At 38.8% G+C, this 144179-nt stretch overlaps 1 protein-coding gene and 1 pseudogene across 3 annotated transcripts; one reads left to right on the top strand and one right to left on the bottom strand.

Annotated features, from left to right (window-relative positions):
- Positions 1-88496: 88496 nt before the first annotated feature.
- On the bottom strand, positions 88497-89540 carry LOC148162533 (uncharacterized; annotated as a pseudogene).
- Positions 88830-142940, top strand: FAM3C (FAM3 metabolism regulating signaling molecule C). Of its 3 annotated transcripts, none has more exons than XM_088018324.1 (10): positions 88830-88847; positions 102682-102736; positions 107385-107489; positions 115759-115788; positions 116917-117040; positions 126473-126531; positions 127657-127707; positions 129755-129839; positions 139794-139920; positions 140518-142940. In XM_088018324.1, the coding sequence occupies exons 2-10, from the start codon at positions 102724-102726 to the stop codon at positions 140605-140607; spliced, it is 684 nt and encodes a 227-aa protein (XP_087874450.1). In that variant the 5' UTR covers positions 88830-88847; positions 102682-102723; the 3' UTR covers positions 140608-142940. The 3 variants fall into 3 exon arrangements, with proteins under 3 accessions (XP_087874450.1, XP_027960736.1, XP_027960737.1); XM_028104935.2 differs by lacking the exon at positions 88830-88847 and adding an exon at positions 88927-89019; XM_028104936.2 differs by lacking the exon at positions 88830-88847 and adding an exon at positions 94380-94457.
- Positions 142941-144179: the final 1239 nt, after the last annotated feature.

The following is a 144179-nucleotide window of genomic DNA, read 5'->3' as shown; positions in this document are numbered from 1 at the left end:
GTGATAAGAGTAGATGTTCAGCAATTAGATGTTTGCCCTACCAAACAGATGGGTTATTTAGATACAATTTATCTCTGCTAGTAACCCTGATTCTAGGAAAGACCCTCAATTTAGATTCATAGGTGTAGTTAAGTAAGGGGAAAAAGTTTCTCTTGAACCAATAGGATCTTGATTGCCTTCAACTCGAATAACCTTCATGCCAAATAACCCATCTTGTGGAGGCCTGCCCTTGGCCCCTACGATGGGTATTTTAGCTTTTCTGTGTTATCTACAACATTAGTCTGTCAGAAGAGTGAGAGTAAATGTTTATTAAATAAAGTCGTGTCATATTTTTTGATCATCAACTTGTTAAGCTTGCAATGCGAATCATATGTAGTTTGTCATTGCTGTAATGTTACAAACTTAAATATGAATAGGACTCTGGCCAACCATGCATTATGAAAGGACCCAATCAAAGGGCACAAGTCCAATTCACTCACTTTAGTAATGATGTGACTAAAATCTCTGCTCATGGAGAAGATTGTGAGTCAGGTGAAGTGCATCTTGGAATCCTCCACTTCCCTTGCTGCCACTTATCTCCAGGGGCTTCCCAACAGGAACTCAGTCCCTCCCATTTCAAATCTGTTCTCACAATACCATCTTCCATGTCACCTTGCAATACATTTTCATCAATTAGTAGCTCATTCTGAAATATTTTTATTTTGTTAATTCACTTCTAATTTTGGAATGCAACATCCTCCCCAATAAAGAAATTATAAACACCAGATCTGAAAATGACAAATAGACTGTCATGAAGCCGCTAACATTTTGCATGTTGGTAAGGTGCAGCTTCCTATTAAATGACCCATTTACTGGATGGCAGGCCTTTTCCAAAGGGATATTTGCCCTGATTATTTTATATTCAAAATTTTGTAAGCTACAAAGGGTAGCTGAATTCATGTTAGTAGTATAGTTTGACTTTATTTAATAGAAAAATTATTCTCTGATTTCCAAAGTTCTAGATATTTTTTCTTCAGAAGTTTCATTTGTTTGTTTTTATAAACCATGAGTATTGCAAGGGTTGGATTACAAATATCTGTCTCTAATGGATTGCTTTATCCAATTCACATCGGTTTACTTTACTCCACTCACGGGTACCTCTAACACAAGGGGAGATGTATCTAAATTTATAGTATAGCTGTTGGCATAATGTCCCTATCTGATCAAACTTTACCAGAAAAAATACTATATTTGTGTTAAAATAGTAAACCATCAATAAATGCCTAAATGTATCAGGTAGCACGTTGCTGGCAGCCTGTTCTGGAAGATGGAACAAATGGAAGGTGTTTGATGCTCAGGTGATTCGCTACTGTTCCAACAGCTCAGGGCCACCCATACATTGACCCTGCTTTGTGACAGACAGAGCTGATCTAAGAAAGAACTGAAGGCATTTTATACCTCTCTTTATTTTTGTCTTACATATTGTGTATCATCCGTATGTCCTTGAGAAAATGTGTTTGTGATATTAGAAATCAAAACACAAGATGTTTTTACATCCAGCACCTCTTCTCGGACCCTCATGTTTTCAAAACCAACTTCTTCCTTTTTACTTTGCTTGTCCTCTAACAGAAATGTCATTTACACATACCAACAGGCTGCTTTCTGAAAGAAAACATCCTGGCTTTTTCTCCTACCAGAAAGTATTGCAGCATGAGAGCCCTAAAGAGTTAAATAAAACAATTTCTTCCTATTTTCCATGTTACAACGTGTACTCTGGTTCAATTTTTAATCTCAAATATGTATTCTAACCTTCCATAGCTTCAGTGGGAAATGTATACAAAATGTATTTAAAGAAAAAATTGTACCAGAGGCTGATAAACATTTCAAGGATAAAGGTACAATTGAAATGTTCAGTGAGTTCTCTATCTTCCCTATTCAAAGGACGCTAAATGTTCATCAAAATTACACAATGATTTTTCTTAGTGTCTCAGATACTTGATCATGTAAATAGGGGTTATGTCGTCCTCTTCAGAGTAAGGTCTCCTGGATGGACCAAGCATGTGGGCAAGACGTTGGTGATATTGCTTATAGCTGTCACCAGATGGCGCCAGAAGCATCTAAAATATCAGTACCACAAACTAGCGTCCTAAAATATTCCTTTATTTCAGCATTTCCTAAAATTGTAGAATATTCCATTTCTGAAAGAAAAACTACTTTTAAAATTACTTTGCACATTTTGTATACCTAAACAAATGCTTTTCTTTCAATGTTAAAAAAAATCACAGAACATTAGAAATTGTGTTGTTATTTGTTTTTTTTTTTTTTACCTATTTAAGAATTGACTTTTATTTTTTTCAGAACTGGTTTTCCTTCTTTGCTTATGGACCCCTTATGAAGATTACTTTACTCTGTAGCATTCTGCCAAGATGCTAAGGCTGCACTTGTAGTACCTTAAAAGCTTATTTTTTCAGAATGTATAAATGTCTACAAGAAAATTAGAAATAGTGGTTGATGGAAGGTAGAATGCCTATCTAAAGTCAGATAAACAAGCTAATGGTCACACTGAACTCAACTTTTCAGCCTACATAATCAGGAATCATTAAATTATAGTTTTTCTAACTCTAAGACTTACTGTGTGAAGCAAGCAGTGGAAGTGGGTTGGAAAATTATGGCCTCAAACAAGTAGAGTGGAATCCTTCTTTTTGCTGATGTTGGAAAAGTTTCTAATTTCCAAACTGCTGACCTGCCATGAAACAGTTGAAGTTTGTGAGTATATAACTACCACTAGAATATAGGACAGATCTTTTTTTCCTGCTCATTTATTATTCAATTAAAGTGTCAAAGTTATGGATAAAGGGAATGTGAAGGACTATTGCTCACAGGGCTGGCGTGGGCTCTCCTTTGGTACAGGCAGCAGGATGGGGCTGAGATGGCGACAGGAGAGGGGAACACAGAGACACACCCACACAGTCAAGCCCAGAAGGATGTTCAAGAAGACGGTAAAAAATGTCTCTTGAAGACAGTTATACCAAATGATCTCACAGTTGACCACAGGATTTTTGCAGCGCTTTAAAGCCAAATTCTTTGTACACAAATGTGTTTTTATTTGTTTTGCACAGAGCTGTTCTGGAAGAAGATATTTTCTGATAAAAAAGTCAAATAATTAAAACCTTAGTTTTGTTATCAATCGAAGATTTTTGTTTTGATCCAACTGCTCATTTATATTTACTTACTAATCTGAATGCTTGTTTGTGCAGGGAATATTCAAAATAGTGAAAAGTATTTTTTTAATAGGTTGTATGCAGTAAGTTTGACTTCTGAAAAGAAATTTGCCATTTTGGACCAAAAAGGCAAATGAATGGACATCTTTTGGGATACTTAATACGTTTTACCAATATATACCATGTAGATAGAAGACACAGGTAAGTCTTAAGGAGTGAGTTGTGGATTCAGAGATTGTTTACTGATTTCTGAAGAATTAGCTCTGAAGGTATATCAGATACTGAGAAAACCTGAAACTCTATTGGTTACTAGATGTGTGATCCAGAATGGGAGATTAGCACCTAGGAGCCTTCTGTGTCTCTAAGATAAGAATAATTCTTAACTTACACAGGTTATTAAAGGGATTAAGTGAATTTAGATGTCTAGCCCAGATTGGCTCTTAGTGGATGCTCAACCAATATGATTTTCTCCCTTCCCCCAATCCCCTACTCCGTGATGAGATGTTTTTTAAAATGAGCAGGCATGTACTTGAATCAGCTGTATTCATTTTTTTAAACTTTTTATTGTTATGTTAATCACCATACATTACATCTTTAGTTTTTGATGTAGTGTTCCATGATTCACTGTTTGTGTATAACACCCAGTGCTCCATGCAGAGCGTGCCCTCTTTAATACCCATCACCGGGCTAACCCATCCTCCCGCCCCCCTCCCCTCTAGAACCCTCAGTTTGTTTTTCAGAGTCCATCGTCTCTCATGGTTCATCTCCCCCTCCGATTTCCCCCTCTTCATTCTTCCCCTCCTGCTAGAATCAGCTGTATTTAAAAATAACACACCAGTCTTTATTTTGTCAATGGGTAGATTCATTAAAACTTTGTAAATGTTATTTTACAGATTTAACAATGTAAATTTCTTTAAAAACATACAACTGCCTGCTATCCATATCTCAAAAGTAGAAATTATGCAAACAGAATATATCAATATCTCTCATAGTCTTATAGGAAGGCGCTGTAAGCTGATAGCTTTTTGCCTTTATTTCTCTTACTTGTCTGTAAAGTGAAAAGGAGAATGCAAATGGCACTGGCACCCGTCCCCCCAAGCCACACAGGGAATCCCCTCCAAACTGTGTAAGACAAAACAAATGAGACAGTTAATGAGATTATTTCATTCAAGCTATTGCAATAGGGAAAGCCCCCCAGATGAGAAGATCCGAGTGACTTAGAAGGGAGGTTTTGCCTTGGGCTTTTATAGGGAGGTGCAGGTATGGTACAGGTGAGGAGATTTACAGTTGGGATTGGTTTGCAATAAGGCGAACAGTCAATCATTAGCTGAACAGGAAATGTTTGTCTCTGTGTCTGGCTAGTTTCAGGAGGACAAACCATTCTAATCTTAGCTAATCACTTATGAGTCAAAGAACAGGAAGTTGGGTACAGGCTAAAGGGGAGGCACATGTCTGGCTTTATCAGCAGTCTCAGGCAAGAGGGAAAGGTCTGTTTGGCCTTGTCACAGGCAAACAAGGGAATCATCTTTGAGTGTTTATTGGAGTCATGAGAAAGAGTGGACAGCAAACCTTATCTAAGTCACATATGGAGGGAGGTTCTTCTCGGTAAGTTGTTTTCCTAGAACAAAATGATGAGGGATTTTAGAAAACAAAAAGTTGCAGAGATTTCTCAACCATCACTATTTTCTAGAAGCACAAGGCTCAGTCAGGTAAAATTAAACATGGTCAGTTCCCTCTCTCCTCTTCGTTCAAGACAAATGAATATCATTAATTGCTGAACAAATCAGAGGTGACTATAAATCTCCTGAGTAAGGTGAACCAGGGACTAAGAAATACTCTTGTGAGGACTCTCGCTGGAGTTGTACTTGCAAAATTAATTGGATCATTTTTTGAGAGGTAGTAGCACATGTCAGTTCTTTTAGAATAGTGGAGGTCAGTTGTCTTTAAAGATGGATGCCTTAAATGAAAAACAGAAATATTGACATAAAAAGTTAAAGTGAAGAACGAGGAGTTAAAGCTTGAGAAGACTCCATCTAGTGGATTCCAAGAGTTGGTGGTTAGAAATCTTTTGATTATGCATCACTGCTCATTGAGGTTAAGACATCAGTGCCCTTGGTGATATTGTCCAGTCTTGGCTACTTCTCGCATAAGGACTAGCATGACCCAAGCATTTCACTGGACCTCCTCAGTGACTCAACAGAGACTTGTTCAGGGAGAAATCATGATCTGCTGTGGTAATGAGCCTTTCAAGGTTGATATCTTGTCATTAGGTTTTAGCTCACAGTGCTTCTTCAGATCCTGAGGGAAAGAGCCAGCAACAAGGCAACCTCGAGTCTCTATAAGGATCTGCACAGTCAGGTTTTTGTTCTCAGTGACGCCAAGTCAAGAGGGAGGGAGAAAAATTGGAAACATTAATTAGAGGGCTACAGTCAAATAGTGAAGGGAACTGGAAGAATTGCATATTTGGTAAGGGTTGACCATTTGTGCAAGCTAACAGCATCCAGTCCACTTTAAAGTAGGTAACAGTTTTTCCAAGTGGGGAAGGAAGTCATTTAAATCTCAAATAAACACAAGACAGAGTTTGCATTTGCATCAGTTACCTGCAATTTACAAAAAGGTACAAAAGAGCTCACAGACAATGAGCATATTGTTGTATCATGATCCTTAACCATCCTAATCAGACTTCCACATTGAAAGACTCACTTTAAACCAAACTTCAGTTTTCAGTTAATGGTAGATTTTGATTTTGCCTTTTGAAACACAGCCGAAACTCTATCAAAGTGGTATTCTTTCTCTCATCACAATAAATAATAAGCTTTGTTTTGTCAAAGGTTGAGTTAGTGAATAGAATTGGAAAGATGGCATTTGGCGATTAAATACCAGACTCAAGTTAGGAAGTTGGGTGGCTTTGGGTACTAAAATGAAAGGAGTCTTAAATATGGGACCGGGTCGGTGTTCAACGAAACTTCTTCCAGATATTGGTCTTACTAATTTTTTTTTTAAAGATTTTATTTATTTATTCATGAGAGACACAGAGAGAGAGAGAGCGAGAGAGAGGCAGAGGGAGAAGCAGGCTCCCAAGGAGCAGGGATCCCGATGCGGGACTCGATCCCAGGACTCTGGGATCATGACCTGAGCCGAAGGCAGACGCTTAACCATCTGAGCCACCCAGGTGCCCCAGATATTGGTCTTAATAAGTCTCAGAATTAACAAATTGGAGGTTAGTCCCAACTTGAGAAACAGATAAGGTATTTGGTATTCGTATATCAACTAAAATTTATTGAAGTCTTCAAAGAAGTTATTCAGTTTAGTTAAATCTGTTTTATGTTATGTTGTCCTCTATAAAACATGCTTTGTGAACCTTTTATATGATGGTTATGAGAAGGAAATCTTCAGGGACTAGTCACAATGTCTAAACAAATAAAATGCTAATTTTTAATACAGTAGCCATTTGGGTTACATTTAATTATGCTTAAAATCAATATAATTTCTCACTAAAGTTAATTTATTACCATACAATTTCAGAGGAGTGTCCTCTAAAAAATAAATTTTAAAAAATATTTTCTGGCACTTTGAGGTTAAAGGGGATTCTTTAAAAAAATTAGCGTATGTAAATATAAATCCTTCCTAATAGCTTGCTGGAAATTTCTTTAATTAAGGTTTTTATTCCAAATTTTGTTTGAAAAGGGTTACGTAATTCCTATTAAAGGGGAATATTTATTATTTATGTAAACAGATGTATAAGAATATATGTTGAAGAGACGAGAGCATAAATGAAACTCTAGCATATGGTCATTGGATTTCTAGGTATAGTATTTCTTCATATTCTGGATTTCTTTGGCTCCCTGTGTCCACAACGATATTCTCTGTACGCTATAACTAGTCATTTCCACCTAGTTCCAAGCTGATCTCTTCGTAACTTGTATGCTCTTTTATTACCTTAATTTAGTAGCTTTAGTCAAAACTCAATTTGCACAGAAAATATTTATGACACAGAGGGAGGAAAAAGTGATTTTAAAAAGATGAAGAAAAGGCTAATAAATTAGAGATACCAGCATGTAGCTCTGAAATGAAGATATTTTCCAAAATATCATAAATGAGAGCTAAAATGAGTTCTTCTTTGGTATAAGCACAAGCTAAGAAAATCTTTAGCCATTAAATTGTTTTTTTATTCCCAGTGTTTTGTCAATATAGAAAAAAACCCCAATAAAATAAAAAGAATTTTAAAAAGAGAAAGTACAGCCAGGGGAAAACAATTCAATGAACATATCCGGAAGCGAAAACTTGGGTTTTCTGTGACGGTTGGACATTTAAAAACAAGGGTATGTTACAAGAAGATAATTCCTCTCCACCTCAGAATCCTCTCAGAATCAAAGAGAAATCATGGCCAAGGAGAAGGAAGGCATGAAAGCAGGGAGGAGTACCAACAATAGGTTATAGAAGAGGGAGGAAAGCAAAATAAAAGTCTTTGAGTAAGAAGCTTAAGGAAAACAGAATAAAAGGATAAACAAGTGAGAGAAGGAACAAGATACAAAGCAACAGGAAGCAAGGTTTGAAAATCCATTCCAAGTTAAACTCAGGAGAATGACGACAAAGAGAAATACCAATTGAACTTTTCTGGCTTTCTTATCAAGTACCTAAAGCCCTTTGACTAGAAAAAATACACCTTTTATTATGACAGGAACCAAGAGTTTCTACAATATTATTGAGTCAAATATTAATTTTTGTAGGTTGTGACTGTATCTGGAGGGACAGATTAACAATTCACGCAACTTTAAAGTCATGGGTGAGGTACAACTCTGACTGAGCCGAAGGGAATTACTGAGTGACATCTGAGACTTATCTAACCATTGTACTTGTCTTTAAATGTCAGAATGAGTTATTCATTAGTATTTCATGGGTACAATCAACAGCACTAAAGGAAATTAAACAAGTTTGATTGATAGTTGTTGAAAAAACATATTTCAAAAGTACTCGTGATTAGAACTGGCAAAATTTCCGCAAAATAATCATCGGAATACTTCAAAGAGATTATTCTACTCTGACATCTTTATTTTCACTGGGAGGTATACTTTCTTTCATTTAAATTCTTCTAATGACATGCAGAAATATACACCTCTATGTGTATAAATAGCCATTCATTCAGAGAATACTCTTTGAGTGTCTTCTATGCTACCCACCACTGTGTTGGGTGCTGGAGACTTAAAGTTAATGCTGGAAATCTGTTCCTACCTTCACGGAGCTTCTAGTCTAGGGAAGGACACAACTGCAATATGCTGTGGTGAAGTGTGATAAAACAGGGGACGTTCAGTGTGATCTGGGAGCCTCCAGCAGGTGCACCAAACAACTCTGGGAATGGAGAAAGGAGAAGTCAGAAAGGATTCCCGGACAATGGAGCAAATAAGGTGAAAAAGTAAGTAGGACTAAGTCATGCAAGCGTCAGAAGAGAGGACAGTGACCAGCAGAGCTATTCATGAGCTGTATGTATTTGTAAGCTATAGCTGAAAGCAATCACTACCTGACTATGAGCACCTTCAGAGCAAGAACTCTGCCTTATTGATATATGTAACCTTGTTGCCTAGTTCAGGGGTTGGCATTGAATAGGCGCACCATACATGTTTGATCAAAGGAATATAGGAAAAGATGCAGAGGGTTCTAATGTGTCCAGAAAGCAGACACAAATCTACTAGGGGATGAGATTTCTTGACACTGTTGTACAAGGGATCCTAGTAGGTCAGGCAAATGAAGTTAATCAGGTCAAGAATGCTAACAAAACTGGCAAGGAGACCTTTCCTTCAGCATCATGGCTTCTACTTAGCCAGGCGTAAATCATGAGTCAGGTGAGAGGTATTTCTTGTGCTAAGATGTACCCAGGACCATAACGGATCGAAATGAGACAGGTGTGTGAATCAAAGAGAAATCACGGCCAAGGAGAAGGAAGGCATGAACGCAGGGGAGAGTACCAACAATAGGTTATAGAAGAGGGAGGAAAGCAAAATAAAAGTCTTTGAGTAAGAAGCTTAAGGAAAACAGAATAAAAGGATAAACAAGTGAGAGAAGGAACAAGATACAAAGCAACAGGAAGCAAGGTTTGAAAATCCATTCCAAGTTAAACTCAGGAGAATGACGACAAAGAGAAATACCAATTGAACTTTTCTGGCTTTTTATCAAGGACCTAAAGCCCTTTGACTAGAAAAAATACACCTTTTATTATGACAGGAACCAAGAGTTTCTACAATATTATCGAATCAAATATTTTTCAGACAAATAGATGTTGATAATTGTTGGAAACTATTGCCCTACTTTTTCTCCTTCAAAAAGGATTTTTTTTCCTAACATATATTTATGCCATTTGTTTAACCACAAATAAACAGTCAAATTATTTTGTTTATAACCTCAAACCCAAAAGCTTGTTCAGAACAGAAATATGAGCCAGAAATAAATTACATGGTAAATCAAACCCTCATTTTGGGGCTGGGACACTATGCAAAGTGGTTTACAATTTGTTCTTTGCAGTGTAAATGAAAACACCAAGATTTTGGCAAGAGAGGAAACTTTTCTTTCTTTTTAAATCATGTTTTTGTATACGTGAGCAGTAGACTTCACAAATAGAAATTTTCCCGTTTTCTAAAAATGTGAAAGAGAAATGACCTTTGAGAAAATGGTTATTTTTAATATAAAAATGTATTACTTAAGAGAAATGCAAATTAAAACTACATTGAGATACTACTTCTCACCATCAGATGGCAAAAATCCAAAGGATTGAAAATCTACTTTGTTGGTGAAGCTACAGGGAAACAGGTCCCCCCTAACTTAGAGCTGGTGGAACTGCAAAATATCACAGCCCCTAACAAGGGAAATTTGATAGTATCAAGAAGAGCACACGTGCATTTACCTTATGTCCCAACAACTCACTTCCAGGTCTACTCCAAATGTGAGTATGAAAATATGAAAATAAATATGCATAAATGACTCATTGCCATTTTACTCTAATAGCTAAAGAATGGAAATAACCTAGGTGTTTGGTTATAGGACTGATTGAATAAACTACATCCACATCCACACGACATCCACTGCCGTGGATGTCGTGTGGTGCATCCACACGACAGAGTATTGTGTATCAGTAAAAACAATAATAATAATAATAATATGTTAAAAATAGGATTTTCTATATAGTGTGGAGCTATCTCTAGGATATATTGAATTAAAATGGTGAAATGAAAAGGATGCATAGTATGCTATTTAGCTTAAAGGGGGAATATAAGAATACTTCTACATTTTTTAGATTTTAGACCATGGAAAGATTATATATATATTATGTATTATATTTTAAATTATCTATAAAGAAAGAAAGGAGATAGGGTGAAAGATAAGGAAACTAGATTTCTTAGTATATACAATATTTTATAGATTTGACTTTGAAACCATGTAAATATTTTATTTAATTTTAAAACATACTTCTTTTTTTAATCCCTAAATATTTAAAATAAAGTGAAACAAATAAAATTGTGAATCTCTTGGTGGCATCACTACACCAATGACTTTAAAGCACAGCAATTTAACTGTACATCCTTAGTGGTATGCACCCTAAGAACAAAAAAGGTCTACCAGATAATACTAAACCGTGTTCAAGGTACACCTTATTGTCATGGTAGCATTTGTATTGTAATTTGGAGACTAGTATGTGTATTGTGGGACAATGTAAATACTTTTATTGACAGGGGTTTTCACCACAAGAAAAAGGAGGTCCATATATAAAATCACAAAAATTAAGTAAAAAGTCTCTACTCCTGAGTTCTGTTGGAAGTACCATGAGTCAGTGTAAACCATAGTGTACTTTACATATAAAGGTTAATGAGCTTAAAGTTGAGTCTAGAGAAACCAGGCAAACTAAAACACAAAGAGAAAAAAAAAGACTAAAACTATAAACAGAGCCTAAATGTCAACTGGAAAAGTATAAAGCAGTCTAACATCAAACACATGTCTAACTGGAATCTGAGGTGGAAAGGAGAGAATAGAGCAGGAAAAAATATTGAATTAAATAAAGGCAAACATCTTTCCAAATTCAATTAAAAAAAAAAAATCCAACCAGAAATCCAAAAGCTTGTTTATCCCCAAGCCAAGGAAACCACACGTAGGCACATCACAGTCAAATCGCTGAGCCCTGAAGATAAACAGAAAAGTTTAAAAGCAGACAGAGGAAAAAAACACACATTGTATTTGTGAGACAATAATAAGAATAAGCACAGGCTTCTTCTCAGACACTAGGCAGGCTAGAAGATAATAGAATCACATCTTTAAAGGGTTCTAAGACCAAAAAGGAGGTATAGTCGAAGAAAATATTCTTCCAGAATGAAGGCAAAATGAAGATATGTACAGATAAAAGCTGAGAGAATTTGTCACTAACAGACCAACATTCTAAGGTAAGTTAAATGAAATCCTTTAGGCTGAAGGAACATAATCTTGATGTTAAACTATAAGAGAACATTACCATTAAAAAAGGAAATTAGAAACCAATATTACTCATAAACATAGACGTAAAGATATTTTTAAAAATATATTCACAAATCAAATTCATTAATTTCTAATACTACATTGTGGTAACTAGGGTTTATTCTAGTAATACAAGATTGGTTTGATATTGGATATCAAACATATTCACAAATGTAAAAGGAAAAAAATGTATGATCATATCAGTAGAGGGGGGGAAAGCATTTGACAAAATTCAATACCAATTATTGACTTTTTAAAAACTCGCAGCAAACTATAGAAAATAATTTTCTCAATCCGTTCAAAGGAATCTTAAACAAACCAACCCCCAGGACTCTGACAGTTTTTCATACCTAACCACGGGAGGATAAAGACTTCCTTTCTAATGTCAGAAACAAGGAGAGGACGGCCACTCTCCCCACTTACATTCAGCGTTACACTTGAGATGCTCTTCCGGCCGTGGATACAGAGTTCTCTCTCTGAAGCACTTACGCAGTGCATCTAGCCTGCTGCCCCAGGTAGATCCCGATCTGCTGAAACGTTAGCCAACGCCCATTGAGAACCTCAATACCCAGCGCATGTTATGGAAAAAGGAGACTTTGGGGCACAGCATGAACTGTACTGCTTCTCTGTTTCTAAGTTATTGCCAACAAAGCCTATATGATATCTACACTGTATAATGCTACTGGTGGATGTCTCTGATCCCTTTGAATGGGTCCTGGATATATTTTGGAATTTACCCATGCATGTTTCTTCCAGATATGCTCTAAATAATGTTTATGAAGTTACTACATAATTTTTGTTAGTAATAGCAAAATACTGAAAACAATCTAATTACCCAATAATAGAGTAGTGGTGAAAAAAAATCACGTACATCCAGAAAACAGACTACCTGACAGTTATAAAGAAAAGAATTAAGAAACTCATTATGTAGTAACATGTAATGATCTCCAATATATAATGCTAAGTGAAAAGGCAATGCAAAGAAAATGCATATAATAAAAGAAAGGTAGTTAGATGATAGATAAATAGATACGCATTTACTTGTATATGTATAACATATCTCTGTAAAGATACACAAAAAATGTTCAACATCTGTTAATTTTGGAGAAGGAAACTTGTTGGCAGGGCAACAAGAATGAAAGGGAAATGTTTACTATAAAAGCCCTCTTTTCCTTTTGAAAGTCAGACCATCTTATTGTATTGATCCAATACTAAATCAAGCTGATACAAAACTAAATCAAATTGAAATTTTAAAAATAAAGAAAAAACTCCCTTCTCTAAATCAAAGTATTATGTGTTGCTATTCCTAGCACATGGGGTGTCTCCTGCTGTTATGCATAGGACAGGTTGAGATGTGATAACGGGATTCGAATCTAGACAAGGAGATGAAATAGTGAGAGAAATATCAGGAGAATGAATATTATCTGCCAAGGTCCATGACACTGTTAGGTAATCTTCAGTGCACACGAGCCAAACTCGAGGACCCTTACAGGAAAGGCTGTGCCAGACAGGCATGTAGGACTCCCTTATACCCACTACCTTTGCTGCATTACCACTACAATCCCATCCTCCAGTGCGATACTCCTGCCACGTAAACACAGCTGTCTCTCACTCTTCCCCTCTTGACCTCATTTTATTTGATGCTTCAGAATCTCACTAACGCAGTCAAAGCTAGCAAAGAAGATAAAGTCGGATCTGGAGGGGGATAATAGAATGGAGAGAAGGAAGAGAGTTTTTATGATAAATCTGGGAATCTAACCACCAAATTATAATATAACATACACGGGAAAATTCATTTCCATTTTCTACACAACCAGCATATATATAAAACACCTTGCTAGGTGATAAATTTTTGGATTTGATATTACAAGCAATGGCAACAAAAGCAAAATAAACAAGTGGGAAAACATCAAACTAAAAAGCTTCTGCACAGCAAAAAAAATCCATCAACAAAATGTAAAGGCAACCTATGGAATGGGAGAAAGTATTTGTAAACCGTATAGCTCATGAAGGTTTAATATGCAAAATATATAAGGAACTCATATAACTCAATACCACTGTGGAAAACAGTATGGAAGTTCCTCAAGAAATTAAAAATAGAAGCACCATATGATCTAGCAATTCTGTTTCTGGGCATAGATCCAAATATATCTCAAAGGTGTACCTGTACTCCCGTGTTCATTGTAGCATTATATATATAATGTAATATAACATACAATAGGTAATGCTGCAATGAACATGGGAGTATTAAATATATATTAAATTAAATATATAATATAAATAAAATAAAAACATAATAAAATATATATATTCAGCTTTAATAAAGAAGGAAATCCTGCTATTTGTGACAACATGGATGACCCTGGAGGACATTATGTTGAATGAAATAAGCCAGACAGAAGAAGACAAATACTGCATGGACTCTCTTATATATGGGATCTAAAGAGAAAGGAAGGAAGAAGGAAGGAAGGAAGGAAGGTAGGAAGGAAGGAAGGAAGGAAGGAAGGGTTAGGTAGAGTGGCAGTTGCCTGGGGCTAGGGAGTTGAAGGTCAGGGGGAATGGGGAGAAGTCAGTAAAAGGGTACAACTTTCAGTTGTAAGATGAATGGTTCTGAGGATCTAATATATAGCACCATGACTATAGTTGGTAAGACTGTATTGTATAACTGAAATTTGCTAGGAGAGTAGATCTTAAGCATTCTCACCCCCCAAAACAAAAAATAACAAAAAAAAGTAACTATATGAGATAATGGATATGTTAATTAACTTGGTTATGGGAATTCTTTTACAATGTATGTGTATATTGAATTATTTTATCCACTTTGAATATGTTGCAATTTTTATTTGTCAATTATACCTCAATAAAGCTGATGGGGGTTGGGCAACATTTTGAAAGATGACCTGTTTGTAAAGGAGATTTTTACTTCTGTTTATACTCCCATATGGAGACAAAGACTGAAGGTTGTAACAGCAGATAAAAGTCAGTGCTGATATTTAGACCCAATTAGTAAAGTTGTGTTCATTTTCTTCTTAAAAATAAAGCTTATGTTGAATCTCATTTATGCATAGATAATGCTGATTGGTTTATGGAGATCGTGGCAGAAGCAAAAGATATTCTATAGCACAGGTTTCAAGGGCCAGTAGACAGTTCTGAAGAGCTTCAGGTTGGCAACTTTAAGGGACTTTTTCCTTCATATATCACCACCACCAAAATATGTGAAACAGATGGTATTGCGTGGCTATTTATAGTTTTTGTTGAAACTTGTTAAAGACAGTTTGGATCATGATTAAGAAATCTTATCACCTCTTAACTGCAACATAGCACAGAGTTTTTCTTAGAAGGTGTTAGAAAGGCAGCTGATGATTATAGTCAATGTTTCTTCTTTCTACAAATAAGAATCTAAAATCACCAGTGGCCTTCTGGATGCTAGCAAACAGACACAGAAAATCAAATACAGACGTACTTGTATCTACTGAATAAGCAGGTGTACTTGGGTCCCTGACACATGATAGGTTAGGTAGCTAGATAGATGGTAGACAGATACATAGCTAGATAGGTTGGTGGGTAGATAGATGGATATAGACACATATTCTATTTCAATGTATCTTTTTCCATGATTTAAAGTAGTAGCCATTGGAGCTGTTGAACAACTGCTTCTTGTTTCTTCCCCTTCTGGGCACCTTGTAGATTTATGTTTCTTTGCTCCTTTGCGTTTGGATGAGGCTGTGTGACTAAATCTGGCGGATGGGTTGTGGACAGATTTGTGATGTGAGGACTCTGGGCTCTGACAGTTCCAGACCTTAGAAAGAAAAAAATTTTTTTTCCTTTTAGTCCTTGAGTGACCACAATAAGCAAAGCCATTACCAACCTGTGATGAACATGTGGGAAAAAGCAGTAAAACTGTGTAACTTTGAGGTTCTGGTATTTTTCAGGTTGTTATAAAGTATCATCTGGCCTATCCTGACTGAAACAGGTCATGTTGAAGTCCATATGCAATATAAAGCAGCAGCTGAGGATTTACTCATGGAAACAAAGAAAATGCTTATTCCTAGAGAACGCATTTCCTTCTTTCCATGAAGTAGGACAAGAAAACAAAAACAAAAAAACAAACAGGCACTCTGACGCAAATACCTGCGCATCACTGCCGCTGCCCAAGAAGAATAACTCTTAGCTATGTTTTCTTGGCTGTCAAAACACAAAAACTACTAGAACTAATTTGAGTAAAAGGGACCAAGGAATCATTAGTATCTCCTAAGCAAAAGAAAAGGTAGAAAAAAAAATAAACATCAGGAGAAAAAATATAAGAAAATTAGAGAATCAGTTCAGGAGGTTGGTTATGATTTCCAAAGGAAAGAAAAAAAGGATATTAAACTAGAAATGAGAAGTCAAGTTAGTTTTCTAGAAATGAAAGAAATTTTCAGTTTGAAAAAAATCCAGAGTTCTCTGCATAAAGATTGAAACCTTACCAAGCATACCATACTGAAGTTTCAGAGTAGTGGGAACACTGGGAAGATCCTAAAAGGCCTGAGAGAAAAAGGGATAGAGAAAAAGGGAGAGAGAGGCACAGAAGAAAGGAAAGAGAAAAAGGAAAGAAGAGAAAAGAAGAGAAGGAGGAAGAGAGAAACAAAAAGAAAAGAGGAAGGGAGGGGGAAAGGAAAGAAAAAAGGAAGCGTTGCTGGGTTCTTGTCTCATGGAGTAAAAAAATGAATCTCAAGAACTCTTAAGAGTGAAGTGAAGTGAAAGTTTCTTAAATGAAGGTGAGAACAGAAAAGGAAAACTCTCTTGAGTAAGAGAAATCCCAAATGGGTTGCCTTTGAAGGTTTTATGGTCAGTCTTATATAGAAAACTGACCGGGGAACTTGGTAACTTTCATGTCAATATCATGGTGGATTTTTTTTTTTTTTTTTTAAATATCATGAGAATATCCTGTTATATTTAGAACAAACATGGTAGACTTATAACTGTCATGAGAACAAACAAGTTGTTCTTGTAAATATCATGAGCACAAACAAGATGTTGCTGTAAATATGAGCACAAACAAGGTGTTCCCTTTTCTCTGGTTAATATCTTATGTGTAACATTTCTCCACATCTGGGATTTCTGTGAGCCTGGTTGCATAGCCCACATCTATCTCTCCCTACCTAGCCTCACCTGCTCCCTTACTCAGAAGGAAGAGAGGAAAGAAGGAAGGAAGCAGGGAAGGAAGGAAGGAAGAAAGAAAAACAGATTTCTGACAAAGCATCAAGAATCAGAATGCAAATGCCTTGTGTTAAGATGACATTAAGCACTGTATAAAATAAACCCAAAATATAAGATGCCTCAAATATATGAATTTATTTCTCAGCAACTCCTCCATACTTAATAATTCAGGGACTAAGACTTTTCCTCATATTGGGAGTTTCTGTTCTCTAGAACACCATTCTCCTCTGCGTCCAGCTGGCAAAACAGGAAAGAAAGTGTGTAGGAAGCATATCCTATTCTTAAAAGACTTAACTAGAAAAGAAAACACATCATGTGTACTGACATTGCGTTACTACCAGGATAATCATAAATAACTATAAGAAAGACTGGTGTGTAGTGTAGCTGTGTCACAAGCCATAAGAGGGACAGAATTTTTGGTGACCAGCTAGCAGCACAGAGGGAACAGTAGGACCCATAAAGCCACTAGCAGTGAAAAGCCTGGTTCCATTCAGGATCTAAGGAAATGAAATGACTCATCTGTGCATCATTTGTACAGTAACATACTATGATCCTTAACCTGGGTAAAGGCACGCTACAAATATTAATTTATTCCAACCTATAAAGAGCGACATATTAAATAGAATACTTATGATCCAGGTATTAGGAAAAAGTAGAAAACATGCATAAAAAAAATAATTGGTGAATCCAAGAGACTCAGAGGAAAAATTGGGTTGGGAGGGAAGGGTGGGGGAGAAAGACACTACGCAGAATGTCTAGAATAACCAGAGTTCTGCTTGGCCTGAAGTCTGAAGGCTGTGCTTCTCAAAGCAGAGGGAACCTTGTGCCCACAGAGAACAAGAGAGAGTAGCATGATCGCTTGACTGAAGTTAGAAGCAAGGTTAAATTGAAGGGGGAAAAAAGACTCAAGAAAAGTCCGACAAGAAAACCCCATGTTCAGGAGGACTGAAATTAGAAACCCAGTTTGAACCACTGGAACCTAAGAATGGCCACTCTGAGTCAGACCAGGGGATTCAGCAGCCCACTTTTCTTTTGCCATCATTGACCTCAAACATGTGCGTTCTTTGCCTTTTCTGGTTTTATTACACTTCTTAAAATGTGCAGCAACAAAATGTACCAAAAAAATAGAAACCAAATTTCATAAGAACATAAACAGTGGTTTTATAGAGAAATGGAATAATGGTTCCAGTTTGTTCCAAAGCATTTGCTTTATCTCAGATGGCCTGAGAAGTAGAGAATGAGGTTGCTAACCAGGGCAGACAGTGAGTGTGAACAGGATGGCAGCAACTATCAGAGAGAAAGTTAAAAGTCGGAGGATCTTCCAAGGAATCAAAGGACCACGGTCTAGAACCAATCATTCGAGATGCAACAATAAGCAGATAACTTTTTTGAGTCTACTATATGCTAGACACTGTGTTATGGACTTTTCATGTACTATTTCATATCCTCCCCCAATAACCTCATCCCCATTTTATAGATTTGAAAACTGAACTACAGAAAAGCGAGAGCAGTAAGTGGCCTGCAGGTTCCAACTCAGTCTGTCTTATTCCAGTATGTACTTGGATTCACTGTATTAGATTGTTAAGCAGAATAGGTGCTGAGGAGTAAAAATCAAATGTCTTTATGAGAATCACAAAGAGGATGACATGATCTATTATGTGCATTTCAAAGATTTATTTATTTATTTGAGAAAGAGAGAGAACTCGAGCACACTGAGGGAGAGGGAGAAGCAGACTCCCCGCTGAGCAGGGAATCTGTTGTGGAGCTCGATCCCAGGACCCTGGGATCATGACCTGAGCCCAAGGCAGACGCTTAACCGACTGAGCCACCCAGGTGCCCCTATTATGTGCATTTCAAAAATCACTCTGGCTGTCCTGTTTGAGATGAAAGTGGGGGAAAGGGTACAGGCAGAGAGAACCTTAGGAAACTATTGAGTTGTCTTGGAGACAGAATGGGAGATGGTAAGCAGAGGTCAGATGTGGACCTCATTGAAGTGACTTGCTCATGTGCTGAAGGTAGGCATGAGGGAAAGAAAGGAATCAAGAATGAGTCCTCCATTTCTGTGTTGAGAAATTGAGTGGAAGAAAGTGCTATTTAATAAGTTGAGGAAGCCTGAGGGGAAGACAAATTGTTTTGATGGAAAAGAGGGTCAAGAGTTGTGTATCTGACCTATTAAGTTTTGAACATATTAGACATTTTTAATCCTCACAGAAGTTTTACAAAATGATATTATTATCATCCCATTTTACAAGCAACAAAGCTGGATATTTGGGGATATGTTAAGTTTAATCATTCTAAATAGTGAAGCTAGAATTCCTCCTCAGATCTTTTCTCAGGGAATGGAACCTAAGGAGTTTCAAAAGTGCCCCATTGCCCCTCCAATAGATGTTAGGATCCTTGAGGGCAGAGACTACTCAATTTGAGTCTTCCACATCATTTAGCATCCGCTCTAGGAAAGCAATAATTTCAGAATTTTCAGGGTTTTAAGCATATAAAGGCATTATTTGAAAGATCACTTTCCTCTGCCCTGGGAAATATATTGTTCCTGAGAAGCATCCTTCAGTATCCTTGACTAGGGAGATGAACTTGGGGAGTGGGAGGAGTACCTTTCACTTGTATATGTAAGTATTTGAGAACTGCTTTATTGTTGTACCTTCTGCTTCCACAGAAAAGCTAAGCTGCTATATAGTGAGCAGAATAAAAGAATCAACACAGAAAGGCAGACTTTGCAAACACATAAGTTACAGAATATAAAACCTGCTTAATAATCTCGTTATCTTTTGAAAATTCCTTTTAACTGTGGCCATCTTAAAGGCTGCCGTCTTCTTAATAATTTAACTGACTGACAAAAAGTGTGGCTTAAGTAAATGTCAAGTTTTTTTAAACATACATTTGTGTATTACTAAAAGCATTCATGAATCAGATAATAACCTTTCTGATCCTAATAGCTAGAATCTCCCTGTTCATTAGTTCTGTGAAGCATCCATAATGATTTATACCTAGGGCCCGAGTTTCTGCTGTACTTGGAGAGCTTCCATTATATTAATTGGTGTATGTATGTGTGTGCATCATAAGAATAACTAGTTCTCTTAAACTTTCTCATAGTTGGTATTTTGTTCTACAGTCATAACCATGTTTCTATGAGTACATTTACTATTTCAACTGATCCAATCGGTCCTCTCTGTAAGACTATTAAGCTGAATAAAGAACTTTGATCTTTATCATTATTCTATTTGAATGAACTTTGCTTGGAGCAAAATGATTCTTGAGCAACAACTACTGTAGGCAAGGTGAAGTGCTATGGAGAAATACCCCGCCCCCCCGCCACCCCCGCAAATGTTTCTTCAGCTCTGTAAGACATGTTTTCTCACACATCAGGGCCCTTTGATTCAGTCCAGTATATTGATTAAGACAGTGATTAAGAATAAAGGCCCTGAAGTCCCACTGCCTAGGTTCCAATGCCAGATCTACCAGTTGTCAGCTCACTGAATCTGGTCTTCATCTATAAAAATAATGGCACCCTCTACAAGTGTGTAGTATCCTCAACAATTCATAGAGTGTTTGAAAATTTAACTAGTAAATGCACCTAAAGCAATTCCTAGCATATATATAAGACTAAGTTAGTATTGTTTTTCTCCTTACTTGTTTCTGTAATTTGATCACAAATATGTGGCATCTATTTAATTTCTGTCTTACTCAGTATGAGCCTTTTTCTCCTTAAAGCAATTGTCATCTATCAGTGAAAAAAAAAATCAGAGTTCATGGCCTAGTTGTAGAAATGAATAAATATAAGTTAGGGCTAATTAAGACCTATGAGTCGATAATATACCTCAAAAAACTAGAAACATCTATGAACTTCAACTGAAGATTTTTTTTTTTAAGATTTTATTTATTTGTCAGAGAGAGAGAGCACAAGCCGGGGGAGTGGGAGAGGGAGAAGCAGGCTTTCCGCTGAGCAAGGAGCCCGATGCGGTACTCGATCCCAGGACCCTAGGATCATAACCTGAGTCGAAGGCAGCCGATTAACCAACTGAGCCACCCAGGCGTCCCTCAACTGAAGATTTTTTAAAGATAATAAATGTGAGAGTTGTTACCTATAACATGTTTGGCATATAAGAGATAATGCTTGGGTAGTATAAACTTCACATTCTCCACTGAATGACCTCTGCTTGATTATGTCCTGGGAAACCAAGAAGAATTTGAATCAATACGCTTTTTCAGGAAATTGTAAGGCAGAAAATGACTCGATGCACTATTACACTCACCTGGAGGCACAGCTAGTTAGGGCTCATCATATTGTGACCATTCTATGTGCTCCTGGAAGTAGCAACAACTTTACAACTGTAGTCCAAGCCTTCATCAAGACCTGGCTCCTGAGTGAACCAGAAAACATTTTGTAGAATCACCAATATAAGAGAGAATGATAGTGTGTTTACTGTTTCCTTCACCTGAGTTCTCTTCCTTCAGGTATCTGCATGTCTGTGTTCAGTGTCACCTTACAGGGACAACACTGTAGAAAAACAGAATACCACTGCCCACCCTGAACTCTGTATCTTTCAGCTTTACTTTTCTTCACAGTTTTTATCATCTCTAGACATATTTTAAATTTATTTATGAGCACTGAGACATTTTTTGTTCACTGCCTGATACTTGACAAATAATTGATGCTAAATAAATATCTGTTAAGTAAATGAGTAAATCTTCCTACACATTTAAATATGTATATATGTGACATATGGCACACATGGCAATTTCCACTTCGCACAGTGTGAGAGGCCATCGTAATGACTGTGCGAGCTGAAGCCATAAGAAGCAATCTGAATAATGGATGAGAATATTTTTTATTTTTCTGGAATCTTCCAAATTTTTTGCTAAGACATTAAAAATTCTCTTACTGTCAGTTCTAGATGTATAGGTGCATCATAAAAACAGTAAAACTATTTAGCACGCTGTAATTTAAGAGCATTCGAAACATTGAAAACCAAAGTGCTTTCTCTCTTTGTAAAAATGCGTATCAAGAGTAGTTTGAACAGTGCTTACCTTCTTCTCATCCTATGTCATGGAGTGAGCATCTGTGTTACACCGTGGCAAACTGTCCTCTAAGTTTGGATCAGCTGAACCAACACTCCAGCCATTGTGTTTTGTTTTGTTTTAAGATTTTATTTATTTATTTGACAGAGAGAGACACAACAAGAGAGGGAACACAAGCAAGGGGAGTGGGAGAGGGAGAAGCAGGCTCCCCGCGGAGCAGGGAGCCCGATGCCGGGCTCGATCCCAGGACCCTGCGATCATGACCTGAGCTGAAGGCAGATGCTTAACAACTGAGCCACCCAGGCGCCCCACCATTGTTTTGATATCATGAAATACCTCTGAGAATTCTTTTAATGTGATATGTTTTTTGCCAGTGTCACTTCCGGGACCTTTTCATTTTTTTTCTTTGCCAGCCTCCGTCATTTACGTTCATTTACGAGGTCACCTTCGCTAAGTTCTTTTGGCCGCATATGCAGAGCCTCTGGGACTGTAGCAATTTCACCATTTCCTCAGGCAGCTTTTCTAACTCCATTTCCATTTGATTTGAATCCTGCCGAGTTATTTGCACAAAGTGGTCGATGTTTCTGTCATACTGCACAGATATTGCTTGCTTTTACTTCCTGCCACGATACTTAAATGTTTTCAGTTGCATGCATTATGACACATTTCTCCCAAACTCAGTTAAAGTTACTTGGTCTCCAGTTGTCATATCAACAGCCTGTCCTAAAGTCCACAGACAAAAATAGGCTTTCAAAGTGAAAACATCCTCATGGCCCATTAGCTGGATTAATGAAGTTGTGTTTGGCGGTTAAAAGTAAATTTTCACATTTTCAAGTCTCCAAGAGAAACAGAATGACAGTCATCGCGCTTTAAAAGTTAAACTGCTTGGCCTACATTATCTCTTTACTGCTGGGAAAACCAGGAAGCAAAGCAACTATGTACTTCCCTTTCTGTGCATGGGTCCAATAACCTGTGTGTGGTCACCAAGTACTGACAGCCTTTGAAAAAGGTGTTATGAAGGTCGTTGATCATGATTAGCATCTTCCGTTTACATTATGATTTGTGAGCCAAGGAGCGAGCAGCACAGTTTGTACTTTACACAATTACTCAGTAAATATACTGTGAACACTGAAATTTAAACTGTGTTGTTGAAGGAACTCAACTGTGTTATTTAACCAAGGTAACGGAAATGTATGCATGTTAGAACGCTGTGAGAAGTGAGCACTTCATATATTTCATATACATGTATATGGAAGTACTTGTTTCCAGGGGCGCCTGGGTGGCTCAGTGGGTTAAGCGTCTGCCTTGGGCTCAGGTCATGATCCCGGGGTCCTGGGATCGAACCCCACATCGGGCTCCCTGCTCGACGGGAAGCCTGCTTCTCCCTCTCCCTCTGCCTCCTGCCCTGTGCTCATGCTCTGTCTCTGTTCTCTCTTTCAAATAAATAAAATCTTTAAAAAAAGAAAGTATTTGTTTCCAGAACCCAAATGTGTATTGTTTTGAAACTGACAAAAAGAAAGCAACTTAATAAAGTGTAGGGCAGAGAATATAAATCTAGCCAAATGATCAATGGGGAGAAAGAGCTAGGAAGAAAAGAGCGTAAAGGAAAAATTCACATCTTGTCTCAGTAAAGAACTGGAGTTTGCTTAGGCTGCATTCTTCAGCTAATTCAAGAAATTTATGGACACAGGAATCAGGAAGGATAGACTGAGTCATCTCGTCCCAGCATCAGGAGACTGCCTGGAAGAACAGTTTTAGCCTCAAACTGAAGATTCAGCTTGATTTCATATGGACTTTGTCTCTAGAGACTGCTTTCAAACACCCAGCAGGTCTGGGGGAGTGAAGCCAGGGGGCCTCCAGCCCCAGAGGTCCTCCTGCCCAGGAGAGTAATCAGTATACCCGTCATGCCTTGGTGTTATGAAATAGGAAATCCACACTTGAGCTGCGAGCAAAAGCAAGGGCCTGAGCAGGCCGATGACGTTTTATCAGGGAAACATAGAGAAACATCTTATTTGGCCTTCAAAGGTGTAAACGAGGCTAGAGGCTACCGAACTCCGCACCGCCCAGCCAGACAACCCAGCTCTCACTCCACCAGCATCTCTTATCAGCACGGCTTGTCAGCACAGCTTCCCAGCCTCCTAGCAGGCATCACGTCTCTCAGACTCCTCCTACCTTCTCCCCATTCACATCCACCCACAAGAAGCCTTGGGGCGCCACACTTGGCTATGTTATCAGCTTTGCTTTCCCAGTTGAATAAAGGAAAATGTTACCTCTTAGTCACTTCCTAGATCCAGCACTCGAAAGATCTGATCAAACATTTCTTTCCCTTTCCCTCAAGAGAACAGTGTTCATCACCTACATCTCCAGCACAAGATCCCCCTTTGTGGTTACTTTCCACTGCCAAGCACTCGGTTAGATGGCCCCGCGTATCTCCACTGATTTCTTATTTGGAGTCTTTCATCACAAACCGTAAAATATATTTAGTTTTTGTTCCAGAGCATGGAGTCAGTTATTCTCATTTACCTTTCTTCACCTTCATGCATTTCAGAATCCTGGGGGTAATATCTATAGACCCCTGGGTGGGGTGCAGCCTATTGACTCCTACAATGAGAAATGCAGTGCTCAAGTAAGCAAAACTTACTTGACCTTTACTTGACCATGTGACCTTACTTGACCAGGTGACCTTGAGCAAGTTATTTAGCCTCGAAATGTTTTGGTTTTATCATCTGCAGAATGGGAATACTAACAAAGCCTACTTCACAGAGAGGTAATAAACGAGTTACTACATGCAAAGCACTGAAATAATGTCTAGCCCATCATACAGGCTCCATATGTTAGGTTTATGATTTTTTGACAAAATAAGTCATTTAATCCTAACAACACTATAGTGTGGGCGCTTTCACTGTTTTAAAGATGAAAGAACTGAAGCACAGAGGGGTTAAGTAGGTTTTCCAAAGTCACGAGGTAAGTAAGCGTTCACTTCTATGAACTCATGCAGTCTGACTTCAGGACCCATTTCCTTAATTTCAGTGTTATGCTGCCTCTTGAGAGAATTGATGTGAGAAGGCAGGGCCCATAAGAGAGTATATATTATATGGAAATATACTTGGAGCATATGACTCCGCTACAGGTCAGGTACTTTAAAAACATTTCTGGCAGATCCCCATTCTCTTCAGACTAATGAGGAGATTAGGCCATTATTATAATTATTCTTTTCAGAATTGAGGCCTCTGTAAAGGGAGCAGTGCAGTTTTATAGAAAGTGTATTTACTTTGAAGTCTGACAGACCTACCCAGCTTTATATCTACAGGCAAGTTATATAAATTCTCTGACTCTGTCTGATCATCTGTAAAATGTTAGTGGCAGTACCAACCTCCTGGCATTGTTCTGTGCATGAAATGAAACAGTATATGTAAAGTAGCTAGTACAATCCCAGGTACATGGTGGATACCAAAAATATTAATTCCTTCCTCTTCTAGAAATTGTAGACTAGAGTATTTCCAGTTATAAAAATACAGTAATACCCTCCACAGTGATATTTTTCTCAGAGGGAAGAGAGCCCACGCCACACTGTCAGACACACAGTGAGTCACCAAGTGTGAGGCTCGACCTGGGAACAGATTGTCCTCTCCACTGCTTTGCCGGGGCTCCTGCCTCCATCCTTAGGTGACAGTTGTGGGAAGGAGAGAAGAGGCAGCAGAGTATCTTCCTTCTCCTTTTATGCAAGGAGCTGAAGCGAGAGTCTTGTTGAAATTCTGCCTTTCCCTCTCTCCTTAAACACTTGACATTTTCAGCATCTTCCTCCTTTTAATGTCATTTTAATTATCATCATTCCAATGATCAGGTTTCACTTTCAAGAGTGCTTAGATTTTGTTCCTAGAGAAGACAGTACAATAGCTATTTCCTTTGTAAGCATCACCAGGAAAAGGCTAGAAAACTGGAGTTGGGAGGATCAGAAGTGAGAAAAAATGAGCAGTTATATGACCTATAATTTAAACCTGTCAGCAAATAATAAGTTTTACCTTCCTGATGATGGATCCGAGTGCTCCCATATAGCCAGAACCAGGTGTGTGTATATACATGTGTTTATGTGTGTGTGTGTGTGTGTGTGTGTGTGTGTGTGTGTGTACACATAGGAATTTTTCATAAAGATTTGATATTACTCAACTGGCTAAGCTGGCTAAGAAGCATCGGGAAGACCGTTGTCTTCACATCTGAAGCTGGGGCTTGAAGTGCACAGGCAGGCAGTTAGGAAGGACAGATGGATGTAGATTGGGGGAAGCAAGGACAGCCTGGAACCCACATGCAAGAGCTAGAATCCATGGGGACAGACTGAAGCCTAAATCAGTTCATGCTGCCTTTGATCTGGGGAACGTGGATATCCCATGGAAGCCAACTTCTTCTTCACAGAACTAAACACACACACACACACACACACCTAGTTCAGGCAACAGAGAAGCTGAAGAACGATCCAGGAGAACATGGGGCAGTTACAGGCCCAGCCACTGCCTCACTCCAACTCCTACCTGAGCCAGCGGATAGGAAACAAGGTCTCTGTGCTCCAAAATGGCTGCCACTTCACTTCCATCCTCCAAATCTCCCAAAAGAATTTCCTTTGGGCCCAGTGTAACCAGAAACATGCAGAAAAGGGAATTCTGGTAAATGTAGTTTAGTTCAGCCATATTGATACATTACTAAGCTATATATATGCTTGAAATATGTGTATATGTATATCCCCAAATTTGGCAGCTGAAACAAGAAGCCTCTCTTCGCTTACACAGCGTCTGAGTTCAGGAATCCAGGAACGGCTTTAGCTGGGTAGTTCTGTGTCAGGGTCTCTCAGGAGGGCTACTCTTAGCTGTGGAAGAAGTCATCCGAAGCCTTGACGGGGTTAAAGATCTACTTTTAAGCTCAGTCATGCAGCTATTAGCCAGAGATCGTCATTCATTACCATGTGGACTTTTCCATAGGGCAGCTCACAACATAGCAGTAGCTTCTGTGGAGTGAAAGATCAGAGACAGAGACAGAGAGGCCATAGTGTCCTCTCAGCTTAAGCTCAGAACTGACCTACTGCTACCTCTGCTATATTTTATTGGTCACACAGTCCATCCCCAGTACAATATAGGAGGGGACTATACGGAATGTGAATACTGGAAAGTAGAAATCATTAGGGGACATCTTAAAGGCTGTCTACCACAATGTCACATCTGAACAATTCTGTAACACCACTAAAAAGAAATGCCTTCAATTTCAGGGCAGGAAATTGGTTCTCTTCTGATTAAGGATGGTATGCTCTATTCATTTTATCTATGACCTCCATCCACTTCTTTGGAGACAACACCTTTAATACCAATGCTCTTCTTTTGTATTGGCTTGCCTTTTATGGCACGTTTTCGCAAACGTTGTCACATTTTAGCCTTAGACAGCTAGTAGGAGGACAAAGCTGGGGTTCAAATGCAAGTCATTGTGTTTCCAAGGTGAAAGTTAATTTTACAATTCGACAGCTAACTTTACGGTATTTGCCTTGTCAAAATAGCCATTCTATATTATTAATATTACTGAAAGGTTCAGAACCAACTGATGGAGTTTGGAAAAGCTTTTTTCTTCTTCTCTCCCATTATAAGCAATTTTTATTTAGCCTGACTAGATATATTCAGTACTACCTTCCTATGTGCCATTTTAAAATCTAATTACATGCTTTATGCTATTTTGTATTTTTTGTATCTGTGAAGTATATGGGGCATAGTTTTCTCAACTACAAAACATCTTGCCAAATATAGTTACATACATTTTAAGGTTTTCATAGATTTTTTTTTAAAGCTAGTGACTCTCATTACATAAATTATTTCTTGGATGTAAATTAGATAACTTAAAGTGACAAACTGCTTTTCCAATTATAGCTGGTACTATTTAGCTACTCAGTATCTTTTTATCACTGAATCAACCTAAATAGCTACAAAGTAGCTTCTCCAATCCCCCCCTCCCCCCGCAACCATGGTTGCATTTACAGATTCCAACCTCTTTCCCTATTTCGCGAAGTGACCCAGTAGTTCAACAGGAACTAAAGGAATCCGAACACGCAGCTTTCTTCTCACCTCTGAGCAGTGAGCCTGCCTCTCCCCATTTGTCTCCTCTCCCTTCCCTGCAATTCACTATAGCCAAATTCACCCCTAAATACAGATATTTCCATGCCTCAAAGTCATGGAGGAGACCCCAAAGTGCTTTTTCCATTACCAAAAAAACACCCTCCTTTCCTTAGTCCCGAGCAAAAATACATTAATACTCTAGCACTTTTAGTAATAATGTCTCTTTGTTCCATCTCCAAACCTACCCCCACCCTGCTAGATGAGGTTTACGCCTGAGCCATCTGGGTGGAACATTGTTTCACTTCTCTCCATCATTTTCCTGTTTACTTTTCTACGCTTATTCAGATGAAGGCTCTTCTTTAAGCAACTCATTAACTCCTTGTGGGGCTCATAAAACTGTGAGTTCTTGAAGCAGTCCACCAATCCTTGAAGTTTCTGGGTAAATAGGCTAGAGTGATCTCCCTTTATAGCTTTAGGATTTCATAAAGAAAGGAGAAATCAGAGAGGGAGGCTCCAGGAAACAAACTGAGAGTTTCAGAGGCGTGTGGGGTAGGGGGATGGGGTAGCCGGGTGATGGGTATTAAGGAGGGCACGTGTTGTGATGAGCACTGGGTGTTATATGCAACTAATGAATCATTGAACACTACATAAAAAACTAATGATGTACTTATACAGTGGCTAACCAAACATAATAAAAATATTTTTAAAATGTCACTTAACATGAGTTTATCATAAGGTATATTCTTACCTAGCCCTTGATTTAGGTTACTTTAAATCCTCCTATTGTGTTATGTTGTGATTTATCTATTTTCATGACTCTTCTTTCTCCAAGTCACTTTCCCTGCACTTTTATTTCTACAGTACAGTTAAGAGGCTGGCACGTAGTATTCATTCAGTAAGTGATGCGTTGAATAAATGTGCTCTTAAATGACTAAAGTCTTCTGCCAGGTTTTATCTAATATCCATCCGTTCTTTCATCCTGGGGTGGTAGTATGAAACCAAGGGGGTTGTTGACCCCATCCCCAGTCATTTACATGTAGCTGTCCCCCTTCCCACACCCCACTGAGAAGGGAACACCAGAACAGTCTTCAGGCAAAAGAATTCGCTTAGAAATGCCATCTGGAGGTCCTTGTGATAGCCCCACCCTAACATGAAATGTTTGTCAGGGTTCCTAGTTGCAATCAACAGATAATGACTATGACTGATTAAGCAAAAAGAGAGTTTATTCAAAGCATATTCGACAATCTCAAAATTGCTGGGAAGGCTGGTGAACCAGACTTGAGGCTCATTCTCAGGAAGAAAGCCCCAAACCTCATAGCAGAATTGGCCTGATGAGAAAACCTGCTGTCGCTGCTGCTTTCCTTCCCACTGAGTACTAGAGGAAACTTGGCAGCTACCGCCCCTTCCAGGCTACCTCGGTGCCAGGAACTCTGCCTTAAGCCCTCTGGGAACCTGCCCCTGCCACCACCAGGGCTGAAAGTTTAATGCATCTGTTACCACATGCCCAAGCCAAAGTGAAAGCTCCTCTCAAGGCCAATACCCTCCTGTTGCTTCTCACTGACATGGCCCAGCCCCAGCGCCTGCATTTGATCGGTTAGCCAGTCTGGGAATTTGAACTATGACACAACGAAGAAGCAGGACCCATTGTGTAGGAATTTACCCAAATCCTTAAAAATCTTTCAAAGGAAATGGTTCACTTTTAAAAATACAACTACATTAGTAGAGACCAATTCACACTTGCTGCTATGACTTATTAACCTTCATCTTCCTTCAATACTCAGCATTGAAATCTTAGCTTCCCTAAGTCTAGGTGAGATTTTTTACTCCAACACCCGGAAGGATGCTCACTGGCTAAAACAGCCCATCTAACCTTTCTCTCTGTAGAATCACAAGACAAGATTAAGACAGGAACTATGACTTATGTCCCTACTGATAACCAACTTCAGATGACCTGTTTATGGTATCTGTTAAGGAATAATTTGGTTGAAGTCAATTAAATGTTACAAAATGGAGTTGCTAAAGGAAGGATATACTATTAATGTTATGGAAAATATTATTTGTATTTCTTAAACTGGAAAGGATTCAGCACACAGGTTATAATTTTCCTTTGTTATATTTTTTAATAGAATAATCGGGTGTGTTTTGACAATATCAGTTTAGATGTGCCATATTATAAAAAAATCTTTTCAGAAGTGGAAAGTAGGCAGGATCATACTGATGGAAAATATCCAACTCACAGTCATCTTTCAATACCTTGTCCTTACAGCCATCTTCTATAACTTTAAAAATTATTGATGAAAATTTTGAAAACCTGGTGTCACGATTTTTGCTTTAAATTTCAATGAGTTTTCTTTTACCGCCATTTCAACTACATGTTTATGCAGCCAAACTCGACTCATCATCTTCCCATGAAAGTATTCCACTTAGGTTCTCAAACTCGAGAATCCCTCCTCTGACCATGCCATTTCCCCCCACCCCTCCCACCCTGCCCACCTTCTTCTGTGACATCTCCTGAACCTGTTTCCCCATCTCACTGTGACTCCTGGACCCCCATGGCTTCCTATTATCCTATTATATCACCTTCTCCTAATTTCCCTTGCCATACAGCTGGGCCGGAAACCCGTAATCACGTCACAAGTCTTTACCATTGGGTAACCCTCACCTTTCTCACTCTTGGCTTCCACACTGAAGCTGCCACACTTTGCTGAAGAAAGTAATAAAATCATACTGATGAGATTGTTAAATGTGTGCTCTCTAACTTTGGGTGTCTGCCCTGATCCCCCTAATGTATGTTCATTATTTCTTGTGGAAGTCCTAATTTTCAAAAATAGCTCAAAGAAACATTTTCTTTCCTTAAACTCTCCCCCACCTCCTACATTCGGCAGATGTTTTTTTGTTTTGTTTTGTTTTCCCCCTTTTGGTCAACTAAGTCATCTCCCACACCAAACCCATGCTAGCTGCCTAGGGATAAAATGCTGCAAATATTGATGACGTCTACAGCATGATTATGTGAGGTTTTAATGTACTGTTCCCAAGGCCACAACTCTGCTTCAGGCTCATATTCAAAGGCACATTTACCATAAAACAAATGCATTAAGCATTGAAGCCCTCCATTTATACCAATCCCACCACCCTGGAAGGGACCTGTGTTCATTTTCTATTGCTATGTAATAAATTACTTCACAAGTTAGCAGCTTAAAACAACACACATTTGATCTCACAGTTTCTTTGGTTCAGTAATCAAGGCATGGCTTAGCTGGATCCTTTGATTCAAGATTTCTTATAAGGCTTCAGTCAAGGAGTTGACCAGTGCTAGGATCTCATCTAAAGGCTCAACTGGAGAAAGATTGATATCCAAATTTATGTTGTAGTTGACAGATTTTCAGTTCCTTCAGGCTGTTGGACTGACAGATTCCTACTTCAGTTTCTAACTGGCTATTGGCAGAAGCCACACTCAGTTTCTTGCCACATGGATATCCCATGCGGCCAGCAAGGGAAAGAGTCTGCTAGCAAGATGGTAACGACTATCTTATATAACTTAATCCCATTACCTTTGTCACATTCTGTTGATTAAGAAGCAAATCACTAGGCCAGCCTACACTCAAGGGGAGGAGATTACATAGGATTATTAGTTCTAGGAGACAGGGATCATTGGGGCCATATTAGAGTATGCCTAGAGTCACGGGGCTCCAGCAATTTGTTCAGTGGGTCATATATTTTCATAAAATTTGCAAAAATTAGATATGTAAGCTGCAGTTGGTTAAGACTACCATCTCTTGCCATTTCAACATCCTTTCCATCACATGTCCCCCAGCAACACCTACTCCTCTTTGTCAAGTGGCATTGAAATGATCACAGGAATTTTGTAATAGAGACAAGAAGAAATTGAGTTGGAGATTATTTAGGGTGGGTTTAGTGTGGTCTGTTCAGGGGGTCATAGTCACTTCCTTGTGCAGCTAATTTATTGCTAGACTCTCAGGTATAGGAACAGTTTCCAGCAATACCCTAGTTACCTACTATGCTGATTCAGCCAGTCTTGCAACACAAAGCAGAGGTCATATCTTGATATGAAGGTGTTCTCAGGTGTCCAGCACTGCCAGAATTAGGGAATGAGGCACAAGATTTGAAAGGTATAGAGCCTAAAAAAAGCTTGTGTGTGGGAAATTCTATCATTACATGTGTTCAGTTAGAAGTGGAGAACTCTGGGGCGCCTGCGTGGCTCGGTTGCTTAAGCAACTGCCTTTGGCTCAGGTCATGATCCTGGAGTCCTGGGACTGAGTCCCACATCCGGCTCCCTGTTGAGCAGGGAGTCGGCTTCTCCCTCTGACCCTCCCCCCTCATGTGCTCTCTCTCAAAGAAGTGGAGAACTCGGTTCTCATCAGTGCCTAGTCAAAACAAGTTCTGCCTTGTCAAGAATATATTCAATAGTGAAACATATATAATTATAAATGAACCATTTTTTTTCTTTTCTGACAGTTAATGTGTGAAGTAGAATTATTAGATTCCTGTGTGTAAAACAATAGCACATACCTTTCCAGGCAAGGTTGCACATATTCCATCATATTGGAATCCATCTTAATGTGGCATTACCAGTGGCAAATTGTAAAATAAGAAGAGAATTTTCTAAATTATCAATAATTGTTTTAAACTGTGGTTAATTATACCACAGGGGAAAAAATTATCTTTCCGTTCTCCCTACAGAAAATTGCATTGCAATATTGTTGTCATAGGAAGAGACCATAAATGAGTATGTAAACAAAATGTATAAGAAAATAAAATGTTGGGGCACCTGGGTGGCTCAGTCAGTTAAGCTCCTACCTCTTGATCTCTGCTCAGGTGTTGATCTCAGGGTTATGGGTTTAAGCCCTGCTTTGGGCTCCATGCTGGGCATGGAACCTACTTTTAAAAAAAGTTATAAATGTGTGTCAGGTTGTTAATTTTTTAAAAATCTGATATTTTCACAGTTTTTCATATTTATAGTATTTATTAGCTTTTAAAAATATGTAATTTGCATGACCTTTTTCCTTTAAATAAATACTTAATACTTGGTTTTGTATTACTTTTCTTTAAACTGTCCAATTGTGTAGGCTTCAGACCCCACAAAAACTGGATCTCCTCCTTTCTGGTCCCACTGGCCTGGGACTAGTATACCCGTCTTCCTGAATGATCTTCGCCACTGCACTCCCTGGTGGTCCAGCCTTATCACCCATTGCCACCCCAAGGTCTTCCCATGGAAACACTCCAATCATGTCACTGCCCTGCTGAAAAATCGTTACTGTCTCCTCATCACAAATTTCTGTTGTTTAAGCCACTTATTTGGTGGTACATTGTTACCCTCTTCAGTTCAGCAAATGAAGGTCCTAGTCTAATTTGTATTTTTATTGTCAACAGCTCCTTGTTTCTATTTTGTTTTATTTCCCTGTGAATATAGCACTTGCTATTATAAAAGCATCACTTTGGTCCCTTCTCTCCCTATTTTCCCTTTTCTCTCATTTTTATTTTTCAAAATCCTTCTCATTCATTAAGACCTACCTCAGATGCTTCCTTCGTGAACCTCCTCTGCTCTCAGAATGTGATAGTCTCTCTCTCCTCTTCTATATGCCTGTTAGTGTTTTAGTCTACTCTCAGTGGGCTTATGTTTTATCATTGCAAAATCGGATCTCCTGATTTTTGCATATTTTGGTTCTATTTGTAAATCCTAAACTCTTTGAGAGAAAATGTTACTTTTTCATCGCTGAAACCTCTCTAGCACCTCATAAGCTATACTTGCCAAACAATAAATATTATTGGCCATGAATGATTGTATGAATGAATAATGAATCATTTGACCAAATAACAAATGAATCTATTCACATGTTACCCCATTCTTTCATTCATAATAAATATTTATTGAGGCCATACTATGACCTAACACTTGTGGTCATTTCTGAGAATGTTTAAACATAACAAAACAACAATAAAAATGCAGTGCTTGCCCATAAGGAAGTAACATTCTGGTGAGGCAGACAAACATTGATCAGAGAAATCCCACAAATTAATATCAAATTTCAGCTTTGATGGGGCTTATGCAGTAAAGGTAATTGGAACTGTGAGATTGTACATGTGGAATTTCAACCAGTCAGGACAAATTTCATGTGCATTTTCCATAATGAACGAGAAAATAACAGTCCTTTTTTTAATTCTCTTCTCCAAGGAAATAGCTAAATTACATGGGATTTCATTTAACCACTTTCATAATGTTTAATTCCTTAACTAAATAATTAATTTGATCTTGAAAATTTTACAAGATTAGAGCAATAGTCTGTCCCTTGTTTCTGAAAATTGGCACATTCTTGGTGCTGCTATCTAAGGACATGAATGAAACTGAGAAGCCCCAAAGGTAGGCTCAGTCCTTTCTCTGGGTACAATACTCCTTTTATCAGAGACTGAGGCTATTGGTAGCTGAATTTATCCTGTCTGTGATGCTCTTGCTTAGTCTGTCAGCTACTGGCCGGTGCCTAGGCCTTGTCCTGCAGCCTACCTTGCAAATTGTCTGCTGCTGGGGTTTCCAGATTAGAGTGTTACGGGTTGAATTCTTCCCCCCAAGAAAAAAGTGTTGGAGTCTTAACCCTGCAGTATGTCAGAATGTAGCTTTGTTTAGAGATAAAGATAATTCATTTATAGAGGTAATCAGGTTAAAATGAGGTCATTAGAGCAAGTCATAATATGACTGATGTTCTTATAATGGGACATTTGGACACAGAAACAGAGAAATACAGAGGAAAGACGATGTGAAGACACAGAGAGAATGCCATCTACAAGCAAGGAGTGCCTGAGGCTACCAGAACCTCCAAGGGAGGCATAGCCCTCAGAAGGAACCACCCTGCAGATACCTTGATCTTAGACATTTTAGGCTCCAGACCGGAGACGACAGACTTCTGTTGTTTAAGTCACTTAGTCGATTAAAGGAGCCTTAGCAAACTAATAGGATATATTTCCATAGAAAAATTTATACCAAACTAATGTTTCTTGGATATTTATCCTATAAGGTTTTTTTATCTCTCTTGATTATTTACATTTAAGCCTAAATGCAAATTCAGAAACAATCCCTAGAGTCGAAAGTGTATATGGCCACTAAAAAATAACAACTAAAAGCTCCCTTGATATGAACATTTCTTCTCTGGAACTGTCTTCGACTTCACCAGGCCAACTTGGAGGGGGCTTCCTTCTCTGTGTGCTGCTACCTCTGGCAAAATTAAGAAGGACTGTAGCCATTACACCCACAGGGCACAATCAATGAGGCCAGAAATGCTCTTGAGCTGGGAATCAGATGGGAATGCACCAGGAGCATAATGTAGTTTTGTATTAAAGTCTCTGAATGCTCAGGTTACTACCATATTAACTTTAGAAATTGAAGAAACCATTGTATGTCCTGGCTCAGTGTGAAAAGCATTTCAAAATTCATCCAAATGGCTGTTCCCTGTGAAGGAGTGGCTGTAAACTTCTGTTCCTTTCATAATAGGCAGCAGTAGGGTGTTTTCCCCCACCTGGGCTTAAAAAGGGGACAAAGAATCATTAAATATATTCACCAAATAAGAGTAGTTGTTATTTTATTTAACCTATTTTGGTAGAAATACATTTTTATGGGTTAAAAACTAAAAAGATATTCAAAGAAATACCTTTTGAGTACCTACAATGTATCAAGTGTTGGGAGTATACAGGTGAGCAAAAATAGGCAGTCCCTTTCTATGGGAGCTTGCAGATTTTTAAAGGAAACAGACAATCTTCTGTGTATATGGTCTCTCTCTGCCTCTTTTTTATAGGGATGCTTGTGATGGCATTTAGGGCCCACCTGGGTGGTGAAGGATAATCTCCCAATCCCATGACCCTTAATTTCATCACATCTACAAAGTCTTTGCCATATGCAGTGGGTTAAACAATATCCTAGAAAACTTCTTGTCCACCTGAAAACTCAGAAAGTGACTTTATTTGGAAATAGGATCTTTGCAGATACAATTAAGGTAAAGATTGAGATATGCTCTTACTGGATTAGGGTGGGCCCTAAATCTAATGAAAGTGTCCTTGTAAGAGGCAGAAAAGGACACATAGAGACACAGGGAAGGAGGCCATGTGAAGATGGAAACAGAGATTAGAGAGATGTTGTCACAAGCCAAGGAACAGAAGGATCCACCAAAAACTGGAAGAGGCAAAGAAGGATTCTCTCCTAGAGACTTCTGAGAGAACACAGAGCTGCCAACACCTTGATTGCCAACTTCCAGCTTCCAGAACTGTGACAGAATAAATTTCTGTTGTTTAAGCCACGAAGTTTATGGTAATTTCTTGAGCAGCCCTAGGAAACTAATATACCATGTAAGATAATAAGCACAGGACCCAAGAATTAGGATCTGGACATTTTGGAGGGCCATTATTCAGCCTGCCACACCTACTCTGCTTTCAAAAGTGTAGGTATATCCACACATCACATGGGGCAGGTGACCTCAAATAGGTCCTGCTTGGTGCAAGCAACTGTCCGAGACTTATGAGACTTGATGAGATGAAGTGGCAATCAAAACTCTAATGAAGTGCTATGATCAAATAAACACCTTGGGAATACAATAAGACAATGGACTGCCATCTCCAAAATACCCAACAGGTGATAAAAAAGGGAAGGAAATGATTTGAGTAATATGTGAATAAACATTTTTAAATGATAAATGATGGGATGCCTGGGTGGCTCAGCGGGTTAAGCGTCTGACTCTTGATTTTGGCTCAGGTCATGATCTCAGAGTTGTGAGATCGAGCCCCACATCAGGCTCTGTGCTGGGCATGGAGCCTGCTTAAGATTCTCTCTCTCCCTCTTCCTCTGCCCTTCCCACCACCCCCCTCCCCTTTAAAAAGAATGATAAATGAAATACACCACAGGACACTTACAGGAGAGAGTATACTATCAGATATTATTTTTGTAATACAAATAGTAAGACTCAAATTTATAAAGAAAATGAAGTTTGACTTCAGGTAAGCAGTGGCAGTTTAATGAAAGAAGCAGGTCTTCCCTCCTGGGTGACAGGAGACAGGAAACTCTTCTGGCATCTCTCAGGAAACATGAGCTAGGGTACCCCACTCTCTGAGCCCTACTGTTTGCTAACCTTAGAGTTTCTGACCTTTGCCCATGGTTCCCCAATCTACCAACCATTCTTGTCTTCCTTTTCTTACCTATCACTTGACTCGTTCTATTACTGTGGCTTTAAGCCCACCCATTTCATCATTTCTTTCCACTCCCTTGCCTACTTGGTCTTCCACCATGCCACCCCTGAAACCCCCACTCAATAATTAATCTATGCATCGCCTTCTCACCTCCTCTACAGCCGGGTCAGTTGAGTTCACCATGCTGCTCACTGTCTTTAAGAATCTCCTGTTGCAAAAAAAAAAAAAAAAAAGAATCTCCACTGCATGATAAACCACCACAAATGTTTCCGTGGCCTTTGAAGCCCAACAGTTCACTTCTAGAGGCAATGAAGTGTGTCATACTGAAAAGCTGGAGTGTGTCTGAATTTCCTAGTCAAAAGTTTCTAGATCTTTAAAGGAAAAACATTAAGAAATAAGTACTTACCAAGTGTTGATTGTATGCTTGTCACTAACAGAGCTCTTTAATTTAGCCCTTGCAGAAACTTCTGAGACAGGTTCTGCTCTATACTCATGACTAATTTTGTAGACAAGAAACTCAAAATCAGAGGTTAAAGGAACTTTCTTAGTGTCCTACATAGCTAGAAAGTAGTGGGGTGAGGGGCCATTTCAGGATTGACTTCTAAATCCACCTTGTCTTACAAATTAATTCATGTGATGCATCAGCATGAGGTTGAAACATCCTGCCAAAACTGGGATGGGTTTCATCCTCATTTAAGTGATACATTATGATCAGTTATGATCTCTTCTGAAGTCATCCTATAAATCGTGGCTTACAAATTGTTTTTTAGGTATCCTATGTATTTCACAAATTATGCATTTACATTGAAAAGTCAAAAGCACATTTCAGAAAACACACAAGTCAGTTAAACTCATTTTTCTTATTGAAGTATTTTGCTTTTTAAAGTAGTTTTGGACCAAAGTTAAGGACACTCTTTTTTTCTTTTCTCTTTTCTTTCTTTCTTTTTTTTTTTAACTTTGATCCCCATCTATTAAAACTACCCAAATGAAAAAAATAAAAAATGAAAAAAATAAAACTACCTAGATGCACTTACCTTGGCATATGTGGAACACAACAGTATTTACCAACTTTGAGCAAAAAGTTTTTTTAAATTTATTTTGTTTTGTTTGTTTTGTATCTTAGTTTTAAAAAAGAAAAATTGTAAAAAGATCTTTGACCAGACAATCCTGGGTTTGATTTTCAGCTCTGACACTCAGTAGCAATGTGAATTTAAACAAATTTCTGAAGTTTGCTTTATCTTCATATTCTAAGTTGGTGGTAGTTAGAACTAACTTGCAAGTTTGTTAAGAGGGTTAAAAAAGACAATGCCTTGAAAGGCCTCATGGGGTGTGTCCTTAGCCCTTGTCTCAACCAGATTTGTTTGTTGCAAAAAAAAAAAAATAGAGTCTGATTGAGCTAGTTCAGGTAAAAGGAATTATTGCGAAGGTGTGTTCGGTGAAATGGAAATTTCCCTGAAGATCCATTAAAATGAAGGCAACTTGCAAAACAAGCTTCACCTGCTTCTCATATACAGTGCATGGGCTGTGCCTACGCTGTCGCATCTGCTTCTCTCTGGATTCCTGTTCACCCTTGTCTCTCTACTAACCCTACTTCCTCTATGTATTTATCATTCTGCTCCTGTAACTGCTGCTTGCGTGTGGTTTGGAGTTAACCACACTATCGACTATTTATGTTTCCCAGTGTGCCCTTTTGCTTCTACTCATAATCAATTGGCAGATTACTTTACTTCTTTTTCATTTTTTAAAATTTTTTATTTTAAGATTTTATTTATTTGAGAGAGAGAGCAAGCATGAGTAGGGGGAGAGGGAGAGGGAGAAGCAGACTCCCCACTGAGCAGAGAGCCTGACGTGGGGCTCAATCCCAGGACCCTGAGATCATGAGCTGAGCCAAAGGCAGCCAATTAACCGACTGAGCCACCCACACACCCTTATTTTACTTCTTTTTTAGTTTGGATTCTCTAAAGCAATTATCTGCTTGGCCTTGTTTATCTTTGCAGTTATTGGCCTAGATTATAGTGGGTAACTAGACATGTAGGTAACTGGACAAAGGCCAGAGGGTTAGATGGTCCTTTCATGAAATGCCACTCACCCGTTTACAAGAACTAAATGTGGTGATTTCCTCAGAAGTCATATGAGTTGAGCAGGGAACTCTGAAAATTCTAGAACAGTAATCTGCACTCTGTAAGTTTTAGTTTTTCTTTCTCTTTGATTTCATATATCCTGAATGACAAAAACATTATGCAGATTCATCATTCTTCTCATCATTAATCTCATTCTATTTTTCTTTCTTTTTAGAGGATTGAGTGACATTGTCAGAAACGGGAAGCAATAATTTACTAATATCACCCGCAGTCGGTTTACCATTTATTTTGGATCTATCAGAGGACAGATAGCTGGCAGGATTGAAAATCAATTTACTGAACTTTTGCTGAGATGATTTATGAGCTCAGCACAGTGCTAGGCATTATGGTTCATTTAAACAGCTATAAGATTAGGCCTTATCTTTAAAAAATTCAGTCTTGTTCATTTTTGAGAGAATAATTCACAAGAAAGTGTCTAGAAAAATTAATAGGAAGGTAGTGAGTGTGGTAGAAAGATAATGGGATTTGAGACTAGATTTTGCTCTAGCTTGGACCCTACCATTAGCTAGTCAACTTGCTTTCTGGGCCTCAGCTAATTTAAGATGAGGGAATTTTGCCAGGTTATCGCTTCAATCTATTTAAAAGCAATAATTTGTGTTTCCATATTTCTCTCTCTCTCTCTCTTTTTTAAAGATTTATTTACTTGACAGGGAGAGAGAGCACAAGCAGGGGAAGCAGCAGAGGGAGAGGGAGAAGCAGGCTCTCCGCTGAGCAGGGAGCCCGATGCAGGGCTCGATCCTAGGACCCTGGGATCTTGACCTGAGCCCAAGGCAGATGCTTAACCAACTGAGCCACTCAGGCACCCTTCCATATTTTTCTCTTAAAACAAAAAAGTTCTTTTTCTTATAACTCTCCCCCCTTGCCTTCCACTAATTGAATTTCGATTTCGTGCAGTTGGATTTCTATCATGTAACTAACTTTTCTCACTAATGGAAATACATTGGAATGGCCTTTGATGCCACGCTCCCCTCCCACTAACTCCTGCTGACCCCCGAGATGTGTATAAAAATCACTTTCATTGGGGGCCTTGCCGGGTCTTGCCTTGTGCTCTCCAGATATTAGCTAGGTTTAGCCTAGTTTTAGATGAGGTTTATCCATCCTTTATTTTACAACTTGTGGAAAGTCCAATGTTCTCCACAAGAGCTCAGTGATATCTTGGTAGGCTTTTTCTGGTGTCACAGAAGAAATTATTCTGATACTTGTTAAAATTGTACAGAAGACTTCAGTTAAGACTACTGAAATTAGAGAGAGAGATTAAGCTAAACTCCAAATAGAGTAAAGACAGCTGGGGATTTGCAGCCAACTGTCAGAGTGAGGGGTTCAGTAGATGGAAAATTACCAAGAGGAGACATCAAGGGTAGAGGGATTCCTGACAAATTAATAGGATTCTTGCTAAAGGCAGGTCAAGAACTTAGACATCAAATGTGGGGGATGAGAAACTTGATCAGATATCAAGGGTGGAGGGGCTTCTCACTAAACTGACTTGGCGGGAGTCTTTGCTGAAGAGGGCTCAGAAGAGCCTGGTTGAAGTTTGGTAAAGGAGAGAGTCTTTGTCTGTGGTCACTCTACTTCCAAGCTCCTGCTACTGTTAAATTAGTTTAATTTAGAATTATTTTACTGTCCCGCACATCTCCCTGCTCCACACCGAGTTGCCTCAGGTCACAGAAACCACTTAGAGATGGCATTACTTGGTTTTTATGAGGCTCTCTGGAGAAGAGATTATAAGGCAGCAATGTGAAAAACAAAAAGCAAAAAAACAAGGACATAAAACAAATAGTAGGATACTGACACCCAAAATATCACCATCAGAGCCAGTTAATAAGAGTAAGCTGAGTTTATTGTTTACAGTGGTAAAGGAGAACATGACCTCGACAGAGCTTTGGCAGTAGCTCAGAGCCGGAAGGCAAGACTGGAAGTTATTGAGATTTGGAAGTTTGACTTAAGGTGGTTCTTTCAGTTCTGGGGTTGGGCTGATTCTTATTGAGGGAAGATCATGATTTAGCAATTTAAGAGTGGTGGGAAGAGCAAGGCAAGGATTTTTTGCGGTAACGATTTCAAAGAATCTCAGGGTGCAACCTGTTAATGTTTTCTATTGAAGAGCTGATGATTCTTACCAAGGACATTCCTGTAACAATTAATCTATTTACTTAGGCAAGAGACTCCAGAAACAATAAAGTATGCCAATCAAAACAATGAATACTACAGTAATGTTAATCTGGAGCCTATGTCATAGACAGTAACCTGTGTGGGAAGCAGGTAGTTTTAATGTTCACTGTCCAAGATGTGTGTGTGTGTGTATAATGGTTCTGGTCCTCAAAAATTAAAACTACATTTCAAATATCTGGTTCTTAGAAGGTTCCAGAGTTATTTCTGCGACTCACACCTTGTTGCTCAATCCTGTCTTCACTCTCTTTTCTTCCTTCTTCAATTCTTCTTTCTCTTTTGTCCTTTGGTCAGAAGTTACAAAACTCCTCCTCCTTTGTTTTTTGTAATTATTATTCAATATTATCAAAGCAAAACATGTACAAACTTTTTAAATCATCAGAGGCAATTAGATTTAGTTCATTTAGAGTACCTAAATAATGCTTATGTTTCTATGTTTAGGTACATTTAGAGTACCTAAATAATGCTTATGTTTCTATGTTGTGATAGTCCACATTTAGACATAATTTAATGACTTCCAACTGTAGAAGATAAGAATTTAGCTATCCTATATTACTTCATCCTCCACTCTCAAATATTTTCTCCCTTTCTTCGTCTCTCAATTTATTCAAAAATTTTTGTTAGATTGATATTCAAGGTTTACACTAATTCAAAAGGATACATGCACCCCTATGTTTATAGCAGCATTATTTATAACAGCCAAATTACAAAAACAGCCCAAGTGTCCATCGACTGATGAATGGATAAAGATGAATGGATACATAACAGAATATTACTCAGCCATAAAAAAAGAGTGAAATCTTGCCGTTTGCAATGACATGGATGGAGTAGAGGGTATTATACTAAGTGAAATAAGTCAACCAGAGGAAGACAAATACCATAGGACTTCACTCATATGCGGAATTTAAGAAACAAAACAAACAAGCAAAAGGACAGAGAGAGAGAGAGAGAGAGAGAAATCAAGAAACAGCCTCTTAACTATAGAGAACAGAGGTTACCAGAGGGGAGGGGAGTGGGGGGATGGGGGAAATAGGTGATGGGGCTTAAGGAGGGCATTTGTCATCTTAAGCACCGGGTGTTGTGTGGTTGTGTTGAATCACTATATTGTACACCTGAAACTAATACAACACTGTATGTTAACTAATTGGAATTAAAATAAAAACTTAAAGATGTTTTTCATTTGATTTATATTTAGAGTTTATATTACTATAACTAGGTAAATGCCATCCATGTAATAATGTTTACATCTTCTTCCTTACACCATTTTCATTTTTTCCTGAAGGGAATTGATACAATTTTTGTTTTCTTACAATTTTATGCACCTATCACTAATTTGGCTCCACACTTTCCAACAGAGAGACAAAAATTCCTCAATTTATTTTTATTTTTTTTTAAATTCCTCAGTTTAATTACACAAATCAAACAGATCACACAATCTCCTGCTTCCATTTCTGCTGGACACTTATGGCCCCTTCATGCTGGCTTTGCTAGGGTTGTAGGCAAGGTGGTTGCCTAGCTGGCCCACTAGGAAGAAGGATTTGAGAGTTTAATTGTTCCTTACACAGATTTTCAGTCTTTCTTTGTTCAGCGCCACATGTACCCTGAACTACAAGGGTTCTCCTGCAGAATTCCTGGTTTTCTCTCAGCCCCCTTCCTTCTCACCAGCTACTCCGCCACCCCATGCTGTTAGGTGTTCTACTCTGACAGTTCCCTGGTAACCAACTTCTTTCCATTTCCCCAAAACATCTGGTTATCCTTCGTCTTCTATTACTTTCAGCTCATATTTGTCTGGCCTCTGTGGGTTTACACCAATTTTAAAATATTTTATTCTTACGTTAGCAGGGTTTCTAGAGGGAGCAAGGAAAAATGTGTACCTTTAATCTACCACGTTTAACTTAAAAATTCCCACTTTATAATGTGGAATGACTCAGTTCTGCATAGCCCTGTCCCAAGTGTAGATAATTGCCTTTCTTTGTGTCCTCAAGGACCCAATAGAGACTTTAGAATAAGAAAGTACTTAGCTTTTTTTTCTTTTTTCCCCAGTCTTTGGCCTTTCACCTGGAATAGAAATAGAAGAGTCTTCATCTAACAACCTGTTATAGAGATAGCTAGTAAAGAGGAAACATAGCCCCTCCCTTTAAGGCATTTATGTTTTGAGAATGATAAAATATGCTGATCTGAGGCGATATGATAATATAGTCACATGAAGGTTTTCCATTCAGCTTAAATCCAGAATGGCAGTCGAACACTTTGGAAGGTACATCTCAGATCACTAAGGGATCATTTAATGTATTATTTGTGTGGAGTTACTGAAAACTACTTCCTTGAGTGTCTAATTTACCATCTCTAAGCCTTTAAACTCTAGTTCAAAAATACATACGTGCCACCATGGGCTGAGCCAAAAACAATGAAAGGGTTCATATGTAAGTGCTTTTGCAATAGTGTGTAAAGGACATTTTGTTTTACTTTTCCTGCAAGTGAGACACACACACACACACACACACACACACGGAGGGAGGGAGGGAAAGGGGAGAGGATATGAAACTTTGCTAAGTAATAAACAACTAAAATTATTGATAGTGGTTACGCTGTAACTTGGTTCTAACTCATACATATTTCTAAGTCCTTTCTTTGCTGGTTTTTGTTTGAGCTGGAGCTTAGATTTGATCTCCTTGACTTCTCATTCTCATTTTCCCATCTATTCTCCTCAAATGAACTCATTTTCTTGTCCTAATAAAAACGCAAGCCCTACTTTATCCTTTATCTCTTTTATGGTGATTAAGGGCCTTAACCTAGATTGCAGGAAATCATTCATCCATCCCCTCCCTCTTCTTTCTCTCCATTTCCAAATTGCCACCAAATCCTTTTATTTCTGCCATCCGATTGTATATGGAAGCCATAGGCTGCTCCCCACAACTGTTCGAATTCAGACCTTCCTCCCACCTGGTCAACTACTGGAACCTCCTCAGGGGTCGCCCTGATCCTAGACTCTGCTTCATCCTCCAAGCTGCCGTGGTTTTCTTCCTGAAACACAGACATGATCATGACTTTCCTTGGTTTCAGATATTTTAAAAGGTTCCCATGACCTATGAAATCAATTCCAAATTCCATAGATAAGAATTCTAAGAGCTTTCCGATTTGACTGTACTTTTCCAGCTTTATGTCAGCTTGTTTCTTCCATTTATCCTCTGATCCCAGTCACACTACTCAACCTTTAATGTGTCCGTGCCCAGCACGTGCTGTCCTCTCTGCCTGGGACATGGTTTCCTGTCTTGTCTGCCACATAAGATCATGTAATCCCATCTCAAATACTACCTTTTCAAGACACCCCTTTCGTTACTAATAAATTGAGTTCCTATGGTCTCGTGGTTCTTTGCATACCCTTTTATCTTAGCATATCTCACATTGTATAGTAATCTTCTGCTTGTAAGCCTTTTCCTCCAACTAGAGTAAGGGAAAAAATATTTTACTCATCTTTGTGTTCCTAACATCTAGTACAGTGCCTGAGACAGAGTATGCACTCGCTTAATGTTGGCTGAATGAATAAATGACTTTTTGCTACAGGAGTTTAGGGGAGAAAACTAATTACTTTCCATGAAATATGAAGTATCTTCAAAGAGAAGGTTTTACTGCTGCAATCCAAACATAATGATTTCAGGACATATATCTGTATAGTCGGAGATCTAGGAACATAGCCCTCATTCTTTGATACTTTCTAATACATTTCCTCTGAAGGAAATGACTAAGGATATCATACTCAAGCATTCTTGTAAAGTATATGACTGCATTTTGCCCCCTTGAGAGGATTACAAAATCTTAGCATCCACAAGGATGTCAGTAGCAATATAACTCTAAGTTGAACTGTGTTCCTTGAAAGACATGGAGAGGTCCTCACCCCCAGTATCTATGGAACGTGACCTTATTTGGAAATAGGGTCTTTGCAGATGCAATCAGGTTAAGGTGAGGTCATAATAAATTAGGGTGGACCCTCGTCCAATATGCCTGGTATCCTTAGAGAGATGAGGCAGAAACACAGACACGCAGAAACAATGTAGTGAGATGACAGAGGCAGACGCTGGAGTTGTGCAGCCACAAGCCCAGGAATGCCAAGGATTAGCAACCACCACCAGCACCTAGGAAGAAGCAAGGAAAGATTCTACCCGGAGGCTCAACAGGAGTGTGGCCCTGTGGACACCTTTGACTGTGTACTTTGGCAAGAGAATACATTTCTGTTGTTGTAAACCACCAAGTTGGTGGTTGTACCCTAGGAAACTAATACAATGCAGGCCTTACTTGATGTCTTCAGCATCCCAGACTATGCTTGAATAACTGCTGAAATGGGAGACTTACTACCTCCAAAAGTGGTGTCTTCCATCATAGTAGAGCCCAATGTGCTGGAATGTTTCAGGAGGATCTTTAATTTACTCCCTGGGCCTTTTGCTTATTCTCAAACTGAAGATCATGACATATTTAAGTCCCATAGTTTCAACAGCCTTTAATGACAGTTAACATAGGGGTCTTTCTACATGAAATGACTGAGAATTAAAAAAACAAGGTCCTCACTTTCCAAGCACATGGGCCTTGGCAGATATTTTGCCTGGATTGACCAGAGACGCTGGTAGTTTTTTAGTACAACCTTACTCTGATTGATTGATGGTTTCTGTGCTTTTAGGAAAGGGAAAATTATGTGGCTTCCTTCCTCCTACATAGGCCTGATTAACTACACGGGAGGGAGGATTCGCCAGTTTTCTGTTTCACTGGTTGCTCAGGGCTCAACTGAGTGGAAAACAGGTATAGGTATCAAGAAGCACTAACACCAGATTAAAGGAATTAAAAGTCAAAGCAGCTAAAATTCCGGTAAATATCACAGGATTAAGGGAAAGAGCAAGCTGCCTATAAAGTGAGTAAGCATCCCCTGGCTATAAAATAAGAGAGGAAAGCATCACTCAAGTTTAGGATTACCGTCCCTCAAGAAAGCGCCATAAAAGATTCCTGTGCGTGTTTACTCTCAAGTGGCCCATGATGTTGATATACGTTGTAATTTGAAGATCATTTTAACCTTTTCAGTTATCAGAGCTTCAGGGGAAAACCGAAAACCAGGACCAGGAAGGTAAATAAAGACTTCAGACGTCTGCCAACAGAGGAAAATAAATGTTATCTGGACAAGAGGTGAGTGTTAACAAAGGTAGGAGTAGATCTAGGATGCTCAGATACCACTTCAGATGGTAATCCCCGGGAACTCTGGGCAAGGGCTGCATGCTATTATTCTCTTCCTTCGTTTGCTTCCCCCCCCCCTCACCATTCTCCTCATCCCCACCACAACACAAGTGATGGCTTTGTAAGACAGTCCAGGGAACTAAAGGAAGCAAAAACAATTTGTCAGCATTACCCTTTAAACAGAATAATTAATAGAGAGGAAAACAGCTCATTAGTCGGTTTGCAGAAGTTGTGACCTAGAACACTATTTTGTACTGTTCAGAATCAGGCCCTTGGCTTCGCTAGCCCGGATCCATGGCGTGGTCAGTCCCTGCAACACGGTGGCCCCTGGGGGTCTTTCTGTGGGAAGGTAGCAGGGCTCTTCTCCTTAAAGAAGTTTCCCATTGCTGCACTGAGGTCTCTCTTGTCATCTCGTCTGCCGGATCTTCTGTATTAAACTCACTTTGGGTTTCCTACGTCACATTTTTTCGATGTAATCTTCAAGAAGCTTATCGGGCTAAAGTGGAAAACAAAATTCAGCATTTCTGAATTTAAAGAAAGCCTCTCTCTCCTGGGGTCCACCCAGGCCCACACAGAACAGGAGACAGGGACGGGCTCGGGCAGGGCCCCCCCTCTCACAGGGTCCCTGATTCTTCACCTATAAGGAAGGATGCTGCAGCCTCTGTTTCTGGCTTCCAGAATCAAGAGTTGAAAGATGCCCATCAAATCTAAATCCAGAGAACTGGGAGAGGCTTACCCATACTCTGTTACTTCCTTCTGTATCTTCCTTGAGTTGGCCATATTCCTCTTTAGCCCACTAATTCATCATTCTGGTTCTTCTCTCTTCATCTTCCTGATCAGCTATTGCCTGGTAATCCCCCCCAGTCCTCCTGCTAGAAACCAGGCCTTCTAGTTTACCTGGGTTGAGTGGGAACACCAGCTATCAGATTACACCTCCACATGGATCTCTTCCAAAGAGATACTTGCTTTTTAATGGGCCTTCTAGACATGAGGCCAAACCTCCCCAGACATAGAGATGTATTTTCCTTCTATTCCATGGTCATGCTAAATACTCTGCAGGCGCATAAGCAAACAAGGTGGTGACAGCCCTCCATCCACGGAGACCACATGTATGGAGGATTTAAAAGCAATACTAAAAGCAACTAAAAACTAGGTCTTCTTTATCTTTTCAGCATATAGCAGAAATTCTATACAATAGTGCAGGGATTAGGGGACTGCCACCTACAGGCCCCACCCTTGGTAAGCCATTCCTCTTGTGTCCTGACATCGTCTATAGATCCCTGGAATAAAAAGGTATTTAATTTGATGATTTTAAAAAAGTCCTTTTCGGTGTCCATCCACAGCACTGACCCTTCAGGCCTTCCACTGACCTATTTGTAGGTCTCCATGCCTAGCTCTGAGAGTCTTTGCCTCTGTCCAGATACATTTTTCTCTGTCCTATTCATCTTACTGAGAGGTTTGGTCTCTCCTTCCTCCATAGGAATCACCTTTTCTTATTTAAAAAAACCTAAACCAGAGTTTCTCAAACCTCAGTCATTCACATCCCACCGTCACAAACTTCTCTGTATCTAATCACCACTTAAATAATTATCCACATAGAAACTAATTGAATAAATACGTAAATAATTATTCACTTAGCACCAAAATCCCAGTGCTTTCTATCGGTTGCACAATATACCATACTTTGGGAAACCTGGTTTTCAATAATAGACATTTTTCCACCAAGGAAGAGGAAATCTATTCCTTCACAGTACAATATCATTGTGTAGATAAATTATTTTTCTAGAAAAAAAATCATAAATGTTAATTTTTGGTATTAATAGACTTTGCTATTGGTATTCATTCATGTGTTTGTGACCATTGATAGTGAAGTCAGTGAATTAAGGAATATATTGTAAAAAGTAGGAGACTAAATTAGTGAGTTGTCATGTCATGGAGACCTTCTGATTTCTCTCCCTTACTCAATACAAATTTCTTTTTTTTTTAAGATATTTTTTATTTATTTATTTGACAGAGAGAGAGAGAACACAAGTAGGCAGAGCGGCAGGCAGAGGGAAAGGGAGAAGCAGGCTCTCTGCTGACCAGGGAGCCCGATGTGGGGCTCGATCCCAGGACCCTGGGATCATGACCTGAGCCGAAGGCAGCCACTTAACTGACTGAGCCACCCAGGCGCCCCTCAATACAAATTTCTAAGAAACTCAGACCTCTGAGGCACCTTATCATCTGATTAAATTATTAACCAAGCTCTTGTAGGACTTAAGTGCTTTTTTGTGCTTTGTTGGTATGGTTTTGAGTAAACTCTCAATGAACCAAGATAAAGTTGAATAATCTGCAAGAGGATCATTGAGTATTTTATAGAGAATAATGATATAAGAATCTTCTATTTCACTGAGTATCATTTACTAAAACGCTTATTTGTGTTTCAGGCTTTCAAAGTGGCTCTCTTCATGAGCTCTAAAAGTTAGAAATAAACTTCTGTCATCTGTTTTTGTCTTCTTTATACACATAACCGTTGAATCACAGAATGATTGTAGGAAGTTATCAGAAAGGAGTACCTTTCAAAAACTATCGCAAACAGTAGGAAATTGAGTTTTTCAGGTGTTCTGTAACCTGAGCAATGATCAAACACTGAAGTATCCCATTCTAGTTAGTTTGCTCTTCAGAATCCAAGTAATGTCTTTCAAAGACCTTGGTGAATTGAGCAGTTTTTGAGGCAAAATGACTCAATTCCCCAAATTGTATTAGGTTTCCCATCCCTCTCATGAGAAAGAATAATGTGGACTCTTGGCACCAAAGCCAAAGAGAGAACAGCGTTCTGAATGTCTTTTCATCTGAGTGGGGAGATAATATACAGGAAGTCCTGGGTTAACACAAGTTTCTCAGGCTACAGCCTCTCAACTTCAAGAAAGCAACTTTACTATACTATTCATGTGATTTAATTGTGTCCTTATTACCTGAACACTGTCATGGTTAAATTCAAAATCTGTTACACTTTATGGGAGGCAGTATAATCCTATTACTTGGAATGTAATTCTAATCTGGGTATAAAAAAGCGAGAGATTTTTGTGTGTAATGAGTAGAACAGCCATTTGCCATTACTAAGTCATAATGGTTGAAAACTTAGAGATTTTATAAGAAGACAGAACTGAATATTAAAGAATTAAATTAAATTTGAATAACTTTGACACCACCAAATATTTATAATATATAAGCATGAAACATTCGAAGAAATGTCGTAGTTTTTTGAATTGAATTGGAAAAGCCTTAATCAACTGATGTGATAAATTCCAATTTTTAACTGATGAAAATTTTAGATTTGTAAGCGAACTGAACAATGACTCTAGTAGAAAAACCTGGCCTAGAAAGTGCCATATTACTCCAAAGATCCAGATTTCTGAGGAAATTAAAGCTGTGTATGAACAGGGTAGGTACACTAGCAGGTGAGCTCCAGGTAAAGAAGAGGCATTCTCTGATACAGTGTTCCATCCATATATCATGGTTGGATATAAGGTAAAGGTAAAAATTTACCTTTCATTTACCATATACTATTGTAAAGTATTTCTTTTTTATGTTGGAAATACATGTAGTATAAGAAATCCTGACAACAAAAACAGGCATAAATGAAATGAGAACTGAATAGCTATAAAAATAAGTTAAAATCCTGGAAATGAACCAGCAGTCACATGAAAAGATGCTCACTATCACTGATCATCAGGGAAATACAAGTCAAAACTGCAATGAGATATCACCTCACATCTGTCAGAGTGGCTAACATCAACAGCACAAGAAAGACCAGGTGATGTGGAGAAAGGAGAACCCTCCTGCACTGTTGGAGGGAATGCAACTGGTACAGCCATTCTGAAAAACTTCTTGAGGTTCCTCAAGAAGTTAAAAACAGAACTCCCCTATGATCCAGCATTTGCACTACTAAGTATTTATCCAAAGAAGACAAAAATACTAATTCAAAGGGATAAATACACCCTGATGTTTACAGCAGCATTATCTACGGTAGCCAAATTATGGAAACAGCCCAAGTGTCCATCAACTTGGATAAGGAAGATGTGAGATACACACACACACACACACACACACACACACACACACACACAGGAATATTACTCAACCATAAAAAAGAATGAAATCTTGCCATTTTCAAGGACATAAATTGGGCTAGAGAGTATTATGCTAAGCAAAATAAGTCAGTCAGACAAAGACAAATACCATATGATTTCACTCATATGTGGAATTTAAGCAACAAAACAAATGATCAAAGGGGGGGAAAAACGAGAGAGGGAGGCAAACCAAGAAACAGACTCTTAACTACAGAGAGCCAACTGATGGTTATCAAAAGGGAGGTAGGTGGGGGGGGGTCAAATAGGTGATAGGGATTATGGAGTGCCCTTGTCCCGATGAGCCCTGGGTGTTGTATGGAAGTGCTGAATCACCATGTTGTACACCTGAAACTAATATTACACTTTATATTAACTAACTGGAATTTAAATAAAAACTTTAAAAAAAGAAAACAATAGAATTATGGAAATAGAAACTTGAGAGCTGGGGAAAACTCTAGAATGGAGATATTAATGAATTAAAAGAATGCATTGAGGACAGAGACATAGCATAGAACACAGAAACAAAGAAATTTAAAAATATAAGAGTGATGGATTAGAAATTAAGAAGCTCCAAAATTTGTCTGATAAGCATTATGGGAGAAGAGAGGAAGTAGCAGAGAAGTGATATGTGAAGAAATGGCTAAGAATTTTCCTACACCCAGGAAAAGCATGAGTCAGATTAAAAGTACTCTCTGAGTATCAAAGAAATACAAATAAAACTGAATCTATGCCTAGACATTTTCTAATATAACTGCACATCCATCAAGGATAAAAAGAAAATCTTAAAAGCTATTAGAGAGAAAGATCATTTACAAAGGAACGTGAATTAGGCTGACAGAGCCTTTTGAAGACTGTAATAGATGCCAGCAGAGAATTACATAAAAATGAAAAGGAAACCCCACCTGAAAATTTATGACAGTATTACACACTATATTCTTAAAGCACAACTTCCAAATATATAAAACAAAAACTGAAATTAAACTCAGACAGTGAGAGATTCACTATCAGAGCGGGATATTCATTGTAGCACTCTTTGTGGTTTTAACAAACTTGAAAACAAAGAGAACGTATATCATCAGGGTAATGATCTAAAACACTGTTATACCCATACCATAGAATATTATTCAATCATTAAAAATACAGAATTAGAAGAATGTCAGTTTATGTTATATTTCCACCTAAGTGAGAATGTCACAATGGAGAGAGGTAGAAATGAAATGATGCCAGTGTTTAAAACTAAAACGATCCCAGTGTAAAAAAAAACCCCATTCTCCCCATGTGTGTACATATTTGTATACGATTAAATGAGTGCCAAGAAAGTCATGGAAAACTACATATAAGGTTACTTTCATTACTAATGGTTGAGGGGGAAGGATGGACACAGAAACAGACAGTGGAAGGAATAGAAAACTCATTAAATTTCAATTATTATGGAAAAAAATAACTTTGATCCAGAGTACGCATCTAAAATTCCTCAGTAAAGGCTCTGAAGCAAGAACACAAAGTAGCAGGAGGAGCCCAGCATGGGGCACAAAGATGATCTTTTGTTGTATCAGCATTAAGGGCACAGAAGGGTCTCTCTGGTGCCTACATGGAGAGACAGACAGACATAATTTAACTTTGCCATGCCTTCCTGTATAGAGTGCTCATGTCTTCATTTCTTCCTGTTATGATACCTTTGGATTTAATACACGTTGCTGATTAGAAAATATTACTTTCTGTTGTAAGTTGATCAAGGACAGAGTCATTAAATGATTCCTGTTCATTTTGGACTATTTTGTTTTTGGAAACACATACACAAAATAAAAACCACACATTTTTCCAAGTCAAAATTTCATTCTCATGTATATGAGAATAGAGGTTAAAAGTGGAGTCATTGAGTAAGGAGAACTCTTTTGTGGTATTTGCTGTAGAATGAAGCAGAGATATGTGTCAGGAGCTGGAAATGTTGGAATTAAGAAGGTCTGAATAAGAGCTTTCGCTGTTTGGGTACGAGTGATATCAAAGCAAGCCTAAAATGGGGATGGGAAGAATCTAATAAGGAAGGAAAGGATCATGGGAAAGAGATAATAATTTCAGAAGCAACACCCCTTGGGAGCCAAGCAGAGATGGGCTCGGATGTGTCTGTGAGGGCCTGGCGAGGGATCGCAGCACAGGCGGTTTATCCATTATAAAGGCACAGTAAGGGAGGGAAAGCAGAGTGTACTGGGTAGAAAAGCAAGTAGTTCAGTGTCGATGTGATGTTGGAAGAGAAATGCTTTTCTAATAGCTGACATATTCTCGGTGAAATCAGAAGCAAGGTCATCAGCTAAAATTGAAGAGAGGAAGGAATGTTGGAAATTTAAGGTTACTTCAAGGAAAAAAGCAAACTGGAAGAAAGAAAAGATCGTAAGAAGAAAGCAATAATGCAGTCAACACATATATATTTATAAATGAAGCTACTTGACTTTTAAAGAGAAATAAAGCCTTATTTATTTACGATTATCAAAGGCCTATAAGAAGGAGGGGAACATAAGGCCAATGCTCTCCACAAATTTACAATGTGGGGAGTTTATATCTGCAAGAATAGAAGAGTGACTCTGCACTCACTTCCTTGCTGATCTGTTAACTGCTTCTGGATTTTAGGATGCTTTAAACACTAAACTCAGCAAAAACTGTAGCCCAAAGATGGATCAGAAGTTGAATTGAACTGGTCAAGTTTCATATTGTGTATATCCTTTAATATAACATTTTCATGCCAATAAATGTGTCATGCATAAATGAAATGCTACACTGTCATGGGTCAGCAGTATTGGTCTGGGTCTCAGATGGATAGTTAGAACTCAGCCTCTTTGAAGACTTATCTTTGGAAAAACATGCTTATTCACCATCTAGGTACCCCATGGTTTTGTTGCTGTGCCCATGTAAATGTACTTGAGCACAGAGCTAAGTATCTATTAACCGATTTCTGAAGAAAACCATAGTCACACAGTGCTAGCATTCCTGAGGAAGAAGATATATTTAATCAAATAACACTGAGATGCATAAAAATGAATACGATGGGAAAACACTGAGATTCCACTAAGATGCTTCTCACCCATAAAATTCTTTCTAAAATATGAAGATCTACCACATTGCCTTGCACCTCTGTCTCAGAAACCAGTTCAACTTGGACCCAAATTTAAGGATGGTCCAGAGCTTGTGCCACTAGCCACATGTAACTATTTATATTTGAATTTAAATAAAGGTAGAGAAAGGAAAAATTCTGTTCCTCTGTTGCACTAGTCACATTTCCACATGTGACTAGTAGCTACCATATTGGACAGCAGAGACAGAGACCACTTCATCATCACAGAAAGTTATATTGGACCATGCTGGTCCAGACCATGGAAAGCCCTCATGATTTATACCGTCCTCAAGATTGCTTCTGGTCCAAGGAAAGGATAAAGAAACATGAACTTCTGATGCAGCCTCAGAACCACCTTGGAAATGACCCCAAACTGGAGCTCCGAACTTTCCCAGTCTGGACCTGACTCAACAGAGACCCACATCCACCATCAGGGTTTAGAAGGAGGATAAGGCAACACTTATACCTCAAATGACATAATAATGCCTGGGAAGGTCTTTTTAAAACGATGAAGTGCTATAGGCAAAAGTAAAATATTCTATTTCCCTATGCAATTGCCCTTACTTTGTTGTGGGAATCTCCCCAGATTATTATATTCGGTATTGGACTCCACAGCTTGACACAAATGCAGAAAATCTGGAGGCAGTTCAGAGGAGACCCACAATGATGATGAAAGGTTTGGAAAGCAAAATATGGTGGTTAAAGACAAAAGTCATTCATTTTGGGAGAAATTTTTAGAGTTATCTTCAAGCATAAGCATGTATAACACGGAGAATTTGTCCAGCTACATTAAGAGATAGTGTGCACAAAATAGAAGGATTAGACCAAATTAAGAGTGCAAAGGGAATTTTCTGACAACGGGGGCTGTGCTGGAGCAGACCCACTAAGGAAATTTAAGAAGTCTTTGAAAATTTTTGAAAGCAGACAAAGTTTCATGTTTTTGGAAAAGGCCTTAGAAAAATGTTTTCTGGCCACTGACTCCTTCTGAGGAAAGCAGTCGGATATAATTCATTATACATATGTTCCCATGTTTTGTATCCTGAGCAAATCCTGATCCCAGCTGGTTGGCCCAGAGATTGGTTCTGGCTCACATCAAGCTACCTATAGTCAGCCTGTGCACTTTATACTGGGAGCAACACAGAAGATAAGGTTGTTGCTGCCCCAGAATCCACGTCTTTTCTAATAACAGAGCCCATTATTCTTCCTATGGAATCATCCGTGACCTACTCCATGTACCCCGGGTCCAGTTAATCAGTGCATCAATCCTGCCTGGACATATTGATTGGTGCAGAAATAGCAAATAACCCAAGTCAATCCAATGAGACTCGATTCCAGGATTTTTTTTTAAACTATCGGGAGCCGAGAATCTCTCTTGTGATGTTTGGAGGTGTGAGATGGTAAGCCTCATTGTATGAGCTGGGGTGGGTTGCCACTGCATGAAGAGGAGAGCAGTAGTCTTCCTGGTATATACTTCCATTTCTCCAGAGCAGACGCATTTGAGTTCCTGCAAGGGAGCAGGCAGCTAGAGATGTTTAGCTGCAGAGCAAGGGAAGGAGCAGAAGGAAGAGATGGGCCGCTTTTCAGGACACAGGCCCTCAATCCATCCCCCACTTCCCAGCAACACACTCCCACCTCCAGCGGTTCTTCTCTTTGCAGTTCTTCGGCTTCTCCTGAGGCTTCTCCTAAACTTCCCTCTGTCCCTGAACTCAGTTACCACTGCACTATGCTTTCCCGTTGTTAAAACATTTACCGAAATTTCCCGGCCACAGATGTCCTGTCTCCTGTCTTTTTGTCCTTTGAGTATTTTTTTTTTCCTTTGGCATCATTTTAATGTGCTCTGAGGAGGAAGATAATTGTACTTGGCCCATCCATCATCCTTAAACGACTTTTATGGTGAGAACAAGCCACCGTCCCTAAGAAGAAGGAACAAGCATGAGGAGAAAGAAAGAAAGTTAAAGCAAGATGTAATGTGTGCTAGCTTTTGTCATGAACAAAATGGCAAAGGCTAGGATGCTCTTACTCAAGTGGCTCTGGAAGCCCATTGTGTATTTGCGTAGCAGAGGAACGGCTAACACTTCAGGGAGGTCGGAGATCAAATCCTGCTGGGATCTAGAAGAGATCCATTCTGTGGATGCTTGCAACTACAATTTACCCCTAGCTCAGTGAGAGTGATCTATAAGTCAGTTTGGTTGTTTGATTCCTTGTTTGGTTGGTTTTCGTTTTGTTTTTTACTTTTGTATTGACTTCAGGTCTTTTCTGTTAGACATTTTTTGGTTGTTTATTTAACAAATATTTAATAACCAGCTAAGAGGTTCAAAGTATTGTGTTATGTCCAAAAACACAATGATAGAGACCCAAAACTTGCTTCAAAAGATGTTTCAGGTTTTTCAAGAAAAGCAATCTGTATACTAAAAAATACAAGGGGAGAAACATTTTTGAAAGAGGAGGGCAGGCAGGAAAGAATATGAAGATGAGGTGGGTGGGGCAGCAGTTACTTGAATCAAGAGGAAATATTTGGAGGTAGTCAGCCTTTTGGTTCCGAACAGATGTCTCTTTAAAATCCCAGGATCTTAGCAGGATTAATACTGGAGAGACTTACCCAGATCTAAGGGCGGGAGAATTTGTCTGGTGAAGGTACTGTTGCTAAAACACACAATTTCACTCTACTCTTGAGCTATAATCTGCAATTCTTTATGGCCCTTAGTTTTCTCATTTAAAATGTCTAAGGTTGTTTCAAGTTCTGAAATTTTAGTATTCGAACCCAAATTCTGGCTTCTGGACAATCTTCCCATAGTCTTCCTATTTATGCCACATCCTGTCCCCAAACCGATGAATTATTTTACTTTAACCCTGACTTGGAATTCTACATTACTTATTTCAGTCTCCACCCTAAACATATTTCTTCTTCCCAATTTATTTTCAAGGTTGAAGGAAAGTTCAAGTGAAACCTAGCAACCCATAAACCTAGAAAAGAGAAAGAAGGTTATAATTTCTTTTTTGATGTAGAAGACATTATTTGCAGCTAAAAGCATACCAAGTGCTCCCAAATTCATGAGTGGAGTTATATTAATTATATTTTCAAGGATGTCCTGAAATGGGATTTTTCTGACCTAAATGAATCATCCATAATAGCAGCCCTTCCAAGCTGAGAAAGCCCAGGTTTTTGATACTATAATGTATTGCAGAGTCATCTCTCTATCATATAATTTGGACAACAAACTCTAATTTTGTTTTCCTCCATAATTAAAAAGAATGTTTTAAAATTAGATGACTTTTGGAAATGTTTGGGAATTCTTCATTTTTTGTTCTCTAATAGAATAATCCAAGTTTATACGCAAAGAAACTCTAAGGATAATAATATAAAACTCTGAAAAAATAGTGCTATCTAAGCAGTGCTTCACACCTTTTTCTCATTTTGACACACAAGAAAAATGATAATATTTGCATACATACAGAAGTAAACAAGCTGCGGAGGCTGCTGTCAGCCAGAAGCAACAAATCCGGCTCTAGTAGGAGACCCGTAGGCAGATGGGACCGGTATTACAGCACTGAGGTTCAGTACCAAGCACCCTAGTAGGGAAGCTTTGGGGTGCAGGACCGGCTTTCGTAGAAGACTTGCCTAAAATTCCCTCCACTCCTCTTCCAAATCAGCGTACCTATCCCTCTACCCCCACCTCACACTTCAAAAAACTCTTTTGCTCGAGGTGGGCTAAGCATATGTGATTTCACATTTACAATGGTCTAATAATTTTTAAAAAATCGAAAGAAAATATCAGATGAAAATAGAATTTTACCATTTCACATTAAGATTATTGCACTATACATTATGATTTTAGAGGTAGACTTACTATGAGGGAGAGTCAATAAAATTATTGACCTTCATAATCTGTATTTAATAGTGAGCACATCAACCATCAGAAGTACCTATTAGTTTTCATTGTGTTCTCCTTCACGTGACTTGAGTTGCATCTCTAATCAAAAAGCCCAGCAAGGCATTAAGAATTAAAAAAAAAAAAAAGTGTTTCTGCTGTTGCCTAGGAGATTAATACAATTCCTTAAATTTTCTGTTCATTGCTTTTACTGACTTAGGTTTGTACAAGATGCTATAAAGATAATTAAATTAGATGCCAATTTGTGATTGCTGTTGTATAACACTATCAACAAAATCACTCCCATTTTATAGAACAAAAGAAGAGAAGGAGCAATAAAGGGAGATTGAAGGAGAGAAGGAGAGTCTCAGTGGTGGTCTTTTTTCCTTTTTCAGAAATTAATGAAATATATGTTCATTATGAAATCTTTAGATAATAAGTAAGGAAATGCCTATGGTAGCTTTCTCAGGTGACTTATTAAAAGACTTCTTTCTTGTAAATAAGGAACATAGATTCAAAATTCTAACAGAATATAATGATGGCTAGAATATATCAAGTTCTGGATACCAGACTCTGTGCTTACCAAACTCATCTCCTCCTCAGAACAAACCTATGGAGTAAGCATGTTATCTTCACTATAGAAATGAGAAGACAAGCTAAGCCAAATTAATTGGCCAGTCCATGCATACACCCAGAAACAACAGAGCAAGATCCAGAAGCTTTGCTCTTCACCACATTGCCACAGACCCAAGCAGTGCAAGAAATGGACTGTACAGAAGCTAAACCATTTCCCTTTATTAATTTGCATCGTGGTTCCCAAACATTGCTCTGCATTGGAATCATCTGGGGAACTTTTATGATTCCTAATAAGGCCTTTTTCAATCGCAATGTTTGGTGGAGGTGGGAGGAACCAAGTATCCATATTTTTAAAGATCTCTGGGTAATTTCAAACGCAGTAAAAGTTGGGAACTACTGACTGATGCTCAGTTTGGAAGTCTCAGGCTTAAGCTCGTCCTACGGTCCCAAATGTTGCTTGGGAGAAACCATTGTGCAGCAAGTTTGGGAGCCAGACATTTAGCTACAGGCTCTTACCATTCCCTATTTGTGGAAATTCCCCCTGAACACCAAAAAACGACTACATATGCATTATTTTAAACAGTGGGATAGGGGCGCCTGGGGGGCTCAGTCATTAAGCGTCTGCCTTCGGCTCAGGTCATGATCCCAGGGTCCTGGAATCGAGCCCCGCATCGGGCTCTCTGCTCGGCGGGAAGCCTGCTTCTCCCTCTCCCACTGCCCCTGCTTGTGTTCCTTCTCTCGCTGTCAAATAAATAAATAAAATCTTAAAAAAAAAAAATAAAATAAAGACAGGATACACACGGGTGATCTGAGCAGTGGTAGCACGTGCTCTTATGCACTGGAGAGTTTTGGCTAAGTGTACAGAAAAGCGAGAGAAAAATTTGGCAGTTAGCAGTTATTTTGACACTGCCAGACAGCCAAACCGGAAAATTAGGCCAAAAAAACTACTTTGGGATCGACTTATCCCATTTGGCTGTCTACCATGAACAGACTAGTCACCGAATTGTCTCTTCACTTGTTCCATGTCCTCCAGCATATTAAAAACAAAAACACTCATTTTAGAAACTTTGACTTTTGCCATCCTTTATAGAAGGTAAGCAATGAGGAGGATCTTACAAATAATCCAGGCTAGCGCCTGCATTTTAAAGTTGAGGAAAACGAGACCCCCGATTGTTGCCTTATCCTCCCAGCAGAACAGCTGGGGTCCTCCGGACGTCCTGCTCTGGCCTGTTGTCTCAGAGAAATAGCCTGGGGTTGACACTGTCAATCACCGTGTCTGGTATAATTGGTTTGTGTATGTTTTATATTGGATCCCCCTAAATATGTCATTTAGGATCTGGAACCAGGTAGTTTCTCTTTTCTGGGTCTAGATTTAAGCCCCTCTAAAACCATGTATGTGGAAACTGTCCTTATTCTTATATAGCCCCTCCAGCTGCAAAAGAAATCTTATCCACCTCCAGCTGAAAAACTCCCACAATCTCTTATTCTTCATTCCTACAGCTCTAGGCAAAAGCCCATCACCCCCGTATCTTCTGAAATCTTCTATTTGTCCGTCCCGCACCCGTCTTTCCCCATGCCAGAACCTTCCCTCTGTTACTCCCTTTGGCTGCAGTGCATTTGTAACAGGAAAGAAAAATTGCAATTAAGAAAGAGGACTCAAACTGGCTTCTGTAACATGGGGCAGCTGTGTAAACTATGGCTTTTTTGTTCCAGCTTATTTATTTATATGAAGGTAGACCTTAGAGCTCAGTCAGAATTGGAACAGTTGGATGACGAAGACATACAATTCTCTGCATCGTTAAGGAATTGCTTTTCAAGTTTCCCTTGGAAGTCAAGGGAGGAGAAGGATTACGAGTCCTAGAACTAGGAGAGAAGCTTCAGGAGAAAGATTTAAATGGAAAGTGAGAAAGGGCTTGGGGGAAAAAGCCCAAGTGAGACTATCCTTCCGGTGAGGATATCTATGGATCTTGAATTAAAGTGACCTGTAACTGAGAGGGGCTTGGGAAATATCTTCATCTGGTCAGAGACCAGAGAGCACACCCCACCACCACCACCAGAGAACCTCCCTTTTCTGCACCATCTTATAACAAAATACACCAAATACAAAACTATCTGTATTGGTTACAACACAGAGAGAAAAGTTCATCCCTGTTAATTACAAAGATAATGAAAAGCAAGTATATTCACTAAGAATATTAATCATGAGTTGGGAACTGAGAGCATTCCAGAAAAAAAAAGAGTTAAGTACTAAGTAAAAATCATCTACCAGGGCAAACATGTAGGGGAGGCTCTTCATATAGATAAGGAGGAAAGGAACCCCATCCTGGAGGAAGGTTCCAGCCGGTACCGATAGAGGGTAACTTCATATGTCAGACTACGCCCCTTTGAGGAGATAAAAACCTGAAACAAACTGCCCCAAGACAGAGTACACGCACAGACTCTTTCCTCTTCAGAACCCTGTGAGGGGAGCTTTTCTTTACTCATGGATGTAGGAGTGCAAGGGAGAATCCTGTAGCATTAGGAATCTCTACCATATGCCCTTTCTCTCCTCCTTTTGTTCTTCCTTCTTCTTCTTCAGAGAAACAGAGCTGTGGGAAAGAATAAGCAACTCTTTAAAGAAACCAAGCCCAGTTCCCACCCCTAGATTCTTAAGTAGTAGTAGAACTACTTGTTTAACAAAGAAAGTGAATGGCAACCGTAATGTAGTTTTAAAAATTACTTATCGTCTTGGTCTCAAACAAAATATAAGCAATATGAAGACAGAAATTTTTATCTTTATTGTTCGATGCTTTATGCCCAGCACCTAGAAAAATGTGTAAATGATAGATGGTGCTAAAATCTGTTTACTAAATGGAATAAATGAATGTTGGTATGGCCCTATTATCCTCAAAACCTATGCGGATATCTGTTACACAGAACAGCCTGGTGTTGGTGGTGCTTTGGTGAATGCAGGAGGAAGAGCAGTGGCCTTATGTGGCATGATGGGCAGAGGCGACAGCTGTAGGAGTCAAGAGAGTTAAGTAGGAATTAAGAATTAAGAAAGGACAGAAACTATGAGTCATAGGAGATCAGAAAGACCTGGAAATATAGGGGAGGAGGAAAGGCACTTTCTTCCCCAAAGCACATAAGATGGCAGTGACCCGTACCAATTATTTGGGTGAAGGGAAAGGTGACCTGGCAAAGCAGGAGAATTTAGGAACAATTGAATGGATAAATTGTAAAACCATTTTTTTTTTTTTTTTATTGTGGACAAATTTTCCTTCAGTTTAGACCTTTATCTCAACCTGAGATTTGGAGCAAGAGACCAAACGTCAATCGCTACTTATCAGATGAAAGCCCAAGAGTAAATTTCACTCTGTCCCATAGTTAGTTCTTAAAACCAGACCAACCCCTACACATCATGAATTGATGAAAATGAGCTGAGGGCTTACCAAGGCTCTGTCTCCATGAAACCTCCTCACTTTTTCTCTGAATTTCTCTCTGTCTCTGGTCCAGACTCTATCCAGCTCTTGACTGAGCAGCGGTAATTTCAATCTTGTCTTCAGCCTTTTGGATTTGAAACCAAAAGCAAAGGCAACCAAAGAAAAAATAGCAAGTAAAGTAAAAATATACATCAAACTCAAAAGCTTCTGTACCTCAAAGGGAATCATTAACAAAATGAAAAGGCAACCTATGGAATGAGAGAAGATATTTGCACACCAAATTAATGATAAGTAGTTAATATCAAAGATAGGCAAGGAATTCATACAACTCAATAGCAAAAAAACCCAAATAACCCAATTAAAAATGGGCAAAGGACTTGGACAGACATTTTTCCAATGAACACATACAAATGGCAAACAGATGCATGAAAATGTGCTCAACATCACTAATTATTTGGGAAATGCAAATCAAATCCACAATAAGGTATCATCTCACAACTATTAGGATGGCTATTACCAAAAAGACAAGAGATAACTGATGCTGGCAAGGAGGTAGAAAAACAGGAACCCTGTTGATAGAAATGTTAACTGGTATGGCCACTATGGAAAACAGTTTGGAGGTACCTTAAGAAATTAAAAATAGAACTAATAACTTATGATGTATATCCAAAGGACACAGAACCATTATCTCGAAGAAATTGCTATATTCTCATGTTTATAGCAGCATTCACAATAGCCAAGGTATGGAAACAATCCAAGTGTCCACCAACAGATGAATGGATAAAAATATTTATATGTGTATCAATGATGGAATATTATTCGGCCTTAAAAAAGAATGAAAAAAATATCATTTGCAACAACATGGATGAATCTGGAGGACATTATGCTAAGTGAGCCAGAGAGAGAAAAACAAATGCTTACTCTTTCACTTACGTGTGGAATCTTTAAAAAGAAGAAAAAAGTCAAACTCATAGGAAAAAAAGAGTAGAAAAATGGTTGCCAGGGGCTGGAGTGGGGGAAATAGGGAGAGGTTGGTAAAAGGGTATACACTTTCAGTTATAAGATGAATAATGTTGAGAATCGAATGTATAACGTGGTGACATAGTTGATAACACTGTACTGTGTGATTAAGATTCACTGAGAGAATAGAACTTAAATGTTCTCACTGAAAAAGAAAGATAAATATGTGAGGTGAGGGATGTGTTAACTGACTTTAATGGGAAAAATCTTTTCATAATACGTGTATATATCAAATCATCACATTGTACACTTTTAAAAAATTTATTTATTTTAAAGACAGAGAGAGAGAGAGAGAGAGAGAGACCATGATTGGGAGGGGCAGGGAGCGGGAGAGAGAATCTCAAGCAGATGCCATGCTGAGTGTGGAGCCTGATGCAGGGCTCAATCTCACGACCCTGAGGTGGCCAGCTGAGCCAAAACCGAGTGGGACGCTTAACCAACTGTACCACCCAGGTGCTCCACATTGCACACTTTTTGTCAATTATATTTCAATAAAGCTGGGTGGGGGGAAGATCTGAGCAAGATTCCAATACATACATTTAGTGAATAAATATATATTCCTATGGGAAAGAGGGCCATTGTCCTAATTGCCATTAACATGTCCTAATTGCCATTAGTACGACTCAGTACCCTGGGAAGGGGACTGTCATTGTCAGGTGGTACTTGTAAGAGCTAGTTCCAACTTTCTGTTCTCCAGTCACATGCTAGAACTGCACTTCTCCAGTCTCCCTTTTTTGCATCTTTTGAATTGTGACACAATACACACAACATAAAATTTAACATCTCAGCCATTTTTAAGTGTATGGTTGAGTGGTGTTAAGTATGTTCATGTCCTTGTGCAACCATCACCTCCATTCATCTCCAGAACGCTTTTTATCTTGCAAGACTAAATTACACCTGTTAAACAATATCTCCCTAGTGCTTTTTCCCACTGCCCCTTGGCAACTACCATTCTGCTTTCTAACTCTATGATTTTGACTACTTTAAGTACCTCATATAAGTGGAATCATACAGTATTTTTCTTTTGGTGATTGGCTTATTTCACTTAGCATAATGTCTCCAAGGTTCATCTGTGTTGTAGCATGTGTTAGAAGTCCCTTCCTTTCTAAGACTGAATAATATTTCCTTGTACGCACATACTACATTCTGCTTATCTATCCATCTGTTGATGAAACTTAGGTTGCTTCCACATTTTAGTTGTTGTGAATGCTGCTAGGAACATGGATATACAAATATCTCTTTGAGATCCTGCTTTCAGTTCTTTTGGGTATATATGCAGAAATGGATTGCTACATCATATGGTAAATCTATTTTTAATTTTTTGAGAACTGCCACACTACTTTCCACAGTGATTGTGCAATTTTACATTCCCACCAACAGTGCGTATGGGTTTTAATTTCTCCACATCCTCATCAATACTTGTTATTTCTTTTTTTATTTTGTTTTTGTTTTTTGATAGTAGCCAGCCATCCTAATGCATGGGAGGTGGTATCTCATTGTAGTTTTGATTTGCATTTTCTTAATGACTAGTGATGTGGAGCATCTAGTGATTATTGGCCAATTGATATCTTCTATGAAGAAATGTCTATTCAAGTTCTTTGACCATTTTGGATTGTACTGTTTGCTTTCTGTTGTTGAATTTTAGGAATTCTGTATATATTCTGGATATTAATTCCTTATCAGATATGTAATTTGCAAATATTCTCTCCCATTCTATTGGTTGTTTTTTGTATTCTGTTGGTAATGCCTTTTGATGCACAAAAGTTTTAAATTTTTTAAAAAAATATTTATTGATTGATTTGACAGAGAGAGAGACAGCAAGAGAGGGAACACACGCAGGGGGAGTGGGAGAGGGAGAAGCAGGCTCCCCACTGAGCAGGGAGCCAGATGAGGGGCTCAATCTCAGGACCGTGGGATCATGACCTGAGCCGAAGGCAGACGCTTAATGACTAAGCCACCCAGGTGCCCCAAAATTTTTAAATTTTTATGAAATCCAATTTGTCTATTTTTTCTTTTGTTGCCTATGCCTTTCATGCCATATCAAAGAAGTCATTGCTAAATCCAATGTCATGAAACTTTGCCTTGTGATTTCTTCTAATAGTTTTAGAGTATTAGGACTTATGTTTAGGTTTTTTATCTCTCTTAATTTTTTAAAATTTTATTTTATTTTATTTTATTAAAAGATTTTATTTATTTATTTGAGAGAGAGAGAATGAGAGACAGAGAGCACATGAGAGGGGGCAGAGTCAGAGGGAGAAGCAGACTCCCCACTGAGCAGGGAGCCCGATGCGGGACCCGATCCCAGGACTCCAGGATCATGACCTGAGCTGAAGGCAGTCGCTTAACCAACTGAGCCACCCAGGCGCCCTTAATTTTTTAAAATTTTAAAATTTTTTAGAGAGGGATTGGGAGGAGGAGCAGAGGGAGAGGGAAAGAGAATCTTAGGCAGCCTCCACACCCAGAACAGAGCCCAACCTGGGGCTCAATATCACAACCCTGAAAGCATGACCTGAGCTGATATCAAGAGTTGGACACTTAACTGACTGACCCACCCAGGGGCCCCTTGAATTAATTTTTTAATATGATTAAATAAGGATCCAATTTAATTCTCTTGTAGGTGGCTATCCACTTTCCCAGTACTGTTTGTTGAAAAGACTATTCTTTCCTCCCATTGAATGGTCTCGGCACTCTTGTCAAAATCATCTGACCATGCAAGGGTTTACTTCTGTGCTCTTTATTCTATTACGTTGGTCTATATGTCTGTCTTTATGCCAGTACCACACTGTTTCAATCCTGTAGCTTTGTAGTCAGTTTTGAAATCAGGAATGTGAGTCCTGTAGCTTTGTTCTTTTTCAAGACTGTTTTGGCCATTTAGAGTCCCTTGCAATTCCATATGAATTTTTCCATCAGCTTATCAATTTCCACAAAAGAATGTGCTTAATACTAAAGTTCAATGTGCAAACAACTCAATTTAGAATGACCTTAGATCATTCAGTCCAACACACTCAGTGCTATAGATAAAGACCTAGTGAAGCTGTATAACTTTCCAAAGTTATGAAAGGAGGGGCGCCTGGCTCAGTCTGTGGAGCATGCACATCACCTCTTGATCTCGGGGTTGTGAGTTCCAGCCCCACTTTGGGTGTAGAGATTACTTAAAAATAAAATCTTTAAAAAACAACAAAACGAAAGAAAACAAAGTCATGAAATGAGTTGGTTTAAGACCCAAGACCAGAACCCAGTCATCCAATCTCCCAACACCCCCCCCACCAATCCAACATTCCTTCTACTATACCATGCTAATTTTCTGAGATAAGACTGTAGCATCCCGCACTAGAAAAAAGAAAAAAAAAAAAAGCAAAACAAAACAAAAAAGCCTTGTTGACAGCATTTTGCGATTAGAACTACTTAGCTGACTTTTTCCCACCCTGAACTCCCCAAATTTTGCTGTAATAATAAAAATTATTTTTAAGAATTTACTAGGCAAAAATGTTAAGCAATTTATATTCTGTATTAATATGGATTTTTTGGTTACAAGCAATAGACAATGACATGGCCAGCTTAAGCAAGCATGTTGAGCTCCCAGCAGAACCAAAGGAAAAACTGAACAATCAAGTTTTAGAAAGAACAGGCAACAGAATGGCTCCCAAGATCTCAGTAGCAAAAACTCTCATCGAATGCACTCATCTCAGTTTGTCTCCACTTAAGATTCAGATTTCTGGAAAGGGATTCTGATTACCCTAGCCTTGAGCATATGCCCAGACTTGACATCACGGGGTGGGCTCCTATGACCAAGACCCCTCTAGAATCACAGATCACAGTGGAGAAGCAGGGCCTCAAAAGATGAGCTGCATGACCACAAACAGAAGTTCCCCATTATAAATACATTATCTCATTTAATCCTGACAACACTATGTGGCAGATAGTAGTATTCTCATTTTATTATGGAGGAAATAGAGGGTCAAGGAAGTTAATAATTTGCCCACGTTCATACAGAGAAAGGGGCACTTGCATGTCTAGTAGTTCTCTTGGCTCAGCCCTGAGGCTCTGCCTCTTTTCTGAGTACTGTCTCTCCTACCTCTGTGTTTCCCTCTCTGGGTAGAATGTTCCTGCCCTGTTGCTGAGTTAGGGTGAGTTGTAATCGGCTCCTTTTGGTAGGAAAAGTCACTTCCTGATTGGGTTCTGGGATCAAAATGGGATGCACAACTATGATGCTCTATTTCTAAAACAACTAAGCCTTCCCTTGCGGCAGGATTATTATTTAGCTCCTTCACCTCCACTGCAGTGAGGGCACGGTAATATGCAACGTACCTATTGTGCAAAGTTCATTTCTGTTACTGGTTGTGTTCTTATCTATTGCTTCCACAGGTGGTAAAATTTGATAGAGATAAAATTCTGTACCTTTATAAATGCAGAGTGATTGTTAATAGTTTCCATGGGACAAAAATAAACAGTGTAGGTTGGGGGAAAATATAGATCTACCCACAGTTTTGCAAGAATTTTTCTTACTGCTTCTTCACAAGTGGTGACAATAATCAGCTCATAATTGATCAGAATTAATAGATAATAAAAAATTATCTGGCAAAAAACAAAAACCAAAATCCCTTTCCTATAAGAAGTTTCTTGCCTCATATTTTAATGGCATAGCTTTTTAATTGTTTACTTTGATTCATATAAAAACTGAGAAGTAGACAAGCTCCTTAAATGAATGCTAAGGTTTTTTTTTCTTTTAACTCCTAATTATTTGGCATAATGGAGACTATTTTGCAGCATAAATGAAAATCAAAGTGTTCATAAATCACTTTTTTAAAGATTTTATTTATTTATTAGAGAGAGAGTACACGCTATTGAGCGTTGAGAGCTCAGAGTGGCGGGGGATGGGAGGGGGACACGGAAGGGTAGGAGAGGGGGGAAGGGGCAGAGGGAAAGGGAGCCTACTGCTCGATCCCAGGACTCTGGAATCATGACCTGAACTGAAGGCAGATGCTTAACTGACTGAGCCACCCAGGTGCCCCTCATAAATCACTTTTATCCAGTATCAAGAATGCAACTAGCAGTAATATCAGGACAAAATTACTCATTATCATTATTATCTGTGATGGTTAATATTAATGTCAACTTGGCTAGGCCACAGTACCAGACAGTTGGTCAAATGTTATTCTAGACATTTCTGTGGAAATAGTTTTAGATTAATGTTTAAATCAGTTAATTCTGAGTAAAACAGATCACCCTCCATAATGTGGGTGGACCTCATCCAATCAGTTGAAGGCATAAAGAGGGGAAAGATTGACCTCCTCCAAAGAAGAGGAAATTCTGCCAGTCTACTCTGTTCAGAATCAGACTGCAACATTAACTCTTCCCTGGGTCTCCAGCCTGCCCACACACCCTGCAGATATTAATGTTGCCATCCGCTATAATTTTGTAAGCCAATTCTCAATTCTTAAAAGTTTCTCTCTCTCTCTCTCTCTCCCTCTTCCTCTCTCTCTCTCATATTCTTATACACACACACATACATACTATTGATTCTGTGCCACTGGATAACCATGACTAAAGTGCTATCACTGGTATTGATAATCTAGCAACATATTTTTTGATTACTTAAATACTTAATTTATTTAAATTTAATTTATTTATTAAATATTTTCAAGATTACTTAAGTCCTGACTTATCTATCATGAGATTGGTTTAGTTACTTGTTTCATGCATAAGCTGATGTTTTATAATCTTGGTAAACTGAGCTGCAAATACAATGCCTGGTATATAGAAGTTGCTCACATATTTTTTATTGAACTGAGGTATTAACTGGACAATATTTCTATCATTAAAAATTTTTTTCTACACATACGATACATGTTGATGAAATTAGTTTTCTACACATAATGTACATGTTGATGAAGTTGGTTTCTCATGGGAGAAGAGCACTTTAAAGGGTACTTAACTTGGAAATTTAGAATAAAGTGTTTGAAAAGCAATTTTGTTGTCACATCCAATTGTACTTTCTTTATTGAAATACTTACTCTCCAGGGAAGATGTTATGTCAGTCATGTTCCCTTTGAACAAAAATGTATTGAATGCTACTGGGTGGTAGGCACTATTCTATGTCCTAAGGAAAGAGTGCTTGAACAAGACAAAAAAAAGCTTCAATTCTCATGGCAGAGATAAATAATAAACAAGTAAACAAATAAATAATATAAGCCTACTATTAATACTATGAAGAAAATGGGGGAAAGTAAGGGGCTATTGAGCATTGCGGGGCGGGGGGGGGGGAGTCAGGCAAAGCCTCCCTACTGAGAACTGATAGGAGAACAGAATGATGAGATAAAGCAGTTGTGCAAAGATCTGGGCGGGGGGGGGAAGTGCAAGTAGGGATAGCAGCAAGGGCAAAGGCCATGAGGCAGGAGCCAGCCTGGCAGGTGGAGGAACAGCAAGAAGGCCAATATGCACAGAGCAGAGTGAACAGGGGAGGGGAAGGAATGAGGTCATGGAGATAAGAAAGTGCCTGATTACACTGGGTTGTGTAAATTTTGGATGGGAGTCTGGATAAAGGGGAAGTGAGTTTCGCAAAGATTATGGATAATAAATATTTTTGTGGTTACTCTCAGAGTCTACAAGTCAACCTACAGCAAATGTTCTAAACCTGGGAGTTCCAACTGTACTTAAAACTTACAAGCTTTATAGTGGCCCACTCTTAAATAGAAGCTGACAGCCAAGGGTCTCCAGCACCTGAGGTAACCCCTAGTAGTACCCCTACTAGAAAGGCAGAGATCACAGCAAATATAGACTAGAAAGAAGACAGGGCAAAAGCAGAAGAAATGCTATTTTTAAAAAACCCCATCCGAGTCTTTCGGGTGGTGGCGAAGTCAAGTCCCACAACAAGAGTGCAGCAGTCTGGGACAGAAGGATAGAGCAGTGGAAGAAATTACGATGTCCATAAAAAAATGAAACTGATCCGTTAGCCTATGTGTTGTACAATATTGATCAGAGATTCACATTTCCCTAGGAAAGTTTGAAAGCAAATGAAAAAAACAAGACAATTATTATCTAGAAAAAACGAAAAAGAAAGAAATACAAAACTTGGCTGAGCATCACACAAAATTTACATAGTCATAAACACTACATATTGATTCAGTTCTTTCATTGTTGAAGAGGTGTCCTCTATTTCAGTAAATTTTGTCTTAAACAATTAGGGAAATTGATACGATATGAAAAATACCAAACTGATATAACTAAAAGAATGATATAGGGAAGCGAACTCGTGTGTGTGTGTGTTCGGGATGAGAGTGGATTCATAATACCAAAATTACTAGCTAAAAGTGTTGAAATTTTAATAATTAGTGGTGACACTATTTTTAAGAAGAATTCGTTATTGTTTATTGTATTTGAACACTAAGGTTGTGGCAAGCTTGTCAAAAATATTTCTGACAAAATGAAAACCTAGGATCATGGTCCAAACAGCCTAAAAACTAGCTGAGGTGATTACTGTATGCTCTTAACTGGGGGTACTAAAAGGAACAATACCCAGAGAGATTAAAGACTGTATTAAACAAAAAAAAAGGATTAGACTTTAAAAGAAAGATTTTTTAAAATGCAGTATCCAAAAAATGAGCATTGATAGCTGCCAAGATCCAAGGTGTAGGAAGGTCTAGCTACTGACAGACTCCATGAAAAGTAGATCTTGACTGTAGATTGAAAGAGTTTTTTTAACCTTAAAAGTTTGACTCTGAGATACTTGATAAATATCAAAATTTATCTATGAAACAAAAACTTGAATGGATATTAAGGTGTAATGGGTTGAATGATATGCCTATGTTACAATCCCCAGAATCTGTGAATGTTACCTTATTTGGAAAAGGGGTTTTTGCAGATGTAACTAAGTTAAGGATCTTGAGATGAAGAGATCAACCCAGATTATGCAGGGCCTTAAATCCAATGACAAGTGTCCTTATAAAAGACACTCGGAGGAGAAGGAAATGTGAAGACAGAAGCAGAGACTGGAGTGATGTGGTCACAAGCCAATACAACCAAGGAATGCCATCAGCCGGCAGGAGCTGGAAGGGCAAGGAAGGATTCTGTCCTGAAGCCTCCAGACGAAGTGCAGTCCGGCCAACACCTTGGTTTTGGACTTCCGGGATTTTAGCTCCCAGAACTGTGAGAGAATAAATTTGTCATATTAAACTGTTATTTTAAACCATCAAGTTTGTAGTAATTTGTTAAGGTAGCCACTGGAAACTAATAAGTATATTATTAATACTTAATATATACTAATATATAGTACTATAACTAGTAAGTATATTACTAATACTAATATATAACTAAATCTCATTAGTTTCCACTGGCTATCCTAACAGATGTTATATATAAGATATATAAGAGATTATATATCAAATACTGGTAAAAAATGAATATTAAGGAGTAGGAAGGCAACACACACAGAGACACATACAACTGGGATGGGCAGTGAGGAAGCAGGCTTTAAGTGTGCAGGGATAATTAGTCAAACTCTTCGGTACATAATGAAAATAACCCCCAGTCTTCTTTTCAATTGACCAGCTTCTGTGACTTCGGGGGGAAGGGAAATGTACACATAGATATTAATATACAGATAATCGATCTTAGCGGATTTACCTCAGGGTACAATATATTTACAAAGGTTGGTTCTCAGTATTTTCAGAGACCTCTAATTCAGACACACCATCACAACCGCCATGGCTCTTCTCTCCACCTATCTCAATATGGATTTGCTCTTTTTATGAAGATAGAGCTAAAACAAATCTGATAAATCAACCTCACTAATAATTTAGTGGTGGTATTTCTCATGAGGGATTTGAATTTTATTAAAGGATGATTGAAAAAGAAAAAAGAAACCTTTCCTACTTTTTGTGCAGTTTTTTTTGTTTGTTTGTTTTCTATTTCAACCTCGAAAGAGTGGAAATTCAGGTCGTCAGGGCCAGACCATCTCAGATTATAGTAAAATGGAGGCTGTTGTGACAATTTCCCCACTGCCGGTGTTTTTTAAAAAAGACCTGAGGTTCATATATGTAAACACAACCTATAATTCTCCTCTTAGTATCAAGTCAAAACAACTGAAAAATACATGGTTATCCTTTCTCCAGGATCCAAAACCCATATACTCATTCAGTCTACAATCCCTTCCTTGTTTTGCTCTCTCTTCCAGATTAAGGTAGCTTTTGGTGCTTATTCTTTCTTTACCTTGGTTTACCTATAGACACATCGACATGAAGAAGCACACTTCTCTGAGAATGGTGTTGGTTCCACACTCTTTAGAGAGGATTTGTGAACCAGATTAGTCAAATAAACTCTCCTAAGGAGCTTTCTGGTCATCACGCATACTCTCAGTTCTTTTGGGTTGGTGCAAGCTGTGGTGAGTAAATATAAGATCAGGGCAAGGAAACAAAAGTAAGATTTACTTTATTTCCTAAGTAAACGCCAAGTATTTCCCTAACTAAATGCTTTCGGGAATAGAGCCAACATTATATAAATATAATGATGAATCTAGTACATTGGAAAAAAATACACAACCCTGTGATAATCAATTAATTTTTAAGACAGGATAAAATTTTACCCACATTCCTTTCTGTTGAACTTCTAAATAATTAAACTCGCGGGAATAATTGACAGCCAAAGTTGTCCAAACATAAGAAACATTATCAAGAACATAACTATATCACTGCTTTGTTTAATATCTTAGCAATATAGGTATGTTTGGTTAATTTTGTCAAAAGTTTATGAGAGGAGAATTAGGCCAAATGTGTCTATTTTCTACATATTATTGACAAAGGCTGTGAACCGACAAAGTGTGACCACTTTTGGGAGGGGAGCTGTCAGTCAGCATCTGGGAAGATAGATTGGATCCTTACTGGGTGTGGGTGCACTGACTGATGATAGGCCAGTAGTGAAAAAGCCAAATCACAGAAAGGTGAGATCACATTAATTCAAGTTCAACTATAGCAGTTCTCCTAAATAGGGGCTCCTTCTCTCTCTAGGCTCTGAATTAGCTGGCACGTAGGAAAAGCATTTTGGTAGTGGGAGGGAGAAATCACTAAAAAGAGGTTTAAAAAAAATTAAAATGTAGTTCTAAGTAAGGAGAAGAGCCAAAAATAGGGCAGCCTAAAGTCATGTGATATGACTTCTCTTAACCAGATGGGGCACAGAGCTCTTAAGAGAGCAAGAGTCATACACAGTTGGAGACCAGCCCACGGCCAGTGACAGATAAAAGCATAAACTCAAAAAGAAAACTAAAAAGCAAGGTCTGAGAGAGACAGAGATTCCCATTACCTCACCCACCTTACCCTGCTTTGGGAACAACACAAAGAAACCAGACAGAGGTTAGGTGTCTCAGTGCCTTGTTTCCTTGTAGGTCTGGATGTTTGTCCTGAAAGCTTTTTCCAGTCAAGACCATGTGTAGCTTGATTTCATTTACTTTAAAACATGCCATTTTGCTCTGTGATGTTCTTTCTTCATACGTTCTTCTGTTACTTCTCTTTATTTCCATTTTTTTTTTCTTAGATTCTTCATGAATTCACTCTGTCAATTCACTTTGCTAGAAGTAACCAAGGTGAAAGGGTTGTTTTCTTCTCCTACCTAGACCGGTAAAAGTAAGGGGTCAAAATGGCCTAAAGATTGATTTACAGTAATGCCAGTAATGCATGGAGTCCAGAGAGGAAAGTGAAGAGTGGGACTTGTGGAGAAAATAGCAGTTAATTGTGGTAAAATGAGCCTCAGGAATTAGACCTTCAAGAGGTCCTATAACTGTCTTTCCTGTTCACCCTCTTCTCTTTTTACCCATAGGACATGTTAAAAGCACATGAAACAAAATTCAAATGACCGTTTAAGGTTACTGAAACTTTGCAGTGAAAAGCGACAATGCAGATAGTACGGAGGTGTTAAGGGATGACTTTTAAAAGTCTTCAAGTTTATCTAAATTAAGAAACTAAACGTGTCAGGTGTGCTTAGTAATATTTTTTTCTAGTACAGAAGGTCAAATGTATGTAAATAACCAACCACTTTACAAAAGATCTCATAAAATGCTAACCCTATAGAATGAAATTCCAAACACAATTATTTTCTTTGCATTATATGTTGTGGAAAAGTACTTGAACGGTGTTATAAAAGAAACAGTCTTTCTTCTAGCCCACTAAATTCATTTTACCTTAAGGAAGCTATTTTAGTGTTTGGAAAGGAAATAACAGTATAGAGAAGGGGATCTGGCCAATGGGTGAATTGCTTAACAGCCTTCTGGTAGCTGAAAGGGTAGTTCAGGTGATTGTAATCTGATGTGCATGGATGGGCTTCAGAATGCCCATATACCTTCTGAAATGATAAGCATATCAAAGAAGAAAAATGTTTTGAACTATAACTTCCTTCTAAGGAAGTTAAAACTGTTAAAGGAGACCACAAGGTCTCAGAAAATGCTTGATGTTGCTACAGAGTAGGTGGCCCCTTTATTCAGCTAGGCACCTGGATTCTTTCTTTCAATGATTTTCTTCTGGGAAGAGAATGCCATGGTTTCTATCAGATAATTATCTACACACACATCATGACTATCTACACACATCGGCAAAGGAATTGAAAAGGAAAGAAACTAATAGAGAAGAAAACTTTTTTAAAAAAAGTAATTTTATATTGCGTATTTCCGGACTCCTTTTGTATTTTTTGAAATCTTCATGTGCCTTTTTTTAACAAAGACACGTCAACATCTCCAGGAAATTAAGATTCAATTTGGCATTTCCTCTTTTTCTTCTTTCTCGATATGTATACTTTGATCCGTTGCTTTCCTTGGGTTTCTCTTTCAAATGTCAAGGATAAATTTTCAACCTTTTCTTTTTGAAACTCATCTCACAAATTTCCATTAGCTCTGGACTCGAAACACACCCAAATGAATAACATCTGCCATTTGAGTGTCTGGACATAGCCGATATGTGAGTTCAGGAAGGGTTTAAACCTGTCCTAAGCCAATTTGCTCATTACAATGTCTAGATTATCTGTGATAGATGAATGGTCATTGCCAACACAGGTGGTTGAGAGTTAACTAATATCTACCAGTTTTCCCACAGTTTAAAATGAAAGTGAGCCTTGGACCAAAATCTGCCACGCAGACATTTATGAAGCAAATATTCATTAGCAGTGGGCACAAAACAAAATAAAGCCATTCATATGAAGGCTTCTGTAAACTCTTTGAAATCCCAGTTCTCTGTACCCTGAGGAGGTTTGAACATAACTTGCAAAAGAGGTTCATTGGAGGCTGACACAATCCTCTGGAGTCAGGGACATTCTAGAAGCAGTACCTGCAGAGATAGTCCTTTAGGGTACAAGCTCGCTAGATTCTCAAGCCTTGCTCATACAGTGGGGAGGGAGTGTTCTAAGTGTTATTTTAATGTTTTTTCTAATACGTATATCACAAAACCACTAATTTCACCAGTGAGGGAACTCGATTTCTAAGTTGTTAAACTAATTAGCAAAGCTTGTGGTGTTCACGGGAGATAAAAAGTTACCTGTAGTATTTGTAGTATAGCTGCTTCTGGGGTACAGTCTTTCCTTTTTTTTTTTTTTAAGATTTCATTTTTTAAAGTAATCTCTACACCCAGCACAGGGCTCGAACTCACAACCCCAAGATCAAGAGTCACGTGCTCCATCGACGGAGCCACCAGGAGCCCTGGGTGCCACCTTTCTTAAAGGTGAGCAGATAATGCCCAACTAGGGAGTTTCCGGTTAGGGCCCTGACTACCTTAGAGTTGAGCTCAAACTAAAACAGATGTATTATCACACTGTCAAGGCGGAAGTGCTTCACAGAAACATACTGATGTCACCACAGCCCCTTGAGTTTTTCCCTCATTCTTGAGACATCTACACGTGACCCCAACTGAGCCAAATCAGCTTCTCTGCACCTCATGTAAGGAGCAGTTTTGGGGCTGTTGGGAGGGTAGAGTGCCCAGGGCTGAGGTGGCAGCTCCACAGCTTGAAAGCCAAGAATGAGGAGCATGTTGGGGTCCACTCAGCAGGCAAGGCCCTGAATGTTAGTCCTGGCAGCTCAATGGACACACACATTGACGTTGTAACACACTTAACTAACACACCTCATGTCTAGTCACCTTCCTCAGAGATTAGCTCCTTTTCTGATTGGCCATTTCCACCTTGTGTGTCAGCGAAAATCATAATCTTGATACATCCTAGCTCTGCAGTGTTGGCATCCATTCAATAACAGAAGTTCCCTATTCTCCCTTTATGGCATTTCATGACTATCTACGTAATTTGTGGGGCCCAGTGCAAATGCAAATGCAGAACCCTTATTCAAAAAAACAAAAAACGACTTTTTTTTAAACATATATTGCATTATTTGTTTCAGAGGTACAGATCTGTGATTCAACAGTCTTACACAATTCACAGGACTCTGAAAAACAAACTGAGGGTTCTAGGGGGGAGGGGGTGGGAGGGTGGGTTAACCTGGTGATGGGTAATAAAGAGGGCACGTTCTGCGTGGAGCACTGGGTGTTATGCACAAACAATGAATCATGGAACACTACATCAAAAACTAATGATGTAATGTATGGTGATTAAAATAACAATAAAAAATTTTAAAAAATCTTTTAAAAACAAAACAAAACAAGGCAATGACCAAAAAAAAGAAAAGTATTCTAAATTTTCTTAGGATTTCTATATAAAGTATTGTCAAATTCAACTCAGCAGTTTTCAAAGAAAATATCCTTTAAGTAGTTAATCTTAGTAATTTATGGATGATTGTATTAAAAGATGTCACATTGATAGATTAAAAAAGAAAAGCAAAAAAAACCCAAAAAAACGAAAACATCTTTCCGTCTCAACCTGTCCTGTTTTGTGTGAGCTTGTGTGTGATTTCGTGCAGCACTCCCTCAGGCACAGGGTCACTGGGCCCCTTCATGTGACTATAGCAGCCGGGATCCCTCTCCCGCCAGCAGCTGGGTCACTTTCCAGGCCCTGTTTAGGATCAGGGAAGGCCTCGGCCAAAATCTCCAGTGGATGGTGACCAGTAAGATGGCAGGCTCCATGCTGGGTCGTGCTTAGCCCCTCGACTGGGAAGGATAAGAGGCTCACTCCCTTGGAATTGCTCACTGAATGCACCTTGGCCCTGCCACCTGGGACTGGGCTTCCAGGTCCCTCCATGAGATGCTGCGGGGCACGCATGCCTGTCTTCAGCCTCCCAGGCCTGCACCCGGCTACACGGAGGGGGGGGGGGAAGGGAAGGGCAGCCATAGCCAGGAGAGGCTGGGGCAGCGGGGAGGAAGTCAGGAAGTGCCTAGGACACCAGAGGGCGGTAAGGTAGACAACTCCTCCTGGGGAGATGGGGAGCCTGCGGGGAGGGGTGTGATGCAGGGAAGGGGTAGTGTTGCCGGATTTCTCTGCCTTTAGTGCCCAGGTTCTTGGTCACGCCTCTTTGAAGAATGAAGAGGTAAACCAGACACAGAGGGGTGGGCAGCAAAGCAAAGTTTATTGAGCAAAAGTATAAAGCTCCTAGAGAGGGAGGGGGGCCCGAATGGGTTGCCCCTGCAGTTTCTAAGTTTAGGGGTTTTTATGAGCTCTTTTGTGGAACTGTCTTCAGCAGTCAGGGTGTGCCAAGTCGTGTCAATCAGGGCTTTGGCCACTTGTCTGTCTACCTGTTAGGTTCATGTCCCCGTGCTGATGGTCTTTTTTTTTTTTTTTTTTTTGGCTGATATCTGGGGGCTTAGGTCTTAACTGCCCCCTGCTCGTGATATTGACAAATGCTTTATGGTTAATTGCCTTATTTTAGGACATTTGGCGAAAGTCATTTCTGCAAAGGCTGCAAAGCGGAATGTTAGTGCAGTCCTGTCTAAGCTGCAGAACGGGATGTCTGCGCTGTTTTATTTTAGCTGTCCTGACTCCGTTATTTTCTTGTTGGGGACCCTGGCCCTGACTACCCAACTGTCCAACTAGCTCCTAACATTAGGACTACGGGTGAACATGGGCTCCAAGCCCCCAAAGCATGTTTCACTGTCCCACCAGACTTCACTCACAAAACACAGATTCAAAGATAAAATTTTTAAGAATTTTAAGACAGTAGCCACAGAGCATTAAGCCCCAATCAGGGTCCTTCTAAGTATGGGGCCCTGTATGGTTAGTTTTCTGTATCAACTTGACTAGGACGCCAGGTGCCCAGATATTTGGTCAAACATTATTCTGGGTGTTTCTGTGAAGGTATTTTTGGATGAAATTCACATGTATATCAGTAGACTGAGTAAAGCAGATTGCCCTCTGTAATGTAAATGGACTTTATCCAATTGGTCAAAGCCTGAATTGAACAAAAAGGTTTCAGTAAGAGAGGGTTCCTCCTGCCTGACTGCCTTCAAACTGGGACATCAGCCTTTTTCTGCCTTCAGACTCTTCCTGGGTTTTGCACCTATGGGCGTTTGGACTGGAACATTATGGGCTCTCCTGGGTCATCAGCTTGCTGGCTCACCCTGCAGATCTGGTGACATGGCAGCCTCCGCAATGGCATGAGACAATTCCTAATATTATCCTATTGGTTCTGTTTCTCTGGAGAACCGTGACTAAAACAGGTCATATATGACCGGTTGCCCTGCTAGGAAGCCTGCCTTGGGTGTGCCCCATACCCTTCAGTTTCTTTCAATTCCCACTATCGCCAGATCAGCTCAGAACTTAATTCCTTTTCACCAGCTCTATGCCAGAGCTTCTGAGCCGATCTCTCCTCTTGGGCACTTCCCTGTCATGAGTCCTGCAAATACAAACAATTAGTGCCACCCTCCGTTAAGAAACATTCCATTCTCTTTTACCTTCAGCTTCCTTAATTACATTAGGGCTCTAGTCTTAATGTAAATTTTCATGTCATTTATCTCAATATCAGCCATTTGTCCTAGTCAGTTCTATTTCCTGCATACTTACATTTGGGTACAGTGGTTATTTCCACCACATCATTTTGCCCACATTATTCCTCAAGCCTGAAAAGCAATGCACAACCCTTTAATGCCCATCTCAAGCTCTTTTTCCTTCATAAGGTCCAAGACAAAGCTACCTAAAGCCAGTTTACAATGGACCTGGAATCTCCTGCACTTGACCCCTGCCCTCATTTGTATTGATGCTTTGAAAACAAAAGGAAACCCCTTTTAGCATGAAGTCAGAAGGCCAGCAGAGGGTGCTTTCATGCCCTAACCTCCTTGACAATTGCAGACCTGGTAGGAAGAGACACACCTTGAGCACGGATACTACCGTTGTCAATAGGGGGAAGAAAAACTTTCCTCCATGCCCGAACAGCTTAGTCAATGAGACACTGCCACATCTCAGCTAATGAAGAGCCACTGTACTTTGAACTCCTAGTTTACGCCAATGGACATTTTTGTTTGTTTTGTTTTTTAAAGATTTTATTTATTTGAGAGAGGGAGAGAGAGCACAGGGGTGGGGGCCAGGGGGCAGAGGGAGAGGGACAAGAGAAGCAGACTCCCCACTGAGCAGGGAGCCCCAACAGGGGGGCCGAGATCAGGACCTGAGCCAAAGGCAGAGGCTTACCCGACTGAGCCACCCAGAAGCCCCTGGGCTTTTTGTTTATAACAGCCCTCCCAACTCCCCCCTTTCCTCTATAAAAGAGTGTTCCTCTCCTTTGTTCAAAGGAGGCGCCTATGCTATTGCCATAGCGTGCTTGTCCGGGATTTCAGTTCTCTGCTATTCCTGAATAAACTCATTTTTGACAGTTAAATAACTAGCAGTTTTATTTTTAAGGTTAATAAGGCATTCCTTGTGTCTACTGTCATTAAGCTTTGGCATGTGTTTTCTCCACAATGTGATTACAAGGTATTCATAGATGCCATGGTGCATGGATCCTCTTTCCTAGCATGCTATTATGTTCCTATTAGGAGCTCAAGGAATCTTTCTTGAAAGAATGAATGAATACATTGATTGTTGCTCATTGTAGTAGGTTGAACGGTACCCCAGAAAAGATGTGCCCATGCCCTAACTTCTGGAACTTATGAAGGTGAACTTTTTGGAAAAAGGTTCTTTGTAGACATAATTAAGGATCTTGAGATGCGATCATACTGGTTTATCCATTGGGGCCCAAATCCAATGACAAGTGTCCATCTAAGACACAGAAGAGGAGAAGACACAGAGAGACGAAGAAATGGACCGGTGAAGACAGAGGCATTGATTGAAGTGACGCATCCACAAGCCAGGGAATGCCTAGGTGTACCAGAAGCTGGAAGAGGAAAGGGAGAATTCTCCCCTAGAGCCTCCAAAAGGATCATGACTCCTTCAACACCTTGCTTGCAGAATTCTGGCTCTAGAACTGTGAGAGAATAAATTTCTGTTGTTTCAGCAATCTGCGCTGTGGTAATGTGTTATGGCCAGCACTAGGAAACTAATATATCCATCATTTTCTTGGGCTACTTGTAGAAATTAGTCTCCCATCACATGTGTATATAATAGGTAGAAATATTTTTATCTTAGAAGCTAAAGAGACAGTTGCCCCAGGCTCCTTGCAGAAAATGTACTATTTGAATTCTTTAAAACAGCAGGTGCAAAATTCCTCAAGCTCTTTCAAAAACTGACATTCAATTTACATGATTCTTCAAGAATGCTGTCTTACTCTAATAGTCAAAAATGCCTCATGTATATTCTAAAACATTTATTCTGAGATCATTGTAGATTCACTTGCAGTAGTAAGAAATAACAGGGAGATCCGATACACCTTTTACCCAGTTTCTTCAAGTGGTAACATCTTACAAAACTACAGTGCCATGTCACAACGAGGATACTCACAAAGATACAATTCAACAATCTTATTCCAATTTCTCCAAGTTTAATTGTACTCACTTGCATGTGTGTATTTAGTTTACATAATTTGATCACCTGCCTGTGTTGGTTCCTGTATCACATGTATCATCACAGCCAAAATACAGACCTCGGGGTGCCTGGGCGGCTCAGCCGTTAAGCGTCTGCCTTCGGCTCAGGTCATGGTCCCAGGGTCCTGGGATCGAGCCCCATGTCGGGCTCCCTGCTCATCGGGGAGCCTGCTTCTCCCTCTCCCGCTCCCCCTGCTTGTGTTCCCTCTCTCGCTATCTCTCTCTCTGTCAAAAAATAAATAAAAAATCTTTAAAAAATACAGAACTATTCTACTGTCACAGTGATCCTTCGTGTTGCCTTTTTACAACCACATTCATGTCCTTCTGTGCCCCATCCCCAGCCTTGTCCTCGAGGGTAACAACTTGGCGAATCTCAAGGGAATTATGCCGTGTGGAAAAAGCCAATCCCCAAAGGTTACATACCATATGATTTCATTTCTATAACATTCTTGAAATGACAAAATTACAGAGATGAATAACAGTTATGGTTGCCAGGGGCTGTGCATTCTCCTCAAAGTGAAATTCATGTAAATATTGTCAGAAGACTCAGAGTCGCATCCTATAGAGCAAGTTAAATTTTTCATTCAATAAACATTTGGGGAAATCTTTTTTGTGCCTGGCACTATTCTGATGCTGGGAATCCCCAATCTCTGCCTGAGGAAATGCACTAAGATGCCAAGTGAGAAGCCTATAAATGTAATTACATGTTAAGGTGGGCAAAATGACCCACCATGTATGAGAGGCTCTGAGAGAGATGGGATATAATTGAACACCAACAACAAACAAACAAAAAACAAAGGGGGCTGGGATTGTTGAGGAGATACAATGGTGATCACATAAGAAGTATGTTAATGTTCTGTCTCCATTCAGGAACTGTGAGAAACTGTCAGAGGATTTGGAGTTAAGGCTTTGAGAGTAAGCAGCTTTAGGTTAAGAAAATGATACAGACGGTTTTTGATAAACTGTCTGGGCTCTGGATTTCTGGAAGAGGGGAAATGGACTAGGGAGGAACCTGAACCCCTAGGGGGTATACCACTGGCAGGGAGAGAAGACTGTTCTCCTGGGCTGGGTGGTGGCAAGGAGCAGGGGAGGCATGAGGTGTCCACTCCTGTAACAGCACAGGCTGAGTGTCATGGCTGGCACAGAAAATAACCAAACAAGCAGATACCTCACCCAAGTTTTGTGGGCAGAGCAAGGGGGAAGTGAGCGAGGGCACTGAAGAATTCTCTGGGACCATGTATGGCAAATGAGTTTCATCTCCTATTCTAAAAATTATACTAAACGTTCGCCACTACTAAAGAAAAAAGCCCAAAACTCTGTGAGGGAATTGTTATTGTTCTGATTTACAGGGAGGAAACCAGCTTGGAAAGACTAAAAAACTTGCCTGAGGTCACTTAGCAGCTAGTAATAGATAGAGCCAGGATCTAAAAATTCATCTCTCTGACTCCAAATCCAGCCCTACTCTCCCATCTCAGGACTTAAACAATGATGGCATCGGGAGGGCTGTCCTGGTGAGATAGAAGAGAAGGGGAATTTGGGAAGGTGACATTATTTTGGAATCTATAGCAACTGAAGGTTAAATTTCCCACTCTTGGTTTTTTAAAGTGAAGTGAGCAATTTCCCTGGCTTTGGCTTCCTGAATAGAGATGGAAAATTTGACTATTGGATAGAACTCTACAAAATACCAGATGCTCTATTTGAACAGAACTTCTTTGGGTAAATAAATTACACTTAAAAATATGTCCCAAACCTCAGTGAGGCCACAGCCATTTGACAAGAAACATTTCAAAATAAAAGTGCAAAAAATGAGCAGTTTAGGGTCACATAAATACCCTTTCAAATTGAATCAGGGCACAAACTCAGAATAGCTCAGATGTGGTATCTTTTGGAGGGCTGGGGTAGGAGTGAAGAAACTGCAGTAGAAATTGGCCTAACATGGAAAATACGATTAAGGAAACAAATTTGGATAGGCAGGCTAATTGCAGTTCCCCGTTCAGGCTGCAGCTATGTCAGGGAAAAGCATTTTGCACATACAAGCTTGGGGAAATCATAGAGCCTTGTAAGACTTAACAGTCTATGGCCCTGGTCTGGGATTTTTATGCAGAAGGCAATAGTGCATGGAATAGGTTTTGTTTTGTTTTCCTTTGTTTGGCTACTTCTATATTTCTTAGACCTGCTGCAACCATTGGGCCTCTTGGTGTGTTGCTGAATTACCTCTAGTGACCATGAAATCCACTAGAGAACAGATCTTAACGCAATACTAAGAACATTTCGTTACTCATAGTCCAGTGGCTTTGCTTTTCAAAGCAAACAATGCATTTCAGTTTGATATAACTAGAGATCTTAAGGTTTAATAAAAACACCAGTCACAGTGAATCCTTTTGTGCTTAGACTGAAGGGTCCCATAGTCAGTTCTTAATCAAGAGTTGAGGTTACAGACTGAAGCGATTATATTTTAGGGAAACACAAACTTTGCTCCATATTTCCTCAGTTGCTTCTTCTCAGAGGGTTTTCTGGTGGACTTCTTTTTTTTTTAATGGGATGTGGAAAGAAGTGTTTTTGGATGACTTAATGTGAGGCTTATTCATTCATTTACTTAGAATTCTATGACTGTCAAGGGGTGTAGTCACATTTTCCTATTCGCTCTCTGACAGTAAAAAAAGAAAGTATTTGCTCCCAAGGTCTGATAAACCTATATATTTAAGTACCTTATGGACTATGTGTATATTTTGCATCTGCAAGGGATGTGTGTGTGTGTGTGTGTGTGTGTGTGTGTGTGTGTATTTAGGCTGATCCATGGTTTCTTCATCTTTGCTTGGCATTACAAACAGGTAACACTGCCATATGAGACTTCAAAAAGTAGTTTTTAGATTCCGGTGCTGAGTCAGAATTTTTCTAGGAGGTAATATTTTATAAGACAGAATAATAAACTATTCTTCTGAAGAAACCACCAGTAATCTTAATAATTGTTTATAATGCACACTTATACATAGTTTCAGGAAAAGGGAAGTTACTTTGTAGTCATGATTCTAATACATATTTTGGTTGGGGGTTACCATATTCAGTATATTATTTAATGTGGTTTATCACCAAGACAAAAATGCCAAATTTTGCCACACTGAAAGATCTAAGAGGGTTGCTGGAGTGCTGGGGGGTCGGAGGGATGGGGTGGCTGAGTGATAAACACTGGGGAGGGTATGTGCTATGGTGAGCGCTGTGAATTGTGTAAGAATGATGAATCACAGATCTGTACCTCTGAAACAAATAATACATTATATGTTAAAAAAAAAGAAGATAGTAGGAGGGGAAAAATGAAGGGGGCGGATATCGGAGGGGGAGAGGAACCATGAGAGACTATGGACTCTGAGAAACAAACTGAGGGTTCTAGAGGGGAGGGGGTGGGGGGATGCGTTAGCCTGGTGATGGGTATTAAGGAGGGCACGTACTGCATGGAGCACTGGGTGTTATGCACAAACAATGAATCATGGAACACTACATCAAAAACTAATGATGTAATGTATGGTGATTAACATAACATAATAAAATAAAATTAAAAAAAAGATCTACTCCAAACCAGAATCTCCCAGGGAGTAGAATCAAAAAGATATTTTAAAAATCCAAATTTTTATGGTATCTAGAATTTTTTTGTATGTTGGTAGAAAAGTAGTAATAGATGGAAAACTAGAGTCTTTCTTTATGCAGATACATGTGTGATAATAGGATTTCATTGTATCTAACATATGTTTTATAATTTAAAAACCCTTTTATTTTGTATAGAGTGTATTGCTTATGTATCAAATATGGTGTCATGAAATCTATGAGTGTTCCAGCTTTTAAACTATACTATTTTGCTCATATGAGGTATCTAAAGTCAAATTCATAGAAAGAGAAAGTAAAATGGTAGATGTCATGGACTGGAGGGACCATGGAATTGGGAATTATTGTTTAATAAGTACAGAGCTTAAGTTTTTCAAGATGAAAAGAGTTCTGGAGATGGATGGTAGTGCTGGTCACACAAAAATGTGAATGTACTTAATACCACTGGACTGTGCCCTCAAAAAATGATTAAAATGGTAAAAATGTGTGTTAAAATGGTAAATGTATCAAATGTGCTGTGAAATCTGTGGGTATTCCAGCTTTTTTTAAACTTTACTATTTTGCCCTTATAGGTTTCTAGAAAATTGAGAAATAAAACTATTAGCAAATAAAAAAGGTTATGTTTTAGCTGAACCAAAAAAGAGCATGTTAAAGTGGGTCATGGTGACCCCCAAGCTGAGAACCCCTAACTGGTTCCAAAGCTGATTTGGGGCTGCTAGTACTGAAGGGAATGTGGAGGATTTTTTCCTCCACAGACCTAGTCCTTCACCATAAGTCTTAGACTTCTCTTTCACTGATGTACCCCTGCACACAATATCCTTGTGCAGTCTACTCTTTAAGATACAAAAATGATTATATGATAGTCTCAGGGATACTCAGAAGAAAACCTTTATTGCATAATTGAGTTTGAGTTCAGGTACTCAACTGAGTCATCACCAGGTCTTTCTTTGGTGATCTATTACACTTCTCGTAACAAATACGGTGAAGTAAGAGAAATGTTAGGGACCCAACATAAAAGACAGTAAGAGTGGGGATAAGCCTGGGAACTTGGACCTGGGATGGAGCCTATCCTTGGCAAAAACACAGGGTGAGAGGAAAGGAGGGAAAGTTAGGGTGAGGCATTTAGCGAAGGTCCAGCTAGCTCACTGGGCCAACAAAGGCTGTGAAAAAAGAGAATTTGGGAAATTTGGAGTTGATGTAGACACCTAGGACTCAACTTGGTTCAACTGATGACTGGTCTGGCTTGTCAGGAAAGGAGTTGGTGGGATGAGAGGAGTCACATTAGTGTCCTGAGACCTATACCAACAGGCTGGATGACGTTTGAGAGTTCCGAATGCACACTGCTGAGAACATTCTGAGCAACACTTTTTAAATCACACCTGGGGGTGGTGTTTTACCCAGTATAGGTATCCGATTTGACACTTCTACTTTTGTTTTTATTATTCTACCTCTTGCTTCTTTTTTCCCTGATATTTTCAGAAAGCTAGGCAAGTTTCTGGCTGTATCTCTATGGGATTGACTTTATGATCCAATATAAACATGCTTTAATATTTTAAAGTAACCTTACTCCCAGAACTGGCAGCTTTTTTTTTTTTTAATAAACAAACTTTTCTTTCCGTGTTTCAGTTATCTATTGCTATGTAAAAAACTACCACAAAATTTAGCAACTTAAAATGATAACAAACAATTATTTCTCAGGATTCTGTAGGGCTGGCTGGTTTTAACTAGGAGGCTCCCAGGTGGTACTGTCTGGGGTCACTCATGTGATACATTCGGCTCGGAGCTTAGCTGGGGCTGGAACGTGTAAAGGGACTTCACTCAAACACCTGGGAACTCAGGTAGGGTTTCTGGGATGGTTTGAACCTAACTAGGTCTTGGTTCCTCTCTGTGTAGTTTCTCCTCATCTAGCAGCATCGTCCGAGTTTCTTTATATGTTGATTTGATCCCAAGTCAGTGAAAATGGAAGCTTCAAGACTCAGAAATCACACAACATCACTTCCAGGGCATTTTGTGGATCAAAAAATGTCCCAGGGCCAGCCTATTTTCAAGAGCAGGGAATACAGATCCTACCCCTTGATGGTAAAAGTGACATGAATTTGCAGGGATTGGAGGAATTGTTGGTAACCATACTTGCAGACAATCTACTAGTGCAAGTACGGGAAACTGATGCCAAATGGAATATTTTGCTTGAGAATGGGTCCAGTTAAAATTCTGAGGCTTTTCATCAAGTTTTATATTTAACAATATTATGTAATCCTTATATGGGAAATAGTGTAGTATGTTAGAGTTCTGTATAAATCTTTGCAACCATCAAAGAGAAAATGAACTTTTCTTTTCAAGTATACACATGGCGTGATGGGCTTTGAGGTTGACCATCTGGGTTTGAATCTTGGCGCTTCCAGGTACTAGGAATAGGATCTTGGGCAATTTTCCCTTTCTCTCTCACATTTTCTCCTCTGTATTTATAGATTGTTGTGAGGATTAAATGAGTTAATATAGCTAAATTACTTTGCAAGGAGCCTGGCACACAGCAAATACGTAATAAATATTTGTTGTAAAAATACAAATTATTAATGCTTATTATCATGTAACATAGCAACACCTGTTTGGATTAAACCTCCTGGAGTTGCAAAGTCTCTGTTCTCTATAGTCTCATTAAAGTTAATCATTAATCTTGATGAATTTCTCTGCCTCCTCCACCTCTTACCAAGCAAAAAGGTAGGCAAAACTACTGGTTGCTTACCAGGTGTTCTAAAGAAAGCACTTACCAACTTTCAAACACTGCAGTCCTATGAAGAAATATAATTTACATTGTAACACAGGACACTGTAACCCAGACACTCACTCACACTTAACACTGTACAAATATTTCATGAAACAATACTTATCCTCACGTTGTGCTATGAACTCTGAAGCTTTTGCCCTACTCTATTTAAGTGATTTGAAAACAACAAAATGTTGGTTGTGCCCCACTATTATTAATTTCATTATGTGCCATTGGCACATAGCATATTAAACACATTTTCAGATCACGAATCGTTTCAAGTGTGGTGCTATAAGAATATGGCATATGTCGTTTCCATACAGGCCAATTCAATGAATCAGAAAGCCATTTCATAAATATGGCCTCACCACCCTATTTGAGAGGCTTCATAAATTCTTTCAGTGAGATAGGGGGAACTAGGGGAAATACATGTAGAGTAAATATTGTGGTTTTATGCACCCTAAGAAACAAAGTGCCTTGGGGTGCCTGGGTGGCTCAGTCAGTTAAGCATCTGACTCTCAATTTCGGCTCAGGTGGTGATCTCAGGGTCCTGGGATTGAGCCCCCATTCAGGCTCCCTACTCAGCTGGGAGTCTGCTTGAGGATTCTCTCTCCCTCTTCCTCTGCCCCTCTGCCTACTCTCTCTCTCTCAAATAAATAAATCTTTAAAAAAGAAAAAAAAGTAAAAGAAACAAAGTGCCTCATTTGTTTGAAGCTAGATGGACCTCGGCTGGAATTCCAACTTCACAGCTTTACTATATTGTATTTTTGAGCAAGTTATTTAAACTCAGTTTTGGAGTCTTGATTTTTTGATTTGTTAAAAGTAATAGGCAAATAATATCTATTTTGACTAAGTTGTGAGCATTAAATGAGAACACATACCCAAAGGCCAGCAAAGGTCCAGCAAAGTACTGGGCACAAAGAAGGCTCTCAGAATGCATTTCTTGCTTTCTCCCATGGAATACAAACTGCAGAATTCACAGCTATTATTTAGGTTCTGCGTTTTATATTTTTGGAGAAAAGCTAAGGCTGGGTAGAATACTTAACTACGGTGAAACCCTATTATTTTTTTAATGCAATTTAATTTCTCCAACCATGTATTGTCCTGACATTCTACTTAATATTTAACAGTTATTAATTGTTCTGGGATGTGGATATGAACTGTGAAACAATTTTGTGTTGTCGGGTCAGCTTTCAAATAATGGAATTTGGATTGACTTCCCAATTATCAATCCAATTGTAGGAAAAACGTGTGTAGAGGAGAAGAACATTTCTAACTGCTGTGTTGCTAAATAATTTAAACAAAAACGACGTGCAAATACACGTATTTTTCCCTCGGGCCAAACGTTTAAGGTTATCAGAGATCCAGTGTTTCAGGCAGGTAGCATTTTCACAATGTTAGCTAGCTTTTAAGGAGTCAAACGGTAATTGCCTAAGATCCTAGGTTGATTGAGACTGTCTCATAAAACCGATTCTAGAATGGGGCTGGTTATCTTAAATTCCTTTAAGGTCAGGATTATGAAAGTGTGTGAATGAGGGGAAGGGGGGCGCGACACCTTTTTCCCACTCTCGGGTGCTAGCCGCTGCCAGCCGCCGCCAAGCACCGCTGCTGCCGCACCCACGTGGCAAGTCCAGATAGCGCGGCGCCGGGCGGGGGCTGCTGGGGCCCACCTCTCCCTCGGCTCGCCGGCCCTTCCCGCCCGCCGGCCGGGCGCCCGCTCGGTCCTCCACCGCCAGGGGGCGGGCGCGGCTTCCCGGTGGCGGGGGCCCATTGGTCGCGGCGGGGAAGCGGGGAGGAGGCCCGGCAGCGAGTGAGTTGGCTTCCTCCTGGCCACTTGCGGGGGTGAGGGGAAGCCGGAGGAGCCCGGGAGGAAGCGGGGGAGGAAGCGGGGGAGGGAGCGGGAGGCGGCGGCGGTGGCGGTGGGTGCCGTCGGCCCCCGGCAGGACTGACCGCTGAGAGGCCGGAAGGCAGGCGCGAGGCCGGTGAGACGGACGGGGAGGCGGAGGGAGCCGCGGCGGAGGGCGGGGAGGGATGGTGGGCGTCCAGGGGAAGTGGGGCACCCACCCTCACCTTCATCCTCCGCTCACGCGGCCCCCGCCGGCTGGGGGCGGGCCCCGGGGCGCGCCCGGGTCGTCGTGGCGCATCCTGCGGGGGAGGGGCGGAGGGGCGAGAGCGGGCAGGACCGGGGCCCCCGGAGCACGGTTGGCCGGGGTTCGGGCCGCCGCCTCGGCGGTGCTTCTCCTGCTCGGCGTCTCCCGGCCCGAGTCCGCGGAGGGCGGGGCGGCGCCTGCACCTGGCGCTCGGCTCGGTGCCTCGGCCGGGATGCGTGCCTCGCTGGGGCCCCGGCTTGCCGTCGGAAACCCGGGCCCAGTGCTCTGACGAGGCGAGGGTGGAACTGGATGTTGCATTTGTACTCTGTGGAGGGCCGTCTGGGCTCACTTGTAAAGTTTTAGCGTCTCCTAAACTGGAGGTACTTCTCAGTTTTAAAATTCATCCAGCTCATTGATTCTGGGCGTCATTGATGAATGTGCTGTTCCTTCTTTCTTTTTCTTCCCCATTTTCTTGCTACCGTCCTCAAAATTCTCTAGTGTGTACCATGGTTAGTGACCCTAGATCTAAATAATACAATGACAAATTGATGATTTGAGGTTGAGATCTCCCCTCTGTTTCATCATCTTCTCCTTCCACCCTACTTTAAGTTTCATATAATAGAGAGCTGCTGTCTAATCGACAGAACCTTTGTTTTTATTTTCTTTAGTCGGAAACATATAGATAACAAGATGTGATACTAGGTAATTTTAGATTGCTTACTGGGCACTGTGCTGTATGCTTTCATATGCACTTTTATTTCTCACAAGCTAAAGAGTAAGTCCTTTTATCTGTCTTTCTGATTTTTACAGTTGAAAATGTGAACTCTCTTAGAGGTTAAGTAAAGGTACAGGGGTACCAGATGACAGTAAATGCCAGACCCCTTGGACACTTGACTACCTTGTGGGGTTAGTGGTATGCAGTCACATTTACCAAGTTTTTGGAAACATTGCTGATATTCATACAGTGCGTTATGGAGTACAAAGAGATCTCCATTTTAACTTAGAAAATAAATAGTTTATGTTCTTCAACAAGAAATTGGCAGAATCGGCATCAGTTTTGTTCATATCATCAATTGTACCTCTTTCTAAAGGCTGCCCGTCTCTTGAGTTCTTTAGCTGTTTACTGAAGTTACCAACAGCCCCCCCCTTTTTACAGGTGTTAGAAGCTTTGTTTCACAAATTCCATGTAATGTTTTCTCAGCTCACTGAAGACTAGCATTTCTTGATAGTGAGAAATAAACAGTCCGATGCAGTGATTCTCAACCAGGGGATCTCTCAGAATCAAACACAAAGGAGGCTTTTTAAAAAGGACATAGGCCACAGGCCGCGACCCTCCAAAATCCCCATGGGAGTGGACTTTTGTTTCAAAAGGGAATCAGAATAAGACTGAGCACCCCTGGGTTAAAGTGGCTTTCAAAATAAACTTAATAGATATTACAATTACAAAATTTGGATTGCTACCTTAAGCATTGGTAATTAATCTTTCATAATTAATGAAGATACATTAATGAGGGAAGGTAATTGGAGAGAGGGACAAAGGGCTAATAGATTGTTGAGTGGCAAAAAGTGGTAGTCTCGGTTTTGGGTCATCAGTCTTTTTTTTTTTTACTACATATTTTAGATCTTAAGTGGTGTCAGTGTTCAAAAAAATTTTTTTTTTAAAGATTTATTCATTTTTATTTTGAGAGAGTGAGAGACAGACAGAGAGAGCACATGAGACGGGGGAGGGTCAGAGGGAGAAGCAGGCTCCTCACCGAGCAGGGAGCCCGATGTGGGACTCGATCCCGGGACTCCAGGATCATGACCTGAGCCGAAGGCAGTCGCTTAACCAACTGAGCCACCCAGGCGCCCTTCAAAAATTTTTATATTCATTTAAAAATATTGAAGTACCTCATATGTGCCTGTTACTAGGGGTATCATGGACACTGTGAATAAGATAGCTTGGGCCTTCACAAAGCTATTTTCTTTGAGGCAGTGAGTCTTTCTCTTTTTTTCATTTTTATGCCCATTTCTTAAAGCTGAAAGGTGCAAGACCCAAGAACCAACAAATTTTGACCTTAGGTCTCACAAAAATGCAGCTAGCTCAGAGCTTAGTACAGTAGCAAACATTTGTTTTGTCCTTAGTCCACAAGGATTCCTGTCTTTGGGATCACATATCTGGCTTTTAAGCAATAGTTCTGCATTTAGTTGATTCATGAATGGCATTAACCAAATTATTTAATTCCATGCAAGGCCTTATTTTCTTAATTTGGGGAGATTGAGCAAGATTCCTAAGATGTTTAAACTTTAAGAGGTTTTGTGGCTTTCATTGAGCTCCTAAAATACAGTCCGCTGACTTTCAGAGGAGGAAATTAAGTGTTGCAGTTCTCCTAAGTCTCCACCGCTTACCCCACTGCGGTTCTTTTCATTCTCTTTTTCATTGGCCTCCTCCATTTGATTGAAGCTGTTCTAAGATGACTTACATTTCCCTTATTTGTAATCCAATTAATTTTTTCATCTACTCTTTGTGATTTTTCCAGTTTTACTCTGGTGAGTTTTTTTCTGATTTCTTTCTTTAGGAAATTAAATTCATTTAACATAAAATTTACTATGTTAAAGTGTACAACTCAGTGGCATTTAATACATTCACAGTGGTGTGCAGGCATCACCTCTGTTTAGTTCTAAAACACTTTCATCATTCCAGACGGAAACCTCATATCCATTAAACAGTTAACTCCCCATCCCCTCTTCCCTTGAGCCCCAGGCAACCGTTAGTCTGCTTTCTGTCCCTGTGGATTTACCTGTTCTGGATATTTTATATAGATGGCGTTCTATAAGATGTGATCTCTTATGTCTCAGTTCTTTGACTCAGCATGATGTTTTAGAGGTTCATCCGTAGGATAGCATGTAAGAGTACTTCATTGACTTTATGACTAAATGATATTCCATGTATGGATGCATTCCACATTTTGTTTATAGTCATCCATTGATGGCCCCTGGTGAGTTTTTGTGTGCTAGGGAGAAAAAGTTACAGGGACATCTATAGCCGTGAGTCAGTTCCTGAGTGGATTTTGATCTTCAGTTCTACACAACTTAAGACATAGTATGGTGTCAGGTATACTATCAATACCATTCAGTATCTGCAGCTAAGTGATCGTTAAATGTGTTTTGAAGGACCTGTGATCAACAAAGATAAATTTCTTCCTTGTTTCAGAAAATTTTACTTACTACCTGTTCTTTGCAAAAGGCTGCTAACCCTCATTCAGCTTTTGTGGTAGAAATGGCATGCCATCCAGGGCAGACAACGGCTCTGCTCCTCCATTTCTTCTCGTGGAAGGTTTGACCGACAGCATTACGTCCCCTCTGGGTCCGTTAAATTCTGTAAACTATTTAAAGACAGTTTTAGGGCGCCTGGGTGGCTCAGTCGTTAAGCGTCTGCCTTCAGCTCAGGTGGTGATCCCAGGGTCCTGGGATCGAGCCCCGCATCGGGCTCCCTGCTCAGCCGGAAGCCTGCTTCTCCCTCTCCTACTCTCTCTGCTTGTGTTCCCTCTCTCACTTGTGTTTCTCTCTGTCAAATGAATAAATAAAATCTTAAAAAAAAATACAGTTTTAGTGGAGTAGCTATGTAGGGTATTCTTAAACATTCACTCAGAGTAGGAACTTGTAACTTCTCGCCTGGTACAGTGTAACATAGTTTTAGGAGATGAAGGTAGTTAGACTGTATGGAAATTTGTGCCTTTCTCTAATCTTTTTTTGTTGTTGCAATTTGTGAACTGGACACTTCTTTACATATGTGGAACTTCTTACAGTTAAAATGTATTTAGTGTTATTTTTGCCCTTGTTCTCAATGATAGGTATTTTTGTCAGTCCATCTCTCTTTTCCTGGATGGTACAGTGTGGGATTAAGTGGTTTACATTACAGCTGTTTAACCCGCAGTTGTAGAACTCGGAAGGAGCAGGCCAAACTAGGTGTCATTTTCTGTTTTTGGCATGTTGGTGCTCCCATTTACAGAAATCTGATCACCATTTGATTTCTTCCACTGGATTATAACTTTTTAAGCGAAATTCTGCTTTGGTGGGTGAGGAAAAACTGCAAGAAAACATTTGGGTAATTTTGAATCCAATACTGTTGTAACTAACCATTGCAAACAAGAGTTCTCTCTTCGCTGTTCCTCAGTATGTTGTCTCCAGATTTATTCACTGCCCGCTTTTCCCTCCTCACCCCAACAGGAGACCTGGCCCAGAGTCAGGCTGATTTCCATTCATTGTTAAGGAAATAATGAAATTCTTGTTTTATGAGTTTTACCTTTGGGCTTTTTTGGCCTTGATCTGCCTCACCGCCCCCGCCCCCCCATCTCTAAACTTCTCTGTGTGTTTGGATTGCTGTACTGTAGATCTGAAGTTCTCAGATCTGAGTGAGAGTGAGAACCACCTGGGGAGCTCATTAAACATGCAGGAGTTTTAATCCTCCTAGGGATTCTGGGCTCAGGAATTTGCATTTTAAAAAGCCCACCAATAATCGTGGTGTCCATGCTGTGGGTTACATTTGTAGTTAGGGCTTCAAAGAACCAGATATACTGGTTTACAAAATCTTGGATTACAAAATCCAAGATATTTGTAAGGTACACTATTATTTTATATACTACCATGGGGGAAAAATGTGGTTGTAAACCTCATCCCAGTTTAAGACATGTTATGATGAGGGAAGTAGTGTATACCTTACAATCAATAAAATCATCTTAGGTGCCCCAGGAACCACAGGCCCCTCTTAAGGTAAATGATTATGAGTCATAGAAGCTATGAGATACAAGAATTACAGTGTAGCATTTCTTCAGATCTTTTACCATGTAAAGTATTTGTTTACAATACAATTTAATGTAAGGTGTCCTTACCTGACATTTATTTGTAATGAAGATTATACTGATGACTTGTTTTAAAATGCAAGGTAGCTGGATGGAAGGGTGTAATGTACTCCAGTTTGGCCCCGTATCATTTTCATCCTATCCATTTCTAGTCATTTATGTGTTGATAGTTCAGTTCAAAAGTCTTATTTCCAGTTTCTTTGTACTTTAGTGATTTCCATTTTGTAATTACTGAGATACTAATGTAATGTCACATTGACATCATGTGTGGCTTGACCATTTGATTTCTATCTTTCTTATCACCCTTTTTCTTTTAGAGAGTCCCTGTTGATGCCAGGAGCTGATAATATGCATGTATACCAGCCATCTACTGTCCTCTCTTGAGTAGTTACAGGATATAGTGGTAATAATCAGGGTAAACAGCAGTTTGTCTCTGAATAAACCTGAACTCTGGCTGCCAACTGAAGAAGTGCCTTTGTGGCATATCAGGTACTGAATGACAGAATGCCTGTGTGTTCCAACAAATCTTTCTCCACTAATGAGAATTCAGCGAAGAGCAACCCCACCTACTTAGGGTGCTTCCTTCAGTGGTATCATCTTAGAAAATGAAATATTTTTGTCAGGAAAAGGTTGGCTAGCCCTGTTAGATTTGGGAGGGGAAGCAGAACACATGTCCATTTAGTTTTTAATCACCTGAAGTATTTACAGAAAACGTGGTTAAAAAGCTTCTTGATCAACTGAAATATTTCCAAAATCTGATACCTCAAAGTCCTGAAGAGGTAAGAACTTTAGATCTCTAGCTAATTCACATGGGTTGAAGGAGTTGGACTAGGGAATCCTTAACTTTGAGATGAATCATGTTGAAATACATTTTCTCTTAGGATGTAGTGTGGGTGATCTGCCAAGTGTGGTTACTTCTCCCTCCACTGAGTCTTTGGGGTGAGGTTGATCTAGGAGAGGCACGGGCATGATTTTACTTAGCAGGGCTCCTTTGCTTTTGTACATGGAAAGACAGGTTGATTGTCATATTTCATTCTTAGAAGAAGGGCATTTTATCTAACTGCTGTAGATCAGGTAGACGTTTTCAAAGGGTTGCTCTCTCCATTCCCTGCCAGGAGAACCAACTAAAAACAAGGTGTAGGAATTTATGGTGGACTATGGAGGAAAGCAAAATTCACCCAGAACAATCCCAGTATGCTTCATATTAAGCATTGGTTAGCATTCTGGAGGGGAGTTAGAAACACTTTCTGGCTCATCTGTGCTTTTTCATAGTATGCTTTTAAATCTTTTTGATTTTTAGCCATAATTAGCTACTAATCCGCTTTTTAATGTATTTTGAATGTGATGCATTACAAAATAAGAAAAGCCATTTGATGGTAGTTCAGATAATGTAAAAAATCTAGGCATAGATTATATCCCTCTCTTCCCAATGTTTTCAATAGGAAATTAAAATTCTTTTCTGAAAGATTTATTGGTACTCTTGAGCCATTATTTAAGTTTTGGTCTGTTGCTTTACAGTCTCACATTTTTGAAAGCCGCTTTGCAGAAGGAATAGGTACAGTCATGTTTTTCTTCAGTGATCATTTGAAAAAAATAGTTATTCTTGACATTATAGAATCCATACAGATCTCCTCTCCCCATTCCCAGGAATATGTTGATTTTTTGCTCCTTTTTTCTTCTAGTCGAAAGAAGGTTAGTTTGGTCCTTTAAAAACCTGGGATACTTTTCTAATTGTTAGGTAGTTATTTAAAAAAATTTTCAAAAAAAAAAAAATTTTCATTTGGGGTGCCTGGGTGGCCAAGTCGATTAAAAGTGTCTGACTCTTGATTTCTGGCCAGGTCATGATCTCAGGGTTGTGAGATCGAGCCCTGTATTGGGCTCTGCACTGAGCTTGGAGTCTGCTTAAGATTCTCTCCCTCTGCCCCTCACCCCCACCTCTGCTTGCATGCACTCTCTCTTTCCCTCAAAGAAAAAAAATTTTTTTCCTTTAATTATTACCAGGTTAAACCTACCCGGTTCTTAAAAAGGTGTGTAACGTGTGTATGTTGAAGTGGTAGACTCTTTTAAATGGATGCATTTTCTAGGATTGAGAATCAGAGTGGCCTACTAGTACTGAAATACTTTATGAAGTTAGTAATCGGATTTTTTTCTATTAAGCATTTAGTGTTAACACCAAATTCTATTAAATTCATAATATTCATAACACAATGAGAGCAGCTCAGATGTCATAATCAGTTTTTAAATGTTCTGGTGCTTTCAGATGAATGCAGTCTTCTCACTCCTCTGCATTCTGTCATTTTAAAAATGTATCTAGCCTGGCAAGGTGAGTGTGTGGTGAGACAGGGTACTTGATAGCAGTCTGCAGCTACTATAGTGATAGTTTGTGGGTTTTTTTTTTAAGTAAAGATTTTTGAAAGCTTAATATTTGCAATTTTAAAAGTTGATCAAACATCGGATACACACCCACCTGCTTTAAGCCTATCACAAAAATAATCACTTTTAAATACCTATGTAAAGAAAACAGTAGTGTCAGTTTTCTTCACCAACATAATTTTACAGTTAATGAAATGGATTGTAATAACATTAATTTTTTTTAATTTTTTATTGTTATGTTAATCACCATATATTACATAATTTGTTTTGGTGTACTGTTCCATGATTCATTGTTTGTTCATAACACCCAGTGCTCCATGCAGAATGTGCCCTCTTTAATACCCATCACCAGGCTAACCCATCCCCCCACCCTCCTCCCCTCCAGAAACCTCAGTTTGTTTTTCAGAGTCCATCATCTCTCCTGGTTCGTCTCCCCCTCTGACTTACTCCCCTTCATTCTTCCTCTCCTGCTATCTTCTTCTTTTTCTTTTTTCTTAAAATATGTTGCGTTATTTGTTTCAGAAGTACAGATCTAACCCTAACATTAATTTTTATCCATTTCTTTATACCTGCTCAGATTGCTTTGGAAAACATTCCAAAGTCTAGATTATACCTGTGTTTGCTATAGATGGATTGCTTCATTTATGGGAAGGGAAGGATTTTTTTTTTCCTTCCTTTTCAAGAGGATCCATTATGTTGTTCCTCATGGAGTACCTGCTTCTTCCAATGGAGACCAGTGGAGTAAGAAACTGTATGATGAACGCATACAGAACACAAAATTTAGGGTTGTTCCATCTGTCCTACATCTGTGGCAGTACTTCCAAGAGGACCAGTAGAAGCCTTGTGGAACTTATGTCCTGCAAATAACCCTGCAAGAAATGTTGAAATATTAGGGCATGGTCTATTTTAAAAGTTTTTTTTGTTTGTTTGTTTGTTTTTAGTTTAAATTTTACTTTTGATTTCTGTCTCAGGTTGTCAAATTACGACCCATGGGTCACTGTGGCTCCTGAGCCAAGATAGGTTTTTATGTTTTTAAGTGATTGGGAAAAAAGTCAAAAGAAAAGTATTACTTGGTAACATGAAAACTTTATGAAATCCAAATTTCAGTGTTCATAAAGTTTTATTGTAACACAGCTGGGCCCATTGTTTACGTATGTCTATGGCTGCTTTCCAGGTACAACTGCCAAGCAGAGTAGTTGCCATGGGGACTGTATGTATGGGCAACAAAACCTAAAATATTTACCGTCTGGCCCTTTTGCAAATTGTTTTTAACGCCATACTTCTGTTTGTAAACTATGGGAGAGTAACTCACCCTCATGACCATTAGGTGTAGAGTCGTTTTGTTTTCAGTGTTTGCTCATTTCCCTCTTTAACTGCTCTAGGACTGAAAATGTAATCTCTTACGTTCTGATTTTGAGGAAGCCTGTTATTAGGCTGGGTTCTTTAGAGATACTGCACCGTTCTGATTTTGAGGAAGCCTGTTATTAGGCTGGGTTCTTTAGAGATACTGCACTGAGAGGAGATAAGATACCGGAGATTGATCGATAATCCTGAGGAATTGGCTGCTGTGGTTGTGGAGGCTGAGAAGTCCCAGGCGGCTGGGGGAGCCAGTGAATCTTCCTCCAGCCACGGAACCGACAAAGCCCGCGTTGGAAGTTTCAGTCCTGATTCCAAGGCAGCTGAAGATGACGTTCCAGGCGGAAGACTGTGTGGGCAGAGAGAGCTAATTCTCCCTTACTCAGATTTTTTTGGTTCTGTTCAGGCCTGCAATTGGATGAGGCGGATTTTTGTTGGGGAGAGCCACCTGCTTTACTCAGATGTTAGGCTCATCCAGAAACACCCTCACAGACAATCTCGTAATAACGGTTAAGCAGATATCTGGGTATTCCATGGCCCAGTCAAGTTGACACATAAAATTTAGCCATCATAGGGCCTAAATGTACTGAAACCTATCTGCTTGCACTGACCTTTGTTTTTCTTCGTCTTTGTGAAAAGCCCTAGTTTGCATGAGTATTACAGTCACCCGAACTTCACTCAGTTGATGCATGTGCATTGCCATTTGACTAGCACCGAATTAAAGTTGGATTGAATTAAGTGATGGTTTCTTTATATTTGCAGAGAAGGATTTATAGTACTTTCTTCTGGTTTAGTTGATTGTCGCTTGTTAATAGTGAATCCATCAGTGGGTGTTTTTGTATGCTTCATTTTCTTCTATGCTTTCTGTCTTGGAGGGGTGTTTTAATATGTGCGCTTAATCATTTTGATGAACTGTCAGATCTCTGGAGTGGCTAGTTGGCAGCAGAGGTTAACAAATTCCTGAGCAATTTACAAAAGCCACATTGATTGGCATGGAATTTGGTCAGCAAGTTGCTTCTATTAGAGTATGTCAGTGAGCTCCTGAGGTGAGGGGGAAGTGTATTTGTACTATCAGCTTCTTAACCCTTTGTATGACTTGAGACAAACCCTTTGATCTCATTTCTAATGCCATCAAAACACGCACTACACCTAGGGGGCTCCTGGGAAGATTACATAAAATAAGAATGTGTACAAAAAGCACTGCTGAGTGCATTACCTAGTTTATTTTAATTGACAAGACCTTCCCCTCCTGGTAAATAATTGTTTTTATGGCTTATTTAGTTGAAATAGAATGGTGTTCTTGTTGTTCACCTGTTGTAACTCAAGTCTACTTCTTAAAGAGAGAATGAAAGTATCACTTGATCTCTGTTTTTATCTGTTGTCCTCAAATTGATTAATTCTAGGTTGAGGCCTGTTGAGTCAGGCCTGATTTTAATAAAACTTGACCAAATTAGAGTAAAGTAGGTAGTTGGGTTAAAGAAAATGTTTAAATGACAAGGTATTCAAAGAAATTCTGGATGTCAGTCTGAGATCCTAATGTGGGCTCTCTTCTGCAGTCTAGGTCACATACTGTTCTGTGGCCGAGGGGCATTGGGGTGGCCCTCCTTGCAGCATACTCTCAGATGATTGTGCACTTCTACACATTAGCAGCCTGACTGGGTTTGAGCATTTATTTAAAACACTGAAACTTGTTGTTTTGACTTAGACTACACTCTTGGGGAGCAAAGGTACTATCAGAGGTTTTTTGGTTTTGTTCCTTTTTTTAAATTTTATTTTATTATGTTAGTCACCATACATTACATCATTAGTTTTTGATGTAGTGTTCCATGATTCATTGTTTGTGTATAACACCCAGTGCTCCATGCAGTATGTGCCCTCCTTAATACCCATCACCAGGCTAACCCATTCCCCCACCCCCCCGCCCCTCTAGAACCCTCAGTTTGTTTCTCAGAGTCCATAGTCTCTCATGGTTCATCTCCCACTCTGATCCCCCCCACCTTCATTTTTCCCTTCGTACCATCTTTTTTTTTTTAACATATGTATTATTTGTTTCAGGGGTACAGGTCTGTGGTTCATCAGTCTTAACAATTCACAGTGCTCACCATAGCACATACCCTCCCCAAAGTCTATCACCCAGCCACCCCATCCTTCCCACCCCCCCACCACTCCAGCAACCCTCAGTTTGTTTCCTGAGATTAAGAATTCCTCATATCAGTGAGGTCATATGATACTTGTCTTTCTCTGATTGACTTATTTCACTTAGCATAATACCCTCTAGTTCCATCCACATCATTGCAAATGGCAAAATTTTGTTGTGGTTTTTTTTTTTTTTTTGATGGCTGCAGACTATTCCATTGTATATATATACCACATCTTCTTTATCCATTCATCTGTCAGTGGACATCTTGGCTCTTTCCATAGTTTCGCTGTTGTGGACATTGCTGCTATAAACATTGGGGTGCATGTACCCCTTCGGATCACTACATTTGTATCTTTAGGGTAAATACCCAGTAGTGCAATTAACTGGGTCGTATGGTAGCTCTATTTTCAACTTTTTGAAGAACCTCCATACTGTTTTCCAGAGTGGCTGCACCAACTTGCATTCCCACCAACAGTGTAGGAGGGTTCCCCTTTCTCCGCATCCTGGACAACATCTGTGGTTTCCGGACTTGTTAATTTTAGCCAATTTGACTGGGGGTGTGAGGTGGTATCCCATTGAGGTTTTGATTTGGATTTCCCTGATGCCGAGCGATGTTGAGCACTTTTTCATGTGTCTGTTGGCCATTTGGATGTCTTCTTTGGAAAACTGTTCATGTCTTCTGCCCATTTCTTGATTGGATCATTTGTTCTTTGGGTGTTGAGTTTGATAAGTTCTTTATAGATTTTGGACACTTGCCCTTTATCTGCTATGTCATTTGCAAATATCTTCTCCCATTCTGTCGGTTGTCTTTTGGTTTGGTTAACTGTTTCCTTTGCTGTGCAAAAGCTTTTTATCTTGATGAAATCCCAATAGTTCATTTTTGCCCTTGCTTCCCTTGCCCTTGGTGCTGTTTCTAGTAAGAAGTTGCTGCGGCTGAGGTGAAGGAGGTTGCTGCCTGTGTTCTCCTCAAGCATTTTGATGGATTCCTCTCTCACATTTAGGTCTTTCATCCATTTTGAGTCTGTTTTTGTGTGTGGTGTAAGGAAATGGTCCAGCTTCATTCTCTGCATGTGGCTGTCCAATTTTCCCAACACCATTTGTTGAAGAGACTTTTTTCCATTGGACATTCTTTCTGCCTTGTCGAAGATTAGTTGACCACAGAGTTGAGGGTCCATTTCTGGGCTCTCTGTTCTGTTGGTTTTGTTCCTTTCTAGTCTATCTTAAAAGTGCTCTTCCTACCACCAGTATTCTAGTTTTGGTAAATAGCTCCAATTTCTGTATCTCTACCTTTTTAATGAATGTATCAGAAAAACTGTAGATTCTTCCACCTGTTGCTTCTGGATTCAAGAGCTGTGAATTTCTAGCCCAGGACTTTTTACTTTTTTACTGTTGTGTTAATTTTCTGTGAAGCTGTTTTATCCTTGCTTGATTGTTGGAGGTTCAGCCTGAGGTTTATGTCAGGTATATTCCACTAAATTTCTGCTTTTTTCTCCTTGAGATGATTATATGTAATGATTTTCTTTGTTTTTTAAATGTCATCCTAAGAAGACAAGTTAGGAATGACTTGGAATTAGCATACTGTAAACACGTTCCTTGATATGCTCTCAAATATATTCGATACTTTTTCCTTATGCTGATCTACACTCTTGCGTCATTAATTTGTCATAAGCAAACTAATTAAAAATGCGTTAGGCTGAGATTTTATGAGATTTTAATTTAGAGATTTTATGAAATGTTCTCTCAGAAATTTAATGGAAAACATGAATTCCGCTAGACATTTGCAGTCGCTTATTGTGGTCCTGTTAGTATCAGTGTAGAAGCAGGCCTGTGGGACAGTGCCAGTGGGGGTGGTTTGTGAGGTGGTGACTTCGCTGGCGCAGGGGTCCTCTGCGGGGTTGGAAGTAGTGAAAAAGAACAGCATGCATCTGCCCAACTGCTTACCCATTTCCAAAGAAATTTTCTAGGCCACATTCAGATAAGAGCGAAGTTATTTTGGAATATTAACTGGGAGGAAAGTGAGTGTTGTGAGTGTAGTGTTCCATTTTGCTGGAAGTCAAAAGAGGATTTAAAACCAGTCATGCGTTTCATTTGAAAAGCCAAGGATTTTTTTTTTTCTTTCTGCTTTTATGTGATGGCTTATGGATACTTTAGTATCTGTTGTTTCCTTTTAGTATTTCCCTAGCCTGTGGATAAGTAGTTAGCTTAAATAGATTGATAACACTGGCTTTTCGTATTATGTGCAAGGTGTTCAGATAACAGAGGAAAAGAAATCAATAATGCTCCATTTGCTATTAGTTTAAATGTTGATATTTTCTTCAGGGGAAATTGGGCAGAAGAAAGGGAGCTCTCCTATGAACACTGGTCCTTGGATGCTCACCACCCCCACCCTGGTCTATTTCTTACTGGTGAATGAACAAACTGGATGGTTCACTTCCTTTCTGTGTCCTTCAGGGGTGTGCTGCTATTTTTATTTAAAACATTCTGTGAATTACTAGATCAGACATCAGCATTGAAACATCGGTATCAAGGACAATCTAAAACAAAGGTCTCAGATTCATTAATCAAAATTTTCTTTTGAATTCCTTTCCTATACCATAGGTGGAGTAGACTGAGGCAGCTGTCTAGTTAAACCTCTGCATGAATTTCCTATCAAACTCATTTACTTGCTTTTTCATTTTCTTTTTAAAATTTCATCTATCTTGAGTAATTTCCTAGGAGGGAAACACACACAAATGTCATGACATTTGTCTAATTAGGTTATTATATATACTTCAAGTCAAACTCAATCTAGGCAGGAATGCTCATTCTAGACCTAATGATGTTTGCCTTTTCTTTTGATTTTAGGAGGTTGTTTAATGAAAAGTGCCATAGACTGAAAAACGAAACATGAGGGTAGCAGGTAAGATACTTAATTCAGTAGAAATAGTTTTACTTTTCACATAACTTGTTTATTTAAATGGCTAAAGGAGAGAGTAAGTAATCTTTTTCTATATTAAGAACAAAGCTGATACAGATACATAACAGACTAAATCACTACTTCGCCTACTTTTTTATGTAGTCAGTAAATCACAAATTGGACAGACTTTTGTGAAAATTATTTATATGAAATTTTTTTAAGTTATGGCTTTAATGTTTATGTTCTTATACATTAAGCTTATTTGCCTAATAGAATAAAATGCCCATATAAGTAACAATTTTGACAACCTAAGGAGACTGATTTTTGTTTTTGCTAAGTTCTTGCTTTTTGAGAAAAATAAGTCATAAAGTTTAGAAGAAGCTTACGTCTTTGCTATATATGTACTTACCTGGAAACGAAACTAGTGTATGTGAACAATTCGGTAAAATGTATGTTTGCTTAAGTGAATATTTGCTGGTTCGAGTTCAATCTGCCTAAGTGAGGTTATGTCTAAGATAAGCATATTGAGGAAATTGCAAAACATAGCTCGATGTTCATAGTGTTAAGGTAACTATCTTTAAACATTATAGAAAGATGCATAAATACTGGGAGAGGCTGACGCCCTCTTCTTGCCTTGACTGTGAAAGTGTGTTCTCCCAGTGCCTCCCCTCCCTTCAGCACAGCCAAGGCCCTAGACGAAACGCACACTTTACGTAGAAATTTCTACTATGTAGAAATTTCTACTTCTATACTTTCCAGCATAGAAGGTAACTTGTAATTTCTCAAAATCGAGATCGTCTTTCTTGTAATTATCATCTTCTCACCAGCAAGCCAAGTATTTTCCTATGGGGGGGCATCTCTTAAAAAGTGTCTAAAGTCAAGGTGGGTGAACAAAACGAGACTTCTTGCTTCAGTCGTCATTTTGTGGAATCAGGTGCAGGTGATTAAACCTCATACTCATTAAGCAGAGATACCAGGGTTCACAGATGCCCTTGTGGAAATTTGGAAATCTGGACCCCTACAAAACTGTCCTTTTTTTGAGTAGCTATTCAGTTGTTGAAGGAAAATATTCCCAGAAACTAAGAGCTTATTTGTGGTTTAAAAAACATATTACAATGTCTTTTTTTTTTAATGATCTTTGAATACGGCAGGACTGACTACTGATGGTCACATGTCTCCACATGATTTTAAAAGTACAGTAATTAAACATAGTGATTGAAATAATCAAGTTTTCTCTTCCTCACATGACTACACTCATTCTAGTTGAAATTAAATTTTCATTTAGTTCATTTCTCTGATTCTGATTTCATTTAGTTCATTTCTCTGATTCTCCAATTCCAAGGTCAATTGATAAATATTCACTGAGTACTTATTTTATGTTTAGCAGTATTCCTAGTATTGGTCTTGAAGGGGTTGGTTTTGATGAGCAAAGAGAGATTAGCTGTTAATTTATTGCCTTTAGCGTGCTTAATCTTTTCTAATTTAAGAAAATCTAGTTGCTTTGAAATATTCTCATAGCCTTTATTTTTATAGTAAGGCAACAGTGTCTAAAGTGTATGCTTTTTGGTTTGTGAAAAATAGGGACACACTCAGATTAGTGCAGTCCATGGCTAGAAAGAAGAGAGAGTCTCATGGGAAGTTAAGAATGGGGACTATGACAATAGCCAAACTATGGAAAGAGCCTAGATGTCCATCAACAGATGAATGGATAAAGATGTGGGGTGGTGTGTGTGTCACACACACACACCCCACATCTTTATCCATTCATATATCTACACAATGGAATATTATGCAGCCATCAAAAAATGAAATCTTGCCATTTGTAATGACGTGGATGGAACTAGAGGGTATTATGCTAAGTGAAATAAGTCAATCAGAGAAAGACAAGTATCATATGATCTCACTGATAGGATGAATTTCAGAAACAAGACAGAGGATCATAGGGGAAGGGAGGGAAAAATGAAACAAGACGAAACCAGAGAGGGAGACAAACCGTAAGAGACTCAATCTCAGGAAACAAACTGACTGTTGCTGGAGTGGTGGGGGGTGGGAGGGATGGGGTGGCTGGGTGATCGACACTGGGGAGGGTATGTGCTATGGTGAGCGCTGTGACTTGTGTAAGACTGATGAATCACAGACCTGTACCCCTGAAGCAAATAATACATTATATGTTAATAAAAAAAAAAAAAAAAACCTTGTAAAGTTGAAAGGATTAAAATTTTTAACCCCACCCCCCCCCCCAAAAAAAAAGAATGGGCACTATGGTGTGGTATGGTCAGGTCCCTTTAGGTCCAGAGTTGAACGGTGACTAGCTCTGGAGGAGACCCCTCTGTAACAGAAGTTCTAGAACTCTAGCATTATGGAGGCTGTGCTAGTATTTACCTGCCTGCTCCTTTCTGGGGCCATCTGTTTATTCTGTTAACCAGTTCATTTCTCGATCTCGAACTTTTCTCTGCCTTAGAGCTTTTATTTCCTCTTAGTTCCTCTGAGGGTCCAGTGCCAGTGACTAGGTCTTGGGTGAAGACTCATTTCTGCCAGTAACTAGTTATGTGACCTTAGGCAAGTGACCAAAAAATTTTCAGCCTTGATTTCTTTTCTGTAAAATGAAAATAATACACTGGAAAGCTGTGCTAATGCGATTATGCTTATAAAGCATTTAGCTCTATAGAAGGTACTCAGTAAATGGTGTGTGTGTGTATTGTATACACAAATGTATATATGTATGTATGCATATATATGATGTATATGTTGTATACAGTTTGTTTAGTGTAGGCTCAGGTCTAACTTCGTATTGAATTTAGTCTAGAACTTTCATGTATTATAACCTTGATATTTCATTCATTTTAATATTTTAATCTTAAACGCTAAAGGTTTCATATAGCTGCTCTAAGGGGCAGGGAAAAGTTATCTCTGGTTGCACATGCTCATGATTGCTAGGAAATGAGTGGTTAAGACTGTCATATGATACACAGTCTTCCAGCCCTGGGTCTTAAGTGATCAAGAAGGAATGTGTCACCTCTTAACATTCATCTATTTAGCAAACACTTGTTGAGAGGAATGACTATGTCCAGGCACTCTGCTAGATCCTTGGGGGCAAGAGCTCAAAGCCTATTGGAATTTTGCTCTCTTAGGCACTAAACATGTAGGCAACTTGTAGTTGCTTTTGAAAGTAAGTGATTTTTGGCAGGGAGAAGGTCGGACACAGCAGGTGCGGAGATTGATTAGGTTAGTGAGGCTTCCTCACTGCCATCTCATTTCTGTGTTTGTAGAGTGTTTCTAAATAGAAGTGCGGAGCTCTGTGAAACCAGCACTTCTCAGCATCACTGGCCCTTTGAGAGCATCAGTTCATTCTCTTCCCGCTCCTTGAAGGATGTAGTCCTAGTTCTTTAGGTTTAGGAAATTAGAGCGAACATATAGTTCCTTTTTTACTCTTCCTTACCCACTGAGTTGAGTTTTGGTAGTGCTTTAGGAGAATGTGGTAATTTGGTGCTAGAATGGAGTACTGTACCAAGCACTGGGCCCCATCAGGGTCCCTGGATTCTGGGCCTTCTGCTGCTGCGATGTTATTTGTAATCGGGCGCAATTGCCTGACCTCTGGGCTTTTGTGTCCTTAAGGGTGGAGAGATGCCTCCTGATCCCATCTACCTCTTTTAGATCAATATAAATTAAACTTTTGGTAAGAGGGGAATGGAGATGGTACAGGCAAATATTAGTATTATTGAACAACCTAATGAGATGCTCTGAGATCCTAGGGGAGAGGGAGGATATTTCTTCCTTGTCATTTTCCATTTCCTTTCCTGTCTTGCACTTTTTTTTTCCTTTCCTAGATTTGCCTACCTATGGAGAAAAAAGACAAGTCATCGATTCCTGTTAAGCAATTAGTTAGCTAGTAGCTGGCAGTGCTAACTCTGTAAGGCACTCAGAAATGATTAAAGGTGGAAAGGTATGAAAGTCTACGAGTGTGTCTTGATAGAGCTTATCATGTAGCCGCACTATGAAGCATGTGCGATAGGTGCTAGATTAAGTCCTCTAGGATTCCCGGAGGATAAGCGTAAGGATGAATACTTTGTTGTTCGCCATAGCAGGAGCGCTTGTGTAACTTTGTTGTTCGCCATAGCAGGAGCGCTTGTGTAGCTCTAAGAGATAGGATGGTGATAGGACAGTAAACCTGTTATATGTCACTTGAGAGTTCCTTACTTAGCGTCATGGTGTTGCTGTAGTATCTCCACAAGGTCCAGCGTTTTTGGATTATCCCTGTATAGTGTTGCCCTTTGTATTTGGAAAGGGTTAGGAATGCGTCAACCCACATACTTGATGATGGTGTTCCATTTGCCATGATACTTTTGTGTAGTTTTGGTTTTTTGTTGTTGGTTTTGTTTTTGTTTTTTCATGAGAAAACTAGGCAGATGAGTCAAGCAGTCTTGTGTTTGGATTACTAGCCAATCTGATAATTCTTTAATCAGGAAAATCCCTTATCTTGATGGATGGTGGGTGCAGTTTTTGTTGTAACTCAAGTAAAATTAAGATCCAATAGATAAAACTTACTAGTTTTAAGAAATCTTTTTATAAACTTAAATTTTTCATGAAAATGCATTCATAAAAGTTCTGTGGTCTCAGGAGCTCATGCCGAATTATTTCTGCCCCTTTCTAGGTGCTGCAAAGTTGGTGGTAGCTGTGGCAGTATTTTTACTGACATTTTATGTTATATCTCAAGTATTTGAAATAAAAATGGATGCAAGTTTAGGAAATCTATTTGGTAAGTTCCATTTTTTTCCCCTTAAATCTTGTTTTTGATTGGTTGTCTATAAATTTTTACCAATTATCAGCGTCAAGTCACTCTGCTGTTTAAGTCTGTCTAGAAAAGAAAGTGTAAATATGTCAGTAAGTGTGATCCATTAGAATATTCTAAAATACGCAGTAGGAAGTCTTAAAATTAATTCCGTATAAAGCATGAATCTTCTATTCAACATTTGGAATAGATTTAATGGGGTCTATTTCATTCATGGCTTTCTAAATGAATATTCTGGAAGATATCAGATGCTATTCTAGTCGGCTGCTAGAAAACTTGGAACCAAATCTAGCCCTCAGTTAGTAAGTGGAGTCATGATAATGCATTTTAAATACCAGCCACAGAAATCCATCTTGCTTTCCTACCCTTATTTCCTTCTGCATCATTTTTTTCTTTGCCAGTTTATTTAATGCTATATTGTAAACATACCATTGTAAGCTACTTTAACTAAAATATTCTTAAGTTAGTAAAATAAGTTAACTTTTGAAATGTTTGAATAAGCTTTGGTTGAAGCGTTGTTTAAGGTATTAAAAATTATGCGTGAAAAGTGAGAATATGAAACCTAGAAATAGTATTTTGACCCATGAGACAGAAGTCTGTTGGAACAACTTTGAGATCTCTGGAATAGGGAGTTTTGCTTTCCATAAATTAGTATTTGGAAGGGATACCAAGACCTCGTTCACTTCTTTTCACATCTAGTTTCAAGACTCCCTTAAACCAGTGGTCCTCCAGCTTTAATATCAAAGGAATCTCCCCAGGATCTTGGTATACAGACTCGGATTCAGTGTCTGGAATGGGGCCTGAGAGTCTGCATTTCTAACAAACTCCCAGGTGATGCTGAGGTTTCTACTCACAGACCCACGTACTGAGTATCAAGGCTTTAGACAGTTCTGGTGTGTAATCATCAATTTCTCTATAAACATTTTCAGGTGACTTTTCTGGCAATAACTACTTAAAAGTACTTTTTATATTGCACTGAATTCTGTCTTTTATACTCCACAGTAGTATCAGTGCACTGATCTATCTGTTGGAGTTCCTTCCACACCAGTGAGCTCTCAAATAGTTAAACTGCAGTCATACTCTTTCAGGACATCTTTTTTTGTAAGTTTTCATCTTCTCCAATTATGGAATCCCCACCCCCACCCCCCCCTTTGAACCATTCCTCTCAGTGTACTGGCTATTTTCCTCCTGAACCATCTGTTTTTCAATACCCATTTTAAAATGAAGTATCCAGGGGTGTACCTGGGTGGCTCAGTCGATTAAGCGTCCAACTCTTGATTTTGGCTCAGGTCATGATCTCAGGGTCGTGAGATCCAGCCTCCTGTCAGACTCTGCACTGGCCGTGGTACCTGCTTAGGTGTCTCTCTCTCCTTCTCCCTCTGCCCGCCCCTTAAAAAAAAAAATACACACACACACACACGCGCACACACACACACACGGATTCAGTATATAGTAGTCGTTACAAAGTACAGTGATAATGTGACTTCTGTCTTCTGTTAACTACGAAGAGGCCAGCCTGGTGTCCTTTGAGATCACAGCTGGTTGCGGTTGAATACTGGGGCAGAAAAACACTGAAGCCTTTGAGGACTTGTTCAGGGTCACTGGGGAAACAATGTGTATGGCCAGGTCACCTAAGAAAGGTTGATGGTGGGGCGCCTGGGTGGCTCAGTCGTTAAGCGTCTGCCTTCGGGTCAGGTCATGATCCCAGGGTCCTGGGATCGAGCCCCGCATCGGGTTCCCTGCTCTGTGGGAAGCCTGCTTTTCCCTCTCCCACTCCCCCTGCTTGTGTTCCCTCTCTCGCTGTGTCTCTTTCTGTCAAATGAATAAATAAAATCTTAAAAAAAAAAGAAAGGTTTATGGTAAGGGAAGAAGATTGTGGCAGAAGCAAGTTGAATGTTTTGTTTTTTAAGATTTTATTTTTTTATTTGGCAGACACAGCAAGAGAGGGAACATAAGCAGGGGGAGTGGGAGAGGGAGAAGCAGGCCTCCCGCAGAGCAGGGAGCCCGCTGCCGGGCTGATGCAGGGCTTAATCCCAGGACCCTGGGATCATGACCTGACCCGAAGGCAAACGCTTAACGACTGAGCCACTCAGGCACCACTGTTTTTTTTCTTTTTTGAAGTACTGTAGAGACTCGCATGTCTATAGGCTTTGGGCAAAGATTCAGGGAATTACAAGTCAATGGGATGAGACTGAACAAACAAGAAAAAGAGGGTCCTTGAAAGAAGGAAGGCAATGGGACCATTGGTACACATAAAAAAAAACTACTTTGGGAACAGGCCCAGTGTTTTCAGAGAGAAGAGGCTTGGGTGAATCCACAGCCACGCTCGCCCTAGTTTGGCTCTTCATCTCTAGTCTGGACCGTCTGTGTAAGCATTGCAGGGATGCTCCATGTCTGTTTCTCGTCCTTGGTATCTGTGTTTCATCGCTGCAGAGCAGTTCTCTTAACACTCATGAACCTTTGGTACTTCTGACAACTAGAGAGTAAAATCAGAGTCCCTACTTAGGATGGCACGCTCACACCCTCACCCGCCTCTGCCCCTCCCCTCCTTACCCCATGCCTTGCACTCGCTGTGCCGGTCTGCACAGCATCTGTAGGCCCACACCCCAGCCTTGCTCATGCCGATTCCTCACACTGCACATCTTTCTCAGCCCCCCTTCCTCCGTTAATCCTTCTCATTTTTCAGAACTGCATAAATGCCCCTTCTTGAGAGAAATTATATTTGAACCTCCCCCTTTTCCTATTAGAATGTGTAGTTTCTTTTTTGAACTGTTTGTTCCTAAAGCATAGTACTTATATCTCAATTTGGCACTCATTTTATTCTGCCTTACATTGTATAATGTCTTTTATTTTCCACGTATCTGTTTTCCCTTATTAGAGAATGAATCTTAAGGGCAATAACACCTTGGTGCTTCACCCGGCTCTAGCGCTGGGCCGTACATGTAGACAGTACATGCTGATTGGATGGAAAATGGATGTAAGTGATTGAGGATCAGGATTTTTACATGGGAAGGAAGAATATTTCCAAAGTGGGACTCATTTAAAACTATATTAATTGAAAAGCCACTTGTAGTCAGCTATGAACAGATGCTGAGCTATTTTAACTGGGATAGTTGTCTCTTAATTTTCATTTTGATTTTTCCTAATGTTCGGAATCTGCAAGGTTTTATTGTGTGTGTTTTAGGTATTTGATTTACACATTCTTAGGACAGATGGCTTATTTTGTTATCATATCTGAAGTCTTACACTGTATCCACAAAACCTTATTGGATTCCAATTTATTGAATTGGTGAAAATTTAATTTGTTTTAATTCTCATCACAGAATAATTGGGCAAAGATGAAGATAGGGTTGTCTTTGCCATTTGCTTAGCATTTAACTCAGTTTACCAAAGGGCGATAAGTTTAACTCAACATTAGAATTGTTTCTATAATCCGTATACTAGTAGGTCCCATGAGGTGAACTACAGTTGTATTGGTGGTGAATTTTTCCTTTTTTTTCTTTGTGTTGATATAATAGCTTACTTGATAGTTCTATAAATTTAGATTTAGGTTGATTGTATAGTACTATTGTAGAAAAATAATATGAACTATTTCTAGAATATGATGAAAATTTTGCTCACAATTAGTTGAAATTACTAAAATACATTGTGATTTTTTAAAAACAAGCTTTTCACACAACTTTTTGAGATAATTGTAGGTAGATGCACATGCATTTATGGGAAGTAATACAAAGAGATCCTGCATACCCTTTACACAGTTTCTCATATTGGTAACATCTTAGAAAACTATCTACAGTGTCACAACCAGGGTATCAACATGGATACAATCTGTGAGTTTTAGTTATGATTGCATTTTAACACAGTGTTAGTTTTCAGCATGGATACTTAACAACTAGTGAATGTACTAAACACATTCCAAATTATTTTTGCATATATAACTGCAGTACTTACTGTTCTATTGAGTTGATTTATTTTTACTCTCGGATTTAAACCATTGAAATAGTATATGCATAAATTACTTGACATTATTAAAAACTAAATTATGAAATAGTTCTGATTTCTGTAGCTTGACTTATTGGACGGCATTCATTGATGAAATCCAAATCTGAAAAAAAAAAAAATTCCAGGTGAATTCATTTTCTCAGCTCATCTGATAAGAGTAGATAATAATGATTAAGCCATTAACCTTTTCCTTGAAGAAAGTGTTCTAATTCTATTTGATATGGTACTTATTTCATAGATATTGGAGACCTTTGTTTTTCAGTCATTTTAAATTATTAAGAATTGTTCAGTCATATAAGCCATAAAAACAACTGGTAATTTGAAAATTAAATTCAGTTAATGTAAAAGATTCAGCAGTCAGTGAGCTTCTTTAGCTTTCCAGAGATATTTTATATCTAAACTGTACAAAATCTCAGTTTATCTTGATGCAACTTAATCTTGAATAATTCATGATTATTCCACAGTAAAAATGGTGCCTGGCTGTTTATTTTCTTAAAATAAAAAATTTATCTTGTTTTATTATTTTTTAAAGATTTTATTTATTTGCCAGATAGAGACACAGCAAGAGAGGGAACACAAGCAGGGGAGTGGGAGAGGGAAAAGCAGGCTTCCCGCTGAGCAGGGAGCCTGATGTGGGGCTCGATCCTAGGACCCTGGGATCATGACCTGAGCCGAAGGCAGACGCCTAACGACTGAGCCACTCAGGTGCCCCTAAAATAAAAAATTTTAAATAAAACTTGAAAAAAGTGCAAACCAAATAAAAAATGTTTATTATTGTTCCTTCAAGTGAAAAGTTGTATGTATTGGAAGAAATTAAGAATTAAAGCTGTCACGGTAGTTGGAAGAATACAAGTGGCAGGGAAGGAGGGATTTTTGCTGGCCTGCTGTGCCCCTACTCTACATGTGGAGAACATCCCATTTTATTTGTGAAAATTTAGCTGTTTGGCTTTCAGGTGTTAAAATTCTCAGAATTGCAGGCTCAGTAGAGGGCTTTTGGTTTTGATAAATATTAGATAAAAATTAGTTTTCATCTGGTCTGGGAAGAAAAGTCTTTCCAAGAGTTGTTTGTTGTTGTTTAAAGATTTTATTTATTTATTGAGAGAGCATGTGTGCATTCAAGCGGGGGAGGTACACAGGGAGAGAATCTCAAGTGGACTCTGAGCTGAGTGCGGAGTCTGACAAAAGGCTCAGTCTCACGACCCTGAGATGGTGTGTGACCTGAGCTGAAATCAAGATTTGGATGCTTAACTGACTGAGCCACCCAGGCTCCCCTATTTGTTTTTTTTTTTTTTTAAACCTTTAACCTCTTTTCTCTTTATTCTTACACAGAGTAAATGGAGGTGATGTTAGTATTTAAAAGCCTAATGATTAAAAAAACTGGTTTTCCCCAAATCCTATCCCAGTAACGTTTTTTGAATTAAATAGCATTTACCTTTTTTTTTTTTTTTTAAATCTCTTTAAGTTTTACAAGCAAACTAGTTTGACCATTTTATAGGCTCATCCCTGGCTTTTCTTCTACCTCCCTTTGCTCAGCCACACTCCTCTTTGAGCATTAGTTGATTATTGATGTCTCTAAATTCTCTAATCAGCCCTCTGATTTTAAATCCAGAGGCTTCTCTGGGTAGCCTTTGTTAACTTTCCCATTTATATCTTCATCCCAGATCTCATTTAGGGTGGCTTTGAGACTTTCCCACTTGGATCGTCTCCCAAGTATCTAAAATTGGCAGGTTCAGCAAAGAACCCATTCCTTACCCCTATCTCCTCACTAGATTATGAGCATCTGAGTGCAGACATGGTGTTTTTGTTCATTGGTTCATGTGAATGAATAAATGAAGGCTTCTAAAGCCAAATGTCCAAGAGGCAAACTTGACTGCTCCCTTTCCATCATCCCTCCATCTGGTCCATTCTCAAGTCCCATCAGTGTTGCTTCCTTAGTCGTTCTGAACTGGTCTACTTGTTTCAAACCCACAGTCATTACCTTTGTTCCAGCTGCTATGCCTTTTTACCTGGATTACTTTAGCAGCATCCTGGTCCTTGTGGACTCCTTGTCTTCAGTCTTGAATCCTCTGCAGTCAGAAGGGTTGTTCTGAAAGCTCCCTATCCTGGCTTCCTGCCCTGAGCAGGACTAGCAGTTTTTATGCATGTGATCAGAGGACCTCAGACATTTCCCATTTTGCAACTCAATAGGAGTTTGGGTGCTTGAGTGAAATAGGACTTTGAAAACGATCTCTGCCAGTTATTAACTATGACTTGAAACAAATCAAATCAGTAAACTTCTCAGTTCCCAGTTTCTTTCTCTTTGAAACAGGGATGATGATTAAATCAGTAATACATGCAAAAGTACTCGATAAGAGTACCCAGCATATATGAAGGAGCTCTGTTACATTACCCCTGTTCTGACCCCACTGTCTTCCCGTATCTTGTTACCATAAGTTAGGCATACCAGAATTCCTGATTTGAACAGTGTTTTTCTGTAAATATCTTAACACCTGAGTCTGATGATATGCGTTTGTTCAGGGCAAAGTGAAGTTGAGAATACCTAGTGTTGATGCTGCTAATCACTCTCTGGGCTTTCATTTTCTTGTTTACAAAAGTGAGAGCTTTGGCCCAGATGATCTCTAGAATTGATGTTTCCCTTATTTTTATGCCATAATTAAGGAAACTGAAAGAATGAGCCCAGTAGTCCCAGCACTCTAATTTACTAAGTGGTCTTGTTTTTTTCCTTCAAGTCTTTGTCCTTATCCATGAATATGTTTCGTACTTAGAGATAAGGCTTGATTTTTTGCTTTATTTCATGCATTAGACTTTCTCTATGTTACTCCATTGCTTTTATGACTTCAGTGGCATGTAATATTTTGAGTGTTTTATAGAGTTAATGAGCCTTCATTTTACTTGGTCATTTTTCTCTTTTTAAACATTTACATATTATTTTTCAGCTTTAACTTTCTGTTTCCAGTTTGAGTTCTGGACTTACAGGAAATTCTCAATTATCTAAAATAGTACAGAACTAAAAACCCAGTGACTATTTATAGTCAAACAGCTGACAAATATTTGTGACACCGCGTACCTATTAGCCAAATGGGGAAGTGGCTGCCCACAGTACTGTCGATGATCCGAACTGTGATCCCCTAGACTGGGATCAGATGTTAGTGCTTTTAAAAAGCTCTAAGTGTAGATGGCCAGGTTGAGATCTGCTACATTAAAGTTAAGATTTGATCATAAGGTTCTGGCTTCCTTGGACTGGTAAATTATAAAAGGCTTAGTAATTGACCTTATTTTGTTTATTACACCCAATACATTTCTATTGTAGAGAAACTAAACTCCTCACCACCACCGTCCCTCTTGTGTTCCCCGCCCCCGAATCTCCTAGCCTAACCACCAAGATAAGTTTATATATATTCTCCAGGACTTCACATGCATGTGTACACAACTCTGTGTACAGCAGGATCAACTTTTTAAACACTGTAATAGTCACCAAGTGCATATTTAAGGTCATTTAAAGGGAAGTTTGAAATAGCGTATGGTATCAGTTATGTGTGAAATCTAAAAAGGACAAACCCCGAGAAACAGTAAAATGGTGGTTAGCAGGGGTTGGGAGGAAGGTAGGGGGGAGACTTTGCTCAAAGGGTCTAAACTCCCAGTTATAAGAGTAACAAGTTTGGGGATCTCTAAGGTAACATGGTGATTATAGCCAGTAATAACTGTATCATATACTTGCATGTTGATTAGAGAGTAGATCTTAAATGTTCTTGCCACAAAAAGAGAAATGGTAACTATGTGATGGGATGGAGGTGGTAGCTAATACTATGCTGGTTATCATTTTGCAATTTATAGATGTATCAAGTCAACATATTGTACACCTAAACTTACAGAATGTTATGTGTTGATTATGTCTTAAGAAAGCTGGAAAAAATTGAAAAATAAATTTAAAAAGAAATTAAGTTTGTAGAGTATCTTTCTGATTGGGATTTAAATTATAACTAGAAATAAAAATAAAATATAAAGAAAGAATAAAATGTTCTATCAGTAATAAAATACTACCGTCCATAATTCCTCTGCATAATTGTTTGTAGTGAGTTTTGTCGCCTAAAGTTACTTTCACGCTTTTTCTCAAGAGCGATATTGTTTTTTTTTTATTTTATAAGTCTGTTAGTTCCAAATATGTTTAAAAAGTGGATATTTGACAATAGCTTTATTCCTTCTAACAAAGACAATCTTTTCTTTTTTTTCCTAGCAAGGTCAGCATTGGACACTGCTGCGCGTTGTAAGTATTTCATGTCAATATTTTGCACACAGTTTATTCTGTTTTATCTTAGGCATATGAGCACTTAAAATCAAACAATGGAGAGATTTCAACTTGAGCAAAATTGAGTTAGAACTGTTTAAGTTATAAGGATGCTATTTGACTGGACAGCTTAATATTCTTGGTATATATTGGTATTCATAATGGATATTTTATTAGTGTTTTTAGTGTCAGTAGTATAAGTGCAGAAAATGTGTGAAAGAAGAATTCCTTGTTAGAACTAGAATGCGAGCAGATATTCAGTGTCAGTGATGTGTTAGGCTTTTTACTCGTTCTAGAGTTAATGATGTATTGTGCATATATGGACTAGAAATGTAAAGTAGCAATTCAAAACCTCCCCTATCCTGAATTTTTTAAAAAAGATGTATTTATTTATTTTAGAGAGAGAAAGAGAAAGAGAGCGAGCACGAGCAGTAGGGGCAGAGGGAGAGGGAGAGAGAATCTTAAGCAGACTCCGGGCTGAGCACAGAGCCCCACGCGGGGCTCAGTCTCACGACTCTGAGATCGTGATCTGAACTGAAACCAAGAGTCTGTCGCTTAACCGACTGTGCCACCCAGGTGCCCCTCCCCATCCTGAATTTTAAAAAAAATTTAAAAATAATTAGAAGGGAGATGGTTAGGGGATGGGCAAAAATGGGTGAAAGGGAGTAGGAGAAATAAACTCCACGTTTAAAATTAACAAGTCAGAGGAATAAAAGCTATAGTGTAAAAAATATAATCAGTTGTATTTTGATAGTGTTGTATGGTGACAGATGGTAGCTACACTTGTGAGCTTAGCGTAATAACATGTAGAGTTGTTGAATCTCTGTTATACACCTAGAACTAATGTAATAGTGTTTGTTTGCTAAATTAAAAACTTTAGAAAAATAAAAAAATAATCAAATATATTTACCTTCATCAAGATCAATTACTTGATTCATTTATGTCAGTTATTAGCTTGTTTCCTAGGAAGTTCTGTTTTTTGTTTTGTATGTATTTTAAGATACATATATCTTGGTGTTTTTACATAATGCTCTTTCTGGTTTAAGATATGAAACAAACTGATTATAGAGTCTACTAATACTTTTTTAAAAACATTTCTCCCCAAAGCTACAAAACCCCCCAGATACAAATGTGGAATCTCAAAAGCTTGCCCTGAGAAGCATTTTGCTTTTAAAATGGCAAGTGGAGCAGCCAATGTGGTGGGACCCAAAATCTGTCTGGAAGACAATGTGTAAGTATTTATCAGTTTGGAAGTATATGGTGTGCTATTAAATTACAGCAAATTGAACCTGAGTTTAATGAATCTTTTGAAAATGTATTGGGCATGTTTTAAAAAGTGATTTCAGTTATCATTACAGAATTTTTTCTCCCACGTGTTTAAAATTCTGAAATTTTGGGGCGCCTGGGTAGCTCAGTTGGTTAAGCTTCTGCCTTCGGCTCGGGTCATGATCCCAGGGTCCTGGGATCGAGCCCCGCATTGGGCTTCCTGCTGTGCAGGGAGCCTGCTTCCCCCTCTCCCACTTCCCCTGCTTGTGTTCTCTCTCTAGCTGTGTCTCTGTCAAATAAATAAAAGAAACCTTTAAAAAAAATTCTGAAATTTCCTATTAGAGTGACATAAGAACATAGCATTTATTCAGCTTCATGTAAAGACGAGGGATTTCCTCTCTGAATCCTCTAGACATGGGCTTTCCCACCTGGTAGCCATAGACACGTGATGATTTAATTTTGATTCTTAAGTAATCAGGGAAAAGTAAATTCATTTAAATGAATTAAAATTAAAAGTTCAGTTCCTCAGTCACACTAGCCACATCTCAAGTGCTCAGTAGCTACCCATGGCTTGTGCCTACCTAGCTGAACACAGAGCATTTCCATCATTGCAGAAAGTCCCATTTGACAGCACCACCCTAGATAACGAATGCTCTGTCTCACAAACATCCTTTGTTTTAAATGTCTGAGTGCCTGTTGAAGTGTGAAATAATCCAGTAATAACCTCCCTCTGTTGTGATACAGAACTGTTTGCCACTAAGTGGAATGGTTTTCTGTACTGAGATGCTCAACCAAGTACAGTTTTTAAGTTTTTAGTCTCCTGCCTTAGGGTCGACTATCACTTGTATGTGAAGTTGGTGTCTGAAATCACAAGCCCTTCCTTTAGTTGGTTGCTTTTAATCTGCTCTTCCCCGGACAGTCAGACAGATGAGCTGTGCACAGCAGCAGGGTGTGATGCAGGGCAATGGGGGTGAGTGAGATGAGATTGAGGAAGAAGGGCCAGGCCAGTAGGAACTTAAAGGCCGTGCAGGTAAGAAGATGAGATCTTTTCTGAGTGTTTGAGTCATCGAAGGTTTTCAGATTCTGGCATGTCATGATTTGATTTATGTTGAAAAAATTATCTGATGTATAAAATGATTTGGGAAGTGGAATAGAGAGAACAACTGGAAGGCCATTGCCAGTTGCTGCCAAGGCTCTCACTGCCCCCCTCCACAGTGGTGACAGCTTTTTTCATGTGCATTCACTAAATCTATAAATAGATGCTAAAAATATGTAAGTAGAAATTTTAATATTTTCCTGCACATGCCCTGAGTACATGCACACTCATTTTGGAGACGACTAGTCCAGATCAGTGCTTCTCAGTGGGGATGATTTTGCTCCCCAGGGGACATTTGCCAAGGTCTGTAGGCATTTTGCAATGTTTTGGCTATAGTGGCTCCACTTGTAAAGACTGGGGTGCTCTGACACATCCCCCCAGCGTGGCAGGACGGCCTTTCCACGAGTTATTGGGGCCATAACGTCCTCATAGACTGAGTTTGAGAAACCTCAATATAGACAAAAGACAATATTAAGATTAGGGTGGTGGTTATTATGGTTTTAAGGACAGATTAGATGCATCAGCTATATTGTGGAGATTAACATGGATTTCAAACTTCTCATTAGCTTGGGATAGAAAATCCTGGGTATAAACACCAGGAGTCACACAATACAGGAATTGTAGCTTCTTTTTATTTTGCATTAGAGAACCCATTAGAATTTACTTACGTTCAAGATACAACTTTTATTTTAGGCATATACTCATTTGATTTCAGTTTATATGAAGTTGATATTAGGATAATACTTCTCCTTTTATTATAATCTCAATGTTTGGTATAGGAATATATAGCAAACTGTTTCGATGGATTTATTCATTTACTTTACCTTAAGGGACCAGATAGTATTTTTGACTGTAAGGGTCAAGAGGTAAAAATCAAGGAAAGTGTATAAGTACTTATATAAACATTTAAAGTGTAACCATAATAAAAACCATTCTAAGCTCAAAAATAATACCCCCCCCCCCGAAAAAAAACAAAAACAAAAACCACAGGCAGTTGGCTAGATTTGTCCCATGGACTATAGTTTGTTAAACCCTGCTCTAAACTAATCATTTTAAGATGTGGTATTTAAAACATAAAGTAGGTATTTTAAACAAAGCCATGTGCAAAGATGTAGAATCTTTCTATAGATTTTATTTTCTGTAGATTTTTGTCTGGAGGTGTGGAATGGTTGTAGGGGAACCTTCATATTCATGAAAGATAAAAGAAAACACTTCCACTTGTGTGAGTAAGACTGGTTTATATATTTATAAATTTATATATTTAAAAATCTTCAGTAGTTTTGTCATTGGCTAGTTACAGGTTTTCCCTGAATGCCAGGTTTTAAAAATTGATTAGCTGCTGCCCTCTTGTGGGAAACCTGTGCCATACTGCTTCTTTGTTGCCTGTATTCCTTTGCTCTGAGATAGACGGGGCAGCATACCCCATGATGGAGACACTGTGAAACTCTAATTATTAAGTATTAAGACACCGTGATACACAATTATTAATGTAACAGGTTAATCATTGTTGTTGCTTCTTAACATTAATGATGGAGTTCACTTATATATTTCTCGCAGGAGCAGAGCAAATGCATTTCGAAACTGCCTTCTTTTGGGGCAGCACGTTTAGTTGCTTTCCTTATGGCTCATCTTTCAGAACTACTCTTGAACACACATGGAAAACGTCTGTGCTTTATTACGTGTAAATTTTAGAGAATGAAAGGTGAGATTTTGAAGGCAGTTATGCAACCCATACGGGTAGATATAGTTAAATGCTACTAAGCTTTTCAAAATCAAATTTTTATCCTTTTTCTTTTTTAACGGATCTTCAAGTAGAGTTGTTTTTTTAACTCTTTATTTTGAAATAATTACAGAAATCACAGGCAATTGCAAAGATCATATGGAGTAATCCTGTGTATTCTATACTGGTTTCCCCATGATTGTATCTTACCTAATCAGAGTACAGTATCAAAACCAGGAAATTGGCATTGGTACAGTGTGTGTCATTCTGTGTCATTTTATCACATGTGTAGATACAGAAGATACATGTAGCCAATACAGCAATTAAGATGCAGAATTATTCTATTGTCACAAAGATCTCTTTTATACCACCCTGATATCATCACCCCCACCATCACTGACTCCTGGCAACCACTCATCTGTTTATCATTTCTGTCATTTTGAAATTTGAGAATGTTATAGAAATAGAATCATAAAATATGTGACCATATGAGATTGGCTTTTTTCACTTAGCCTAATACTCTTGAAATACTGGTTCATGTTAATTACCTTTTTTTAATTGCTAAGTAATAGTCTGTTATGGATATACCATAGTTTATCCATCACCTATTGTCCTCAACCAAACAATTTAGTTGTTTCCAGTTTTTAGGTGCTAACCAATAAAAGTGCTATGAGCAACCACGTACGTGTTTTTGTGTGGATGTACATCTTTATTTTTCTGCAGTAAAATCCCCAGGAATTCTAGGTTGTGTGGTAAGCGTATGTTTAATTTTGTAAGAAACTGCCAAACATTTTTCAGAGTGACTGCATCGTTTTACATTTCTACCAGCAGTATATGAGAGATCCAGTTTCCCTGTATACTTGTCAGAATTTGGTGGTGTTACTGTTTTTTATTTTAGCTATTCAAATGTGTGGTGATCTCTCAGTTTGATTGCTAGTGATGTTGAACATCTTTTAATGGGGGGGGGTTTGTTTGTTTTGCCATCCATACAGCCTCTTCAGTGAAATATCTATTCACGTCTTTGTCCATTTTGTAATTGGATTATTTTTTTATTGCAATTTGAGTTTTTGAGATATATTCTGGATATGAATCCTGTTGTCAGATATATGGTTTGTGACTGTTTTCTCCCAACCTATAGCTTGTCTAGACATCCTTTTCACTAGGATCTTTTCTAGTGCCAAAGTTTGCAATTTTGATGATCCAGTTCCAATTTATTGATTTATTTTTTTTCATGGTTGTGCTTTGTTTATGGATTGGTGTCAGGTCTAAAAACCATCATTCATGGAGCCATAGGCTTCACAAAGATTTTCTTCTGTATGATTTTGTGAAATTTTTATAGTTTTATGTTTTACATTTAAATCTATGATCCATTCTACATTAATTTTTGAATAAAGTGTGAGATGTAGGTTGAGGTTCAGTTTTGGCCTATGAATATCTAGTTGCTTCAGCACCATATGTTGGAATGACTATCCTCCCTCCATTGAATTGCTTTTGCTCTTTTGTTGGAAAATAAGTTGCCTATATTTTGACTGGTGCATTTTTTGGTTCCACTTGGCTTTGGGTTCTCTACTCATTCCATTGATCTGTATATTTATCTGTCCACTAATACCACATGCTCTTGATTATACTAGTTATGGAGTAAGTCTTTACATAAGGTAGAGTAATTCCTCCCATTTTCTTCTTCTTTTTTTTCCCCCCAAATCAGCTACTTTAGTTTCTTTGCCTTACCATATACGTTTTTTTTTTATTTTTTTTTTTTAAGATTTTATTTATTTATTTGAGAGAGAATGAGAGATAGAGAGCACGAGAGGGAAGAGGGTCAGAGGGTCAGAGGGAGAAGCAGACTCCCTGCTGGGCAGGGAGCCCGATGTGGGACTCGATCCCGGGACTCCAGGATCATGACCTGAGCCGAAGGCAGTCGCTTAACCAACTGAGCCACCCAGGCACCCACCATATACGTTTTAGATAACTTGCCTCTATCTACAGAAAATCTTCCTGGGATTTTTGTTAGGAATTGTGTGAAATCTGTATATTAATTTGGAGAGAATTGGCCGCCTTTATTCAGTTGATGAATATGGCATTTCTCTTTATATATTCTTTGTTTTCTTCCATTACCATTTTTGTGGGTTTCAGCTTACAAGTCCTGTGCATGCTTTATTAGATTTATACCTAAGTAGCCCCCATTTTTTTTTGAGCAATTGTAGGGCATTGTATTTTTAATTTCAGTTTTTATATTGTTAGTATATAGACACACTGATTTTTGTGTGTTGGTCTTGTATCTTCTATAACCTTGCTAAATTAATTTATTACTTCTAGGAGTTTTGTTTTTGTTTTTGTAAATTCCTTGGGATTACCCATACAGACAGACATGTCATCTGCAAATAAAGACAGCTTTATTTTTTCCTTTCTGATTTGTGTGCCCTTATTTCCTTCTCTTGCCTTATTGCATTGGCTAGGATTTCCAATACTGTGTTGAATAGTAATGGTGAGAATGGACATCCTTGACTTGTTCCTGATCTTAGAGGAAAAGTGTTGTCTTTCACCATCCAGTATGATGTTAGGTGTAGATTTTTGGAGATGTTGTTTATCAAGTTGAGGTAGTTCTCTGTTACTAGCTTTCTGGGACTTTTTATCCTGAATGGGTGTTGAATTTTGTCAAATGCATGTTCTGTATTGAGATGCTCATGTAATTTTTCTTAAATCTGTTAATATAGTGGATTATATTAACTATTCAAATATTAAAACATCTGTGTATCCATAGGCTAAACCTGACTTGGTCATGGTTTATGATTTTTTTAATACAAGGCTGAATTCTGTTTACTAATGTTTTGTTAAGGAGAATTTTTGCCTGTATACTAATGAAGCATATTGGTTTGTAGTTTTCTTGTGATGTCTTACTCTGGTTTTGGTATTTTAATACTGGCTTTATAAAATAAATTTGGAGGTATTCTGTTTTCTGAAAGAGTTTGTGTAGAAGTAGTGTTAATTCTTTTTTTTAAACATTTGGTAGAAGTCTCCAGTGAAACTGTCTAGGCTTGGAGATTTTCCAGTGAGGTGAGTTTATAAACTTATGAATTCAATATCTTTAATAGTTACAGGATTATTTAAATGATCGGTTTCATAATGGATGAATTGTGTTAATTTGTAGTTCTTGAGGAATTGGCCTAATTAATCTGAGTTGTCCAATTTACATGGGTAAATCTTTCATAGTAGTCCTTTATCCTTTTGATGTCTGCAGGGTCTATAGTGATATCCCATTTCACTTTTGATATTGGTGATCTGTGTCTTTTTTTCTGTCAGTCTTACTAAAGGTTTGTTAATTTTATTGACCTTTTTAATGAACAAGCTTTTTGTTTCATTGATTTCTGCTGTTGTTAATTGCTTTCCTTCTGCTTACTTTAGGTTTATGGGATTCCTTTTAGTTTCTTTTTGAATTTAAGTACTTAGTGTTAGAAATCCCTCTCTCGGTGCTCTGGTAGCTATGCCTCACAAATTTTAATAAGTTATATTTTCATTCATTTCAATGTGTTTTTTAATTTCCCTTCAGACTTTCCTCTTTGACCCATGGATTATTGAGAAGTATGTTGTTTAGCTTCCAAGCGTTTGGAAATTTTCCCATTATCTTTCTGTTACTGATTTCATTGTGGTTGAAGAATACACTTGGTGTGATTTCAATTCTTTTAAAAATGTTGAGGTTTATTTTGTGACTCATGTTATGGTCTACCTTTAGTATATGCACCATGGACACTTGAAAAGAATGTGTATTCTGCTCTTGTTGGGTAGAATGTTCATTAAATGTCAATTCGACCCTGTTGGTTAATGCTGTTGTTGAGTTCTTCCATACATTTGGTAATTTTCTGTCAATCAGTTGTTGAGAGAGGGCTTTGACGTAACCAGCTGTGATTGTAAATTTTTTGTTTCTGTCAGTTCTGTCTGGTTTTGATTCACATAGTTTGTACCTCAGTTGCTTGATATATACACATTTAAGTTTACTCTGTCTTGCTGACGTGACCTTTCGATCATTATGTAATCTCCCTCTTTGGTAATTTTCTTTGCTCTGGAGTCTATTTAATTGGTGTTAGTATAGCCACTCCTACTTTCTTTTGTTCAAACATCTTTATTGAGATATAATTCACATGCCATACAATTCACTCATTTAAAGTATACAGTCAGGGTTTTTAGTATATCCACAGATATGTGCAACCATCTCTACAGTCAGTTTTAGAACATTTTTATACCTCGGAAAGAAATTGTGTCCTTTAGCTGTGTTGCCCTTCTACCCCATCCCCATCCCATTACACTCCCTTCTCCCCTGCCCCCTAACCGGCCCTAAGTAACCATGTTTTACTTTCTGTCTCTATAGACGTACCTATTTTGGACATTATCATATAGAAGGAATTATATAATATGTAGGTGTTCTTTTGTCATCAGCTTCTTCACTTAGCATAGTGTTTTCAAGGTTCATCCATGTAGCATGTATCAATACTTCATTCCTTTTTATGACAGAATAATCCTCCATTGTATATAGATACATCACATTTTGTTTATTTGTTTGTCAGTTGATGGACATTTGGTTTGTTTCCACTTTTTGGCTATTAGGAATAATGTTTCTATAAACATTTGTATATAAGTTTTGTATGGACATGTTTTCATTTGTCTTGTATACATACTTAGGACTGGATTTGGGTTCATATAGTTAATTCTATGTTTAACTATCTGAGGAGCTGCCAGATTATTTTCTGAAGTGGCTGCACCAATTTACCTTCCAACAGCAGTGTATGAGGGTTCCAATTTTTCCACATAACACTGCTTATTATCTGACTTATTGGTTACAGCCATCCTAGTGGGTGGTGAGTGGTATCTCACTGTGATTTCATTTTGCATTTCCCTGATGGTTAATGATATTTAACATCTTTTCATTTGCTTGTTGACCATTTGTGTATCCTCTTCGGAGAAATGTCTATTCAAACCCTGCCCATTTTTAAATTGGATTCTTTATTATTGAGTGGTAATCCTGTGTTCTTCTGATTAAAGTTCACGTGATTTTTCTCTTTCTACTCTTTTACTTTTTACCTACCTATATCATTATATTTAAAATCAGTTTCTTGATCTGAAACCAAAAAACTGTTAGAAGAAAATCTAGGGAAAAAAGCTTTTATGACATTGGTCTGGGCAATGAATTTTTTTAATAAGACACCAAAAACCTAGGCAACAAAAGCAAAAGTAGACAAATGAGATTACATCAAACTAGAAAGCTTTTGCACAGAAAAGGAGACAAGAGAATGGAAAGTCAATCTACTGAATGGGAAAAAAACTTGCAAACCCTGTATCTGATAGATTAGCATCCAAAATATGTAAGGAACTCCTACCACTCACTAGCAAGAAACCAAATAACCTGATTAAAAAATGAGTAAAAGGCCTAAGTAGACATTTCTCAAAAGAGGAATACAAATGGCCAACAGCTATATGAAGAGGTGTCTTACTCTTTAAATGAAATGTCATCCAACGTTTGTGTTAGAACAGCATTCATCCATCACTTACAACCATACTTTAGCTACAGATCTAAGTTCTGTGAAAAGCAACATACTCTTAGAATTAGTTGGCTCTGTGGAATGCATAATGAAATATTATAGCTTTTATTATTTGTGAAATTGTGTGCTACAAAATCCTTTATATTTTAGTAAAGTTTATAATAAACTTAGGCACCTGCCTGTGTAGGTATAGATGTCCCATATATGGACGTGTGTGTCTGTGTGTATATTCCCATATATGCATCCTTCTCCCTCTCCATCAACCTCAAACCAGTTGTTAATCATTGAATAGCACACCAATGGCAGTATTACTATTACCTTGAATTTTTAGACTACAGATACGTACAATTCTAGTTATTAATTCTAATTCAGCAAACGGAACAGATACAAGCAAATGTTCCACTCATCCCTTCTGTTTCACAGAATCATATGGTCTGTGAGCTGCCCCTGGATGTTGATTACCTCAGATGTGACAATACAAGTGACTGTGGTTAGATGCAGTAATTAAATGAATGCAAGATTCCTTCTTCTGGGTATAGAGAAATTTTACATTGATAATCACTAAGAGAATGTTCACAATTAGGTGAAGTAGGTGAAAACCTCTTCTTGCTTTCAGATGATAAAAGCATCTTGTTTCTGTTTCATGTCACATGGATATTGCAAAAAAGTAGAAAAGAGATTATCGATTGTTTGATCCTTTGAGAATGGTGCAAAATATGTGTTTACTGTCCACATGTTTTAAGGATTTTCTAAAATGGTATTTCATAACCTGACACAGAGTAGCAAAAAATAGTCTACTAGTTGGGTCCTGATGCTTTTTAATATATCGATTTGTGAAAGCTTACTTAAGGACATTGCTTAAAAATTATTTAATATTAGACTGTCTTCTCTGATGTAGTAGAGATCTTTTAATCTCCACTGCAGTTCTTAAACAATTGTGTGTATATATAATATCCCCAACTTTTTTTTTTTTTGGCATGGTTTTATTTCTCTGATACATGTTTATGTACAGTATCTAATTCTAAATTTGTCTTGACTTTTCTCCTTCAGTTTAATGAGTGGTGTTAAGAATAATGTTGGAAGAGGGATCAATGTTGCCTTAGTAAATGGTAAGAATAATTATTTTACCTTACAGATGTGGTAAATGGATATTCATGTGGCCCAAAGTAAAATGCCCTCTGTTGTCAAGGGATCAAGTTAGAAAGTGCTTCACTTGACACTAAAGCCCTCTTCCCAACTTCCTCACATCCTCCTAAAAACCAACTATACGTGGCGACTTGGTGTCTAAGTGTGAGAGCATGCTTTCTTGGAAGCATCCTACTTGCTGTGCAGTGTGTGGAGAGTTTCCCATGGGGTTGTCAGGCTAAAACCAACCTAACATTAAATTGATGAATTCTGAAGGTGTTGGATTCTAACAGTGTGAAGATAGAGTGACACATGAGGATTTGTAAATGACAAAGGGTGATGGACTAAGGGGTGGGGAGAGGGATGAAGAGTAAGAATTAATTGTAACTTTTTGGTATTGTCCACATTTGTCACATAAGTTCATTGGTGAAAATAAGTTCATCGAATCCTAGGTCTCAAGTGTTCTTGCAAAATCAGATCTGAAAATATGAGCCCATGAAGTAAGGCCTGACTGCATGATTGTCTTTTCCTTCTGATACAGTAATCCTCTAAGGCTGTATAGGGCGATTAGGGACCACGGCCACCTTACCCAGTTGGTAGTATAGGAAAATATTTTTTATTTCTTTCACAACAAAAGATAAGTTTCTGCATTTTTACTTTATTTTCTTACATAAAAGTTTCTATATGTATTTGATAGCAAAAAAGATACATTTTAAGAGGGAAATCTGAAAAAATTTTAAAAGATGGCTTTAATGGTAGAAAACGCAAGTCATCTTTTTGTAAAAGGTTTACATATTTTTTGCTAATTCTTAAATAAGGGAAGATGGTAACACACAAGGATGAAACCTAACTGAGGTTGAGCGGTCTACACTCAGCTGTAAACTTCAGTTTGCTGCTCCTTGGCTTATAAGATTTGTGAGAAAGTCCAGAATTTTAATTTATTCAAAAGTTATTCTTAGAAATATAATTCAGATGCATTGAGTTCAGATTTTAAGTCTTTCTCAAAATAATTCTTTCTCTGCTAAGGAATCCAAACCCATCACTGGATAAGATCTCTTATACAGTGTATATTTAGTTGCATAATCTGACATGAATTCCATCTCTTTCAGGAAAAACAGGAGAAGTATTAGACACCAAATATTTTGACATGTGGGGAGGAGGTAAGTGTGAATAACACGTAACTGTTCTGTTGCTAACACTGACTTCTTAGGCTTCCTCAATATAATATAGCCCATTAATGAGAGATTGATGGTATATTTGTGTTAGTTCATTTTCTCTTCTCACTAAACATCCAGCTATAGTGAAGTATTAGGTCATATTGCATATACTTTGCTTTTTTTTTATGGAAATTGTGTGTGTGATTCAGAGCAATAATATCAAAATTGAGATTTTAAAAATCTGAGTCCTGTTTTCTGCAGGACAAGTAATTGAAAGCCTTGGATCCTTTAAGTCTCTGACTGAAATTTTTTAAAAAGAATAAGTAATTTGGAGAAGGGCATAAGCAATTTAAGCATTTTTAACTTAATTGACATTTTTTGCATATGATTTGTTACTCTCAAAAGTAAATTATAATTAGGATTACTATTGAAGTAGATGAATATTTGAGAGAAGGCATTTCCTTTTTAGTTCATTGCACTTAGAGCAGTTCACAGGTATCTTCCTAATGTGGAAGTTCCTCAAGGAACAGGTGTAAGGGGTCAGTTACCCACATACAGAAGCAAGGACCTAGCATCTTGAACAAGAGTGTGCCCGAAAGAAATTTCTTCCTCAAATCTGATGTAAGGCCAACACTGATTTATCTTTTGATTCTTTTCTAAGTTGTTGGTTCAGTATATTTCTCAGCATGAGGCTGTGCCCTTGTACCTCCCTGTTTCCAACCCCTTTATATATTCCCTAGAAGCCAATAACTGGTAGTCTTCTTGGAATTTATGTTAAGTTTTCAGACCATTCAGCTCTTCTAATACTTCTTCAGCTTGTAATGAGATGCAGTGTTTTATTTATTTTTTGAATGAGATTAGGAGGACTTTTCATAGCTGTCAAAATGGTATAAATTTAAGATGCTGCCATCAGTTTTAGATTCTAATGGCATGATTGGCTTTACCAACACTTAACTACCTGGAAACACTCTTGCAAAACCTTCGTTGAAATCAGCTGCTTGACCAGAAGCTCTGTTGCTTCATCACAGGTAGATTAATTACACCAAAAAGTCTCTTCAAGTGAAGAAATAGTTGCAGTTGACTTCCATCTGTGCATTTAAAAGGAAATGATTTGTTAGCTGCTCTGTTACATTTTCTCAGAGTTGAAAATGCTATTATTATAAAATAGAATTCAGTTAGAGGACATCTTTGGAATTTTTGCTGTGGAAAGAAACTGGGTAAATTTGAAGCGACCCAGTTCTGAAGCAGTTTTAGACTTGGGGACTACATGGAGACCTGACATTGGAGAGTTCAAGACGTAGAACAGTCGGTAGTATGTGATCTAGCTCTGGCATGCCAGTGTGTCGTCACTGAAGTGGTTTATCTTTAAGTTTTCGTGTATCTTGGTGCACTAGACGAAGCAGGTAATGACCGTGGTATTTGCCAAAATTAGATATAACCTTCTTTCCTTCCCCTAGTTTACAGGAATTAGATGTGCCCAGAGGATCCCTTAAATCAGAGTGTATGTATGTATGCGTGTCTGTTCGTGTGTGTGTGTGTGTGTGTGTGTGTGTGTGTGCGCGCGCGTGTATATATTTAGATGATTTTTTAAGAAATTACAGAACCTTTTATGAATTAGATAGAAGCTCTGTATCCTTCCCTTAGATAAGTACCCATACAAACAATTTTACATATGCTCTGAGAATCCATGAGCTTTTCTTCTGCCCTCCTCCCCCATCCCCATCAGGTTTCTTTCTTCAAATTGTCAGTCATGCTTTAATACAACTTTGCTATGGTTTTTTTCATTTAGCCCCTGGAATATCAGTACAGAAGACACATAGGATAAATCAGGATTGGGAAATTCTAAGTTGATGGTGGGGTCCTATTAAAGGACAAAGTTCATTTTTAACCTGTTCATAAGCTTTGTCTCCCTTTTGGTTATTCTACATTTGGAATTATTGATTTGCAAATACTTTATATTTTAGTTAATATTAATTTTTAAGTGGTTATCACGATGGCTTCTTAGTCACTGAAAAACCCCAAAACCCATCAATCCTTTCTTTTTCTTCAGATGTGGCCCCATTTATTGAGTTTCTGAAGTCCATACAAGATGGAACAATAGTCTTAATGGGAACATATGATGATGGAGCAACCAAGTATGTAAACCTAAAAATTTATATTATTTTTGGTACTATAATTAATTATAAAGCAATACATTTTCAGTGAAAAAATTTATAAAATGGAGCAAAGTAATCAAATTCCAGATAAACACTATTAACATTTTATTTGTTTCTTTCTGTGTATTTCTCATACGTATATTGTCATAAAATTCGATCCACATACCTCAAGTTTGTTATGCTGTTTTTAACAACCTTAAATTGTTTTCTCTAACATTAATATTCTTCAGTAGCATTTTTCATGGCCTACCAACAGTTGATCATATGTCCCCACCTTTATTTAAAATTTCCCTATTATTGCCAGATTTATTGTATTATAAATAACATTTTGATAAACATCTTTTTCCGTAAATGATTTTGCACATTTGATTATGTTCTTAGGGTAAGTTCCTAGAAGTGGAGTTAACTGTGAAAGAATAGGTGTGATATGTTTTTCATAATGTTTAACACATCGTAATTTATAACTTTTTTCTTAAAATTGCATGTTTTAAAATTTGTAAAATACAGAAAAGCACAAAGAAAAAACAAGTTACAGTTCATCTATTCAGTGATGACCACTGATAATTTAGTTTCCATATCTAGTTTTCTTGATACACATATTTTCTTCATCTTAAACATTGGGAATGCTAGTATTTATAGCATTTCTTTTGATTTATTTATGTGGTCGATATTTTCCCATAACATTAAATAGTTTTGGTAACAAAATTGTTCATGTCTGCCTCATATAATTCTTAAACATGTGTCATGATTTAAAATTTATTTAATAAAACACCTACTGCTGGGCCTTCAGGCTATTTCCAAATTTTCATACTTAGCAAAAGTATACCATCTTAAAAATTTTTGAACAATCATCTCTACTTCCTTAAGACAGATCTTTTTTGAGGTGAGGTGTTGAATTAAAGGATGTGTATGTTTTTTTAAAAAGGATTTTTTAAAGTTTATACCAATTTAACATGTCTCTCAGAAGTCCCAGGACACCAGTTGTTTTTAAGAAGTTTTGGAAAGAGATTTTGTTAATGTGCCTTTCTTTGGTTATTGGTGAGATTGCATTTTTTTTCCACAGGTATATTTGGCTCTTTCTCTTGCAAAGTGTCTTTTGACCATTTAGGTTGACTCCTAAGTTTAGACTCATTCTTATTTAGTGAAGTGTATGGATTTTTCATTTTAATTTCTTTTACTTTTATACTTGAGATGTATTTTCCCATCTCCAAATTGAATACTTAGTAGATTTTCCTATTCCAGTGACTTCACTGTTTTCATGTATTTTAAAAAATGCATTCATTATTTCCCAGGGGCTTACAATGCCTATTTTTATATAGATTTGACTTTGTTTTTAGTTGTGTTCTATTCCTTATTCTTCCTGCCCCAATCAGACACTATTATAATTTTTTAATAACTTTTATAAAAATTAAGTATACTACCTTTCTGGGGTGGCTGAGACCCCTTTAATAGCGTTTCTCAAATCCCTTCTATGATATTTTATCAGATGAAAAGTATGATACTTCTTTCAAGAATGAAAGACATCCTTTACAGATCTTAATTGAAAAGGCTTGAAATTCCACCTCAGAATATGGCATGTCTTTCTATTTATTAATTTTTTTCTACATGTATTTAACATGTAACTACATTATTGCAGATTTGCACTAACAAAACAGGGCTATGGGCACCTGGGTGTCTCAGTCAGTTGAGCCTCTGCCTTCTGCTCAGGTCATGATCTGAGGGTCCTGGGATCAAGTCCTGCATTGGGCTCCCTGCTCAGTGGGGAGCCTGCTTCTCCCTCTGCCCCTCCCCCCTGCTCAGGCTCACGTGCTCTCTCTCAAAAATAAATAAAATTAAAAAAAAAAGAGAAAAGAAAACAGGGCTCCTTTGTGACTGTTTTAAAACTGAAGTATTTTCTTTGACATACATTATATCTGGTTCAACTAAGGATGTGTTAAATGCATAGATCAATAAAATTGGCATATGCATCCATGGCCATTTAGGTACATGGAACTGAACAGAATGTAATTAGGCTTTCCTTACCAAAAACCAAGTAACTCGCTGTTTGCTTTTGCTGATAGAATAGGATATTACATGTATAATTTGAGGTTTTAAATTTTTTAAAAACCTTACTTTTCTGAATAGACACACATGATCTCCCTTTTTCATCATGTTATTTCATTATTATACCTGCTTGGCTTCAGACCTGTTTCTCTTCTATTAATAAGAAATTGTGGTCGTACCTAAGAACTAAGGCAGGATGATGTTTATTCTTTAGCTGCTATTTATTGGTGCCCATCACATATACCAAAAGCGGCCTCAGAAGACGTTCAACCTGTAAGGCAAAAACAAAAATCTAAGCTTGGATGTCTTTACCCTTGTATATGTATCAGTATATGATTCAACTTCTGTGCAGTTAAATGAATTCAGTTGTGTGCGTTTTCATTTTGGGGCACATGAATTTGTATTTCGAATACTTCCTTCTTTCAAACACGGGTTAAATAAATTGTATCATGTCCTTTATACAAAAATGGACAATCCTTATAAATGGCTATCTACATCTATTAAATGTAACAAAATATAAACATAGATCTTGGCATAGATCTGATTGTGGAACATTTGAAATGATTCATCAGTGGTGAATACCCAGTCTTTCATGGGAATAGAAGCTCTGCTTCAACTGATGTGTGTCAGCGCTTTTCTTTACATAAGGATGCTGGATTTTGCCTCGTAAGGAGTAGTTTGTTCTCCCACTTATACCCAAAAGAGTCTATTTTTTTTTTTTTTGTAAGATTTTATTTACTCACGAGAGAGAGGGAGCACAAGCAGGGGAGCAGCAGAGGGAGAGGGAGAAGCGGGTTCCCCAGCAAGCAGGGAGCCCGACCCGGGGCTGCATCCTAGGACCCTGGGAACAAGGCCTGAGCCAAAGGCAGGCACATAACCACCTGAGCTACCCAGGCGCCCCTACCCAAAAGAGTTTAGAATATGAAATGGATGTGCCTACTTTCTCCAACAGGGAGTTGGTATCCGTTCTCCATAGTTGTCCCTGTCTGATCCCAGGTACTCCTGTCTGCAGTGAGTTCCTTGGCTGTACTGTGAACTTCTGAGAATGTCTGGGCTTGGTCTCTATCAGAGCCTTTCCCAAAGTGTGTTCTGGTGGGATGCCAGTCCTCTAAACCTGACCTGGGGGAATACGTTTGGAGATGGCATCTCGCATTTTGCCCCTTTCAGGGATTTATAATGCAAGGCCCTGACCTTTGGCCCTAAGGAAACCTCTTTACCTTTGTTTATCCCAGTATTTCTTGATTTTAACAAGGAAGCCCATTTTATTTGTGTGTGTGTGTGTGTGTGTGTGTTTTTTTTTTTAATTTTATTTATTTGCGAGAGAGAGTGTGCAGGGAGGGAAGGGAGAGAGGGAGAAGGAGAGAAGCTGACTCCCCACTGAGCATGGAGCCCTACTTGGGGCTAGATCTCAGGATCCTGAGATCATGACTGGAGTCGAAATCAAGAGTTGGATGCTTAACTAACTGCACCACCCAGGCACCCCTGGAAGCCCATTTAAAACAAAACAGACAACACTATATTTAAGAACACTTACATTTGGAGAATGCACGTCTCTAATGATGCCTACTTTCTACCCAGACCCCTCTAAAATATGTTCTTTTTTTGTTCATTTAATGAAGAATTATAATAGTTTGAATGAGTAAGCTAAATTTTGCTATTGTATTCCTCCCTTTGGAGACAACACTCTATGACATGTGTACCTCCTGGCTAAGTGAAGGGTTTAAATGCGGGTGTCCTGAAGTATGGGATCTGAAAAGTCTTTGGTCTCTGCACCCCAGGCTGGGCAGAATTCCCAGGGACTGTTCTAGAAATAGCACCTCTGAAGGGCACCAGTATTTCATCATTCTCTGTTTGAAACAAAACAAAGAAGTATCCCTAAGTCAACGAACATTATATTCTCAGGGTTGGTCTCCCTCTAAATTCCACCTGGTAATCTTAGTAGTCTTAGTCTGGGTAAATGGGACAATAAATATGTTCCCCAAATCATTTGATGCTTTACTTGTTTGAAACTAATGAGCATTTCTCTTTCAGTTTTCCCTTTCCCTGCTCAGTACTCATGGCTCTTGTAACCTTCTGTCATGTTAAGTTTCTAGGTGGGTTTACTCTCCTGGCTGCATTTTTTGGGCATTGGTTCTCTGGTTGATTACCAACCCTTTAAAATGAGTGCCCCAGTCAAACACAGGGTTCCTGATGGGGTCCGACCGGTTCAGGGTACAGCAGAGGTGCTAGCTTTTACCGTGTTGGAGATACGCTTCTTTGAATGTTTATACAGACTAGTATTATATTCGTTTTCTTTAAAAGGTCACATCACATTTTTGGCTTGTGAATTTTTGGTTAAGTTCAACTCTCAGATCATTCCATTTGCTCTCTGACCTTTTTTTTTTTTTAATAACCACTGCCAAATCAGGTCTTTCTCTCCATTCAGGACTTGATTTTGTTTAATCCTTGTTATCCTTGTTAAATTTAATTTTGCTGATTTTGGCCCATTAGGTCATGATGCTGACACTTGTCCTAATGAGAGTTCCATGATCCAGGCTTTGTAGTCTCTCCAGAGTCATTCTTTTGTCTAAATTGAAGTCATTGATAAAACTATTCACCAAGGGTGGTGTGCCGTCCTGCCAGGGTCCTCCTCCAAGGGGATTCTTCTGTTAATCAACTACAGAAACTGTTTTTTAAACAGCTGCCCATGTAACAGGCACCCCATCCAGCTGCTGTTCCATTATTTTATTCATAGGGGCTGTTTTCAGAGACTCTCAGATGCTCACTTGAAATTCATGAGCTATGTTAATTACACTGCCCTGATCTGCCCGCAGACCTCTTCAGATGCCGAAATAGCTGACATGACCTTAACTTGGCTTGATTTATTCCTCCCTCTTCCTCACTACCCCCCCTTTCTTCTCCTCCCCCCTCTTTTTTGTTCAGGCTCTCCTTGTTGTAATCCATTCTAGAATTTGCTAAAAATTGGAAGTTGCTTTATTGACCCATTGTTTCTAAAAATTTCCTTGCCTTTTTTTGAAGACCGGAATATGTAATTTATTTTTAATGACTTAGCATCTTCATTTTCCGTGATGTTTCTAAAATAACAGACACTACCTTGAAGATTATACTGAAGTTCCTTAGAATTTAACTGTGTGACGTGTGGGCCTGGAGGCTTCAGTTTACTTTACAGCACTGATGTAGACATTCCTGAACTGCTCTTCCCTTTGTAGGTTGATCAGTGTTTGCCTCCCTGGAAAAGGCAGGCATGCTTTGATCTCCGTATTATACCATTCTTGTGAAACAGTGGATCCCTTCTGAAACACTGGATCCCTTCTGAAACAGTGAATCCCTTCGTTGTTTGCACTTGGTAGCAAAAGTTCTTTGTGTGGCCTGTAATGGTTTTATGAGTCTCATCTTAACCTGAGCACTACCAGTCTTCCTGGTAGTAATATTCAGAGTTTCCTCATTAGTAATATGATTTGTCCTATATTTGTGGACACTTCTGAGTTTGTGCCCATCACAGAACGCTCCTGTAGTGGCACTAATTTATAATCTATTCTCTTTTCCAAGATCGTTAGCAATTATATAGTGAAAATTATTTGGGTTTTTTTGCCTTTGAAGAGTCCTATTCTCGTAAGAGCTTATAATCTGAACATTTTATAATGTGCTCTTTAAAGTCTAGGCTACATGGTCACCTATGCCTAGCTTTGCTTTTTCTTCAATCTCTTGAAGTAATATGGCGATTTTCTTCCAAAGTTTTTGACACTTCTACTTCCCAAGTGGTTCTTCCCTGTTAATCAGAGTGGGGCCCAGAATATTAATTCTCCATGTTGCTTTCAGGAAAGGGAGCATTGGCCTGTTGTGATGGCATGACTGTGGGGCTCTCAGATGCGCCTCCTCCCCAGCAAAGATGGAGGTGGATCTCTGAGTCACCCCCTCTCCCGTTTCCATTGCCTCCATTGCTACTCCCGATTGCCTCTGTGCAGCTTTAGAATCTCTTCAGGAAAACTTGGTCCCTGTCTCCGTCTGCTGTCTTGTTTGTCGCAGAAAAATTTTTGATTCGTTTTAAAGAAAATTCTTAGATAATTTATTCCATAAAAATTTCCAACATCTCAGCTAATTTTTTAATAGCATTTGTTTTTTATTTTTTAATAGCTTATTTAGTTAGAGAGAGAGCACAAGCTGGGGGCGCTGAGGGGCGGAGAGAGTCTTAAGCAGGCTCTACACCCAGTGTGGAGCCCAACGCGGGGCTTGATCTCACGACTCTGAGATCATGACCTCAGCTGAAATCAAGAGTCCGATGTTTAACCAGCTGAGCCACCCACATGCCCCAGCATCTCAGCGAGTTAAGACCATTAGTGGAGATTATATGTAACAAACTCAAGGTGCTCCTATATAGAATAAAAGCTTATATCTTTAAAATTTATACCATGTATACATTAGTTACACTGGCTTTTAAAGAAATGGGACATTTTGATACCTAATGTGTATTGAATCAGTGCTGAAAATATTGGCTACCTTGGCATGATTTTAAACTTTTTGAAACATGAAATCGTCTTCTACTTAAAGATTTGAAAAAGGAATAATGAAATCCTTCAAACTCTACATAGGCAGAGCAGAGAACTTTAGAAATTACTGAGAAACTTAATCTTGTTATACAACCATAGTTAGATATACATAGACATGTGGCAGGGGTGCCCAAGGCCACCCCGGGTCTGATGATTTGCTAGGACTCACAGGACCCGGCCTGCAGCCCTGCTCGCCTCATGGCTACTATTTGTTACAGCAAAAGGATACAAAGCAAAATTAGCAAAGGGGAAATGTGCGCTGAGCGAAGTCTGGAGAGAACTGGGCTCCGGGTTCCCTGAGTCCCTCCCAGGTGGAGTCACACAGGACGCGCTAACCTCCTCCAGCGACAGACGGTGACAGCACTGCGAAGTGCAGTCTACTAGGAAGGTGTACTGGGGGCTCGGTGCCCAGGGATGTTACTTGCTGCTGCTCAGAGGCACCCCCGCCTGACACACCCCCAAATTCCAGCCTCCCCGGCAGGAAGTGAGTGTTTTGCATAGACTGCAGTGCTTGTGCAGTGACCGTTCCCGTCGGTTCCGGAGTGGGGGTGGGGCCTCGCCCGATCCAGGCAATCCAGGCTGCGGGTCTCCAGCCGGTTCCACCTTGCTGCTCCGTCTTTCTACAGACAGCCTCCCAGGCCTCTGTGCCCCACCCTTCCCTGCGTGGGACCCGGGAAAGGAAGAGGAAGGAGAGAGATGAACGGAGGGAGTCCAAACAAAGCGAAATTTCCAGTTGCTTCTAGCTCTCTGGCTAACTTGGCTTAGTTTATTCACGTAGATCAAAATGATCAGTTCTGAAATTCAGAAGTACCGTAGTAAAAATGACTGCCCTTCAATATATGTCTTAATTGATGTAAGATTCATAGACAAGGAAGATTTTATTCACGATTTTTGCAGGCAGCCAGGCCTGCACTGGGATAAACCACCTACTTTGCAGGCAGTTTTTGCATCTAAAGCAGTCCCTTGGCATCTGTGAACTTCACATTCAGCCATTTATTAGCAACCCTAAGAGCGCATGAGGTGCCGGTGGAAACAAGAAGGCAGGGTTCAGGCAATGCCTTCAGGGAGTGTCCCGTCTAATACACACCTCGCTTTTCAAGTGAGCAAACAAATGTGGAGTGATGGCTGATTCATGTAAGCACGGCACAGGATAACATGGTTGCGGACTTCGGGGAGAAGGCTGGAAGCACGTGGACTTGAGTCTCTGAGGTCTCAAAATCTTCAGAGAGGCCAGGACTCCAGGGGGTTCTTTTGCACAGTTATTTCACTTATTTTTATTTCACCAGGTTGTAAGTGCATCATGTTACATAGATTTGGGTCTGAAAGTCTAAATATTCTAGGGTTATAGGTGATTTTCTCAGTGATTCTAGTGAACTTCTTCCAGGAGAGCAGTGCCCGGACTGTGGTTAAAACAGTTCCACTACTGGGTATTTACCCCCCAAAATACAAAAATACTAATTCAAAGGGGTAGAAGCACCCCTATGTGTATTGGGCATTATTTACAATAGCCAAGATACGGAAGCAGCCCAAGGGTCTATCGAAAGATGAATGGATAAAGAAGACATGGTGTGTTGTATTTGTGTGTGTGTACACACACACACACACATACACACACACAGTACTCAGCCGTAGAGAAGAACGAAATCTTGCCATTTGCAATGACATAGATGGATAGAGCTAGAGAATATAATGCTAAGTGAAGTCAGTCAGTAAAGAAAGACACATACCATGTGATTTCACGCATGTGTAATTTAAGAAACAAAACAAGTAGAGGAAAAAGAGAGCGAGACAAACCAAGAAACAGCCTCTTAACTATAGAGAACAAACTGCTGGTTACCAGAGGGGAGGTGGGTGGGAGGTTGGGGTAATAGGTGGTGAGGATTAAGGAGGGCCCTTGTGATGAGCAGCAGGTGTTGTATGGAATCAGAATCACTATATTGTACACCTGAAACTAATATAACACTGTATGTTAACTACACTGGAATTAAAATTAAAAAAATAAAAAAAAATTGTTCCACTGCCCATGGATGTGGTTTGCATCAATTGGAAGTCATATATATATATATATACATATATATATATATATGCAGTCCTTTTTTATGAAGTTTTTTTTAATATAAATTATTTTGTTCATCTTGAAGGTAGTTAAGTGAGAACTCATACCTAGTGTTTCTTTCATTAATACATTGAAGGAGCTGACTGATACTAGCATGAGGTGTTTCAAAGAACACTGTCAGATATATAAGTACCTTCCTCACTCGTGCTATTTGTATTTAATGACCCCCCCCCCCAGCTATTTGCAAATATAAAACTTTCCTTGACTCAGATTTTTGTAGAACAGACCTCTCTAACTGACCTATAAGTGCCATCTTTTGGGAGCTATAGAGACCTTACTGCCTTTTTTTTTTTTTCTCTACAGCTAGCATGTATCTACTGAATTTCTTCTTTTTTTTTTTTTGTGAGACAGAGGGGAGATTGAGAATTCTCAGCATTAGGATAATAGCCTACACAAAATTTCTTTCTTTTTCTAAAGATTTTATTTATTTGACAGCACAAGTGGAGGGAATGGCAGAGGGAGAGGGAGAAGCAGGCTCTGCACTGAGCAGGGAGCCCGATGTGGGTCTCAGTCCCGGGACCCTGGGATCATGACCTGAGCCGAAGACAGACACTTAGCCATCTGAGCCACCCAGGTGCCCCCCTACGCAAAATTCCTTAATGCCAACTGTCAGTTAGCTGTTTCCCTACCACTTGACTTTTGCCACTGCCCTTCTTCGTTGGCAGGTACTTAACTGCTGTCTGGTTAATGTTCATTTTTATTAAATAACCACTTGATGTTATTAAAGTATAATTTATATATTTATTCCCAAGGTTCATTTTCTTTTAAAGAAACCATAGTATTAGAAGCACCTAGATTTTTGTTAGCATTTATCTTTATTCAGATGTAATTCACAAAGGGATTAGTGGAAATTCAAAGTGATTTTTAATTTTACAAAGATATTGGTTGCTTAAGACCTTGTATTAACCTAAATAGGCATCTGCTAACTACAGTATCCCTTATTTATTTGATGGATGTGGATGAAAGTGAATTATTGTAAAATAAAGACATCTAAAAGGTATTTCTTCATAGAATAAACTTAAAACTAATTGCTAGATTTCATGTCTGTTGTCACTAGAGAATTCAAATAGCAGGAATGTTGCTCTGAAAAAAGTTCTGTATTTTTTTATGTTCTCTTATTTAAGCTGATACTTTCTCATCCATGTTACATGTTAATATACTGGCGAATCAGTATTACTTAGATAATATACAGTGCTCTTTGTTTATTGTATTTTCTTCCTCTTTAAGACTCAATGATGAGGCACGGCGGCTCATTGCTGAATTGGGAAGTACATCTATTACTAATCTTGGGTTTAGAGACAACTGGGTCTTCTGTGGTGGGAAAGGCATCAAGACAAAAAGCCCCTTTGAACAGGTTAGTGTCTTAGACTTTCATAATTAATGGACAAAAGTAAATTGTGTGAAACCGTAAAGTGCATAGTCCTACCCTAGTTATTTGAAACTTAGATAAAGCAGCCATTAAATATGTTTATATATTTTTTCATAAGCTCTTGGTAGTTATTTGAAATAATCATGGCGCTGATTTAAAATCAAAACTAAAAAATAGTCCTATTCTGCATGGAAAATATTTTCCTCTAAGACAGTGCCTCGGCATATGATTGCCTTTATCATGAGCCGTTTAGGAAGCGTTCATAAAGATTTTATTTGAGCTTTTGATAGGATAATCAGTTAAGTTTAGAAATACTTTAGAACTTAGTAGAATGTAAACTTTACCTTTTGGCTAACAAATGATCCTTCCGAAAACTTCTGCACTGTTTTGTTCTTTCGGCTGGTATTTGAAGGTCTGCCCGGCCCCAAGGGTTGCTCATTTACTCCCTTGATCCGTAATTTGCATGAATTCATCACTGACATGAGTGTTACTGAAATGAGTACACTAAAGTATGTTATGGTAGAGAAGCAGTTCATAAAGGTTTTTTTTTTTTAACTGTATACTATTACTATATTCCAACAGCACATAAAGAACAATAAGGACACAAACAAATATGAAGGATGGCCCGAAGTTGTCGAAATGGAAGGATGCATCCCCCAGAAGCAAGATTAATGCAGAGGAACTTGAAGGAAACGCACTTTCACTATTAATGGCTGAGCTGTGACAGAGAAGCTACGTGTAAATACTTTAGGAGCATGCGGCCATCTCGGTGTGTGCATGAGCATTATCTCTTTTGATATCAGGATTATTTATTGCTAACGTAAATAGACGCCTTTGTAAATACTCCTCATAATAAGCAAATCACTGAACCATCTAAGCACATTTCCCTAATAATAGTACAGTGTTAGACTGCTACAGTAATGACATCTTTTAATTCTAAAAGCATACCCAATGGATAACTGAATAGATTGTGAAAAATATATTGATATACATACGGGTTGCTGTGAAAACCTATCATGGAATAATACGGATTTTAGGGAGGAGACTTTGTTTTATTTTATGTATGTATGTGTGTGTGTTTATGTGTGTGTGTGTGTATATACATATTCGTGTGTGTATATATATATATATATATATGCATATATATGTTGCCTTTTAATGATAGTATCTTTTAAATTACAAAGATACTTGGCTAGTTGTGTGTGTAATGTTACTTTATAGTTTGACTTTCTGGTGTACCTTTTTTCTGTTTTTCTCTTCTCTTCCCAAAAAACCTAGAAATAAAATGATATGAAAACCTATATCAGATATGTGAAAAGCACAACAGAATTCTTTTTTTAATGTACACAGTAAAAAAGGAAGTATGTAAATGTAGGTGGTATTCAGGACTGTAGCTTTCTGGGTTTTGTGTTGGCAGTGTGAATAATTTGAATTCACAGAAGCTGCTTAGAATGAGGCCGGGGGCGGCAGCCCCACAGAGCCAGGGACATGGGCCCCGGCCCTTCTGCGCCCTAACCAGGGGGTTTAGGACAGCCGTGGCTGCGTAGTTAGCACAACGCTGGTGTAGTTTTCCTTATTTAATTGTTACCAGCATTGACCAAGCGGTTTGGAAAGAGTCATGCTTTAATGTCACCATTATTTTGATGGCAAACCAAGAAATATAATTCTGTATTCATCTAACTTCATAATAGCAATTTTTGCCTGAAGATATAACGACATATTTAGAAAAGTCTTAAATACTGAGTGGACTGTTAACATTTAAAAAATAATTTTTATTTGACTCCAGATGATTTCATAGCCAGCTCTACATAGAATTGTGTTCACTTGAAGTGTTCACTAAATGGCTCAAGTTTGTTTGTTTTTGTTTTGTTTTGTTTTTGTGTTAGGGCATTAAATACCTATAGTGTATGAAGTATCTTAAACTGGAACATAAATTAATGATCAAATTACTCACAATAGAAGGCAGCACTTAAATTTTGAATCTAAATTTTAGATGACTTGTATAAAAAAAGGCAGTATTTTTATTTTGCTGTAAACCAACTTGGAAGCTATTCAGCTATTTCTTAAATATTAATGAACTTTGGGGTACTGGTTCTTCTCTCAAACTGAATGTAATTCAAGAATAAATGCACCTTACACATTTAAAGAATTTTTGTAAACTTTTCAGATTTCTGGTGCTTATATGCTAACTCACATTCAGCATGTGTATCTTGACATTTAAAATACTTCCCTAAATTCTGTCAGTTAAAAGAATAGCTATTATCCAGTTCCAGGGATGGTGAAATAAATGTGTTTTTGCATTTTTTTTTTTTTTAATAATGAAAATACTCCTGGTTTTGCATTGTGAATTGTTTTGTATTGTCTGGCAAAATACTATACCTGCAGAACTTCACATTAATGTTTGTCAAGCATTTATTGTACTGCTTAACATGGAAAATTTAAGACATTCCTGTGGTTTAACACACTAGTATCCTCAGGATATATCTTAACATGTAGAGAATTTAAGTATCCAGATGGCAAGACATCCCTTTCGAGGTAAAAACTATAAAATGATAGCTTTGCGAAGCTGTGCAAAATGTCAGAAGAAGGGAGAAAGACAGATTCTTGGGGCGGCTTTGGTGCAGTTTGCTTTTGTTTCAATTCTGTCGTCTTGTATAGATTGTGCCAACTTTGGAAGCAATAATTTTACCACCTTTCATGTTCAGATGTCTTTTAAAAGTCCGCATTATAAATGAAACAATGTTCCTTTAATGTTAAGAATTTTCTTTATTAAAAGCAGAAAATTTGGCATTGACATTTTGGTATATTAAATGGTGTATAAGGACTTTTGGATGCATATTTTTTATTTGTAATCACAAATTTTTTTTTTCTGGAACAAGTGTATTATAGTATGCCTATTAAGCTAAGACAGTAGGAAAATAAGTGATATTTGAGAAATTAAAGAAAAATTGAGCCAGAGTCTTTATATTCCTGACTTTAATTTGATTAAAGTAAAATTTATCATTGTTCTGTCTACATTTTGTATTTGTTTTGAAATGAATCAGCTAATTATTTTATTTTATGCCAGGTGAAGCTCAAAGCATTTAGCCTGCATTGCATTTAATACTTTTAAGTTTTTACAAATTATAATTTGAAACCCCCAAAAGAGATGATAGTTTCAATTCAGTCGACATACCCCATTTTTAATTGAAGGAATGAGAAATGCGTTGAGTTCAGGTAGAATATTAAGAGTACAAATATATTTAGAATACTTTTTAAAATGAGTATGAAAGAAAAAAATTACTTGTGTTGATCGGGGAAAAGATTTGCCACTTAACCTCTTCAGTCAGGCGTTGGACAGCAGTTGGTACATGTAGATTAACAGTGGCAGGGTAAAGTACCAAATTTTACCTTTTCTAAAGTACCACTCGGAATTCTTTTGCTGCCTCTACCCAGGACGATTTTTCTATCACATACTTGGTTTTTGATTGTCCCATGCCAATAGCTACTCAATGCCCGTTCCCCTCAGAGCTCTCTCAATTTCACTGCTCCCATCCTGCTGCTTGTGTCTCCTCTCCCACACCCCCTTTCTTGAGGTTCCTATCAAATCAAAGGTTAGCTAGAGCGAAAACTAGGCAGGCCTGGCTTGGGAGCGGCAGTCTGTTGCTAGGCAGCTTGAGGGAGCGTGGGGAAGGCCATCCAGGAACCTGAGACTTCGTCCACCAGTACTTGCCTGCAGTCCAGTGAGGGTGTAGGCCCCTGGAGGGCAGCTTTATGGAGGAAATGCTTTCAACACTACGATGTCTCTTCTAGAAAGGAAACGGACTGGCTGGCCCTTCAGTTAGAGACAGAAGAAAGGTTCCTCTTGCCTTGTTTGATGGGCAGTTTATAAGCAGACTTAGTACGGGGAAGACCACCTTCCCAGAACAGCTAGTTCACAGGTACAACTTGCTGCCGTTACTAAACTCGCTGTTCAGGGGCGCCTGGCTGGCTCAGTCGGTAGAGCATATGGCTCTTGATCTTGGGGTCATGAGTTGGAGCCCCACCTTGGGTGTAGGGATTACTTAAATAGAAACAAAATTCACTTCAGCTCTACATAAAGTATGCCCATCACTGGAGCGCATTGAACACTGAAAGAAGTTGAGACTAAGTTGGCAAAACATAGTCCTATATTTGGGAAAATTGATTTATGAAACTGCATGCTTCTGATGTTCCATGTAATCCGCCCATGTTTATTTTACGGATCGCCAGCGAGGAAAGGGGCC

The sequence above is a fragment of the Eumetopias jubatus genome, unplaced genomic scaffold (assembly GCF_037043125.1).
Source record: "Eumetopias jubatus isolate StellerSeaLion01/CBP00866 unplaced genomic scaffold, mEumJub1_p1.0 scaffold_14, whole genome shotgun sequence".
NCBI lineage: Eukaryota > Metazoa > Chordata > Mammalia > Carnivora > Otariidae > Eumetopias > Eumetopias jubatus.
This window is presented reverse-complemented; position numbering and strand designations above follow the sequence as displayed.

What these genes read in the sequence shown, in the direction of transcription:
- FAM3C (XM_088018324.1), top strand. An exon ending in ATCTGTCTGGAAGACAATGT is followed by an intron (nt 117,041 to 126,472) that starts GTAAGTATTTAT and finishes TTTCTCCTTCAG; the next exon opens with TTTAATGAGTGGTGTTAAGA. An exon ending in TTTTGACATGTGGGGAGGAG is followed by an intron (nt 127,708 to 129,754) that starts GTAAGTGTGAAT and finishes CTTTTTCTTCAG; the next exon opens with ATGTGGCCCCATTTATTGAG.